This window comes from Tachypleus tridentatus, chromosome 10 (assembly GCF_004210375.1).
Source record: "Tachypleus tridentatus isolate NWPU-2018 chromosome 10, ASM421037v1, whole genome shotgun sequence".
Taxonomy (NCBI): Eukaryota; Metazoa; Arthropoda; class Merostomata; order Xiphosura; family Limulidae; genus Tachypleus; species Tachypleus tridentatus.
In genome coordinates this window covers 52,592,479-52,736,657 of record NC_134834.1, presented here as the reverse complement: position 1 = coordinate 52,736,657, position 144,179 = coordinate 52,592,479, and the positions used below count along the sequence as shown (strand labels likewise).

The following is a 144,179-nucleotide window of genomic DNA, read 5'->3' as shown; positions in this document are numbered from 1 at the left end:
ACGAAATGTCCATAACCGTTTATAGTTCTGGTACTTCCACAGTATACAATATCCTATAAATGGAAAAGAATAAAGAAAAATATGAAAACTGAATAATGCGATAATTCATTTCACTGCTGTATGAATCACTCAAACATAGTTTTCTTTGATTACTTTTTATCGGTTTGTTTCTTTTCGTTTTTGGTTAATGAATTAACTAATCCTCACTATGAAATAACACAGGAATTATATTGAAGATCATCCACTTTTCTCTGTAAGTGTATTGTGTTAGTAATCCACTTAATGAGTTGTTTAGTTATTATTGAATTGTGTTAAACATCTCTTTACCATATGTTAGTAAAATATTTTTCAAGTATAACAAGAAAGTGGATGTGCGGATATGTTATAAACCAAACTAATATAGCTACCTTTACGACAGTCAGTTAAATCAATAAAATATAGTTTAATGTTTACAATTCCCTCCTCTTGAGGGCTTCAGTGGCATAGCGGTTTGCCTGCGGACTTTTACCGCTAGAAACCGGGTTTCGATATCTATGGTTGACAGAGCACAGATAGCCGTTTGTGTAGCTTTGTACTTAATAGCTAACAACTTCTTTCGAGACGAATAACTCTACTCTACACTCGCGTAGTTGAGACGAAGAAGTCAAATATATTTAACTAACTCTAAGTGTAAATAGGGTCTGGCATAGTGTGGTGGTTAGGGCGTTTGATTAGCAATGTACGTGTCATGGACGAATCAACGCCGCCAAATATACTGGTTCTTTCAACTGAGGAGACATTATAATGGAACATTCACTGAGTAGCCCAAAGACTGATGATGTTAATTAGCTTCCTTCCCTCTAGGCTTTCACAGATAAATTAGGGACAGATACATGAAGAGGATACGGGCGCCACCAGATAAATCTGCCCAAGAAAATCGTTGTTGGTTGATGAGTCACCGGCTCTCGATTCAAAAACACTTATTAACAGTTTTTATTCGGTTTTTTGTTTATTCTTATAATTCATTAAAACATTAATTATTACACAAATTACACCAGTATCTGAAAAACATATACAGTGAATGAAGAGCCATACTTTACATTATGTAGCTGATTACTGTCTGTTTGTTTAAACACAAAGCTACAAAGTGGACTATCTGCTCTATATCGAATTCACTGTACGTTTTATAATTCTGATTGTTATGGCTTTAGAAATTTTAGCTTTTCGCTTAAATTTTAAATTACATAAATATTTATAAAATACATGTTGTTACACACGTAAATAATGATTACGTAATAGTTTGATGTTTACAATGTTTAGAAAGTTCGTTCAAAGCTACGCACAGTCCTATCTGTGTGCCCGACATGGCTAGGTGGTTAAGGCACTCGACTCGTATTCGTTGATCGTCGACCCGATAATGGCAAAACTAAATATATTAATTTCGTATTTTTTACTTTATATTTTAGTTTCATTAAAGCTCACTGATCTCAAGAGAAAACTGGAAAATAAAGTTTACTTTTTTTAAGCGCAGAGTTACACAATTGTCTATCTGTACGATATCGACAAAGGGGCATGGCATGGCCAAGCGCGTAAGGCGTGCGACTCGTAATCCGAGGGTCGCGGGTTCGCGCCCGCATCGCGCTAAACATGCTCGCCCTCCCAGTCGTGGGGGTGTATAATGTTACAGTCAATCCCACTATTCGTTGGTAAAAGAGTAGCCCAAGAGTTGGCGGTGGGTGGTGATGACTAGCTGCCTTCCCTCTAGTCTTACACTGCTAAATTAGGGACGGCTAGCACAGATAGCCCTCGAGTAGCTTTGTGCTACATTCCCAAACAAACAAAGTCGACAAAGGTTTAGAAATCAGAATTCTAGCTTTTTAAACCTCAAACGTTCAGCTGAGACAGCTGGGTGCAAAGACACATTGGATTAATTGCTGTGTCCGCCACGGGGAACCGAACTCCGGATTTTTCCGTTGTGAATTTGTAATCTTATTTCTGTTGTTTGTATATTCTCTATATGTTTTTTGTTTGTTTTTCAGAGAGACCTTTGAACTTCTGAATACGTCTATAAGCATGTACGTTTTCCTACTTGTTTTTGGTTCTGTCTTCTTTGTCAAGAGTTCAGGGTATCTATTGTCAAGAAGGGTTATAATGATGTGTTCTTTATTTTGTTAACATTTTCTATGCTTCGAACATTGCTCATTCAGGACATAGGAAATCTATGGTTATTAACTGCAACAACGTTTCTTCTCTGATCACTATAAATTTACTGTATGAGCACATACAGTGTAACTTTTAGTTTAAAGATAGTCCCTAGAGACTAAATGAAAGATTGTTCAATAAATATTAACAATGGAAATAAAAACGCGACTTGCTTCATTTTTATGTCGTTATTACATTGTAGTTTACACTTATTATTTTTATGCCAGTCCTATTCTACTGATTTTAACGCTTTTCTGAGAGTATTACTATGTTACTAAAACAACTAATTTTAACAGTATATTGTTGTTTTGAATTAAGCACAAAGCTACAGAATGGGCTATCGATGCTCTGCCCATCACGTGTATCGAAACCCGAACTTTAGTATTGGAAGTCCGCAGACATACCGCTGAACCACTGGGGGCGTTAAGGGTATCTTAAATACAAGTATTAATATATTTAAATACCTACGTTTTGAACCAATTTTTTCATACTTACGGTAAAAAAATCCAATATTTTATGGGTACCTTTTATGTTAGAAAGTTACTCATAGTGTATTTAGATTTCAGAGATTCACTTTATAGAATTCAGTAGAACATCTGCGCTTACTTTTCATCTATTTTATTAACACGTTAATTTTAGGCTAGCTTCACTGATTTATACTTTATTTCCTTAAAATGATGTCAAGTTCAGTTCCATTTTATATCACAGTTTTCTTGTCTTTACATTTTTACTCAACTGCGGATAAAAAAAAATTAATTTTAAAGCTCCTATCGAAACAACTTTACTTATATTTTCAATTGCAAATAGCACCCCGCTAATAAAGCGGTAAGTCAACGGATTTACAACGCTAAAATCAGGGGTTCGATTCCCCTTGGTGGGCTCAGCAGATAGCCCGATGTGTCTTTGCAATAAGAAAACACACATACACACTCAATTGCAAATAAACATGTTACGCACGAACCATGGCCACAGCTGGGTGACCAACTATCACATGAATAATGTTTTACCCTTAAGCTATCAACTTCTCTCCACCCCTTAATTAGCACCGAAAACCATTTGTGGGCAGGTCGTGCTCAACGTAGCGACCGTGAAACAACTGTTAAAAAGTTGCTTCCCCGTACCTGAAGCCAGTCAACAATTACTAATAGCTCTGTTCCAGAGTTTAATAATATTGTTTGTTGAATGAGAAACATTGGTCGTACACCGTCGTAATGTTACGCATCATGTACGTCTGACAAATTTTGGCAGAGTAAGTGCGATAGAATTTTGTCTCCACCCTAAATAGGACTTGAAAACGTCCATAAGTCATTAACTTATGAAAAGCGAAATACCTTTTATTTTATTTTTACAACTCAAGTGTTTTTGTTTCATTGTAAAACATTACTAAAAGTCCCATAAATCTGGAAGGTATTCGGCCGAATGTTTCCGTTAAAGAACAAAAAGCATTATAATTTTGTTTTTTTATTTCTATATTTTTGCACGTGTTTAGCAGTAATTCGACGTAGTTTGAAGGCCAAGTTTTTGTTTTCTTTTCAAATATAATAAGACAAATATTTAATACCTGTGATATAAATATTTTAAATGCTTAATCTGATGTCAACGAATGTATATATTATTCATATGTTACCAAATTTTAATAAGATTAAAAATACTTGTAACTACAAGAAAATCTAATGTATTTTCGCTGTTTCTGTTTAGTAAATATATATAATGGAAGTCTCTAAACTTTCTTTACTTTTCAGCCATATTACAAAGGTGTTATCAAAATATCAGTTGTCAAATACAACTTACTTAAAGCTTGAATTTCAAATTCATTAGAAAATAAATAATGATGATGACGGATACCTCAAAGTTAATTTTTCAAATTGCCTGTAATATTTATCATTAACCAGAAGAAACGAAGTTTCTACAAAACTATTTACAAGATTCCTAAAATTTTTATAATATGACATTTAAGTATTATTTATATTATTCATAAGTTTCGCTTTCTAATCGCTAGATGGCAGTAGATTATTGTTATTCGTAACAAGTGAGAATTTTTAATGTCAAAAATAAATTATTTACAATTAAGGATCAGATAAAACATAAGGAAATACCTAAAATAAAATACACCGTATTTGAAAGCTAATTTTAAACAAGTAAAAACACGGTGAACACTAAAAATTTGCAAGAATTAAAATCATTACATGTAAAAATTAAAAGAATGGTGCTGTTTGTAGTGGTTTAGGATTAGCACACAATTACTGCAGTAGTAAAAAAGAAGGGACACCAAACTGAATAAAGAAAGACAAGTATTATAAATATAAAACAGTTAGATATATGTATTATAAACCAAAGTGGCATTTAAAGGGGGCTCAGAAAATGGCCCAAAAAGGCACTTTCTGTGTCATACTTCTAGTCAGGATTTTGTATATGATACCACGTGTGATTAACTTTCTCTGTCTTCTACGTCATTTGTTAAATGTTAACCCAGCATAGCCAGGTGGTTAGGGCGCTTTACTCGTAATCCGAGAGTTGTGGGTTCGAATCCCGTCACACCAAACATGCTCGCCCTTTCAGCCGTGGAAGCGTTATAATGTGCCAGTAAATCCCACCATTCGTTGGTAAAAAAGTAGTACAAGAGTTGGTGATGAGTGGTGATGATTAGCTGCCTTCCCTCTAGTCTTACACTACTAAATTAGAGATGGCTAGCACAGATAGCCCTCATGTAACTTTGCGCGAAATTCTAAAAAGAAACAAACCCTCTAGTCTTACGTTGCTAAATTAGGGATGGCTAGCGCAGATAACTCTTGTGTAGCTTTGCGCGAAATTCAAAAAACAAATAAACAAACACTCCTGTGCAAAACGTTTATTATATTTGTCCAATTTCCATAGAAAGTTAAATATAGCCAATAAACTTCAGTTCATTATTACGCCAATTTTATTTATTTATTTATTTTTAACATGAATTTAAGCCAAATAGAATTCATGGATTGGTTGACTTCAAACAATCAAATTGTTATGATAGTTGAGGAATACATCTGCTCAGACGAGTAACCACAAGTACCATTTCTCTTCATTGATAATATACCATTATAAATTAATTATAATTTCCAATTACGATTTCAACTGAAACAATTTTTAAAGTTAACCGTTTCAAGCACAAAGTTTTTTTCAACAGTTTTTCAAAATCCTTAAGAAAAAAAATTAGATGAAAAAATGTTCATACAATATTACAAGACATTTAAAAGCTGTATGATTGTATTTACATACTCTATATGTTCTATTTTTTAATCTCAAACATAATGGATGATTTTTGCTACTGTTGTTTCTCAAGTTTCTAAAATACTGTATTTCCTTAACTTTGCTTTTCTCGTTTAATCTCATTTAACCATCACGGCTTTAACACAATCACTGGTATGGCAATCAAACAATCATCACTACATTTTCTTTAGAAAAACGTTTGACGTAAAAAAACGGAATTTAGGTTTAACTCAAAAAGTAGGTGTTATTTCGTGAACTAAACAAAATAAATAGGCAGTAACTCACATTGCATCATTTTATTTATACAACGCAAAAATGGATTTTCTTTCATCTTAGCTCCTAACTCATTATCTCATATTTTGCTGTGTGTAACGTGGTGATAATTCTTAGGGCAAATAAAAGCTCGTGAAAAAATTCGACAAATGTGTAATACTTTAACAAAAAACATTATTTAATAAATGTAATGTAAGAAGCTGCTTTCATCATTTACGATATACAAATGTGACTTATTCGCAGAAAGGTTTCAAAAGTGGCTTAACGTATTTTCAAAAATACCAAAGGAACATAATACCAACTTGAATATGATGCTACAAATTTTATAAAAGCATTAGTTAGTTGCATCTGAATCCCCCATAACGCATAAGGATCATAACTATGCCCACGGAAACATTGTTATTTAACTTGCAAATATCTGGTTGCTGTTCCTAAAATATTCATGCATTTCTTTGAGTACGTTATAATAAAACTATTTTAAACATGTAAAAGAGCGAGTCATATTACATAGGTAGTACAATGCCAACGAAAACTGGTAATTTTTCGAGATGATGTGAAATTTCATACACACAACTCGTAAAGGTGTATTCAAATAGTGGATTTAGAACTTCCAAGGCAAAATAATGTAGGATAACTTGAGCTGCTATAACTATTAACAAAATGATTTATAACAAGTCGAATTTCAGCCTTAGTAAGCAGATATGGTTTGTTTTAACAGGTGACAAACGAGACCCCTCTTAGGAACAACATACGTGGTTAAGTTGCATTGACACATCGTTAACACTACAGTATTCTATAACACATGCGTTTCGAATTTTTTCGTTCACACATAGTATTGATCTTCGATGTATTTGCACTACGTAGTCAGGTTTCACGAGGTTAACGTTCTGCTTCAAGAACCGGTTTCAGGTAGTTTATGGTCTCTTCTTTACAAATTACTTGACAGTTTCTTTAGTATTTCAATGCACTTGTTCTCGAAAATAAATCAAGCTAATTCTATTAATTTTACCTATTAATTCAATTACTAATATCTAATATTTATAACCAATCAAACTATTCAATTTGTGTTTTATCAACTCCAGATTTGACATCAATCTGTGTAATCGTTTGGAATCAACTTGATTTTTAAATTCAAAGTCATCTTTTACTTCAGTAGTTTCAGAATATGACAGATTTTTATTACCATTTTCAGCTCCCTTTTCTTCTTTGATTTGGAGAATTCATCCAATTTTTAATATTTTGATCCAAGCCAATTTATTTCGTGCCTCGTAAAACATATACTAATAAAGATGACTATTAGTCATACTGTTATCAGCACTGAATTTACATTTATCTGTTTTATTTTTCTCTAACGTGTATCACTAGTTTTCTATACACTGTTGGAACCCCTTAGTTGGTAATCTTCAACGCATAAGTTATAAACGTACTGTTTTTTCTAATATGCTCTCTAATTCGTTAATTTCTAAATGCGTATCTACTTTTCTGATTAATTATGATCCTTTTTCAGTTAATAATACTAGTAACTCAGGAAACGGCACGTTCAATTTCGTAACAGTTTACTTATTTTTATTTCTAAAACTAGAAGGTAAAACTATTTCCTACATATGTGCTAAACAATTCCAAGCTAATCTGAAGTACCCTCTATACCTTAATGTAACTACTTCTCTCTGATAATCAAATTACATTTTGGAAATACTACCGATAACAGTAGTTTACTTTTAATGTCAAATAGTCACGTTTCCGGCGTTTTAGTTTTAAAGATTTTGTTTGTTGTTTTGAATTTCACGCAAAGCTACTCGAGGGCTAGCCATCCCTAATTTAGCAGTTTAAGACTAGAGGGAAGGCAGCTAGTCATCACTACCCATCGCCAACTCTTGGGCTACTCTTTTACCACCGAATAGTGGGACTGACCGCACAATATAACGCCCCCACGGCTGAAAGGGCGAGCATGTTTTGTGCGACCGGGATTCGAACCTGCGATCCTCGGATTACGAGTCGAACGCCTTAACACGCTTGGCCATGCCGGGCGAGTTTCAAAGAAATAAAATGGTTTATGGATACTTTTTTTCTTACATGGCTCACTTGTATTATTTTCGACAGCTACAAATATCACATAGTTACAAGTTGCCATTGGTAACGAATATATTACAGAATTTGAATCACATAATCTAATAGGTCCTTTTGTACATATCAGAATATCTGTTTCTGTTAATTTTTCATATATTTTTGTCGATCATTAAGAACAACTATATATGTTTTTCACTTTCTACAGTTAATACTAGTGAATAAGTTAAGGTTAATGGTAAATATAGTACTCGATATAGTTTTAAAAATATCTGTCAGTTGCCTTTAGAGAGATCTCTATAAACATTCACCGCGTATCTCTTACTTCAATGTTTTCACATCAGTACAAACATATAGATCTAGTTACTGTGTGTAGGGACTAGAAACTATAAGTGTGGAGATAATCGTCTTTCGATTTCGTCTAATAGTCTTTCTAGTTTAGTAGGAGGTACAAAGTAAGAGCAAAACTTTTTTACCTATAACTACATACAAGGCCTGTACTAATTTAGCTGATTCTGTCTTACTGTTTCTCACAGTTAAAGCTAATTGTTGAAGACTGTTTTGAATTCTTGCATTAAAGACCAACATTTCAGCTCCTGCCTAATGAGTTTTAGTTTGTTTTAACCTTCTTTAGTGGTAGTTACTAGTGCTATAGCCACCTTTTCATTTCCTCATCACGGAATTCAATTGTTTGGTTCAAAGAATAACAATATTCACCTGTTCTTTCATTTAATGGATAATTTCCTCAGAAATTGTCTTTGCTGATCAACCCTTTTATTTAAATCTGGTAAACTGCGGTTCGGTCCACGTTTCTGGCGAATAGAAACGGATCTACATAGAAACGTTGTATTTTATACTACAAGTAACATATTTATTTTGGCCCGGCATGGCCAAGTAGGTTAAAGCGTTCGACTCGTAATCAAAGGTTCGCGGGTTCTAATCCCCGTCACAACAAACATGCTCGCCCTTTCAGCCGTGAGGGCGTTTTAATGTGACGGTCAATTCCACTATTCGTTGGTAAAAAGAGTAGCCCAAGAATTGGCGGTGGGTCGTGATGACTAGCCGCCTTCCCTCTAGTCTTACACTGCTAAATTAGGAACGGCTAGCGCAGATAGCTCTCGTGTAGTTTTGCGCGAGATTAAAAAATTAACAAACAATCAGATATCAGGTATTCCTTGATATGTCATATTTTCTGCATTTTCTGGATAAAAAACTAACGCAATTGTCGACGTTAAATGATTTCCTGAATGTTACTAATTATTCTTGTAAACGTATTAACAATTGCACGTACTGCAGAAATAGTAAGTCCTCGACAATTATCTGTTTATCTCTGGACAATATAAAACTACCTTATTCTATCATTACAATATCTACCTTGCATTCCTCAGGAATAGTACTTACTTAGTGCCGTGTAACCATTCTTATGTCAGTACCACAAGGATTCTCGTATATCTATGATATGTCTATTACAAGTGTGCATAACAATACCATGCTGCATTAGTGAACATAAATTATATACAACAGCATATGCATTCTTATTTTATTCATACTAATATATCTTCAAATAATCTATCATATTGTTGAATGCTTCTAATACAATAGCTTTTATTTTATTTGAGTCATTGTTAATTACTTTCACATCACTTTTGAGTGTATGTGTAATGATTCAAGGGTCAAATCTTACTCTTTTGCTATACGTGTAAGTGTTAATTCTGTTTGATCCACTGTTAGGCCTCGTGACCGTATTTTATAACCATGGGTCCGGTGACCCTTGTATTGTTTCTGGTGCACTTGGTACATTTTCTTATGTTGGTATTTCACGTTCATTACTAGAGTCACTATCTTGGTTATCTTCATTGGTTACGACTTCGTCATTTAGCACAACACCTTCTTTTATTATAGAGTCTGGCATGGCCAGGTGGTTAAAGCCCTCGACTCGTAATCTGAGGGTCGCGTGTTCGAATCCCCGTCACACCAAACATGCTTGCTCTTTCAGCCGTGGGGACGTTATAATGTAACGGTCAGTTCCACTATTCGTTGGTAAAAGAGTAACCCAAAAGTTGGCGGTGGGTGGTGATGACTAGCTGCCTTACACTGTTAAATTAGGGACGGCTAGCGCAGATAGCTCTCGTGTAGCTTTGCGCGAGATTAAAAAATTAACAAACAATCTTCTATTATAGATTATTTCATTATGATTTCGTTGTCATCAGGTGTTATTTTAGTTTCACCATGACTTCGTTGTCATCAGGTGTTATTTCAGTTTCACTTGAGAATTCGGTTTCATTTGTTAATCCTTATCTTTATTTCAGTTTCGTCTGGTAATTGCTCATACTGATATGGTTGGAAAGTTCTTACTAGTTTTAATCTATTTACATATACTAGTTCTTTACGTTTGCCATATATTTCTTAAATCTCGAAGTTCACTAGGCTTGTTTGTTTAATTATTCTAAATGGTCATTTCAGTAGTTTTGTCGTATTTACTTTCTTAACCTTAGGTGTGTATAGTATAACTTTGTCACATAATTTTATTTCACTAGTCTGTACTTTCATATTCACCTCATTTTCTCAATGTTCAACAGCTTTAGTCAAATGTTCATTACCCATTTCATATGCTTTGTACATTTCACGTTTGTAGCCTTCATTTATTACATAGATAATTTTTTGGAACCGATATGTCTTGTATAGATAAGCATTACATCTCTACAACGTAGCAGAAAAAAAGGTCTTTCTTGTGTAGAATCATTCTAATCACTTCAGTAAACTAACAGTAACAAAAGAATTTGCTCATACTAGAATTTGTTTTATCTTGCCCACAATACTGAGAGATCACATCTAATAAAGTTCTGTTAAATCTCTTCAGTAAACAGTTAACAGCTAGGTGATAAGTAGTGGTTTCGATTTTCTTTATACTTAATGTATACTTAACAATTGTTTCTGCTATATTGAGCTGGTAAAAAGATTGCTTCCGGAAATATAATTAAGTAGTCAAGAATGACTAGAACGTATTTATTTTCCGCGTAAAATGTAGGCGATAAACTTAATGTATCCATAGCCATTGGCTGAAAGGTGTGGTTAAACTAGAAATCTTTTGTAAACGAGCATTATTTACGTATGGACTAGTTTTTTGCTTTTGACATCCTAAACATGATTTCTAGTAATTTTAGTACATTTTTTTTATATTTACCCAAAAGAAGCATTTACTGATTCTGTTGTAATTTTTCAGAAATGCTAAGTCAGTCACAAATGGAGTATCATGATAAGTTTTCATAATTTTATACTTTAAACTATGAAGTACAACTGTATGTAACGTCTTCTCTGTACGTCTTTTATTGGCTATTTTTTTAAATAACACTTCATTATCTAACATGTATTCTATATCTTCCACCCTATGTAATGCTTATATTCTTATGTTTACTATCTCACTTTTCAATAAGAACATGCTCTAAATATCAAAATATCTTATATCTATCATAAACTTCTGATTTTAATTTTGTAATTTTATTAACTGAATGTTTTTCACTGTCTTCTACGTTTTCAATTTTAATTATTCTTGAGGTATTCACATTCAAATCTTTTATACCTGATCTGTGTGTAACTTCGAAGTCACAGTCTTGCAGTAGCAATGCCCTTCTAGCTAATCTAGATGATGGATCTCAAAGGTGCATGATCTCTGATTACAGTAAATCTACCATACAGATAACATTTGAAGGTTTTAACACCATACACTATTGCTGAGCATTTTTGTTCAGTTATAGAATAATAGAAAAGCCTATTAGAGACAAAACTGGACTTAATAGCAAAACCTATAGCATTAGAACTTAAAAAAATATTTCTCACTAAATTCTTGGTAGCTCAAAATTTATGTCTTTAATAGTGAGTCTTGTAGTTTCTCAAGTACTTCTCACCTCTTATCAGTCCATGAAAATTTTCCATCTTTTTCTTAGTTAATTTAGTTACATATTTTCCTAGACTTGCTAAATGTGTGATAAATGTTCTACGAAATCCTGAGAATGGTATTTACACCTACAGGTTACAACAGGACCTAAATATTCTACTCTTTTCCATAAAAACTGGCATTTATTTTGTTTTAGCTTCAAATTTGCTTTACATAACTTATCAAAGCTATGTTTGAAATTTCTTATAAGTTCTTCAAAACTCGCAGAAAAAGCTATGTTGTCATCCAAGTAACGAAAGCCTTCTGGATCTTTTAAACCAAAATGTGCAAAATCAACTTATCTCTGAAATGTTTAAGGAGTACTATATAAACCAAATGGCTCTGTATTAAAATGGTACGTACCTGGAGACAGTACAAATACAGTTTTACCATTGTCTTTTTCTAATTCTCTACTTGTCAATATCCACTTTGCAAGTTCTTTAATGAAAAGTACTTACTTTTACCTAACCTATCTAGTGGCTCCTGGATATTTGGTAATGGGTATAGTCTTTAATTACTATCTCATTTAACTTTGTAAGAACTGATACAATTGGAAACGCATACAGACTACTAGAATCCTCTATTACACATTGTTCAGGTGTTTTCCGTACGCATTACTTTAGTTTTATCTTGTTCTTCTCTAGCATTCTAAGGGTCTTTGTGCTATAGATTTATTATCACTTGCCACTACATTATGTTTACCCTTATTTATACATCCGTTAGAATTACTTTTGTCTATAAACATATCTTCATATTCGTTAAGCAACCTTATTAACTTCTGTTTATATTTCTCTTTTAAATCTCCTAATATAGATTTCCACTCTATTTTACTGTGTGATGCCTGTTTCTTGTTATCTTCTCTGTTACACTCTTCGAAAGCGTCTATTTTTCTCTACTGCTAGATTTATCTACATGCTTAGGTTGTATTATTTCATAATACTTTATGATTGATAATTTGTTCAACACAATGCCTCTCTCAGGCACTTCACTGACACAAGCAGGTACATAAACTTCTGCTTATTCTATTTCTGCATTTTTTTTTCATTTTGCCTAAAGCCTTCCACTTTAGCTTTAATAATGAAGTGACTCGACTTCTACCAGGCACTTAGGCTACTTTAACTAATGTTACAGGTTCTCTTTCTATCAGGTTCTCCTGTTAAAATGCTCTGTTGCTTACAATAAGTGTAGATTAGTCTGAGAGTTTTGTTTACAATTTATTCTTAACATTTTTAGAATTAGTGTTATTATTATCATTAGTGCTAATGTCTTCACTAGGCTTAGGGGTTTTCTTTAGCTTGATTTCTCTTTAAACTCTTCATATGCTTACTATGGACGTTTGTCGTACATCGTTACTTTTAGGAGTATCAGTGCTTTGGCTAATGTTAACGTTTGACGTCTAAATATTAGTTTTAATCAGTCAGTAGGTATCGGTTGTCGTAACGTTAACAAATAAGTCTTAAAGTATAACTCTTACAAAAAATTAATCTCTCAGGTTCTTTGTGCATCTTACATCTGGTAAGATATATTTCAGTGTCATAATCTTGTAAGAAATCTGTCTCTAAATCTATCTGCTGACAGATGTAGAATTAGGGTCAAAATTATAAATTTCCTATTCACAACTGAACGGTATATTTACTTAGCACTTAAGCAGAGTGTCTTTTTACAGACGCTAATACACTTTTGGATACTTCTTTCCAAGCATTAGTTAATAACGTGGAATTTTTATTTGATAAGTCTGCCCTTAGTAAAGGAGATTAAATGTCAGCTTCCTTCTCCATACTATGTGTAAACAATCATTTGATAATTTGATGGTTTAAACTCCAAAAAAGCTGTGAAACAATACGGAATCTATAGGCTTAAAATGTATGCTAAAATAATGTTGCCTATAGATGTTTCTCCAATATACGTACATATATACTCCTTACATATACACTTACATACATACTTATATACCCCTTATATATATACTTAAATACATACTTATATCCTCCTCACATATATAATTACATACATACTTATATACTCCTTACATGTACACTTACATACATATTCATATACTCCTCACATATACTCCTTACATATATATCTACATACTTACTTATACAGTCATATGAAAAAGTTAAGACACCCTATGAAAGCCTATGTATTTTTGTAATATTTTTGGATATATAGATATTTAATCTCAATTTTCACAATACTAAGAGATTATAGGAATATAACTAAACAATTAAAACTGAAGAAAAGACTTTTCAAGATCTTCTGTAAATGTAATTCTACAAAAATGCATATTCTAACTGAAGAAAAAGTTAGACACCCTTACATTTATTCCCACTTAAAATGGCTCAACTCACACCAGGTGCACATGATTAGAAAATCGTTACTCAGCATTTTGAATGAGGCTTGCCCTATTTAAACCTCAGACATTTAGGTTGGTGTGATCCTGACTGTTGAAGTGAGAGTGAGCACCATGGTGAGAGCGAACGAATTGTCTGACGCCTTCAGAAAGAAACTTGTAGCAGCTTATGAGTCTGGTAAGGGATTTAAAAAAGATCCCAAAAGATTTTGAAATTAGCCATTCCACTGTCCGGAAAATAGTCAACAAGTAGAGGGCTTTCAAAACAACTGTGAACATGCCCAGATCTGGTCATCCAAGCAAGTTCACCCTGAGAGCAGAGCGCAAGATGCTAAAAGCGGTCTCCAAACACCCTAACATGTCATCACGAGACCTACAGCAGGCTCTGGCTACTGTTGATGTGAAAGTGCATGCCTCTACAATCAGAAAGAGACTGCACAGGTTTAACTTGCATGGGAGGTGTGCAAGGAGGAAACCTTTGCTCTCTAAGAGAAACATCAAGGCCAGTTTAAAGTTTGCCAGCGAGAATGTAGACAAAGACCGGGACTTCTGGAATAACGTTCTTTGGACAGATGAGTCCAAAATTGAATTATTTGGACACCAGAACAGAGGACACGTTTGGCGTAAACCAAATACAGCATTCCAGGATAAGAGCCTCATACCAACTGGAAGTGTCATGGTTTGGGGCTGCTTTGCTGCAGCAAGGCCTGGACAGTTCACAATCATAGAATCTACTATGAATTCTACTGTGCATCAGAGGGTGCTTGAGGATCATGTGAGGCCATCTGTACGAAAATTAAAGCTGAAGCAAAACTGGACCCTGCAACACGACAATGACCCAAAACATCCCAGTATATCCATCAAGAACTGGCTGAAAACTAAGAAATGGAAAGTCCTGGAATGGCCGAGTTAAAGCCCAGATCGTAATCCCATTGAGATGCTGTGGGGTGACTTGAAACGGATTGTACATGTAAAAAACCCCTCAAACACCTCACAGCTGAAAGAATTCTGCATTGAGGAGTGGGGCAAACTTTCTTCAGATCGATGTCAGAGACTGGTAGATGGCTACAAGAAGCGTCTCACTGCAGTTATTTCAGCCAAAGGAAGTAATACTAGCTATTAGGGTGTAGGGTGTCCTAACTTTTTCTTCAGTTAGAATATGCATTTTTGTGGAATAACATTTACAGAAGATCTTGAAAAGTCTTTTCTTCAGTTTTAATTGTTTAGCTATGTTTCTATGATCTCTCAGTATTGTTGAAATTTAGATTAAATATCTATATATCCAAAAATGTTACAAAAATACACAGGCTTTTGTAGGGTGTCCTAACTTTTTTACATGACTGTATACTCCTTACATATATACTTACATACATATTTATATACTCCTTATATATATATGTAGTTACATACACACTTATATACTCCTTACATAATGAGCATTTCAGAGAGTATTTTGTTTCTTGTGATTCAGACCAACTGACAGTTTTTGGTGTTGAACAAAACTCATGAACAATGAGTTGTCGAGAATAGTTTCATTTTCACTTACGTTTCATTTAGAATCTGGAATGGATAAATTAGAAGGAATGCAGGAGGAAACATGGCACACTTAACGTGATTTTCATAAATTTAGCCCTACTTATAAGTAATGTATACATTATATAACTAAATTACAAATATGATTCCAAACATAAATGAAACTCAAGGTTAATTTTTCTTATGATATACATTACTTAACATTTCATGATCACTCATAACATATGTTTATCTCTGCTGTTCAGATGTTCTCTAATATAACTTCTTTATAACATTTCTTGACACACCTGTTGTATCTTCATTGTACTGTGCCATAACCTAGAATTAGTCATTCCTCTACTAGCAACACAAAATTATATTTGTCATCTCTTAGAACAAATATTAAATAGTAAAAATAGATGATTCATCAAAACGTAGTTAAATGTAACCAGTTTTAACAGTATAAAAAGTAACAAACCAATCTTGCATGATATAAGAATGATTTTTGATATAATTTTGTACGTTTAACTATATTTACAATTATCCTGGCAAACTCACTCACAGTTAAAATTAAATTATTTTAACTAACAAATGAATTCCACTCTTATGACTAAGAAATAACCAACGATTTGTATTGGCTGAACTTTGAAATAACATGTTTCTCTATATATGTCTGACTAGCTTTAATGTTAAGAAGCAGCTTCAAAAGTATTGAATTTTACCATTCGGATACAGGAGCTACGATACCAGTAAATCTTGTTTGTTATTGATATTTGTAGACAATTATTATGCTCTGTTATTTCTGTTAGACCACTTTATGAATCTGGCAACTTTGTTGACATTAACAAGCTAGTTTTGTGTCATAAGAACAATGTTTCCATCGGTAGATCAACTTCTAAATTACACATCATCTGCAAATCATTTCCCTGTGATATTCTAATATTTAGTTAACATTACCCACACGTTTCTATAAAGAAACATTCAGAAAGCTTGTATATTTTCATAATTTTTTTTTCTCAATCTCTGTACTTATAAAATGGTATTTTTACGGCTATATTATATAGTCTGTTGTAAAATAATGATCATGTACGCGAAACAAAACTAACAGAAAGTTTTCCAGATTACATGGTAGAATAAGTAAGCTGAAACTTCTAGTTTTGTAAATTTCAAGTAAAGTGAGATTAAAAGCAAAACGAAAACAACAAAAAGTCGCAATGGAAAAGCATATGATAGTGCATGTAAAAGTGTATGAGATATAGTCATATGGCTCTTAAAATGTTTTATAGTACTGTAGTCAAAATCATTTCAGAATCTTTTTTTTTAAAACATTTAAAAAAGATCTCCAATTTAAACAAGATTCTAAACTGAAGAGATTTTAAAATACTTACACACTTAGCTTGATTAATTGAATACAATTTATTTTTTATTCTAGTTTCGTTATCAAAGCGCAATAAGCAAAAATACGTTTTAAATATCTCACTTAATATTAAGTGTGTTTATCTTGAAAGTATGTACTGAGAGTTTTAAGTACTCAAAGAGGAATGGATCTAATATCCACAAATTCTAGTTTCAAGGCTCAGCATGGCCAGGTGGATAAGGCACTTGACTCGTAATCCGAGGGTCGCGGGTTCGCGCCCGCATCGCGCTAAACATGCTCGCCCTCCCAGTCGTGGGGGTGTATAATGTTACAGTCAATCCCACTATTCGTTGGTAAAATAGTAGCCCAAGATTTGACGGTGAGTGGTGATGACTAGCTACCTTCCTTCTAGTCTCACACTGCGAAATTAGGGATGGGTAGCGCAGATAGCCCTCGTGTAGGTTTGCGCAAAATTCAAAACAAAATAAACAATTCTAGTCTTTATTTGCATGATGTTAAGTACAACACTGCAAATTATCGAACAGAAATAATTTAAAATTCTTGAAAGAAACTTTAAGACCAAATAAATCTAAGAACATAGTTTTATTTGATCAGTTCCTCAAAGCGTCACTTTACTAACTTTGAAACTGGTATGAACTATGCCATTCGTGGTAATATTTTATTACGTGAAAAAGCAGAGACATTAAAATACTCGAAATACGTTAATTTTTAAAATATATTCACCATGTCGTCCCAGTGTGGTTACTTACTCTCATACTATTTTCAAGTCTGATATTGCTTGGGAAATGGCTGTCGTTCTGGAAAACACGGTGCGAAATCGAGTTTTTTAGGCCTGGAGTTTATCTTTTCTTTCTAAGCTAGCTTATTTCATCAAGACTGTCAGACTAGTTCTCTACTTCTTTATTTCTGCACAAAGATGACTCATTTTAAGTTTTATTTGTTTAAACAAATTTAGCCACATATGTCAACAAATCTATTTTAATATAACATAAATTGTTAATGTGTCGATATGATTAAAGAGAAAGGTTTATGACAAATTTTAGTAATATTTGTTCATTTATTTTATTCTATTTTTGGAAAGATTGGTGTCTGCAAAAGATAATGTATCAGTTTCATCTACGTCATAAGTTTACCCTCACCTTGTTTGTTTGTTTTTTTGTTTTTGAATTTCGCGCAAAGCTACACGAGGGCTATCTGCGCCACCTTTAATGCTCGTGTAGTTAGAAATACAGAGACATCACTATAATGATCTGAACAAGTCAGATTATTTTGATAAAAAACTTCCTACGACCAAACTGAGAGAGCTAGGAAGAACTAAATACAATCTATTATGAATAAAATAATTGTCTTAATTTTCTTTCAAGTTTTGTTGTTTCCAGGGGAATGTTATTAGTGGGGAAGGAATACTATTAAGTCTCTTGGGCAATTGAAATTTTGTATACATTTAATGTTCTTGACTACTTTGTTTTTACTTAAAATATTCAAGACGCCTTTACATATTCACATAAATGTTTACACAATCTTAACCCTAAAATTATTGACACCTAATTCACCGAAGAATTATCACTCAGTTACAGTGAAAAAAATCTGATATGGTGAATTAGGAGCTAATCTGAAAATGCTTTCCGCTAGTACAGCGGTAAGTCTACGGATTTACAACGCTAGAACCAGGGGTTCGATTCCCCTCGGTGGGCTCAGCAGCTAGCTCCATGTGGCTTTGCTATAAGAAAAACACACAAATACACACACACACACTAATCTTAATGTAAATTCAGTTTTAAAGTTTCGAAGCACATGAATAACATAATAGAATGTGGGTGATGGTAAGTTTGATTTATTATTTATTACATATCTCCTACTAACTTTTCTCTTTTCCATTGCAGTATTATTCGATGAATATTTGCATGATATAGCCACGCCATTAAATTAGAATGCCTAGGTTAAAGCAATGATGGATACGACGAGATTAAAGTGAAAATAAATTAAATTGGGGAAAATAAATACACTGTTTGTAACGTATAAATGTAAAATATATATATATATATCTTTTCAGTAAGAGGTAAAGCATAACGTGTAAAACTAATCAATACAATGATTCATAATAGGAATCGCAACCGTTGGATGAAAAGAACATTCAGGCAAAAAGCACGTTAAACATTCTGAGTGCACTTAGATACATTGATAATAAGGTATTTTAATGAAATTTTGAATGTATCTCTTTAAAAAGATAGTGACATGTGCACTTCTACCTCCACTGTACATTTAGCGTAAAATGAAGTGGCTAATTCCAATACGGTATTAATTTTGAATAACACTCATTTCTCATTAGCACGTGCATCCCAGTGGCACAGCGGTATGTCTACAGACCAACACTGCTATAAACAGGGTTTCGATACTCGTATGAGCAGAGCACCGATAGTATATTGTGCAGCTTTGTGTTTAAGTCCAATTAATCAATCATTATCACGTAGTTGTTTCTTTTCCTTCCATGATAATTTGTATAAGATTATAGTAGACCGATATCACATTAGCCTAAATTAAAAGCACACATTGGAAATTGTTTTAAAATCACTGTTTATCTATTAAATCATGAAGGTGCTTCTACAAGTACTAATTTTTATTGCTTAAAAACAGAAAAAAAGATGTGAAAAAAAATGGTACACGATTTCATAAACAAATATTCAAAATGTTTAAAACAAATCAAGATATTAGACTATTAGGCTTCAAATGAATAAATATTATTCAGAATAGAATATTTAGAAATGGGTACAACAATGATAGTTGTGTTTGATTGCCATCAAATTTTCTGAATTTAACTCGTTGGTTATTTTACTTGAAATCGATCTTTATATCGGTTATAGAGATGTATTCAGCCTGAAATTAGACTGAAAGAAGAGGCCAGTAAAAATATAATGGTAACTCTTGGACTGTGCAAATAATCTGGATCGCTGGACTAATGCTAAATGAAATATTCGCAGAATCCACGCCTTCCAATTTCACTTCAGTTTACTACATGCGTATACTATAAACGTAGACCTTATGTATCGAATCTCACATCTACATGTGTGAGGGCGGTCATTTTGACAGACGTTGTAACTACCATGTAACAATGCACAAGTTTTAATCTACTAATTGTATCTTCACAACATATGGCAATTGTTTAGTAACCAAAAAAAACCTGTTATATACAAAAATAAAATAGACTTTTCAATAAAGTATTTCTACTTGTGAATTAGTCTGAACTCACATTTCGGTCTGTGTGAAAGATGATTTTCTTACGAAGTACTTCAAATTTCTTCAACATATCACCCATAATATGTCTGTTTATATAACTTAAACCTAAGGAATAGTTGTTCTCTTCCCACCACGGACATCAAAACGGGAGTTGTAGATTTAATAGTAATTTCAATTATTTATTATAAGATATTCAGATATTTAATCCTTTTTCAAAGGGTTTCACTTAATTTTATTGTCTTATTGCTCTTTTAACTGTGTCTAAATACTAAATGTGTGTAACAAAGCAATAAATCAACCAGCAGGGGCATAATACAAGTTAAGGTTTGGTGTGAATTTCCGCAAAGTTATACGCAGGCTATTTGCGCTAGCCGTCCCTATCTCAGCAGTGTAAGATTAGAGGGAAGGCAGCTAGTCATCACCACCCACCGCCAACTCCTGGGCTACTCTTTTACTAACGGGATTGACCGTCACATTATAACACCCTCATGGCTGAAAGAGCGAGCATATTTGGTGTGGCGGGTATTCGAACCCTCGGCTCTTGGATTACGAGTCGAGTGCCTTAACCACCTGGCCATACCGGGCCGCAAGTTAAGAGAAACTAAGCGTTGAATTACCTTATGCATGAGCTGTCAACAAGCATGAGCTTAATAAATATTTGAATTTAAATTTTCATTACAATAAAAGGTACCTTTTTGTTTTGTTTATTTAAGGTTGTTGTTAGTACCCTACCTCACTTTTATTTCTTCCAGATATTCAATTTAATACACAATAATAACCGGTACCAAGAATACAATGTTCTGTAACTATTATTGTTTTAGTGAATTAACAAACTATAAGTGGTTAAAACCATTTTCGCTTCCTCTTCAAGGTGATCTCGGTGGTAGAAAATTGTGAAACTGATGGAAAATAAATCATAAAACTATTTTAAGAATGAGTTATCCTTTTAAGGGGCCTTAAATTTATATTTTATCTTTTCATTAATTGTAAATAATTTTATATAAAATGTCAGAGAGAAATATTGACATTTTCTGAAAGAAAGGACATGATAGGAGGATATGAAAGCACGTTTTTATTCCTGGTTTATATATCAGTAAAGTAAACAACTTGGAAGCGTTTCATGTTGGTACAGTGGAAGTCTACGCATTTACAACACTAAAATCAGTGGTTCGATTCCGATGGTAAACTCCCAAAATAATCCGATGTGGCTTTGATATACGAAAACAAACAAAAATAGGTTGGAGGCTATGAGTTTAACAATATCTATAATATAAATGTGTAGTTATTTCTACTTCAGAAAATCATAATAGTTGAAATAATATCAAATGGGTAATTGGAAACAAGTAAGTATCCCATAATGCAGTGATATGAAGTTGAATTTCGCGCAAAGCTACACAAAAATGATCCATGGTGGACGTCCCTAATTTGGCATTTTAAGACTAGAGGGAAGGCAACTAGTCATCAGCGCCAACTCTTGGGCTACTTTTTATCAAAAGAATAGTGGGATTTACCACAACGTCAATACGCCCCCACTGCTGAAAGAGCGAGCATGTTTGGTGCAACGGAGACTAGAACCTGCGACCTCACATTACCATTCGAGCGTCTCAACCACTTGAGCATGCTGAGCGTGAAGTAAGGACTAATAATTTGTTTTAAAATTAAGAAATTAAAATTATGTAATGTTAAGATATGAATTGTAAACAACATTTTTTGCTAACATCATTTCATTCCAACCTTGGCCTGACAGATCAGCAAATGATTAAGCTCTCTCTTTACGTATGATGTGAAACTTCAAAACACAATGGTTAAGATAATGGATAAGTAAGTATGCAACTTTTATTTTTAGAGATAAGGATTCCAAAACAGAAACTGAACGCTATAACATGATGCTTGTCAAATGTTCAAAATTTTTTTTGTCGGTTGTATCATGAAATGAGAAGCATGGAAAGGAAAACCATTCCACATTGGATACATGTAGGCAGGTTTTCCATAGGGAAAGCAACATGTCTTGATTAACCTTCTCGAAAAAATACTTCATAAGTGTTGAAAGTATGTTCAGCAAGAGGTCTCATTTTTCGTTGGGGAGGAACCAGAGCTTTTGAGCAGACGACAAGAATAACATTGCGAGTCAGGAAACAGCATGTGATATATTTGATACAATGACGATGAAGAATATATAGAAATATGATAAAAATGTCTGAAAAAGCGAAAACATTTATATGATAATTTTCTGCATATAATAAGAGATTGGTATAAAGTACTTTCCAGCGGCAAATACTTTGTGTAAATTGTGTTATCGTTTGCTATTGAAACGTAGCGCCATCTAGCGGTAAAGTTGAAATTATTATGGAAAATGAAAATATTCAATGTTCAAACTTCAAGGTCATTAAATTTACTGAACATATTGAGTAATACGTTCTCTGTTTTGTTAGTGCTATGGTAAAAGAAAAATAATAACGCAGTTGAACATCAGTGCCTTAACCACCTGGCCATGCCAAAATACGATATATGTGCTCTGATCACCACAAGTATCGAAACTCGGTTTCTAAAAAAAAAAAAACTGATTGTCTTAATCACTTTAACAAGTTTCAAGTTTATGTTTCAAATGATTCAAATAATTAAACAAAATATTGTAGAAGTTATTTAAGCAGCAAATGTTCTATAAATCTGTATGTATATAGGGTGAGTATAAATTTTATATGAAAATATCTAAGTACAGTATTCTGTACTGAAAAATATATTACACCGGTGCTTTTTCTCTTAAGCAAAATTTAAGTAAAAAATATCGTCAGGACGTCCATCTAGTGGTGAAATAATGCGTTTAAGAATTGACAAATTGATTATATTGTTTGTTCTAAAAGAACCCGAAGTCTCAATATCAATTAGCCAACTGTTTGAAGGTAACAGTTAAGAAAGTAAAAACTATACATACGACAGTCAGATAATGTTATCCTTCTTTTGTTTTATTAATTCCTTAATGACCTCATTAGATTCTAATTACATACTCTTCTTTGTGGAAGGTAATAATTAACTCATTTCACTGAGTAAGTACTTATGTCTTTAAATTTAGAGCCAAAAGCCTATAGAAGGTGTAAATGTGCCCTATTTCAGGGTATTTTTTCAATTTTTTTTCTCTCCTCTTATTAGGCAAACATCCTGAAACAAAAGAACTCCTATACACCGTTGGATAGTTTCTCCAGGTACCATAACAAAAATTACGTAAATGAGCCAGTCTATGCTGGGTGATGGATTCTAACACACACATATAATGAATTATCTTTTATAATAGGATTATAAAGAAACCCATTGAGGCTTGTGACACACTTACGCAGAATGCTGTTTACTACATACATTTAAATGATCAAAATAATGTAGGTTAACAATGTTTATTTTTATTTTATGTAATAAGCTTTTTTTTTTTCCAAAAGTAAGCCGATTTTTATTTCGTTGCAAACTCTCTCTTTGTTAACATGAAGATGACTCAAGAAAGTCGAAATGTTGTTCTGTACTTCGTTTTAATTAATAGCTAATACCTATACCAGCAGTCTTGAGAATACATGATTTTGATTTATTACCCTATGATGTTTACATTCGATACAGCAATATCTTTATAAGTTGCTTCTCGATGAATACAAAGTACAACTTATCTGTTATTGTTTTTTAGGATATGCCTCACTTTATTAGAAAGAAGTGGAACTGTGAAAAACAAACCACAATAGAATTCCATATTTATTTCTTTTTTAAATGTAGGTCGAGTACATGACAATAGGACTGATACTGCAACTTCTCTAAGGCATCCTAAACAAACCAGAACACCAGTTACTTTCTTTATTCAATAGTTCATTATTTGATCGCACCATTTAGTTATGTAACAACACAACAACAACAACCACGAAGGATTGCTCGTAAAACGATTAGATTTTTGGATGAAGTATAGGTGGCACTGCACAATCAGAAAGCGAGGTGGAAGCATTGTATCACAGTGGAATGAGCCTGTTTACAGTTGTTATAGGACGTATAGGCAGGCACTTCTAGGTATTCAACCGTCTTGTTCATACAGTTTAATGTACATTTCTAAAGGTAACAGTTTTTTAAGACACGAGCTGTCGTTTTATTTTTATAACTTGAAGAAAAATTGCGGTCGTCAAAAGGTATGAAGACTGATAACCTGAAATAAAAAACAACATTAATAACCTTTCCAATAACTGTGATAAACATCATCCTCTCTAATCCACGTTTAATGAAGTATTCTATTAAGTTCTAAATTAATCAGGATAAAATTATTTTGGCAAAAGTGATTGAAATCCAAAATAGTTTGGTAACATATTACAAAGAGATAAAAACTACTGTTGACTATTTTATGTTTTGCTAAAATGAAAATATGTATTCAGAGACCGTATTTCATTTTTATAGTGATATGTTCAACACTCACGAAAAAGAAAATACACTTGACATGTTTGTTATTGTCTAAGAATGTTTTACGTAAAAGAAGCTTAAACTACCAGTGAATATCGTTTTTTAAACGAGCGTTTTAGTAAACTTAAAAAGAGTTAATACTCTTATTTAATAACACATTAAATGTGTATTTAATTATCCTTCAATGTATAGTATTCTCTTTTAGCTCTTATACCCACACAATTACCCAATTAGCAATAGGATCTTATGGGAACCTCGATGGAATCTCAAACGGATTTTCCTAAAATGTTGATGTGCCAAATTACTATTAGACTAGAAGGCTGTTAGCTACAGAAACCATAACAACAAATGAGTTAAAATATAATAGAAATATTGTCAATACTAGAATTAATCTTATTAATTACTACTGGTGTTTCCTATGAGTAATTTTATTCAATTGTTTTCGCCAGTTCTTTACTCTAAATGTTACAATGGGGGTTACAAAAAGGTACAAAAGACAAAATTACGGGAAAATTATCACAGAAAGTACCACACCAAAGTACAGCCTATGAAAGTACAGAATCAGTTTCTGACCAGTTGTAGTAAGTTGATTAAGTCGTAGTTCTTAGAACTGAAATACAGTATGACAGGCGTATAGAAATACATGTATTTCTCTAATAGTTATATGCAAGCTCCTGAAGAGGATATGTGAAACTGTTAATAATAGAGGTGGCCAAAAGATAAGATTAGAACTCTTGAAGGATGATGTTGATTATCTCAAGGTATGTTATTATCTATCGAGATAGTTAAAGATAGAGTAAACATTTTGCCATCGACCTTCTGGTAGATACGTATAAGTGCCAATGTTATCTCGAGAACAATAAAATACTCTTTTGGACTAAGTAATCTCAGTGAACGTGATGCTGCTCGAAAACAACAGCAGAGGTGAGTTACCCCAAAGGATGAAATTGGATTACTAATAGTAGAAAAAGGCAAAGCTGTAGACGTGTTCTTTTTACGAATTAGTTCACGTTCAACTTATTCAGCAACGATTAATGACGACAGTTTGTTCCAACGTGGAGAGGTTAACAGCATTTTAGACAGTGTATCAAATGAATTATGGTGTAGGATCAGTGCAGGTTCGTGGTGAATTTAAGCTAAAAATCAATAATCCAAATATACAGAACATGTGACAAAATGATTCGTTTTACAATAAAGAAGCTGATAAAACATTTATAATCAAGTTTTGATTCACACAAAACCTTGATTTGAACATTCTTGCAGCTGTATGGTCTCATGTTAAAACTCAAACGATCAAAGGTATGAGTACACAATACGTCTGAATTTTGAAAAGTAATAAAGAAAAATTACATAACTGTACATGAATAAACTGTATTGCAACATGAAAACAAGGTGTAATGGTGGTCAGTATAAGATAAACGGCTTACATACAAAACGGTAATATAATCATTGTAGAACTGATTTACTTTACCTGGTTTTCCACACGATTATGGTTTGTACTACTTAGTTACCATTGTTCTTGTTTGTGGGCATCTGTATAAATGTCACTTGTGTGTTTTCGTGATTACATCTGTTACTGTATTATAATTACAAAACGGAAGCTGTGTCATTTTTGCGTAGAAATAATTTATAATGTGTAAAGAAAGTCCACAAAGTTTGGAACTGCTTACTGAATGTGTTCCTAGAGGAATCTCGTATTCTTTTAGTAGACGAAGGATCTACAAATAAAAAAGAAAATTATCCTTATTAAGGCATATTTTAACAATCTAGGTGCAATACATTTTGACGAAGTAATACAGCTAATATAAACTAACAAACAATATTGGATGATATTTGATTCGGTTAAAAATAATGAATAATTATATTTTTAAATTAAACACTTGACATACTTATTCAGTAATTGTGAAATGAGTGAGAGAAATGTCTTGTAATAGTGACCCTGATTTTTGTGATAAGACTACTAGCTAGCTTTAAGAAAATAATGTTACAGATGGATTAATCAAACGTTTTATCTAATATATGTTACAAAATTTTAAAAATGCAGTGACATAACCCAGAAAATAATCAGTGTAATGAAGAGAAACGTTATTTCAAACACATAATACAGTGTTTAAAATTTTGACATGTATATCTATTAATCTTCCTCTCTTGGGGTTCTACGAATAAGGATTTTTTTAAACTTTAGCTGCATTTTGAAAATCTAGTGTTCTGAAAACTGACAAACATGGCGTTATAATTTCATATCTACTTCCTTTCGCTAATGTAGTTCTTCAGTCTGATATGAGCCTTCTAAGAATCATGTGTTTGACTTATAAGATACTTCTTACTTAGTACTATGTGTTGTTTTGATGTCATAAACGACACCTCTACTCCTGGTCACATCCTTGCGTATATATATATTTACCTCGAGGCTTATTTTGCATTTATAGCTTAAGATATAGACTTACAACTAATCTAGATCTCCTAAGTTTGCTGTATCTTGTTATGTATTATTGGGATTGCGGTCTAAAACCTCGATATTATCGAACATACCAAAATGATGTATTAATGCGTTTTAACCTTTATAAGATTTTACTTAATGACATTGTATACGTCTTAGTTATACAGGTAGATAATAATTAGATGCATTATTTACTGGGTTAATTTTTATTTATAATCTATGGAACTAATTTCTTTTAATTAGAAATTATATTGATAGTGTGAATGTAAAAAAAAAACACAGAACAACAACTATACTTTAAAACGAACAGTGTCACATCGTGGCCAGATTTTATGGCCCTTATCTCACAATCTGAGGGAAGTGAGTTCGAATTCCAATCATACCAAATATACTCCCCCTTTTTACCATTTTGGCGTAATAATGGTCAGTCAATTCCACTACTCGTTGGTAAAAGAGTAGCCCAAGAGTTGGCGGTGGTGATGCCTTCCTTCTAGTCTTACACTGCTAAATTAGTGACGGCTAGCACTAATTAGTGGGATTGACCGTAACATTATAACGCCCCCACGGCTCAAAGGGCGAGCATGTTTAACGCGATGGGGATGCGAACCCGCGACCTTCAGATTACGAGTCACATGCCTTAACACACTTGGCCATGCCGGGCTATAAATTATGTATATACATAATTATTTATGAACATCCAAAATAACTCTTCCGATAGCTAAGCGAAACAAATTAAAGTCTTATAATGCACAAATTTGATCCTATCTTAGTAGAGATAACTCATAATCCAGTTTTACTCATTAAAAAAAGTTCAAAACAATGAAAAATGACTAGTTAACAATTAAGAATATCAAGTGTGAGAAGTTGTGATTTTGATTTCCATCCAAGATATACTACAAATACCAACGATAACAAGATATTATGAAGTTCTTTCCATTAGTAAAGTAACCTGTTAAGGTTGCTATAATTTCTTAGAGACGAACGAGTATAATATCATTATTTTGATCAGGTTTGATGATAAATCTGCTTTTTACGTAAATTCCAATGCTAAATAAAGGTATTCCTACCTTTTAAAATTAGTCATTCCAAAATCAAACATATCACAAATAAATAACTCCTTCGCTGGTATAGCGGTAAATCTACGGATTTACAATGTTAAAATAAGGGGTTCGATTCTCTTTGGTGAACTCAGCAAATAGCCCGATGTGGCTTTGCTGTAAGAAAACCTACACCAAATAAATAAAATAAATCTGGACATCTGAGCAGATTTTATTCATTTTTTTGTTTTCTTTTGAATTTCACGCCAAGAAACACGAGGGCTATCTGCTCTAGCCTTTCCTAATTTAGCACTGAGACTAATGTTGTTGTTTTTTTTAATTTCGCGCAAAGCTATACGAGAGCTATCTGCACTAGCCGTCCGTAATTTAGCGGTGTAAGACTAGAAGGAAGGTCGTTAGTCATCATCACCCACGGCCAGCTCTTGGTCTACTCTTTTACCAACAAATAGTGGGATTGATAGTAACATTATAATGTCATCACGGCTAAAAGGGCGAGCATGTTTGGTGTGACGGGGATTCGAACCCTCAACCCTTAGATTAAAAGACGAATACCCTAATCACCTGAGGAGCTATATTAATTGAATGCATCACAATTCTGAGTAAACAAAGCTAGAACAATGATGAACTTAAATTCCAACCCGCGACCCTCAGTTTGAGAGTCGACCACCCTAACCACCTAGTGATGACGGGCCTAGCGAGCAAGGAACGATATAATTTGTAATTACAGGTCAGTATGAATAAAGTATATTTACTTATAGCAAATAAACCATTATATTTTAATTTTGGCTGGGTCTGGCAGTTAGCGTGCTGAACTTAATATCAGAAGTTTCAAGGGTCGAGTCGAGACATACTGCTAATCACTTTCAGTTGTGGGGACATTATAAAAGTGACAATAATTTCTGCTATCCGATTATGAATAACTGTGTTTAAGACAGGCACTGCTGGCTAGACATCATCTCTATGTGCATGCTCATCAATAATGTGAACCATTAGTGTCGCAGTTATAGCGATTCAACCCATTTATTGCGTAAGGTAACATTCAAGTTGAAATACCATTTACTAACACGTGGTTTTGTTTGTTTTCAATTTCGCGCAAAGCTACACGAGGGCTATCTACGCTAGCCTTCCCCAATTTAGTAGTGTAGGACTAGAGGGAAGGCAGCTAGTCATAACCACCAACCGCCAACTGTTGGGCTACTCTTTTACCAACGAACAGTAGGATTGATCGTAACATTATAACGCCCCCGCGGCTTAAGAGGCGAGCATGCTTGGTGTGACGGGGATTCTACCTGATTAACTATCTGACCATGGCGGCCACTAAAATGTGCATTCTACTTCACGATTCATCGAGAATGACAATTTTTAAACAGGCTGCTCGTTCATTTTATAATTCGTAAACGTCTTGGAGTGTTAGAATAGATAGAATTTCTTGTACACTCTAATAGTTAAGCAGATATAGCTATGATTTACCTTAATTAATAATAATTATAACTATCATGGAACTCTTAAAATGTTTTCAGTTAATATCATATTACGGCTGTTAAAAATATATGGTAATCAGAATAAATATATGGCTTCTATGCTACAATTTAGCGCTGGATAAGTTTAGTTTTCATTTGTTTCAATACAGACGAATAATTTACAAAATTACTATTCTGTTGTATGTGCTGATATTCATTCTAATGAACTGTATTGTTTTTTGGTTTGTTTTTTTTTCGTTTGGTTTCACATGGACGAAAAGGTATATGAAACCAGTTAACTATATTAATGTACTTTGGCTATAAAAGAAAAACAAAACCTAAGAATCTTAAAACATTATTAGAAACCTATGAAATGTGTCTAGTGTCTTGTTAGTAAATAGACAAAAATCTACTTAAGATACGATATTTTTTTTATTTAATACATCAAAAATTCCAAATATTTGTAGCTAATTCATGACCAAAGCAATATTTAGACACAGTCTAATTCTTCGAAGCTTAGTTTTCATTTGGTAAATAATGAAAGTGTGTGTTTTGTTATAGCAAAGCCACATCAGGCTATCTGCTGAGCCCATCGAATGGAATCGAACCCCTGATTTTAGGGTTGTAAATTCCTAGACTTACCGCTGTAATCATTCCTCCAATTTAACAGTTCTGAATAATGCACACTACTCCTTAAAATGTTGTTTTATTATTTTATTTCTTTACACAATGAAAATAACGGAGACGAAATCTCTTAGTAATCTTAATTTGTTTTGATAAAATCTGGTGCACAAATAACGTCCAAAGTCCATCATGTTTGAATTGTACAGATACAAAAGATAGTCGGTAAATTTACTCTGACTTTATCCCAGATATGCTGTAAAATGTACGATATCAACTAATTGTCTTGACATTCCTGCGATACAGTCTGAGAAGGTTACCTTTGTGAATTAATTTATTAAATGACGAATGAATAAAAACACAGTTTTTGCAACAAAATATTCTGATGATTAGAAAATATATTTAATATGTGCATTTTCTTAGCAAGATAATCTTTCATCTATAACTAAGCAGATGATAGCGTACAATGTTGTTAGTTATTCACATGATTTATTGTATGTAATTAACGCCTTCAGGTACTTACAGTCACTAAGATTAATTAGAATGTTCTTCACTAAAAAGACAATACCATTCTTAACCCTATATACCCGTGTGAACAATTAAACTTCTCTAATATTCAATTCGATATAATAAAATATCTGAAATAAGAGGTGAAGTAGATGCAAATAGGATATATGAAGATGATAAAATGTAATTTTTACACTATTATGAGTGACATACACAATAACAAAGGCAAATTAATATTCACAGAGTTTTTTTTCGCTAATTCAGATGTTTATGAAAATTTGTGCATAATTTTCATGCATATCCGAGTTGAATAATCTATCTTTTTAAAATTTTAATCACCTATTAGAGCAAGCAGATATTCAGTTTTGTCCATGATATTAAGAATTACACCCTATGAGATATCTTAGTCATGAGACAAAACTTGAAATTACTAAACATGATATAGAGGTTGATTTGAATATTCAAAATCAACAAGTCATGTGACAACTATAGACAATTTAAAATCTCGGTAAAAAGAAATCTATCAAAATTACACTTCTTCATTGTTTGTTGATGCATAGATAATGTAATATCACTGAAAACTGATTGATTTACGGGAGGGTACGTTAGAGCCCTTTCTGTTGGAAAATATTCAGGCACTCATATTTTAAAGATGTATTTAGATAGAGAATTTATAATTTCAGAGACCAGAATATACCTTGTACTTACCATGGGGCAACAAAGATATATATAAATAGACCTATGACAAGTGATATCACGATTGCAGGACATTAAGCAGTTGAGAATCTAATAGCACAACGGTTGGCGTCAACAGTCCATATTATGTAAATAATAGAGAAGGGTCTCTGTATGAAAATCGACACAGGTCACATGTACACAAGTTGCTTTCCAGGCACGTCCCATCAACCCTGAAGAATGAGCGGGTATTCATTCTATTCCCTATGAGATGATTGGACATTGCGCCTATAGATTTTTATGCGATCAAACTTTAAAAAGGGACACTGAGAAACTGTCGTCTTTGTAATAGATGAAATATGGAAAGCATACAAATTGAAGCGGTGTGTTTTGTGCATCACAGTCTTACGGCAGAGCCTCTTGTAATGTAAATTACGCTGTAAGGCTATTGCCAGAATATACAGTCGCTAGATGGAGAACTGCTGGACGTGGCAATATGCTAAGATTTACAAATCGTTTTTACATGACGATCGTAACCTCTGTACGAGGTATTAAGCAATAAAATAAAATAAGTGAGAAAAATATGAATTGAATATTTTGACGTTTATACAAAATATCAAATAAGTAAAGAAATATGATATATAAAAACACGTTTAATTTTTTTTCTTCTTTTAAGAAATAATAAACTGCTAAGTCTTCTAAAATAAAATGAGATTAAATATTGGTGCCTGCTCAGATGCAACGTGGTTTCTTGGGACTAGGTGTATAAAATTTAATATTTTATTTGCCTTTTTATTACAATATCAGTAAGAGTGTTTACTTACTTGTCTTGTTCACGAATTGATAAAATGCCTCAAAACCCGTCCCGTCAAAACGGCTGTTAGACCTGAAAGTGACTCGGAAAAAATCCCTTTCAGATTCAATGGTTCCAGGTTTCTTCAGGCCACAGTGACGAGGAAGCTTAGTGATTTCGGAGGGCTGATTAAAGAACTCCAGATAATCACTAGCAGTGTCCGCAGTACAGCTGGAATGTGAAACCAATCCAGCAATTCCAGTTAAATTATTGTAATTAATTTACTTAGACATATTATAAAAAAAAAGTTTAAAACGTCTGTTGCTATCTATTTCTCTCTGACTGTTTATTTATATATATATATATGTATAATATTACTATACTGAAGATTCAAATAGAATAAGATCAAAAGGAAGAACTGCATTAAGAACAGCAAATACATCTCTGACCAATGACAATTTGTTATAAAGAAGCCTGAACTAAAAGTCTAGGGTATATTTTATATCCTACATTAAAACCCGTGGCCTGCGGATTCTTTTAATTAGTGCCGCGTTTTAGATTTTATTTTGTTTTTTTTTGTTTAAAACAAATTATATATATATATATATATATTGGCTATTGCAAAAAAACAGAATCAAAATCATGGTTTTTGTTATAAGAAATAGTAAGTATATTCAGCATAAAACCTTTCAAGTTATAGAATAAATATTCAGTTGTAATATATAGAGAGGTTAAGAATTACTATCAGTAAACAATATCTTTTAACATCAATCAAATATTTGATTGTCGAATGCGTCGAATGGAAGCTCAGAAACTTTTGCAAATATCTTTAGATTAAAATACAGTCAACTATACCTGTTTCTTAAATTATAAGATGAATAATACGTCACACAAGTGTTAGAGATTGATGTTATGGTTTATTTTTATTTAATATTTTACGTTATACTATGTTTCATCCTTAATGTCTCACTAATAATTAATTAGTAGGCTGTTAGTTTTATAAAGTAAAAAGCCAAACAACCTAAAGAACGTAGTTTTAAAGAATTCAGTGCTAATAACAAAACCTGATATTATTACATGATGTTCATTTCCTTCCAGAAGAGCGTATAGGTGCGCTAATGTTGTCGTACAAAATTAGTAGGATGTGGTTTTATCTCATGTTTATAGTTTTGATAATACCATATTAAAGACTGAAATTAATCAGCTATATAGTCTTATAATATCATAAGATCTGTGGTCAACATATGTGACTATTTTAATAATTTGTATTTGTATTTTTAACCTGAACGGCATCATACGACGATGTTAAACGATTAAGTCAGAGACCTTCTAGGATTCACGTAGGTAGTGTCTCTAGTTTTGAACAACTGACGAAAAGAAATATTATTCTAATGAATCGTCTGCCACCACAAGACTTTAGTCCGGCTTTAAACTAACTACGTGATTTACTGCAACAAATTTATAACACACGCAGAGCTGAAAATATGTATCGTGTCCACTGACATTTGAGCTGGAACATCGTCCTTCGCAACTCGGAATGTTAACTGTTAGGTAACTTGCACAAATGAGAGAAGTACCCATGAAACACATATAATGACTCGTTACTTAAATAAACTCTAAAAGTTATAATAATCCATCAAGACAGCTGGAATACAGAAATTAGAATGAAAGGTATTTAATACCTACGTTCGTAAATATTAGTTTATATATATATATATATACCCACATTTTCCCATGAAGTGTAAACATAGAATAGACATTTAGATAAAGATTGACGGTTTTCTTGATAGATGTAAGTTTTAGTTAGGAATATGCTTTATAAGATAACACCCGTGTACTTTTAAAGTCATTGTACTATTATCAAAATACATAAATGCGTCAAATATAAAACAAAACTTACGGTGTTACTCCTTCAACATCAAAATCAGTAAAAGTGACCTGAACCTTTTCAGACTTGGTTCCTATAAAGAAGTAGTGACACTCTGTGTTTCGAGGATACAGTCCAGGATGATTTGGTGAATAAAATGTTCCATTGGTTTGCTCGTGGCTGTTGAAGAGGAAGCCACACACTGCAGACCAATCAAGTAACCAGGTTATTTCTCGAATACGTTTATCTATCTGTCTAATCTAATCTAGACACCTTAATATTTTCCAGTTTTTTCACTAGAATACCATCTACAACAGAACATTTTCCATTCCTTTAGATCAGTAACGAAATTAGGAACAAATTGTGCTCAAAAAGCAAAGTCCCAAGGATTTATATTTTTAAACAAAGTTATTTCAGTCACCACCGAAAGAGTAAATAAGGTTAGTCGCATTTTATTAAAAAAACACACTTTCATATACGAATACAGTTCGAGTTCTGTTGCCACAAGTGATGTGTTCAGCAGCTATATACCTGGTTCACTGCAAATTCTATATACCTTTACAGTGCAACACTACAAAAGCTACCTTTACAGTGCAACACTACAAAAGGTAGACTTCTGGTTCGAAGCTTATGTTATAGCCCTTTTCAAAGAAGAAGATTATAAGTTCAGAGACAAGGGAAGTCTTTAATGTTTTTCCAAAAAATTGAGAAAATTGGAAATCAGAGTTTTCAATACAGCAACGGACTCTGAAACTAAATCGTCTCCCAGCATTGCTTTCATCCAATAAGTAAAACTATAGTTACAAAAGAGAGCCTTCCGACTCAAACAAAGCCATCGAGATGAAATTGAATACATCTCATTGGATCGTCAATAATACGATAAAGAGCTTGTAGCTTACAAACACTTACACACCCGAAATTCACAAGTTTTTAGTCCACTTTGAAGTCTTTTATATGCACAATGTGATACAAGAAGGAGCAGTTTTTTCCGACTACACACAGGTGTATTTCTATTCCTTTACTTGTTCACTTAAAACATATTTTACAATCATATGTCAACGCATAGTAAAGAATCTGTTGATAACTCGTCGAGAAGTAGGGTCTAAAATTGAGCTAATCATCTTTTTCATAATACTATTATGATGGAAAATACAATATTAGACAATATTGGATAATCATGGTCGTCACAATGTGTGCAATGAATAGTAGAGAAAATTGTTTCAGGGTAAGTACAGAATGTTGTTTTTGTAAAATATGATTAACCCTCAAGAACAGTTAAAAGTTATAAAGTTCTCCGAGTGTACATATACAATGAACTATATATTTATGAATAAATACAGAGAATAAATAGAACTTTTTTATCATGAAACTAATAATACAATCACAAAAACACATTATAAGAATTTAAGGAAAATTTAAGATGTTTTCTCTGCTGTTTCATTTTCAAAGGATGAGGTAATTGATGCAGTTTGAATATTTAATAAAGCAACGAATGCCAATGATATTATATTATCTGAGTAAATCCAAATTAACTAAAGTAGTTAATATAATCGCAATTTTTCAATAAATTATACACTAAAGTTGCACCTGAAAAAAACGTTTTACTTTGTATCAGTGGTTTGAAAAGGTGAAAATCTTAATCTAGCAATATTTGAACGAGTGATATGCATACCTGGGAAGATGCTTTAATCTGTTAGTAACTAATTTTCGGTGATTGTAGTACTAATTTCTAGTTCATTGGTTTATTTTGTTTGTTTCAGATATTTCACAAAGTTACCTTAATTTTGAACTGAGAAACTAGAAGGCAAATAGTCAGCTGTACCCATCGCTAACTCTCATGCAATTCTGATCGATTAATTAAATTTGACTGTTGCTCATGTAACCTACTCATTATCCTTAATTACAGAGAGAGATTCTGTGTCAAAGGGACGTGAATCGTAAATACTCGGATTCAGAGTAGAGCACGCTAACTACAGCCTTTATTCAGTTAGAAGGATTAAATTAGGTAGTTCTCAGAACAAAGACGTGGTTTTATTGAATATCCTGTTTATTAAAACGAAACATAACTGTATAGTTGTTTGTTTGTTGTTCCAACCAATCCGCAAAAGATAAAGCCTCTTTCTCCCCAAACCCGAAACATTTCATCATGTGAAATAGGTAGGCAAATACAGATTGGGTTAAAGTGCATGAAACACATTTTAATAGGGAAGCAGTTGTCACTAAGAAAAATGTCTTGTGGTTCTGTCTAGAATTAGTTCTTTAGTTTCAAAGACTCGACTTTTTATTTTATCGAATCAATCATATATATTTGTATTTCTTCAGCATCAGTAGCACATATATAAATATAAACTTAACATTTTACCTACGGGTTTACATTTAGAGAATATGAAAATAATTGTAGTACATTAATTAATAAATATTGGAGAATAAATTCATCTCTAAGAAACTCATGTTCGCACTTAATTTGGGTTCTAGCAAAGCTGAAAACTGGAGTGATATCGTGAGAGCACTAAAAAAATTTCCTTCTAAATTAAAAATGAAAAACGTTGAAGATTTATTTTGAAGTTTACGTGTTAAAAGTTTCTACAAAATTAGAACATAAACACAATGAGGCGATTCTGCCTTTAAAAGAGTAGTTCATATTCCATAAAATCAGCTATCATCTTAATAGGATGAAAAAACATATTTAGCAATAAAGTATATAAAACTTGCTATGTTTAGAATTACTTTGGTTCTAAAGAATGCTCAATTTCTACATGTTTATCTTATTTAAACTGACAGCTAAATGTTTAGCATCTGATAATAAATTTATATCCTCCTATGCTGAAGATACTTGTTTGCTAATGGATTAAATAAGTTACTTTTTTCCCATACTTACAAAGTATTTTAAATAATGGTTAAGTATGAAAAATATATCAAAAACATTCTTTTTAAGGAGATTGAGAGAGCTCTAGGTTTTGATCCATGATACGTTAAAATGATCCATAACGTACACGTTCATAACAAATTGAAATATACTTGTCAAAATAAGCCAGTCTAAATTATTATTATTCACTGGTGACTTACTAGCGATGTAAAACTAGTGAAACTAGAATTATCCATACTTACAATGAACAACAACTTTGTGAAACTTCCCATCCTTAATATTTCATATATGATAGTAAACGCTTACTTGTATAAATAACAGCAACTAGTGAAGCATCCATACGTTGCCTTAATGATGTCCTTGAGTACACAAGTATGAAAATAACTATTTTTATTGACACGGTCTAAACGCTTATTTGCTACAAAAAGTGTATAATAACCCTAGACTTTGCAACAGTACTTTACGTGTAGAAAATTTTCAGTGTTAAATCTCATTCCAATTATTATGATATAATTATGTAAAGCATTTTAAATTAGTGAGTTGACGTGAAAAGCTCTTACCTAATTGCTGATCTTGAGTTCCCACATTGATTCCGAAATCTGACAAAAAATTTATAATTATTCACTGAATATTATGAAATATTCAATTAAATATTTAAATTTCTTAAGAAATTATTTTGTAACAGTTATACAAAACTTATAAAAAGCAGAGCGATAATTATAAAGTAACTCTTGCTTTGATAGAATTTGGGTTATTCTAATTACTGTGAAAATACTGCTTTATAGAACAAGATCAGTCAGTATGACTGGAGTAAATGAAACAAACTACGTTACAGTTGGAGTATTTATTACCAAGCCACGAAACTATATATCAATTAAGTATATTTTGATATTTTAATCATTAGAGTTTCATGTACGTTATATCATTAATTATTGATAATTTACTTATTTGGCCAGTGATAACATCTTTTAACACATATATTATATACCATCTAATTCACATATTCGATCATTACCGTTGTAACATAACACACATTGCATTAGGTTCATGCCTGTTTCTATTAAACCACAGGTGGATGAAGAATTACAGGAACTCATGATTCTTTGGCTCGTTTCATTACATATTTCTAAAGATTTTTCTTATTAAATGAAGCTGGGCTTCTGAAACTCTACCTAATTAGTTCTGTCATTATCTGCGGCGTGATACAAATGATAGTTATTTTATTTGAGATGAGTGACACATCCGAAGAAGTGTTTTCGTTAGTTTCGCTGCTTTATGGCAGTGCTCTGTAATGTCTATTCAATGAACAGTGGCTGAATGAAAATGAAAGAAGAAAGTATTCTGTAACATCACTACAGGTTTCAACATGACGGTCCATCGGAGGGCTAGTGTAAGTTTACGGTAAAATCCGTGGTTCAATTTTTCTTTGGGGTCACAGTGGGGGTACTTATTTTGTAACTTTGGCTAAAACAAAAACATTTAACATACCATGGTTTGGTAAATAACAAGATAATTGTTGATAACGGTCTAAAATGAAAAACAACAACAAGTATTCCACTAAGTTGTTGCCTGAGTTTCGGTCAATATTATCTTATGGTCTTGTAGAATGATACTGTATGTCTCAGTAATGTGTTGTTGCTCTAATTGCTAATTTAAAGATGCATTCTTGCAGAGCGATAATGTACGTCTCAGCAATGTTTTGGTGCTCTAATTGCCAATTTAAACTTGCAGTCTTGCAGAGCGATAATGTACGTCTCAGCAATGTTTTGGTGCTTTAATTCATAATTTAAACATGAAGCTTTGCAGAATGGTACTGTATATCTCAACAATGTATTGGTGCTTTATTTGCTATTTTAAATATAAAATACAACACATTTTATTGGCTTCTATAAGCTTGTGTAGTCATCTTGGCTTTGAAATAAAATGTTTATGCGTTTGTGGAAGATCGTTTCTTATTTTATTGATCTGAATAACAAGAGTAAAGTTTGAAAACTATTTATTTTTATAATCAGAATTTTATGCCTGTTTCAAGACTTGCAGATGTTACTCACAATAATTGTATCTTTAGTACCTACGAAGATTGTACACTTTAATACCTTAGTGGCCTTTTTGAAATTACTTTCCATTATATTTTTTTAATAAATGCGTTACATCTAGTAAAACAGAGTCGCATTATAATTCGCTGTATTTTTCTGCAATTCCACAGCTTTGAAATATATCGATATTATATTGTCGATATGTAAAACGTCTGAGTGTTATATGTGTAACAGCGTTAGGCTGGTCGTATAATAAAGCTTATCAAGAGAATTATAAAGCCTTAGAGCATAATAAAAAATCATAATGAACAATCTCAAGCTTTTTCTAAAATAACAATATTTGGATTTTTCTGTTCCTAATAGAGACCGATAAAATCGATTTCCACAAGCATAACTGGATTAAGGCTGTAAATTGATGCCTGTAATCAGGCCCATTACTAAAGATTTGAAGATTTCGACGTAAGACGAAAATATGGAGTCTTTTAATAACTGCCTGGTTATAACAATTTCTTGTGTATTTTGTTATACATATATAAATCAAATAGAGTCAAGCCGTAAACTTGAAGCAAAACCATAAATTAAAATCAAAATTATATGTTTTCGAAATAATTTTTTCCAATGTATAAGGGATCTTCACAAAACATGTCATGTTTGTTTGCACGTTACTTAAGTCGTAAAGAATTTACAATGGATAACATTTGGAGAAAATGAAATGGAGAAAACCTAGAGACGTTTTGTCTAGTGTCTTTTTATACTGGAGATCATAGTGGAATCGCTCCAGTTTCATGGTTTTCTCTATAATCTTCTAGTTTGAACTGAAGAACTGCTCCTTTTAATTGTTTTATATACATCTGTTCAATGTCTTGAAACTATCAGACTCTCAGGGCAATAAGTGACTACTCGTTCTTTCTAACAAGAAATAATAATAATAAAGCTTAAGGAGTAAAAGTTTTTGTTGTTCCAGAAGAATTATAGGGATGGAAACCCGAATTGAAAGTTAATTAGATAACTAAATAATCCAGTTTAATAAAAGTGTCCAAGTTTCTACTAAATATATATATACATATTATGTTGTAGGTATTTCATAGCTTTGGTTCCTAAACTACTTTCACATCTAATTCATTTCATATATTAAACTACATGGTTAAATGTAACATGCAACTTTTTGGACTTCCATAACACTATTTTCTCACATTTGTTTGTTTGTTGTTAAGCATAATTTTATGTAATATTTGCACGCCATGTATATTAAAATCCCATTTTTAGAGTTGTAAGCAGTCATGCTTAACGCTGAGCCACCGAGGAGCAATTCTTAAGAGTTTACTCGTTAGAGTCAGAGAGATGATAAATTTCAGATGAGAATGTAAAAGCTACATTTGTGGAACATTATAGCTGTGTTTATGAAAATAAAGAAATAAATAAAATAATTTCAACATCAAATTATTGCGCAAAAATCAGATTACTTTAGCTCTTTGCCGTTACAAATTATTACCTATTTTTACTATTTTTAAATCATGATTTTATGTTACATGTTTTTTTTATGGACCATTTTGTCATATCAGCTAAATAAATGAAACATAAAATAATTCTCCATAATTACATTTTTATGATAACAAATATTTTTAAATTGAAGAGATTTCGGTGAAATAGCAGATTATTTTACAAATGGATATAAATGTGTTATTTTTCTTTGCTGTTAGTATTCACGATTCTAACAACATCACAGCTTCAAATAAAAAAATGTATACTCGTTTCAACTAAAATTTAAATCGTAATAGATAGAAGTGTAATATACGTAATTAGATTTTATTATATTTTCTACATAAGCAATGGCATGAATAATAAGATAAGTGAAACATATTTCAAAATATTTCATTCTTTTTACTACGAGAATAATATTAGTAAAATTAGGTAAAAACTCGTTACTTTAACCTAGAGACTATCTCTTCTAGGTAAGTAATGTTATTAAACCTATAGACTTACTCTTCTAGGTAAGTAATGTTATTAAACCTATAGACTTACTCTTCTAAGTAAGTAATGTTATTAAACCTATAGAATATCTCTTCTAAGTAAGTAATGTTATTGAACCTATAGACTATCTCTTCTAAGTAATGTTATTAAATGTGAGATACAGGAAAAACCTATTATAACATAACTAAACATCTTTTTTCCAAGAGGATCGCTTCACGAAAACGGCAATGCTAATGTAATGAATAGTCTAATATAAATTTCCTACAAAAATAATATTACAGCGTATCGTATCTAAGTAAGTGAATTAATTACAGCGTTGAACTTCGACAAACAGAGAAAGAAAGATTAATGGAGAAAACCCTTAAAAATCCACTTCACATAATGGTGTTTATCTTACGACACTATAGATAATATATAAAAAAACTAAAGTTCATTATTTATATAGTTTGTTTAACATAATAGCCATATCTTTTAAGTATAATAAATTAAAGTTACTTTTAAGAATACATTTTCATAGATTGCAAACAGTTTGTACCATAACCCTAAATTATTTATTTACTTCTCCCAGTAAAATTGTTTTAATGTTTATCTGTTTTTCTTGGCTGCAGTATTCTGTATTTTGTTGTTATTTAACTCTTCTGTTTATCATTTCAATTATATTATTTTAAAAAACAGTAAAAAATATTTCTAGCATTATTTAGTTCAAATAATCTTTGTTTTTTACGATCAAAGCTACACATTTGGCTATCTGTGCTCTCTCCATTGCAATATATCAAACAGTAGATTTTAGTGTGTAATAAATGTCCATACATTTATGTGTATTAAATATCTACTCAACGGTAGATATTTATTTTGAAAAGAAAAAAAGAAACGAATATTGCGCAAATAAGAATAAAGACTTGTAAACATTCAGTATTTTATTTTTTAAAGAAAAGTCTTTAGTCAGGAGACGTTTTAAGAAACACAAAAAACTTACTAACAATGAACAAAAACCAGCATCATGTATGTTGGAAACCTCTCACTATCAAATATCTTCTCCCACTCTGCAATATTTCTTTTTTTACCGAGTATGAGGACGTTTCTAAAAGCAGTGTTCTTATCATATATTTTGTTTATGTTAGTTGAGACATGATATATATATATGTGATGATAAGATTCAACAAAATTCTGTGATTTACTAGTGTGATCCCCACAATGTACAACTACCACTTTTCTAGAATTGGCGAGTAATGCATGACCGCAGAAATATAAAAGAGCTTTTTTTTTCTTTTCTCAGCCTAGGAAGGGAAGAAATATATATAATTATATCCTTCTGAGTATGCGTGTTTCTACACATATGTAAGGTATAGAATTTATAACCTTTGACATCAGGCTGGATTTGATGTGATTATATGGCAGTGTTACACGAAGTACATTATTTTTAATGTTATGAACAAAGTACCCCAAAAGGAACTAATATCATAATATAGGATCAACGTCTGAGCTGCAAGGCTTCAAATGAAAGAGCGAAACTTAAAGGATTTTATTGTTGTGTATTTCATTAGCTAACTTGTAAGTACCTAGATTTTGTGAATGGTCCGTTTTGGTGCTGTGTGGAAGCATTTAACAAAAATATTTAGTGATTTCACAAATAGACTAACATTTTTCATTTACTATGATATCTCGAGATATAGCAAACACTTGAACATTTAATAAGGTCAATTGCACTTTAAAAGAACGATATCCTCGATATGTGTTGTCTTTCGAATTACTTCCTTCATCAACAATCGCGCTCAGCCTAACAGCCATTAAGGTCGAATATTGCAGTTTCCGTTATAATAGAAAAGTCCATGGAGGACGACAAGGTCAATCTTACATTACAAATCTAAATTGCTCCTATAAAATACACTTTACACTCTGTATTATACACTGATATTGCTTTTTTCCTATTTATGCACATTGAATGTTTATTTTTAACTGGATCATTTCCTTATTTTTACCTAACTTTTAATATTACGTGAATTTATTATTTTATCTTGCTTCACAATTACCCTAAATAATTTATATTAGTTACTTTACAATTACATCCAAGAAATAATTGCAAAACAAAACAAAAATGTACTACAATGACGTATGAATATTTTTTTTATTTTATGTGAGAACGTTTTAGATTTTTATTTCAATAATATATTCAGGCAGACAATAAAAATATATATGAAGCAGAAAGTAGATATTTCTTTCGTATGGAGTTTAAAATTTCAGCTACATAGAACTTTTTATAGTTATTTTTATAAGTGATAAAACTGGCCCTTAGTGACAAACTGTATGTGCATCGACTTAACAATATTGAAACAGCAACTATAAACCCTGGCTTTCAAATAAGTTAAATATTTTCTGTAAAAAAATAGTCTATTACTTAAATGTGAGATTATAATTTAAATATTTATAATTTTTACTTGAGCATTTTGAAACGGATGTAATTGTTGCGAATGTTTTAATTTTTCTAACTTAATATTTTACCTACCGTTAACGAATTTATAAAGAGCTTGAAATCCTCTAGTAGTAGGTAAAGTGTTATTAGAACGAAATTCAATGGTCATCGTAGGTCCATTGGACATGAGCTGGGGCGGAAGAGCTTTCCCACAGAAACTTCTAATTTTTTCTTTTTTGCCATTAATCTTGATAAAAATTTCAATCACATCGGTTCCTTCGCAGCTGCAAAGGAATTTCAATATACATCAAACGTAATTTAATACAGCAGTTTATTTAATTTCTTAATACGTTTGTTTTAAAATTTATTTTTAATAATATTTATGAAATCTAAAACTTCACCACCAGGAGTTCTATTGCTACGGGTCTGTTTATTGGTTAACATAAAACAACATTGTTTTCTGTTAAAATTAACATACTCCCATAAGATCTAAATAAAATATATCCTTAAATATTGTTCTAATATTTATTGGTTTGTTATTTTTACGCCTTATTTGATGTTGATTATTTACCTTCTGTTTGAGTTAAGTGTCAAAGAAAGTCAATGTAGATTCTTTGAGGACGAAATTATTGAAATGTTAAATGTGTTTAAGAATTATTTTATTTCAAAACTTATTTGATAGTCTCATAGAATATAATTGTACTGATAGATATAAAATCCTTTTTCAGTATTCCTTGTGTATGAGTGTATTTTATTTTTGGTATGTACATGCGAAACGTTCGACATAAAAATTGTGGATTTTGATTTCAAAATATACATGGTTTACATCTTAGTATCAGATGCTTGTAGGTTTAACCAAAGATATATTTTTCGTTTGCCATTCGTGTTAACATTGATTGTTCTCATACAAACATGATTTCCACTAAGAGTATTTACATTTAATTAAAGCCGAAGCTTCAAGGATGTTTTAATTGTCAAATCAATACATGCAAGTTATATGTTGTAGCATGAGCTCGTTTATTTAAACTAATAATGGAAATCACTGTTACCATAGTAAATGTAGAATCGAATGGTGTGGAAGAAACATTACATTTATATCACAGTACTCTGTGGTGTACTTATGTTACTCCTGATATATAAAAAAATAAAGTGTAACACAACAGCACCTTACTTTCTATATTCGATGGTTTAGTATGTCCGGAAGATCGCGCAAAGCTGCACGAGGGCAATATGCACTAACAATCCCTAATTTAGATGTGACAGGTAAGAGAGAAGGAAACTAGTCAACATCACCTACCGCCAACTTTTAAACTACTCTTTTACCAACGAATAGTAGAATTTACCGTAACATTATAACTCCCTTATGGTTGAAAGGGTGAGTATGTTTGGTGGAACGGAAATTTGGACCCACAACTCGTAGAGTGCAAGTCGAGGACCTCTAGCCACCTGGTTATTCCATGCCGTCTTATATTAGATTATTTCTTAACAACTGATTACCTACGTAAAAAAAAAAACAAAATATAAAATAGACTATAAAACTATGACGTGCGAAATGGCAAAATTTATTCTATGTATTTGCAATGAGAAAGATAAATCGCATAATACGTTCAGTTTCTCTTAGCAAGCGTTATGTGTATAACAAATAAATAGAACATGAAGGACAATCATGAGTGTACAGTCTTAGATTGTATTGCCCGCGTCTATAAACTGCCATTAATCGTCTTTAACCAGTAGTAAAGGTTCGGCATGGCCAGGTGGTTAAGGCGCTCGACTCGTAATCTGAGGATCGCGGGTTCGAATCCCCATCATACCAAACATGCTCGCTCTTTCAGCCGTAGGGGCGGATAAGTGATGGTCATTATTTATTGGTAAATGAGCAGCCCAAGAGTTGGCTGTGGGTGGTGATGACTAGCAGCTTTCTCTCTAGTCTTACACTGCTAAATTAGAGACGGTTAGCGCAGATAGCCCTCGTGTAGTTTTGTGCGAAATTAAAAAACAAAAATCAAACCAGCAGTAGTAACGTAGTCGCTTATAATGAAACATAAAATCAAGAAAATAGCTCAATAAAAATCAAAACTGTTTGCTAAACATACAGAACTCTTGGGTGATAACTATAACTGTTCTTCTCCAGTTATATTGTAGTAGTCACTTTTATAAACATTATTGTGAAACATAATATATTTAACTCAATATATAGTAGTATTAAAGGATTTTTTTTCCCAAAATTCAATAACGTATTACACAAACTTCATTATTAAAAGGTATGGTGAAAAAATAGGTATATATACATATATATTAGTGAAAATAATTACATTTAATGAAGCTAAATATTAAAATCACAAGGAAGGACTGCGTTAAAAACAACAAATCCAAACCTATAACTAATTATTTAATTTGTTATTTTGTTTAATTTGTTTTTGAATTAAAATAACAAACTACACACACACTCACACACACATATATATACACATATATATATACTGGTGAAATTATTGCTACTTACTCTCTATTGACATTACTGTGTAGAGACTGAAGGAGATCAAAGTCCGTGAAAATTACTTGGATTCTCTCTCGCCCTCTGCCGGTAAAATGGTAAATACAATGGACATCTGAGGGATAAGGGTCCGGATAATTAGGGCTTGTGAAAGTCCCATTTTTCTCCAAAGAACTAGATATCCACATATCACAGTGTACACCTGTAAAAACTGATAGCTCAGATAAGGAACATTTACATTGAACAAATAGATGTTATATGATAGGAATTCATGAACTAGATATTAATAGCATCTATGTCCATAAGTAAATGTTTTCAAAGAAATAAGTAGAAATCAAACAGGTATGAAACTTGAAACAAATTTACTTGTGATAATATTGTATAATTAGCTAACGATTTTAATGATTGCTAGGAGAAGATGAAATCAGTTTATAATTGTTTTTCCAAATACTTTAATAATATATTTATATATAATGTCTATTACCTTTTATATATGTTATAAAACTATTTCTCAGCGAACGTAGAAGCGATATATGTATGCAACTATATGTCAACATATATTTTAGAGGTCTCTGTATTTCTCTTTCTTTATACCGTATCCAAACAGGACTTGGTGACCACAGTTTTCTACATATTTTTTATGTATTATATCCAAACAGGACATTGGTGACAAAGTTTTTTCACAGATATCTTTATGTGCAATATCCAAACAGGACATCTGTGACCGTGGTCTTCCACAACTCTCTTTAAGTACCATATCCAAACAGAACATTGGTGACCATGGACATTCACAGATATCTTCTTGATGAGGTACAAAGAACTTCATTGTCGATACATTCATCCATTTAGATAGACTATTAACATTTGTCAGTCATAAATTTCCACGGTCTCTTCTTTCATCAATCTTTCTAGTTACGATCAGACTTTCAATTCTTTCTTTCTTCATAACCTATCTCATTAATTCCAACTGTCTCTTTCAACCTCCTCTGGACAAAATATCTTTATTTAAAGTATGACTTGACCAACATATTTTCAAGATGTGTTTTAACAACCACAACTCAATTTCTTCAATTCTCTTTTCTATACATGTCCAACATTCTGATGCATAGTTAAGAATTGGTATAACATAACAATCCAAAACTTTTAACTTCATCCCCTTAGAAAGTTTAATACTTGCTAGTACCGTTTTCATTTTGCTATCTCTATTCTCAGTTTAATTTCGTAATCACATTTATAATCTGATGTTGTCCAGCTTCCTGGGTAATTACATTTATTGACCTGTCTTATCTTTTCCTTATTTTTTTGATGTCCCCGAGGATTTACAACACTAAAATCAGGGGTTCAATTCCCCTCGGTGGACTCAAGAGATAGTTCAATGTGGCTTTGCTATAAGAAAATACACGTCTGTTTGATAACGCATACAAGAGCGATATTCTCTGTAATTTCCATACATTATGTTTTCCTACAGTTAATAGTTAAACCCTTGTTTTTTGTCTATACTCAAAGGGTTACCTCTGCGAAAGCCCAACACAGCACATCACTCAGTCAACACCATTCCAACTGTCAAGCATAGGGGTGGCAGCATCATGTTATGAGGATGCTTCTCATAATCAGGGCCTGGGAAGGTTGTCAGGACTGAGGAGAAAATGGATGGTAAAAAATATAGGCGAGATCTAGAAGAAAATCTGGTTCAATCAACTGAAATTCATAATTGGGTCGAAAATTCAGATTTTAGCAGAACAATGGCCCAAAGAACAAAACCATAGCTACACTCAAGTGCTTTCAAAAGAAAAAAGTAACTGTTCTGGAGTGACCCAGTCAAAATCCTGACTTGAATCCAATGGCAAATTTATGGTGAGATCAGAAAATTACATTTCATCAACAGTTCCTAACGGATTTGTCAGAACTGGAGCAATTTTTGCTGAGAAGAATGGGCAAACATATTATAATTCCATTGTGCACAATTAGTAGGGATCTATCCAAAAAGGCTCACAGCAGTAACTGTACTTCCACCAAGTACTGACTTAGTTGGTTGAATACTTATGCAATCATCAAGTTTCAAACTATATGTTTTATTTGCAGGTTTTGCTGATATTCAACTTCCTTCACACAACAATATTAAGATTGACCAATAGTTTCGAAAGAAAACAAGTTTATTAAAAGCTGTTTACATTACTTTTATTTCATCTAAATATTACATTATTGGTAGGGGGAATATTTTTTGAAGGCACTGTAACTGATTTTTAAACAGAGACACATCAATAACATACCAATAACATTGTGTAGAATATAATAAATGATGCAATTTTAAGCTGTAACAGTTAATAGACACACAAAAACTATAAACATTTTGGTACATACAAGGAGTGATATAACAGATTTTGTTAAAAATATTTGATATTGGCATAATAAAACATGATTATTACGTATTATAATTTAACTTATATAAAGCGTGGAACACGGCTCACCAGGTCGACCGAATAGTTTTTATTACCTGTTTATTAACATTAAGAAAATTGAAGAAACGAATCACATAACTATATTTATTGCTAGCTTTATCCATATAAAAAGACAGAAAACACTTCATTAGATTGATCCAAATGATAACATGCAATTTTAATTTTGTTACTTTAGACTAAACGAAAAAAAAACGTGAAACGCACATATCATTACATCGATTTAAACAAATACATTTAATGCTAGTTCATACGTTACTCTCACTACATAAATAAATATAAGACAGTTCCTTAGGTCGATCAAAATACGTTTACTACTATCTGTATATTAGCGTAAATTCATTATAAATAACGAAACAAACACTAAATTGAACAAAGTTATGATATAGTGAAAAATTCTCTGAATGAACCATAAGTAGTTTTATTTTACTTTGTCATGTTAAGCGTGTACTCTATCGAATGTGATTAAGGGACATCTTAGAGAATAATGTGGCGATACAGCTTTATTTGTCAATAACAAAAAATACAACAACAGGAAAACGTTTTCACGCGGTGTGTCTTATATATGCGTTATGTGATAACGATTTTGAAACACTCTATGCTTAAAATTTCCATACAATTAAGATTGTTTGACTACAATGTAGAATGATATTATTATTACAAATATCCCCAAAATAATACAATGAAGGACATAGTTGATCTTGAATCAGAGACAACGAGCATTAAACAGTGTACCAGATGGAAAATCAATGTTTAAGTGATGCATCTCAAACATCCTGAAAAACTAAGAAAATAAAAATACAGTTAAGAAACAAATACAGTTTCAGGCTAATGTATTTGTTTTTTAGAGCTACTTGTACTTGATAAAGAAACATTTTATCCAACTTTGCCCCACTTTTGCTTTGTACTAATAAAGGGTTTGTTTGTTTGATTTTGATTTTCGCGTGAAGTTACACGAGGGTTCCCTGATCTAGCGGTCTTTAATTTAGCAGTAAAAGACTAGAGGGAAGGCAGCTAGTAATCACCACCCCTAGCCTACTGTGGACTATTCTTTTACCAACGAACAGTAGAACTGTCCGTGACTTATAACGTCTCAGGAGCTGAAAAGGTAAGTATGTTTAGTATGACGAGGATCCGAACTCAAACCCTCATATTACGAGTCGAGCACCTTAACCAACTGTTCATGCCGGGCTCCTTTTAAAAATAAAAATAGTAATAGGAGATGTAGTCTCTAATGCATTTTTCTTTTCCTTTTCTGCATGGATTCTCGGCTTTTTTTATATTCAAGACCCATTAGCAAACACCGATGGCCAGTCGCGAGTAAGTAAACAGTTTTTGTTATAAAAAAGATCTAACTAGCTAAATGAGTAAGTAAATCATTAACATATTGCATAAATTATTACGAGTTTTTAAGGAATGTTCACACATTCGGATGACCCAGTTTTGGGCCAAGACTCATGAGTTTAGAAATCTTGCTGTAGCATAGCCTTCAGATATTATCACTCATACAGAGTTTCCTGTAACATAGCCTTTCAAAAGGCATCAATAATTATGTTTCCCTACACGAAACTTTTATATAAAATCGCATCACTGTTAACTAAACTTCTGTCAGTCTCATAGTGTTACTAATGAATAGAATTAACGTGAAACACTGATGTGGTATTGGATCTATAAGAAGAAAACTTTCTGTGTATGTTTAAAGAAACAAATATTGAATATTAATATCATGGAATCTTACAGTGGCATTAGACAAAATGAGATTAGGTATAATAAATATTAAACAGTTACTTATGTTGAATAGTTCTTAATTTTAAATTTTTTAACAAGATCATTGTTTAATATTTTCAACATTGGAATTAGATTAATGTCAACATTTTGGTTTTGGTTTTCTTGTGCTACGATTTCTATGGAATTAAAGTCTGCAAATGTAATGACAACTGAGTGAAAAAAGTGTGAAAAATCACATTTTACTCAATATCTGTAAAGACATTTTAACGATTTTGTAGTATTAATAACCCTACTTTAGCTTAGCTTAAAGCTCAGCAGTTTGTTTGTCATAAAGGAATTATTAATGTGAATTTCTATTATATTTGAGAAAAAAAAAAAGAAATAGACAAGATATTTCGAATATTGCTCAAAAATCTTCTCTCCAGAAATTATTGTATGTTCCCTGATTTTATATATATATATACATATATGTGTGTGTACTTTGTTGTTGACTAATAAATGAATATAATGTATGTGTGTGAGAATATATATTTATTAGTTCCTTAGGCAGGGATAATCACATAATTTCAGAATTCAGATTTCATGTGAGAGGACAGCATATAAAAGGTCTACTCAAAAGGAGAAATTTGAGATTTTTTTATATGTATAATAAAATCTATTGGGTCTTATTTATACATAAAAAGAAGGACAGAACTCAGATTTCATGTAAGAGAACAATATATATAAGGTCTAATCGAGTGGAAAGGTTTGAGATCCTTTTTTATATATAATAAAACCCATTGGATTTTATTTATACGTAAAGAGAAGGGCGGGTTTAAAGCTCCACTATAAAAATTACCTTAGAAATAAACTTCTGCACATTGTTATTGATTTCTTTACTGAATGTTAGTTGCTAATCTTGAAAAAACTCAATGGTTTGGCGGTTTCATGTATATATCCATTGTTACAATAACGCTGACTGTTGAAAATACCTCGCTGTTTGCATTTTACGCATTAACCATGATATTTGAATCACCCATCGAGTAACATATTTGGTAAGTAAACAGGGAGAATAATAGTTTTTATATATAAAACGTAAAAAAATACCTATAATATAATTGGTTTTCTTGGAATATTTTAAGTTAGCTTGGACCACGACTTTATTCCATTTAAGTCTCAGATTACGCTACAAAAATATTTGTCATAAAATGCTAATAGCGTTTTTCCATAGTTGCTAAAATTATATGTCATTATTAAATTGGCTTATGCGTATGCTGTCTTAAAAACTTACCTTCTAATGTATATCGTAAAGACTTTATACTTATTTATCTATTAGAAACTTTAAGTAGAATTGTTTTTCCCATATTTTTAAGAAGATAAAACGTATATGGTTTCACATTTTATGGTCATCTTATCAATAAAATGACAAAGATAAGCTAAGACAGTCGCATATTATAAATTATGTGCATTCAGAATGAAAACAAAACAGAATTATTTTGTCAACTTACGTGACTCTCCAGAGATTGGTAACGTTAGTCCATTGTTCTGTGGTTCTGTGAAAAATAAAAGGATTTCCTATTTGAATATTTCCACACATATTTATGATTCTAACTTATTATTTTATGAAATACTCTTTTCTGTTCTTTCACATTACAGTGTTTTTATTGGTGGGTTATTCTTGCAGTTAGCTTCCCAATAAATCAATAAACAAACAGAAAAATCGAAAACAAAGAAAAGTTTAACCTGTTCAGTGCTGTAGACGAAATAACTCGTCCAAGCCGATCGGTAACACAGTTCCACGGACGAGTTAATTCGTTGTAAATAATACCTAATTTCAACGCTAGATGTCAGCACTATACATGCATTTGACCTACTTACAAATTTTTTAACTTTCGATCCAAAATGGCGTCACAAAATGAAGAAGCATTAGAGTTGTATTGTAGCAGCTGAAATACTTGGAGGATAGGAGTATTATAAGTTAATTATTTCTGTCTTTTTACCTTCGTGTTCCCTTTTTATTTTCCTTGGTGAGTGTTTTACTGAAACTATTCAGTTGAAAAAAAAATTAAAGAGAATAATCAGAGGGCGAAGGTAGTTATAAAGAACTAAATAGTTGATAAAATTCTTTTGACATAACCACTATATTTAGAGAGTTGTTTTATGTTAATATCTCGTCGTTAAATCGTTTCTAAGTAATCGATAAGCATTTAGAACTTATTATACTTGAATGACAGTTTCCAAGTTAGTCAAATTTCTAAAATTAATAGTGCTATTAACGTGACTTACGACTCAATCTAAAGATGACTCTAAAACAGACAAAGAAAACGTATTTATTTTTGTAATGTGACTGAATAAAAACATTAAAATAGTTGCTAACACTTTCGTGTTACTACATAACAAAAGGAGATATTGAGATAACGAAAGTACATTTACGTAATAGGATTTAGTGTTGAAAAGTGTAGAATGTGTTAATGTGTTAACATCACTGTGCTGTAAAATTGTTATTAGAATCCCACATTTTAAAACAAATTTAGTATGCATATTCTCAGAGAACAGCTATTGAAATAACTTTATTTTTTGAATATGGCTATCTTGTAATTCTGGTACTTGTAAGGTTCAAAGCATATAGAATGATACAAGGGTAACTACACCAAGCTAAACCATAATTACACTTTCTAAAGAAGAAGATTCATAAATGATATCTTCTACATGTATATATTATTTTACTGAGGCGGAATAAGTGAACCCGATGAACTCATTGTATACTTTTTGTATCGTAATAAAGAGCCAGCGATGTTTTTTATCGATACATGTTTTAGTAGAATTACTTGTATAAGATGATCTATTTAAAATAAACTGTCAGAAACGAGAAAGCTAGCGAAAGAGATACATCTTGTGGGTTTCAGTTTCGTTCTATTTTCTTGATTAGCGAGAATGATAAAAGCTTCATATATAAGAAACACTCGTTTTGGAAGTCAACACGAAAGCCCAGAGATTCCTATGTGAAAAAAGGGGAATAGGTTCATATAACTTTTAGTTTCTTTGAACACGATAAAGATTTCGTCTATGATGATTCAGTTGATGAGCGAGTGAAGCCAGATTAGGAATAATATAATGAAAAAGAGGTTAAAAAAGTTTGAGATCTTGTTTTTACCTGTTGATGGGATATTTGATTCTAAATTAAAGTTTTCTTCGTAAAATTGAAAAACAGCTTTAAATCCTTGGCCAGAAAATTGTGTCTGGCTTTTAAACTCGACATACAGATCTGGACCAGTGGAGACAAATTCCACATAATTTTGATGGTTGCAGAGTTCTCCAATCACAGGGCTCCGGGCATCCTTCCCGTCGTGAACGCTGATTTTGTCTGCGCTGCCTAGGCAACTGAAAAATAATATAAAAATTAAACATATATTTTTTTTTTAAAGGATCCGTCTAAGTAAACGTGTTTAACTACAGTCTAATGAAAATAGTAAACTGTGAGAACTGAGCTACGACATCTACTCTGTGCAGGAGTTCTCTATGGGATTCACCAACTGTAACAATATACTATCGTGGGTTGAAGAATACTAAAAATTCGGAAATATACACAGAGTTTATCCTTTAGATTAGCTGCGGGGTATTGCAATCTACAATTACGTCTCGCTAAGGAAATATCAATTTTGTTGAAAACTGGACTAGTTTACTTACATTATAATTATTGATTATTAGTATTGTTTGTTTGTTTTGTTTTTTTTGGAATTTCGCACAAAGCTACTCGAGGGCTATCTGTGCTAGCCGTCCCTAATTTAGCAGTGTAAGACTAGAGGGAAGGCAGCTAGTCATCACCACCCACCGCCAACTCTTGGGCTACTCTTTTACCAACGAATAGTGGGATTGACCGTGACATTATACACCCCCACGGCTGGGAGGGCAAGCATGTTTAGCGCGACGCGGGCGCGAACCCGCGACCCTCGGATTACGAGTCGCACGCCTTACGCGCTAGGCCATGCCGGGCCGTGATTATTAGTAACATTTCTTTAAAAAACACACACACATATATAAAAATACTGAAGAAGTGTTCAAAATGAGTTGTTGTAGTGTTATCGAAAAAACGTTTTTTCTCAAACACTTGCTTTCGCCAAGTGCTGATAATGGAATTTCTCTAAAGAAATTCAGTAGGCTTTTAAGTTTGTTGAAAGTCTCTTCAGAACATTTTGTGAATGTTCATTCTTTCATATGGTTTATTTTTTATTTTTCTTCGTACTACAATATATTTTTTTATATTTACCGTTTATTTATCCTTGTTATTCGCGAATTTGGGATATGTTTTACCTCCTCGAATGTGTTTGTAGTGCGAAAGTAAGAACTAACAGTAGATTTTATGTTTTATGCCAAGCATCCTTAGCGTCTTTTAACTCCTGTACTAAATGCCTCTACTACGTTTATCTCAGTTTTTAACGTTATCATATCTTCGTGAAACAAAGGAGTAATTATGCAAATTGATACAATTCTTTCGGTTTTGTCGTTGTTGTTGTTTTAGTTCGAGTGTATAAACTCACTTAGCTTCTCTAAGAATGAAACCTACTTTCGTTTCGATAAGTGTGGCTGTGAACAAAAATAAGGCTTCTGTCTCCTTCCTGTCTCAAATTTTTTTCAAAGCATCATTCGCCAGAATGCAACCCTAAGGAAGAGTACTTTTTTTTTAGGGAATAGATCCTTCACTAAGTGAGTTGCTACTCAGTTCCTAGGACAAATTTAACAGGAAAAGTAATAAAAGCTCATTCACGGAAAAGTTCTTTTTTATTTCTGGCTAAACAAAACTATCGTCTTTAATTTTAAAACAATAGATGAAAGAATGGTGAAAAGAAAAATTTAACTGAAACTACTTTAATATGTACGAGGGACGGAAAGAAAACATAACTGAATTTATGAGACTGTAAGGTCTCCATAAAAGCTGGACCCAAATCAATTCAAGCATAACAACTGAACTGAAACTCTTTTTGGCCTGTTTGTATGTACAAGTTTAATATATATACATATATGTACTTATATCTGCTGGCTATATCGATGTAGGACATTGTGAGCTAGAGTATTTATATATTACTCCACTAACTTATTCTTATGCCATTCTTACTTGTTTTTCTTTTCTTTATTGTTTTTTTCCTTAAGGTTGGAGATTTAAAGGAGGTTATGACTGATGGACTAGGTGTCCCCGTCGCAAAGTCGAAATAACTTCCAAAACCCAAAACACATCTCATATCCCACTTTATTGTCTCTGTCCTGGTAACCTTTTTAATTTATGTAACGTTTATGTTATAGTTTTTGTGGTTTTTAAGTCTTGTTTTCATAACTAAAATATTGATATGGATACATATATATATATAAGTTGTTAGTAAAACGCTGGGTTTTGCAACGTGATATCACTCAAAAAAATACGATGCTAATATTTTTGGACAGAATTAATTTCTCCATTAACTGTTCAGACGATTTTTATTAACTCGTAATCCCACCTTTTCTGTTTGAGGTTTTTAAAGTGATGAGCGTTAATAGTACTGCGCAGTCAAAACATCAGATCCACGTTACATAGCGCGGTGGAGAGTATTTCCAGCCAAATGAGGCATTTTAGTGTTTAAAGATATTTCGAAACAATATGAAAATGTAAAATTTTCTCAACTTGTTTTATAATATAAACATTATTTTAGGTAAATACACCTAAATATAAACAAAACACAATCTCCTACATCATTTTGTTTGTTTCCGGTCATTTCCTTAAGGTTTGGCACAATATATAAGCAGAGAATTCCCTGTCACTTCGCTTCAGTTTATTTAAATAACAGCCACGAATACTTACTTACCTTAAGTCCTCTCGCTGAAGACGAACATTTTCAAAGTTCACAGTAACTCTTTCATTGTACTTTCCCATAAAGTGATAAGCACACTTTACATTCCTAGGATAGGTACTGGGATAAAGTGGTGAGAAGAAATAACCTTTGCTACGTGAATTGTTACCTCTAAAGAACTGATAGTCACAACTGGTTCCATGAAGGGGGTCGCCATCAGTGAGATATATACCTTGTGAGTGTAGATAATTACTTAAATTAAACTACAAGAAACATATTTAAAAATTAGAATTAGATCATCATTTCTGAAAGAGTATGCCGGTTAAAACTATTAATTTTTTTTTTTTTTAAGTACAATCAGGTAAAGTTATGATTTTATTTAAAACAGTTAGATAAGTGATACATAATATGACATAATACGATTATTTGGTTATTACAGTTTAATAAAAACAAACATGTTTTGAGTTCAGTCAAGTAAGATGACAATTGTATTGAGTATAACAACATAATGTTTTTTTCGTTTAGCGCACATAGATGAGGTAAATATTTTATCAGATGCAACAAGATAAAATGGTTAATTTGTGCAGTCAAATACCCTAAATATTGTACTGCGTAAAGCAATATATAATAATCCCATTACTGAATCAAATCAGTGGATATGATTATTTTCTTGAATATTTTGCTGCGCAAATTCAAATATATTAAAAGTTAATTATAACATCTCTGTCTTATCAACCAATGCACACATTTTTCTAATTATTTTTATAATTTGTAATTGTAATTCAGGAAATAAACAACCAGATCCACATAATTCTCCAGTTAAAATTTGGTATTTTTCGTCGCTAGTGATAATGTTAATTTTTTTTTTCATTTTTAACAAATACACTTGTTGTAATTATTTGTGTCATATTAAACGAAATATTTAAAAAAGAAAACACTTTTGAAATTTTTTAGTTTACAAGACATTTTAATTTCGAGAAAACTTTATTTATTTGTTTGTTTGATTGAGTTAAGCGCAAAGCTACACAATGGGCTATTTGAGCTCTGCCAACTATGGGTATCGAAGCCCGGTTTCTAACATTGTAAGTTCGTACTAGGCGGCTTCAAAGAAGCATAGAAAAATCAGATATTTGCCGCCAGAACAATAATTTGGTACACGTCTGAGTAATACGATCAGTAGCATGTGGTTTCTACTTCAGGTAAGTCGTAAGATTAAAGTTTGTTTGTTTTCTTGAATTTCACGCAAAGCTACACGAGAGCTATCTGCGCTTGCTGTACCTAATTTGGCAGTGTAAGACTAGAGGGAAATCAGCTAGTTATCACCACCCACCGCCGACTCTTTGGCTGCTCTTTTTACCAACGAATAGTGGGATTGACCGTCACATTATAACACCCCACGGCTGAAAGGGCAAGTATGTTTGGTGCGACGGGGATTCGAACCAGTGATCCTCAGATTACGAGTCGAACGCCTCAACCTACCTGACCATACCGGGCTCGAAACTGAAGGGATAAAAATATAAGCCGTTTAAATCTTACGGGCTCGGCATGGCTAGGTGGGTTAAGGTGTTCGACTCGTAATCTGAGGGTCGCGGGTTGGAATCCCTATCACACCAAATATGCTCGCCCTTTCAGCCGTGGTGGTGTTATATATACTGACGGTCAATCCCACCATTCGTTGATAAAAAAGTAGCCCAAGAGTTGGCAGTGGGCGGTGATGACTAGCTGCCTTCCCTCTAGTCTTCCATTGCTAAATTAGGGACGACCAGCGCAGATAACCCTCGAGTAGCTTTAAGCAAAATTCGAAAAATAAACAAACAAACCCTTCAATTTGAAAACCTTGCCTATTTTACCCTGATGCTAGAAATACAGTATTCTAGGACCAAAGCGACTACGGCCAATGTGAAGGCGATACTACTTGTAGCTATATAGTATTGTGTATGCGTATATAAATTTTTGCTCTATATTATTTAAATCTGAAAAAAGAAGAAAGAAACCAACCACTTCTATTCAGTTGTTAAAACTATGGATAAGTAGATAATTCGAAACAGTTGTAAGACTATAATAAACAAACTGCAATAGTAAGATCAAGTTAAGACATGTTTCTACCTTCTATCTCATTCAAATTCTATTTATACACTTATTATATAGATGTGAGTGCCCCACAGAACCCACAAAATGGAGATAACTGATTATCAATGCACATTGTATTTGTTCTTATACGTTTTCATAGTTCTTCACTACTCAGCAATCTTGTATTACACGTATTTGTTATTATACGTTTTTATATTTATTCTTCACTAATCAAATATCCTATATGTCACATATTTGTTCTTACATGTTTTGATAACTAGTATTCCCTACTCAGATATCCTGTATTACAGCGAACGTAAGAACAAACTATGAATGCAAAAACATTCTAAGTGTGAAGTACGAGTGTTATTGCCAATGACTTACTTCTGTTAAGAAAACGGTAGGTTCCTCTGAACCCAGTGTTATTCTCTTGTCTCCAGTCTGTGTGGAACTCAAGAATAAGAGCTTGACCGGAGGAGTAGTGTCTCTGGTCAATGTCCGCTATCTTTCCACACAGTATTGAGTTTTCTTGGGTTTTGTGATTCACGGCCGCCTCCTCTAAGTGAAGAAATAATCTCACGTAATCTCCCAGATGGCATCTGGAATGAGCCCAGTGCGATTCATTAGTAGTCTCTGAAAATCATTGGATCATGAGAAAAAATCCACAATTTTGTTTTCTAAGTTACATTTTACTGTTGTAATCATACAGAACATTTTGAATAACTAAAAAATATTTACTACTGAGTTCAGACGTAGAGCTTTCGCTATGGACATGTAAAAATAAATAATACATGAAGTTATTTACAAGCCAATTCTAACGGTTTTTATTTTACCTAATGTGATACCTGAAAGGGATTATGATTAAATTATGTTAACGAATTTTGTTATTTGTTGTTTCAGTCATTAGCGTTATAAACTAAAGCCCCCTGATTATAAAAGTGACTTTCATTTTACTTTAGTAACTACAAAGTTAGTGCTTAAAAAAGAAAACATTAAAATATTAAAGAGATTCAAGATGTAGGTTTGGGAGTAAATGAAAAGAATCAACTGGATTGAACAACGGATAAGAAATGGGATATGCTCGAACCTTGATGGATAAACTAAGAAAAGGAGTTATGAATGAGATGCACTGTTCCGTTAGCGGAAATTTGATAAGAAATACCTAAAAGGTTTGATTTGAATATCGCGCAAAGTTACACGAGGGCTATCTGCGGTAGTCGTCCCTAATTTAGCAGTGAAAGACTAGAGGGAAGGCAGCTAGTCATCACCGCCCACTGCCAACTCTTTTACCAACAAATAGTGGGATTAACCGGTACTTATAACGCCCCCAAGGCTGAAAGTGTTAACATGTTTGATGTCACGGAAATATGATCCTGTGACCCTCACATTGCGAGTTGAGTCCTCCTAACCAGCTGGCCAGGCTGGGCCATTTTTATGAGGATTCATCTAAAGGTAGGAAGTGAAAGCACTACTAATCGATATAAAAGATAGAGTATTTTATGTGAAGGTAAGTAAGACAGTGAAAAATGTGGATAATTGTAGGAGAAGCCACTGATTCAGAAAACTGCCCTGAGTCAGATAACTCAATAATTTATTACACAAATCGGTTAATGAGTTTCTCTATCGATCCATCCATCTATCTATTTTAACCCATTTATTATATCGAAGATATTTAGAAATAATAGGTAATAGATTTTTGGGATAGTTAATAATAAATTATTACGCAGAGGGTTTACGAACAAGTACTAGTCTTAAAAGAAACAGAATTACAAATAGTAACTTGGAAAATTTATGATGTGTACTTCCACCACAGGCTTAGTCGCGTCATTGGCATCTTGTACAACCTTTGTTCTTTTGCTTCATTTTCCTATATTATGTGTAAGTTGCGCATATCCTTCTCGATCCATAACAAGAGCATTTTTCTTATTATTTAACTCACTTATGTGCAGTTGAAAAATGAAACATTTCAAATTATAGTTGTTACGGTTTAGAAAGAAGCCATTTTACCCAATCTCTGGAGACAATTTTATCCAACCTTATAGATAAAAAAGATCCCGACTATCAGAATCTCAATATCTAAAAAAATACCTATATCTGATATTGTTTTAACTTGATAAAAAAACACTCAAAGTTAAGATGGCCGTTTAAACATCCGTCCTCTACAAAACATTTGTGACCTAATTCTTCACCTACCACCCTGCAAGCTTATGGTTAAACATGTGTTTGTGAAACTAAATGAATGGTTTTCATCACCCCATACAATTTTCAACCAACCATCGAGATTCCATAGCTTATTCACTTTACAACAAAAAACGTTCCAAGCACACTTCTTATTTATTATAAGATTTTTTCCATAGTATCTACACTAATCTTGGAAAACCAGGTGATTAAGGTAATCGATCCGTAACCTGAGAATCGCGGCTTCGGATCCTAGTCACACCAAACATGATTGTCCTTTCATTCTTGGGGGCGTTATAATGTGACAGTCGATCCCACTATTCGTTGGTAAAAGAGTAGCCCATGAATCTCCGGTAGGTGGTAATGACTAGTTGTCTTCTCTCTAGTCTTACACTGCTAAATTAGGGACGGCTAGCGCAGATAGCCCTTGCGTAGCTTTGCACGAAATTCAAAAACAAACAAAACAAACAGTAACCATACCAATTAAAAATTTAGCTCCACTGACCCGAAAGATGGAATTCATTGCGTAACTGGATTCAGTAAAGCCACTGTGAATTTATTTAAATATTATTTCTAGAATTATTTTTCACAAATCTGACAAGTATGTTTGTCTCACTTATATATATATTACATTTACCTAAGTTGAAGGTGTTGCTAGAATTTAAGCAATAACATGACCAATATTAATGAATAATTACATGTAGAGTAGGTTGTACAAACAATCAATTACTTTACGTATATATATGCCATTTTCAGAAGTCTGTAATTCTTTGTCTTTTAATTTTGCGTTTTTCATAATATTCTTGTATGTTACATACGTTTAAATATTATTGACTTATTTATCTGTTGTGCTTCTGTATTCTTAATCATCAAGTTCCCACAGAAAACTGATTTCTATTTATCCATCTTATTTTTTAATTATTTAATTGTTCCCAATAAGCTAACAATTAAATAAATGGAATGAATCAATCAAAATTCCACCATTGTTATAAAAAAGAACTCAGCTAACCATATTTACATTTTTTTCCAATATCGCACCTCAAATTATTTGATATAATAGAATTATCAAATGTAATCTTCTACTTGTTAAATTTTAGTAGCAACGTACACGTGATTATTTCAAGAATGACGTGTATTCAAGTATTGTATAAATCTTAGCGTTTTTCTATATTGTACAAAGACGTTGAAAGGTGAAACAAGAAGTGAAATAATTATATTAGGCGTCTTACTTCTGTTGTTAGAGGCAAATTTATAAAACTTTATATTGCACTGGGTGACACAATAGAGTCTCAAGAGATTCCTCTGCCATAATTAATCAATATTAATTTCTATTTGTGTTTAGTTCTTCTTTCAACCAGCCGATAAAGCAAAAGCATTCATAGCGATTAAGAAAGGGGAAAACTATGAACCACTCAAGATGTCTAGATTTAACAATAGTAAAAAAAATGAGTTCTAAAATAAATATTTACAATGTTATTATGATCTCTTTTCATTAACAGTAAATGGAATAATTTATTTTGCATTAAATATCATGTGAGTGGATGGGTGAAAAGATTTTACACCAGATATAGTCTATTAAATATGGAACGAATTTATTTGAAATTATGCAAGCAGGCCATAAAACATTTTTTACTGAAAATATCATATAACTAGAAGGTTAAACACATTTTATTTAATACATTATATATTCTCTTAAAATAGCTAAATCCATCTTATTTCCGATTTCATCCTTTTAGTACTTTGGGAAATCATTTTACACAAAATATCAAATCAACAAAACACATAATAACCACAGATGATGTAAAGTCATTGTGCAATATAATGTATACGCACTAGATTTCGGCATAGTTTGTCAGTAAGTAGGTGGTGTTATGCTACTAAGATATGAAGGCTTTGAGGAAGAATATTTAACAACGGATTCTGACGCTCGTACATTCAGAGCAGAATCATATGTTTACATATGGAATTTAGAATTTGAAGATGGCAATATCCTTTGCACTTAATAGCATTGTAAAAACACTGTGGTAAACAAAGTGTGGCGCTTTATTCTAGATAAGAATCCATAAAGATCAGTTAGAAGCTGCTCACATGCCAGTACGAAAATTAATTAAAAAGGATATCTATCAGAAAAAATCAAACAAGTCACGTGCACATGTCCATTAAACCATTGCATACCTTAAACAGATGGAGAAATAAACTGATATAATTTCAATTCTATAAGAAACATAGCAGTCACGTCGCTACATGCACCATCTATGGATTTCTGTATACCAACTGTTGGAACAGGTACTGGGACAGTCGTTCTTGTACTCTAGGTTGCTTCTGGAAATCAGCAGAAGGAGGGGTGTGCTTTGGACATAACTGTCTTACGATAGAAGTTTTTCCAATAGAATTGCAGGGTTATTGACAAAATATACGGTCGCCAGGTAGATTATAATTACATGTGGCAAGATGAAACTACAATATCGTTTTAATGCACAGGGTGTGCAAAATGTCTGAGTATATCTCTACATCATATAATGATAGTGTACAGGAAAGAAAGAATTTATAGCATATTAATATAGTTGCGCATATTTTATTGGCACACACTAATAAACAGTTCTTTTAATAATCCAAAATATCTCTCTGTTGGCTTTCATTTTCATGTATGATGTGTTATCCTTCATAACATATTGGAGATGACCTCAAGCGAACGTAAGACCCTATGATATGCGATAATCACTGTGAAGTTTTATATATGTATTTCAGGTTATTTTGTTTTAGAATGTTAATAAGTTATAGACAGCAGACTGTGCCGTAAAAGTAACATATCAAGTTTACTGATTTTTGTAGTTTACAACTGTTTTACGATGGGTAGCTTGGGGTAAACCAGTTCACCCTCGATGACCTTTCTTACCCCCACACTAATGATGAATATTTCTGCTATATGTTTCTAACACAATCTTCGTCACTGACCAACACTGACACCCAGGTTCTTTTCGCCATCCTCCTACATAATGCGCACCTTTCGCATAGCGCACCGCCTTTTCGATCCATGTAGTAAGCATTTAAATGATTAACTGAGTGATTACAATGCAGTTGCAAGGTGTAACATTTATTTCAAATTACAGTTGTTGTGTGTTAGATGGGAGTCATCTTGTCCCATCTCGGTGGGATGTCCAATCTTAAAATTAAAATGGCTCCAATTACAAAAAACATATTTAAATATCATAAAAAAGCCCAGATGCAGTCATTGTTTAAACTAGAAGTGACATTTAGAATAAAATAGAGTATATTCAAAAATATTTTGATTATTCATTACTTTTTCTTTAATTAGTAAAATTTGCGTTCAAATCAAAGTTAGAGTAGCTGTCTTAACCTACCTTCTCTAATCAGTTTTTGTGTACTTTTTTTCTACTAACAGACGGAAGAATGAATTTTACAACAGCTGACATTCTAGTAATAAGGAATACTTTGCATCAGTTAGCTTTCTGGTAGACGGAGTAAAGTTTTTACATTACTTTAACATGCTAGTAAACAGGACGGTGCATCTTACAGTAGCTATCATTCGAGTGATTAGGGAACACATTTGATATCAGATGACATGTTACAATACGTGAAAATTACCAGTTATTATAGTTATGAATAGGAACTCACTTTGTACTAAATATATATTTTTAAAGAAACTTTTATTTTATTACTTACTCTAAACTGGATTTCTGGACATCAAACTCGTCAAAGGTTACCTCCACGATCTCGCCTTCTTCAGCTTGAAATGTGTAGAGAACGCAGTTGATATTGTCTTCGTAAGGAACGGGCCAATTGGGTGATGTAAATACGCCATAGTCTTTCCCAAATGTACTGTCATAGACAATACAATGACAGCCTACAAATAAGAAATTAAGTTTAACCAAACTTTATGATCTATTAATTTGTTAAAGTGAGTGAACAAACTAATTTGGATTTAGCTTAATCTCATTTCTACAAAGATTTTTTGTTCTTCTTGAAAGGAAAATATCAAGCAATAAATGATGAGAGTTGAATACCATTATAAACGTTTGTAATACATTTAATTTCGTGTTTAGTCTACATGGAAAATAAAACTTATAAGTTCTACACCTGATACAGCTAACTGTTACCATTAATTAACATAGAAGTTTTGCTGAAGTTTTCGATATAAAACATGAAGCTTCCAATGAGATGTCCATTCAGCATATTCATCGTGCCTATTAATTCTGTATTCATCTACCTACAATTATATTGTACATTTTCATAGAGTTATAGGTAACCAAGGGCCATAATTCAGAAATCGCTCGTACGAAGTTTTCAATTAAGAAATGTAAATATATTCCATAAGGGACTAATCACTGCTCGATTATAAGTATTTTGATTAGTATGGATCTTGGTACTCCTATTCGTGGTAAACTTGTTTAATAAAACAAATGATATATATAAGTTAGAACAGAACCCAAAAAAGTATTTTCTTTCCTTGAAGAAAAATGTATCCTACTGATGTTTTACTTCGATTTTTTTCTTAAATATTAAGCACGTATGTTAAAACTTTAAGTAAGTTCTATTACTTTACGTGCCTTTATATTCACATCTCTGTATTTTTAGAATAGCATTAGCTATATCACAAGATCACTTATTAAATGCCTAAATAAATGGAATATATTGTTTAATAAAAAATAAATATATTTATTTGTTAAATCGTATACGACTTATTAATCTTTCAATATCGCTATATAATATTAATCTCATATCAAAGATGACTATACAATGGCAAGACATGATTTCTACCAGCCTTCCGAATTATGGTTACTTTTAATTTATAAATATTTCATTCTTTCATAAATCTATGCTTCTGGAAAATAGTCCGTTAGAATCTTTTCAAAGAAAATCACTCTTAAGTAATTGTATAGAAAGTTTTTCGTAATTTTTGACTGATTCTTTAAGCCAAAGTCATTAATCAAAAATATTTTTTAATGGGAAAGCAACTAAATGGTACTTTCCGGATTACGTAACACTTCAAACAAACTGACGTTGAAATATTATATAACGTGTTTTATTATTTTAGGATAGGAATTAATATTATAATCTTTATTCAGTGTGTTTACGCAACTATCAAAAGCATGTATTTTTAATTTGACAAATTGAAATGGAACTAATAACTTATTATAGTTATTTCATATATTTTCTAACTTTAAATTTATATTGATTTGTGTATGTTTATGTTAACGCTGTGTCCTGTGGTGTTTATGGATTGACGCCAACAGGCATAAACCGAATTATGTTTTATTACATTTTTCCAACAGCTAAAAATCGAGTAGGCGATTTCGAGATACTACGTTTTTTCGATTATCGATTGGATAATGTAAAATTTTGTTACGAATAATCCGCGAATTTAGGTTCCAGACTTATTAGCAATAAATTATATGTATGAGTGTGAAAACAATTCTCCATGAATTTGAAGTCAGGTTTTGGTGATGAAAGCAGTTACAAATGTGACTGTTCGGTATTAAAAAGATTAAAAAAGGACCAATACAGGATGACCTTTTACAATTAGGTAAAACTCACATCACATTATAAAAACAAGAAAAGGGAATATTATATAAGGCTAGTAGAGCTAATCACTTCTCAGATAAGTTTCTTATTTTTCTTTCAACTATTTTAACTTTCCTAATTTCTGTGAAGAATAAGTAAGTGTAGATTTATTCACAGCTTTAATTGGAAAATATCTTATTAGTGTGAACTATTCTCTAAAGAAATTATTATTCTTTGTAATTACTAATACTACGTAAAGGAACGTAAGACAAGTCCTTTTCTCTACGTAAAGGAACGTAAGACAAGTCCTTTTCTCTTGTGTCCTGTTTGTGTTTCTTCTTTATGAGCTGTCACAGCATGTCGTTCAAATTTGTTTTCGACAACTCCTGGCTTCAAGATACAGTAAAGATATAACGATGGTGTTTTATATTTTATATTATGCGTATTAGTGAGCACACTAAAAGAAAGATGGAGCTTCAACTGAAATTTCTTAATCAATTCACCATTAGCGACAGGCTTAGTTATCTCTCTCATTTGTTTTTCCTGTCTGTTCGACGTCTTTTCTATGTAGCGTTTTGCATAAAGTTTATCAAATACATTATCAATAAAGCATAGAAGCTTTTGTTTTAAATGTGTTTTTAAATAACAATTTGTCAAAGTAAAAATAATGATACACAGCACACATATATTTATATACATATAATAATGATATATTATAGAATTATCTATGATAACTCTGTTAGACGCAATTTTCTTGACCAATCAATTCATCTTTACGTAAAATTTATAAAATACCATCAACCACGTGCAACGTGCGGAAATTTTAAAGGCATACATATTTTTATACAATTTATGAAAGTTGAAGTAATTTAAATTGTCAACAATTTCTTAAGTTATTTTACATATATCAAAGTTAAGTTTGTCAAGGGATAAAATAACAATGAAACTTTCTAACGTCCATTCACAGTCAAAATATTAAGGATATTGATCCTGCTTAACACTCATATTTTCTGAGAAAAGTTTCTGATATCAATCCAAATTAAATGATAGTTTTCTAGCATTCATAAAGAAAATGAATTAACACTTTCTATTTTTGCTATTTTTTTCAGTTCAAGTAAGCTTATTTAAAATTAAAATATTATCTCCTCAGTGTTTACAAAGGTGATAAAGCAAGAAACTCTATTTGATAATTTAAGTTTTCTTTTCCTGCCTATTTGTAATGATCAAAGAAAAGATTCACCATTACTTTAATACAAGCAAAATGTGTTTCATGTCAGTAGCCTCGCAAGTAACTTCACGTGCAATCCAAGTTATTCAAGTTGAAAACTGCTTGGAAAGTAAAATAAGTGATGCAGAAAAAACAGTTCTGTAAACCGTTTTTCGGAGACCAAGTAAACATTAGGTGTTGGTTCATCAAAAAGTGGAGAAAGACAACACTGGATCTTAGGAAAATAGTGTTTATTCAGGCTGTGGGTCTCTGGAGGTTTGAGAGCGTTACAACAGCACGAGACTCTTATAAAGGTTCGGTGGTTTTGTAATTCCTCACCCTAATTTCACTTCAATAAGACAGTAAAGCTTAAGAGCTTGGACTCCAAACATGAGAATTAATAGGAAAACTGAAAGCAAAGATAATAAAGAAGACTACAGAGCGTCATGTAACATTGCGTGTGTTCAATATAGAGAGCTTCCAGTAACTCTCTATCATTGATTTCTTTTAGTACCTATAGAAAACTGTAAAGATGTATATCATTCCTGGAAAACTCCCACATGGAAGCTTTGAAACGTATTGTGTTTACTTTGCAACATATAATATTATAATTATTCCACTTCTTTTATAATAAACTAAAATAATAAGTCACTTTCTCAAAATGTTCATGTATCGTGAAACGGATTACAACTCTTCTTTAAAGTAGGTCATAGTTTTACCAAGTTTTAAATAACTAAACAAATAAGCTAAATTATTGCTTAAACATACTATATACTACACCGAAACTTAAATGGACCTCATCAGTATAAGAAAAAGTGCAGTTGTATATACGACAAGAACCAACACAAATATACAGTTTTATTAATTAGCTCGTGGTACAACTTTTGTGAATTGCGCCCCCCGCTAGTACAGCGGTATGTCTTCGGATTTACAACGCAAAATCAGGGGTTCGATTCCCCTCGGTAGGCTCAGCAGATAGCCCGATGTGGCTTTGCTATAAAAATACACATACACACACATTTGTGAACAATAAATTACAGTAAATTTTAAAAACCAATTCGCCAGCCGCCAGGGTACTCCATCCTCGAGCCAAGGTATGGCTCACTTCACTTTCGTTGCTTTCGTCCAGTTCTCCCGTCCTTCCTCTCACTCACAAATACACAACTCCATTTTTTCGAAATGTTAAAAATAAAGTAAAAATTCCACGGATATTTTAAAACATTTCTCACGAAAGGAGACGAAGAGGAACTACAAAGTTTCTGAACACCCCAGTTGGAGAGAGAACTCTTCTGATTTCTCTCTCTCTAAACTGAACCCCTGCCAGGTTAGTTTAGTTTAGTTTAGTCATTTGTGAATTGCATAACTAGAAACGTTACGTTTATACTGAAAGGACCATCATTAAGATGATGGTAAAATAGAAACAAAATACTCAAAAAAGAGAGATCGGCGTGTGTTTTAACTATAGTTACGATAGCAAATATTTGGCTTCAAATTTTTTGTCACTTTTATTTATACAAAACATTGAATTTTCATATCATCGGAAATAATTGGGTTATTGCAATAAAATATTTCTTTTATTTATCGAAACCTAATCCAGTGTTTGAATATATTTCTTATCAGAATGTCCCTTGATGATAAAGAACAATCCCAGGTTACCGTGTTTGAAGTATATACAACAAAGTTTTTCTCAGTTTTAGAATGCTTTTTAGTTTGAAAGTGTATACTGTTTGTGTTAACTTAGTAAGTAAGAGTGCCCGATTCTGACAGAATAGTTTCAAGCCGTGAGGAATAATTTTATAGTTGTTCTTTTGAGGTATAATAATATCTTAGGATAATGTATCCTTTTACAATTATTGCTCTTTTCCAGATAATCTATGTAAATTCTGGAAGAGTGTGCGCGATTATTTTTTCTTTAATGTTTTCAGCATTTTTGACACGAAATAAAAATGTATATTATCAGTTTACAGACTTTCTGATGACTTGAATTTCTAATAAATAAATTAGCTGTAAGCCAAATTATATTAACTAAGAATATAACTATTCTGCACTTCCTGACATAACTTTTTTAATTAAGCTATTAGTTGCAATTATGGATGAAGTGATACATACAGATGCGAAGAAGAAAACTGGTTTACAAATTGCTATCATGTTATGAAAAGTATCTTGCTGTTTTAATTAAGTAATTAAAGCGGCTTGGCTTAAAACTTGAAAGTAGAAAAATATTAACAAAATCACTCTGGAAGCTTTAAGGAAAAAACACTGGTACATTTAAATTTGCAGTTAATGAGTGGATATCCGACCCCGGCATGGCCAGGTGGTTAGGGCGTTCGGCTCATAATATGAGAGTCGCGGGTTCGAATCCCTGTCACACCAAACATGCTCGCCTTTTCAGCTGTGGAGCGCTATAATGTGACGGTCAATCCAACTATTTCTTGGTAAAAGAGTAGCCTAAGAGTTGGCAGTGGGTGGTGATGACTAACTGCCTTCTCTCTAGCCTTACACTGCTAAATTAGGGATGGCTAGCGCAGATAGTCCTCGTGAAGCTTTGCACGAATTTCAAAACCAAAGAAACAAGTGGAGATATAAAACCTTTCTCTCTTTCGTATATTGTACATTTACTGGGAGAAATAGATACTCGCAAAAGTTAACTAATTGCTAGCATATAGGGCTTTAATTCTCAGAATCTTAATTCAATTGACGAAGTAAAACTGAGTAAGGTGCAATGTTTCTTAATCTACAACTGTGTTCTCTACAATAGCATTTCAGACATGTTTTAAGGAAAGTATAAAATATTAAATGAATGCGCAGATACAAGAATAACATGATATGCTTGCACAGGAACAACAATAGAACAGGCTCTATGGGTACATTAGCTACTTTTATTAGAATCAAATATCTACCACGTTTCGAATTATACTAAAAATTGTTTACTTGCTTATTTGATCTAGAATTTCGCACAAAGCTACGCAGTAGTCTATTAGACCAGAAGGAAGGATGTTAAAAAAAGCACCTCTCGCCCACTCTTTTCTATTCGGATTTGACACAACCACGAGTCCAAAGTAAAAGAAAGTTTTTTTTACGGTAATGAGTCGTCAGGCACAAATCCTCGGATTCACACATCAAGCACGCTAACCAACTGGACACGCCCGGTATTAAACTTTAACTACATTCTTAGACCTGTTACTCCACAGAGAGAAAAAGATTAAACCACCTAAAATCACCACATTTCCGAGTTAACAAATTTTAATATTCAGTGCAAGCACAAACATTGTGCACATTGTTAAAACACCAATGTGTTTTCCGCAAAGATGAAAATGGCGGTTATATTCTAAGGCTTTAGAAAAGAAGAGTAGTTTATAATTACAATAACGAATTAAGAATCTCCAGATCTGCCAGTGTTAATACTGTGAAGGAAATAACAGATTTATTTAAAAGTTCCTTTTTACTTTATCTCTTAATTACATGAGTCCAATCAAGTGACTATATCAATAATTAATTTTCGTATTTTGTTATAATATTTGTATTTATTTTCTCTTGTGTTAATGAAAACCTTTAAATAAAATATTTTACTTTTTTATTGTAAAAATCAATTTCGCTCTATGTTACTCTCACTTAAAATCAGCTTATTAGCTACTGATTTAACCTGTTAACTTCATATAGTTCTTGCTAAATTTTGTCAGTGTTGTTAAAATGACAGCCTACTGGTTACATTTTTATAGTAGCTATAAAAGTAGCAATCTCAAAATCCTGAACTTTACTACATTGTGTCACTGTTGAAAAATATATATTTACGCTTTTGTATAAAAGGTATAGTTTCACATTATTTTGTTCCATACAGTTTTGCTGGAGTGATTTTGATTGTTTCTTTATTATGGGTTATCTGTGGTTTGTTCACCACGGGTATCGAAACCCATTTTCTATTAGTGAACCTTCGTAGATGTGCCGCTGTGCCACTGGGAGCTGCTGAAGTGATTGTGTATTTAGGGGACCGTACTTCTATAATGAAAAAATCTGTATTTTTACATAATTATCTTGTCAGGGATAAACAGTATTGAATAATCGCCTATACGCCTTTGACGTAATATAGTTAATCATGAAACATAATCATATATATTATGCTATAGGACATAAAATATTCAATTAATGATTTGTCGTCTTAATCACTTGGCTAGTTTATAAAGGCGTTTTATGCACCAAAATATCATAAGCCAAAAAATTGTTTAACAAAATAGTTTGTGATAACTTTATAACATACCTTACTGAGTGCCTGTTTTAAACATTCCTGCTAGTTTATAATACGTATTGTTTGAAGAAAAAAAAAACACCTTCTGGAGCAAGAAATACGTGCGAGGCGTTATCTAGAAACTGATCATTCAATCGTAAATACGCCGTTAGCTAATTTTTCTTTTTTATTGTTTCCAGAAAGAAATAAAAAAAACAACTCAATTGCATTATTTTTTATCTCCAGAAGTAGTGACAAAAGAAATCAAAACTGAAGCATCTTTGACCGCATTCTTTCGTTCATGTTTGACGACATGTATTTCATAAACTAACTAGCTATTTTTGCCACAATGTATCTCGAGGCACTAAAAAGTATGTCTCTGATTTTTTGTTAAAAGTACTTAACCAAAACCTATTTGTGTGATAATGAAATAGCGTACGGTAAAGGTTTATTTTTATTGGGTTAATAGTTTATGAAATTTTCACGTATATATTTTTGGGGTTTATTCTGCCACTCGTTAGAAAAAAAAACAATATTAATATAACACAGTGTCTCAAGCTTTGGACGCGTAAAAGAAGCAGAACTTCACATTGTTTTTTTATTAAATCACTAAATATAAACACTCAAAGATTGTATTCTAAAAGCTATAAGTTTATTTCATGGGCAACTTTTAATATAACAGCAGAGAGAAATCCAATGATTCATTAAAAACTAATTACTTTTGTAGTTAAAACATTTGAAAGTGAAGTTTAAATTGATTTAATGTCAATTTTGGAACAAATAAGAAACAGCCGCAAGTGATAAGTGGCATTTCAATTTCCAATGTTTTATGTACCGTTCCTCCAATAACCACACACACTTATAAACAACCAAATTGTACAGCTAATGATATTCATAAATTTGTTGTCCTTTGCGACTTTTTATTTTTATATTCTCAAAATTCCATAGAACGTGACGCAAATAATCGAATAACTTCCTGCTTTGATTTAATATTTTGTTTGATTAATCAACTTTAATCTTTTTTCAACAAAAAGTGATTCTAAATGTTAAAATTCGAGCTCTCGCAATCCCACATAAAGTACGCATTGACTCGAAACTCTTTTTGATTTTGAAATTTCAAGACACATTAAATTATTAGCTTGTAAGTTGAAGCCTTCTTCAAACTGTGAAATGTAGGTATTCATACTCTAACAAACAGAAGTAAGAAGTGATTTGTACCAATGCAGTGTTTGTATGAAAATTGTTAATTCCGAAAAAAAGTCACATGAAATAAGTTTTATAATTTTGATTAACATGAAATAAATTTTAATTGATCAAAATTAGAAGAAACTTTCCAATTTTGAACTGAAGGGAGAACGTAATAAACAACCCTCTGGTGGCTTAGCTGTAAATAAGAAGGTTTATAATGCTAAAAGCCGGGTTTAGATAACTCCATTAGGCAAACCACAGCTTGTTTAGCTTTGCACTCAACAACAAACGTAGTGTTTCCACAACTCGAATGCAAATATATTAAGAAATAACAATCAATTGAATACTCCTTTTGTTTATCACCAAGAAATAAGTGTATCGAATCTTTGTGGTTCCAGGAAACTGATATTATGTTTAAGGTTTTTAACTGTTAAGCACTGTGTTAGAGCTGCTTTCTGTGCTATATTAACAATAATACTTTCAATGGTATTTTTTACAATAAGTTGTATAATTTATGGTTGGTTTAAACCAAACTTACGGGTGGATATATTCTTGAAACAAGTAGTAAACTGAAGTAAAAAGTACATGAAGTTTTTCTTATGCTTCGTTCTGTGTTTGGAAGAAAAGTATATTTATAAATACTTTACGTTTTGGAGTATTCTAAATTTGGGCTCTAAGAAAGCTTTCTAGAAATAACATTGTAAATAGAAAATTCTGCTGAATTGGAACTTTTTAGTTGAATCTTCCTGAATGTTCTGTTCTTAAGTCTTTATTAATTAGAAAAATATAAACGGTTCTTTATGGACGGAAACACAATTAATGTCTGAGTGTTTGTCATAGTTGTCACTGACTATACAAAATACTTTAAATTTACCTTTCGGACAATTCAACATACAAACAAGAAAAGTAAGACTTCCTAAATTGGCATCTACTCAGACAAAATCTTGTTAACAAAACTTTGTTACAAACTGAAACCACGATACAATTGTTTGAATGAATATTGAAATATAAAAATATATCTTAAGTCGCGGTTTGGTATCACAATGATATCAAATTTTCATAAATATATGTTTTCCTCTTAATCTAGAGCTTGTGTTAAAGGTTTACGAGCCTACGTTTTTTTACCTACAATGTGTGAAAAAATAAATATAACCGCAAAATCATAAGAGGTAGTTGGAAATACTGTTCTGGGTTCGAAACGTGTTCGAAAAAAGCGTTAATCTTAAGTTGGACAAGATTTGTAAAAAAAACTTAAAATTCAATTAGTAAATGTATAACAATGAAATATATGAGCAATTCAACTATTTACAACTAAATAATTTGTTATAGCAATATAAAATTGTGCGCAACTTACCAGCATTAACAGCTTTGACAGTCATGAACAAGGAAAACTGAAGGCACATGAGAAGAGTTGATGCTGCCATCTGGTAGTAAAATGAAAAATATTAACTAATTTAAAAAATGTATTATAATATTTTATCATTGTACTTTACTGTACTTACTATTTGTTATTACACAGCATGTATATATATATTCATATTTATAACATTTTGAAAACAATTGCTTCTTTTGAATTATACTCACTAGTGATATAACGGACTTTTATCCTAAATATTTTGTTTGTTTTTTTTAATTTTCGCGCATAGGTACACAAGGGCTATCTGCTCTAGCCGTCCTATAATTCAGCAGTGTAAGTGCAGAGGGAAGGCAGCTAGCCATCACCACCCACTGCCATCTCTAGGGCAACTCTCTTTCCAACGAATAGTGGGATTTCTCGCACCTTGTAACACCTCCACGGTTGAAAGGGCTAGCATGTTTGGTGTGAAGGGGATTCGAATTTCGGATTACGAGTCGAATGAAATGGTTTCGTAACGCCTTATTGCTCAATAAAGGAGAAGAATCCATTTGTAGGCTTAATTTCAGATGGCTAGGTACTTCAAATTCAAACTACTTTTATGCAAGTATCTGTTTCTTCTAGCAAATCTATAAGAGTCCATAGGTCTTGAAATACACATAGGTTGGTGAAAATGAAGATTTCTGATAAAACCTATTGCTGGAGTAAAATATTTTTCTTTATATATATTTGTTCATAATATTTATACTCTATATTTTGTATTTTATCTTAACTTTCTTTAACATTTAACCATTCTTGCCCTCTGTATTTACTGCCTTTTCACAATGGTATCGTCATAATTAGGTAGAAGAAATATTATTACCATCTCAACTTTTATTAAAGTATAACATTGCTATATATATATAAGGAACCATAGAAATATACATATCCAGTAGTCACGATTTTAACGTTAACAGTGAGGGATTGTTACCTTACACAAAATAACTCTGGAAACAAATATACTGTAGCAACATCATGTCAATATCTTTTAATACTCAGTGTCTTTTTTTTTTTTTCTTCTGTTTCACTTCATGCAAAAAGTTGGATAAGAAAGTTGAAATTCTTGAAGCATTTTTTATTTTTCGTTATTGTTTCTAGTAGTTTTAATTTCACTCTAAGACTCTCTCCTACATCATAAAAGCCCAGTAGCTACATAAGAACAGAAAAAAAAAAAAATAGTTTATTATTTGTTTTCGAGAGCAAAGTACACTACTCATATTAAATAAAACAAAGTATAAATATATATATGTGTGTGTTGTTCTTGTTTCAGCGCAAAGGTATATATAGAAAATCTGTAGATTTGTAGGATAAATGCTACTAATATAATTACTTCTCTCTGGATTATTTAGACTAACAAAACTGTAAATATATCTGAATGTAATGAAAATAATTCTGGATGAAAAGAACTAAGCGAAGGACACATGACGCAACACTAACAACATTTGTGGCAATAATGAAGAAAACTATTGAACTATTAAAATATATAGAGCAACATACATGAATACCACAATAATAATTTTGGTTAGGCTTAGCATAGTAATACCTTATCAACGAAGCAATTATGTCCAAACATCATATTGGTAGTCGGAATGCTAACTTCAAGAACAACTATGTTGTCTCACTCATTGCAGTCTTCTATTATATTATTTATTTCTCTTTAATATTGTTCTACTTTATGTTTTTACGAGCAACCACCTTCGGACATCTGGCTGCAGAAAGTGAAATGTGGTAAAAACGTGGGACGTTGTAGGCTAGAACACCACATCTATTCCATTTTTTTCTTAAGCATGTGAAGCCGGCGAAGTTGAGATTAAACTGGATAGACGAATATTAGCAATGCAATTTGGATCCTACATCCGCTAGTACCATAAACAAACCAGAGCACAGAACATAATGACCCACCTTATGAATTATGACCCAGTATTGGATGTTTTTATTGCGGTTGCAATTTATTACTATTATTTTCACGATAAAAAAAGAAACTACATTTTATTATATTTCATCCAAGGTTTGGATATGCTGCGTATATTTTACGCTATCCTTCCTTTTGATATATTCTCTATTTTTTTTAACCTTCTTATATGCCATCTACAATTCTAGATCTATACAGCCATCAGTATTAAACTTCCAATTAAAGAAATACACGTATATAGATCTACCTGAACTAAAAATTAACTTGGTAATTAATGGAGGTAATTTCACAGGTGAAAAATTGAAGCTCAGTCACATTAGATGGTAACTGTGAGTTTGTTAAAGAAAAATGTAAAAATAATACGTGTTGGTGAGAACAATAAGTTATAAAATTGTGGTAAAACATAAATTGAAATAATATATACGTCTTACAACGTTTTAATCAAATGCTGTTTTGTTAGATAGTTGCATTACCCCTAAAAGACACAACTTTCGGACAGTGCAGCAGCCTCACGAAAAAAGAAGGTATTTTTCCAAACGTCATAATAAGCAACATCATGGAGAGCACACCAGAACTGAGCAACTCTCCACATATTCGTTTCTGCTTCATCTTAAAGTTACGTATTAATTATTTTAGAGTCACTTTACACAACGTGTTTTTTGTTTTTTGTTTCTATTTGTCTTGATATATTGGCCACATAGCAGAATGCGTCTGGAGAATGCTTGCAGCTTCTTGATGCCATCTCTGATAAAATCAGATTAATCTATGGATTCACTTGGGGAGCTAGAACTAAACTGAAGTGGTGAGTGGTGAGCCCCTGTATATATATATTACTATGGAAAGTTCTACAAAATTCTAAGAGGTTCTTGAAAAGTCTCGTAAGTTCTACAACATTTTATAAAATTCTTGGAAATTGTCTATCAGTTACTCAGCACTGAATCTACCTGGAATGTTCTGAAAAATGGGTAACTTTGAAAATTTCATTACCTAGGTCACAAAAGCAAAGTTTGAAGAAAAAATAGGTCTTTTCCACTTACTTTAGACATAAGCGATTGGGAAATAACAGTTTCTGACCAGGAACAAGAAAAAGTAAAAAAATTGTTACGTAGCGTAATTATAAGCTAGATCTTTATCATTAATATTCATAAAATGATTTTAATCATGGTTTTAATTAATAAAGAATTGATTAAATACGTTAAATATATGTGAAATAAATAAATAAAGGAAAATTTGGGGTAAAAGTATCTGCAGTTAACTTACGTTTATAGTAATAGTGAAAGAAGTGTGAACTATTTATCATGAAACATCAAATAAATATAACTGGTTCTTTTCAATAAAAACACTCAATTGCTTACTACGACTAACGTAAAACAAAATACATTAAATATTTCAGTTACGTAAACATATCTTTTCTATCTCGTTCGGGTAACTAACTTATAAGAACTAAATGTTTCAATATAAACAAGACAAGTAAAAATTATTCAATATAATTATAGAAATGTAACTCAACATTCAGTTTAAACAATGATCTTGTAGCTTGAGTCTCTTTCTTTATCCAACTATAAAGAACCATCAATAGTAAGGTTGATTCAGTAACTGGTGAATATGTGTAGGGAAGTGTAGGATCATGTTTCGTATACATTTTCAGTTAGACATTAACGATACAATTTAGTTTTTGTTTCCTTTCATGTACAAAAGAAGTTTAACGTTTTACAAACACAGACGGAATAACATACATTTGATACGCGTAAGCGAAAAAACGTGCATAGTGAGACTACATAAAGTGAAAGATAATAATATTATGTTCGTAAAGGCACTTATGCTGCAAAGACAGTAACTAAAGCTTATTTTTTAATACGAAATACAGCATGGAAAAATACATTATAACCTACACGAGGATGAGATATTCTTTTGTAAAGCTTAGCAATTTTAGTGCCAGCACAAAATAACAGACTTCTAAAGTTCTGAGAATAGTCTTGTTGAAGCCGTATCTACTTAGGGGCGAAGTATACCCAGAGAAACACTATAACGATTAGTTGTTTAAACCATATATAGATTTTACAATAGAATGAAACAACATGACTCATATCTTAATGTAAAGTGTTTCAGGGGTAATCAAAAAGTTGTTTTCAAAGAATTAATTAGAATTAAAGAATTTGTAACAGTCTAAACGAAATATAATACTGAATGAGATTCGAATTCACTACCACTGGACAAAACGATGGAATCATCTGTTAATGAACCTTCACAAACAAATAGCACAACACCAATGATGACTTGAAATTAATGAAAATATTATGGTTCAGAAAATGACAGTATTTACCAGTTTGTCGTTTAAAGTTTCTTCTAACTATCGAAGAAAAGACTGTTGTGGAAAATCTGCATCAAAGCATGACTTGAAGGACTGGTTCATAGATGTTCGATAACCTTTAGATCTGGTAACTGAGATTAAGTTGATAGTCTCTTTGTTGTGAACCAGTAATTAATAGTTTTAGTAGTTAATGAAAATGAAATGTTCATAATAAAGTGAATCTGGTCTAAGATAAGAGTTGAATAATGGTTTTATATAATGTCACTTATTGGAGAGATTAAAGAAACTAAACTACTCTAACAAAGTCCATACTCCATACAATTAGATAATTTCTACAACGTTTAACTGGTAGCACAAGATGTTCAAGTTTCATTTAGTTTCACCACGCATGGATACGTCTATTGAACTAAAAGCGTAAAAAATATCATTCATGTGTTCAAATAACATTTCTTATTGATATTCAGTGTAATGTTTATATTTTCACACCATTTTACTCGAACTTTTACATTCTGTTGATGTTAGTGGACGTTTCTGAATGACACACCTGTCATAGTAACCCATTTTGTACATTTTCCTTCGAGTTGTTCTGACAGAGATTGGTTGTTTTAGGATGACGTTCTAGGCACGCTTCTATTGTTTTCGTCTCACTATTTGTATTAATGCTTGTTTGTCACGATCTGTCAATTTAGTTTTTCGATTACTATTACGCTTTTCTGTGTTTTTTAATATATATTTCTACATCACTTTCAATACTCGGGATATATCCATTATTTAAAATTTTTGTCACTCATAACCCAATAAGACGTTCACATACAATCATGCTTCTTTCAAAAACTGGTATATCACTTTAGATTGACAGTTTTATAATAATATTTTTGTGAAGAAGCAATAATATACTAACCATATGCAGAAAAAAAGTTGAATTTAGTGTACGATTTAATTACTATGTGACTATATATTTCCCTCTAAGAGACACAAAACTGGAAGTTAGATAGATGAGAGTTTCGTTGATTTTATTCAATACCTGTACCTTCTTGTTCATTGAACATATGAACTGTAATTCTAAACAGTTATAGTTACAATGCCACAAGAGAAAATCTTCAATTCCACCAGTTATTAAAAATACAAAGATTTATCTTAAGTTTGTTTGAATTTCGTGCCAAGGTTCACGAGGACTATATGCGCTAGCCATCCTTAAGTTAGCAGTAAAAGACTAGAAAGGAGGCAGTTAGTCATTACAACCCAGTGCCAACTCTTGAATTACTTTTTTAACCAACGAATAGTGGGATTGTCTGTAATATCATAACGCCCCTTGACTGAAAGGACGAGCATGCTTGATGGAATTTCCATTCGATCCCGCGACCCTCAGATTGCAGGTCTGACACCCTGAACATGGCGGACCATTTATCTTAAAACTGGACACCGAGAGTATATCTGAAATTATATTATTTTGAAGTCAAGTATCCGTTTAAACAACGAGTAAAAGCATTTAGTTGAAGATATGGTGAAGCACTGTATCAAAATAAACGCTCCCCCAGCGGCATAGCGTTATGCCTGCAGACTTAAAATGCTATAAACCAGGTTTTGATGTGTAGAATTGTGCCTAATCACAAACCATCATAATAAATTGTGGATATTTTATTTTTAAAATATTAACATTATTTTGCAATGGCATTGATAAAGATAAGTTCTAACATTATCTAACACATTCAGTAGATCTTAAAATGTGAAGACATTTTCACAGTCTACTTTACTTCAGTATGAACAGCAGTCACATTACAGACCAAATTATTTGATTACCGTCGTTGTGAGAGGATAGAGAACGAACGACAGAGAAGTATTGCTGATTGTTATTCCAAATTCACGAGGAGTACTTTCACGAAATGTTATACACTATTAGTCAAAATTGCAGGTCTTTTGTACATGGTGCAGCATGGCCAGGTGGAAAAGGCACTCGACTCGTTATCTGAGAGTCACGGGTCACACCAAACACGCTAGCTCTTTCAGCCGTGGGGTCATTATAATTTGACTGTCAATCCCACTGTTAGTTGGTAAAAGAATAGCCCAAGATTTGGCGGTGAGTGGTGATGACTATCTGCCTTCCGTTTAGTCTTACACTGCTAAGTTAGGGACGGCTAGCATCTGTCAGATAGTCCTCGTGTAGCTTTGCGCGAAATTCATACCAAACCAAACTTTTGTACATAAAATATAAGATACATTTCTGAAGTTCCTGTATAGAAGATACATATGTGAAATGTAAATTCCATGGTTTTTCTCGGAGTGTAAGGTGATATTCAAGTAAAATATGAACACTTTTGTTTATTTTAAAGTTTGCTAGTTGCATTTGTACAACTTCCTAAATGTATATCTACAGTATTTCTGTACATTGCATCCGGTATTTTTCTCTACTTTAGCACTATGTGTTACAAGATCAGCGAGGCAGGATAACATAAAAAGTCGATATATCCGCCGTCAAATGCATAATAGCATGTTGAAGGCACTTTTTGCAAGGTCGGAGCATGCACACGTATTATAATTTATCTCAAACAAGTCTCCGATTTATTATGTTACCTACACTAGGTATTAAGATATCAAATAACTGGAAAGTTGAATTTGAATTCGAAAGTTAATCGAATGTCAATATGTATTAAATTAATGGTATTTGCTAACCAGATTGATAAAAAAATATTTCTTAACACAAATATATTTTAATATACAAACAACAATACAACTTATAATAGCGATTATTACAAATAATGATTTATACACACGAGTTTTACAAACTTGCAAAAAATACCGAATTTTATGTTTAGCCTGTAACTGAATATTTTATCGACAGTTCACAATAAGCAAGTTAATTCTGTGTTGATATGGGTACACTTCACTTAACGGGGAACTAGTTAACTCTTCGCTGATCAAGCGAGAATTTTTCGCAGCTGAAGTTATATAATAACTTCGTTGAAATACTGACGTCTGAAGTTAATTCGCTAAAGTTCAACAGCTTATAATGTTCGAAATAACAAACATTCCTGGTCAAATATTCTTATTTTCCCAGGTAATAAGCATTTATCACAATTATAGCTTTTGAGTTACATAGTATACTAACTATAGCAGACGAACAATACTGTTGCCTCTCCACGTGTTGAAATTTATAAACTTTAAGGCGAGGCTCTAAAAATGTTCATTTGGCAACAATATTTTACTCACACACATAATACATTGTTGATTCTTACACTTTAGAATTTTCTACAACTTTCGCAATACACATTTAACAATAAAGGTACATACATTTCTAAATATATGTTAAACTATAGCAAACACCAATATTAAAATAAATATATATTAGTAAATCCATCACAGACTGAATATCTTATTTTCAGTATTTGTTTTCTTTCAAAAGTGTTAAATTAATAATACAATGCCATTAATAGGGAGAAATATTACAGGTCAAATGTATTTATCATATTGCTTACCTACAATTAACCTGCATCGTAACATTTGCTGGTAGGCAGTTATCGATGACTGTTGACTTTTTTTAACAAGACATTTATGTTTACAGAGCTGTTACTGCCGTTATTCCCCGTTAGATATTGTACAAAAATACTTTAAGAAAGAGCTTTTCATTGACTTATTTAAAGAATAAAGAGAAATATCACAATTGTAAGGAGAGGATGCTCACTCTATGATTCAATGAAGTACGACCACTAAGAGGTATTATTTATAATTTATTATATATACAAAGTTATTTATAATGAAAATAGGGTGTATTGTAGTTAAAGATCATTTAGGTTAAACCGTAGCAAATAGGTGATATGTTTTACCTGAACGATACCATATAATATACAAGATAAACAGCTAGTTTAGATTTAGGCGTAGCTGGCTCTTAGTTACAACGACTGATTAGAAGCAATATTCATCATTGTTTTTCAGACCTAATTAGTTTTATTCTTTCATAACTTGAGCGCCCCTCCATGACACAGCGGTGTGTCTGCGGATTCACACCGCTAAAATCGGGTTTCGATACCCGTGGCGAATTGAATGCGGATAGCCTATTGTGTAACGTTATGTTTAATTCCAAACAAACTTTAAACTAGAAATTAAATTTCATTACCATTCACAAGTTATATTAATTTAAAGTCCGTGATGTGATGAACAAGCTAGAAGTATATATATATATATAGTAGGAACAATTGATATTGGTATTAAAAACATGTACCCCGCTGAGACATCGGGAAGTCTAAAAATTTACAACGCTAAAATCAGGAGCTCAATCCCCCTCAGTGGATAGAACAGATAGCCAGATGTGGCTTTGGTATAAGAAAAACACATGCATTAATAACTCAAAATAAGTAACAAAGGTTTGACCTCCTTAGATCAATATTAGTATAGTAAGATAAAAGATCAAACATTGTTACTTGTGTTTTAAAATAAAAGTTATTTTAATACCCATATCAGTCGCCTATTCTATATGAACAAGAGTATTAAAAATTATGAGTTTTGTTTGTTTGATTGAAGTTAAACACAAAGCTACACAATGAGCTATCTGGCTTCTGTCAACTATGGGTATCGAAACCCGGTTTATAGATTTGCAAGTTCGTACTAGGCGGCCTCGAAAAAGCACAAAAAGTTTCAGATATTTCCCAAAACAATAACTAATTTGGTACAGGTCTGAGTAAGACGATCAGTAACATGTGGTTTCTACTTTAGACAAGGGCCCGGCATGGCCAGGAGGGTTAAGGCGTTCGACTCGTTATCCGAGGGACGCGGGTTCGAATCCCCGTCGAACCAAACATACTCACTGTTTTAGCCGTGGGGCGTTATAATGTTTCGGTCAATCCCTCTATTCGTTGGTGAAAGAGTAGCCCAGAGTTGTCGGTGGGTAATGATGACTAGCTACCTTCCCTCTGGTCTTACACTGCAAAATTAGGGACGACTAGCGCAAATAGCGCTCGTGTAGTTTTGCGCGAAATGAAAAAACAAAGAAAGAAAACATCAGACAAGTCGTAAGATTGCACCGGCTTATAGTTGTATCCCTTCAATTTCGAGCCCGGCATTGCCAAGTGGTCAGGGCATTCAACTCATAATCTGAGGATCGCGGGTTTGAATCCCAGTCACACCAAACATGCTTTCCCCTTTCAGCCTTAGGGGTGTTATAATCTAACGGTCAATCCCACTATCCTTTAGTAAAAGAGTAGTCTAAGAGTTTCCGGTGGTAGTGATAATTAACTGTTTTCCCTCTTGGCTTACACTGCTAAATTAGGGACGGCTAGTGCAGATAACCCTCATGTAGTTTTGCATGAAATAAAAAAAAATCATTTAAGTTTTAATATTTTTTATTTGTTTACTCCTATGTTATACCGATATATAATATATATTTAACCTGTAAAACGTGTTTATCCATCGATATATAGCTCCATTGTTTCAGTTTAATTGGATTGAAAAGGTGTTTATATATATATGATACGTTTAACATTGAAATTATACTTGTATATATACACTTAATAGATATGTATATACATGAATTTGTATTGAAATAACAAAACCGTATATCTACAGACTGGTCAAGTAAGATATAGAAATCATGTAGCGACAAACGTGATTAGGTAGGTAAGTAGTGACAAAGTAGTTGCTAGTTTATAAATTTTTGAATTATGAAACCGAAAACCTCAGCGACCTTTTGAGCATATTATTGGCATATATGTCGTAAAGTTTTACATATAATTCTTTGTTTTTAACTTCAAACAAATATATTATGCCATCACATCATTATAAGATAGTTGATTGTGGATTTGAAAGACTAAGTATAGCAAAATGAAATAACTATTAACTTTGAAAACGGTAAATGCGTATAACTTCGAACAGAAACAAGACATTCTAGCTTGAAAGAACCCGTCGCACTATCTGATATACCGCAGTTTCTAAGGAGAGTTAAGTAACATATAAGGCTTGTACTCAAAGTATATGGTAGAAACTACACCTGCCTATGTGTTCGATTTTTTTCTTTTTGATGTTCTGTCGAATTTGATATAAAGTAACTTTCGATTTTTCAAAGAAAGTACTAAAAACTAGTATGGATTCTGACAATTTGTCAGAAAAATTGAGCAGGCAGAAGAGCTTATAAAGAATTGTGTCAAATTCGTCAATAATTGTGTTTTAACCATTAAATCGGGACTGAAACAAACTAATTATTGAAATATCTCATTCCTTAGCAAATGTTTAGAGTGAAAATAAGCATAAGAAAATTTAATTTATAAACTTATAATTTGAGTAGAAGATAGAAATTAAAGTTGGTAGATTAAGCGCCACTTCAAGAGACATTCTCGAATTTTCAGCTGCAGAGGGCGAAATTCAGTTGAAATGTCGAGAAAGTCTATAGTGATTTTTTATCTAAATCTAGCTTTTAATCATCAGAAATTAGAATACTTTTTCCCGTATAATCAGTATGTATTATTATTTTTTAGTCCGAGCTCATAAATTATTTACTTCTGATAAATTATGATAAATATATGACCACTATCCATGCGCTTTCATGAAATTACATATTTTAATATCCAATTATAAACAACCATGTGTCATATTATATCATCCCTCAGTCGCACAGTGATACGTTTGCGAACTTACAATGCTTAAAACTGAGTTTCGATACCTGTGGTGGGCAGAGCACAAAGAGCCCATTGTGTACCTTTGTGTTTAACTTCAAACAAACAAATTATATCATCACTATAAGATAGTTGGTTGTAAATTTCGCATTAAATACTTCGTAAGATATTCATTTTTATTCATATCAGTTAGGTAGATCAATCTTATAGTAACTGACTGGGTAATGTTTTCGCTCATGTCGATCAGTAACTTGGGAGAAATTCACGATAAGTGTTTGATAAGGGTTTTCACTTGTTTTTGGATAAACAATGTACACTTAATAACTTACTTATTTTCAAAATTGTGATAACAATAATAAGCCAAATAAGAGCTGTCCAACAACAACAAAAAAGAAACTCGGGTCTAACAAGTTCGAAGCTAAGTTCACGCCTAGATACAAAATAACAAGTTTATAAAAATGAACCATGTTCGACATTTTATCAAAACAAATGTACAGTAATCACATATATATATAATACGACGTTTTTAATAGATCTGTTTCTATAGGACAAACCTCGTCAGTGTTTAGAGAAATACATTATTTTACAATAAAATTTTATTTCAACACTGAATTATTTGCTTTTAGTTGGTATTACAGCCGAAAACAACGATAATAATAAAGTAATTCAACGGATAAATCAGTGACTTCTAATCACTATACGTTCTCGTTTATGTGTTTGCATAATTCCTGTGAGACCGGTAAATTAAAGTAGCTAGTTTATTTAAAGGGTCAGTTGTTTTCTTTTATCTACGGGGTTAACTTGCTCTAATTAAATGTTGATAATTTAATGAATTTTTATAAGTCGGGAGCATGTTTCGCGATAGCTAGTTATATCTCTTACTCTTGTGAAATATTTTAATTTTTTCGTTACCTCACATCTCTATTTCCATTCTTAAATCATCACGATTAAACAAAATGTAGAGACAAACTAAGCTACAGCGAGAAAATAATACTCAGTTAGCAATGCAAATGGGGATTCAGAGTACTCTATAAATATAAACAAAATTATAATTAAATATCTTTATTTAGTCACTTTTGTAGACTGAAACACGAAGAGCTACATTTACACATAATTCTGTTTACTTATCATTGCAAGCTTGCATTCACAAAACTATAAACACATAAAGACGCAGTTAAATTATCCCATTCATTTATCTTTGCAGTTTGAAACTCTGAGAACAATAAACAAACAAACAAAACACATTTGTATTTCTTTCTTTTTTGTTTTTATTGTAGAATCAATTCTAAAGAAATGTAAACGATAAAGTATTATTTACACTTTTGTATTCTGTTGTCACTGTAAACTGAAATCAGTAAAACTATAAAAACAATATTTACGCCTTTATTTCGTTTCCACTTCAATTCACATCGGAAAATTCGTAAACGCACAAAAATACACATGCTCTCATATCTCTGTTTGGTTTTCATTGTAAACTTTAATTTCTATATAAGATTTCTGATGAGTCGTCAAGGATTATATTAAAAACTTACAAACCAACTGATTTGAAATCAAATAAGAGAGTATATATGTTCATATTTGTTCATTGTTGAAAACAAAACTCGACATTTTGGTTCAAGTAAGAAGTAAGACACTAGATGATTGAAGAGTCTTTGAAGAAGAAAGTTTAGAAAACAGAATTAGTTTGGCATAATATTATTAAGTTGTGCCTTAAGCGTACTTCTTTTGTTGAAGGAAGACATTGAAGCATTATAATCCATTTGTCAGGACTGGATTTTAACATGTTAAAACAAATACTGCCGAAAAGTGACGAGTTAGAGAAATGTTGTTCAAAAATATAAATGTATGTCTTTGAATACTCTATATATATAATCGTAGGCAGTGCACAAGTTATGTAAATATATGTCATACAGATTTTAAGGCAGTGTATGAGTTATGTAGATATCTATTTTAGTAATGTATATGGTTCTGATGCGTCTATTTTGCATTATAGCAACTTGTATATAATATCGTTTGTGTATGGTTTTTGGTATATAGTATTTGATTTGTTCATTTATTATTTTGACATTTTGACATAATACTTTCAGTAGTATATAACGAATCGTCTTTAGTGTCTGACAATCTGATTTATCACCAATAGCAGTATATGATATGTTGTGTCACTTTTGTAGTGAATTATGTCAGTGTTTTCGAATACCGCAAATCAAATAAACACAACATAACCATAAAAAACACCCAAATGCTAAATAAGAAACAAACGTAAACAAACGCAAAATTAAAGAAGCCTTACTTATACAACAACTCAAGCCCAAAATAAACCAATACAAAGGAACACCTTTATACCTATATTAATAAATATATTCAAACATCTAAGTATGCCCTCTACATTTCTACACTTAGTTACACAACCCCCTTCAAACATGTGGTCAGCTATCGGTCAGTTACCTTTTTTTTCTTTGTGAAATTGACGATGACCGAAAAAGGTCGAAACGTTGTTTGCTCCTTTATATAGAATTTTCTCAATTCATACCAGCCGTTTTAACATATATATGTTAATGTATTTCTTTTAGTAGAGTATAAACTGTTGATGTTTATATCAATTAGAGTACAATGTTGTATTGTGATATTTACTGATATATTGATTTCATTATCTTGTTGTTTTGAATTAAGCACAAAGCTCCACAATGAGCTATCTGTGCTCTGCCTACCACGGGTATCGAAACCCGGTTTTTAGCATTGTAAGTCCGCAGACATACCGCTGAGCCACTGGGGGGCATTTCATTATGTATAGCTTGCTATTATGTAACTTTCTCTATCAACACTGTATGATTTTATTTCATAATTTCTAGGTTACCAAATGTATACGATACAATTTACAAAAACCTTGCAAGTGGGTGAAATGCGCAGTGTTTTCCTATAGAAACAGACTTGTTGGTGCTGTATTACATTTGCAATATTCTGTATTAAATTATATTTGTGACTGTTATAGAGATTCAAGTGTACTTGTTCCTAACAAAATATATTAAAGAAACGAGTCGAAACATTAACATATTTGTAAAGACAATAAATATATGAGATATTTTATTTCAGTAAATAAATTATTCGCACTCTGGTTGGAAAATGTTTCCAAACTTGATTAAATAACGTTAATATTTGATGAACGAAAATAATTTGTCTTTGAGAGGTTCTATTAAAAAGCTCCTGCGATGAAATAAATTCGATTACAATTCCTATATTTTGTTAGGAATGGTTAGATATTACGGGAGTCTCATGCACAGATAAGACGATACGTTTCTTTGAACCAGCAGAGAAATCTCAAGATGAGTCAGAAATAAGTAGACGGATATAAAACGCTCAAATCCTGGGTTCGGTTTCGATTGTGTAACTTTACATTAAATAAAAAAGTACCTTAAAAGAGAAAAATAATATTATATAAAATAATTCCTTTCGTCAATTTAAACATTTAAATAAACAAGTACCTTAAAAGATAAAAAAAATTATATAAAGTAACTCCTTTCGTCAACTTTAAACATTATCTTATTAAAAACAAAACACAAAGTCACAAGGAGAGGAAAAAGATATACTGTTTGGAATAGAATTATTCCTTCTTTTATTCAAAATAACCTAGAAGGTTAAAGGAAAAGAAAAAATATTACAGATTGAAATATAATTATTTGCAACTATATAGGAAATAATCGAGGAAATTTAAATATAATTATCGTATTGTATTACCAATAATCCAAAAGCAGCGCGATGGTAGAGAAATTCCATTTATTTGAATATAATGAAGTCTAATATGTAACACACATAACTAAAAAAACCACACTGCATTGAATAAAATTCGGTGAGGATATAATGCACATTTATTGTACTACTAATAATCCAAAATGGCTGAAAGAGACAAAATAATAATTCTTATTTTTAATAAAATTAATTGTATAACAATAGAAATATCTTAGTAAATTACGAGGAGGAGAAAATAGTTATGATTGTTTTAAACATAACTGTTACGTATTTTCTTATAAAGGTCCAGGTAGCTGTAGGCGTGTATTTCATGATCGAATGTTATTATTATTATCTATACTGTATTACAATTAAGTCAAGAAGCTGAGAAAAGAATAAAAACTTAGTACTTGCTTTGAATATAATTATTTAATATTTTTATAAAAATAGAACAAGAAATTACGAAAAACAGAATAGCGATTCCTTTAATGTAACTACTGTCTATTTTCTTGTAAATATCCAAGAAACTACGTAAAGGGGAGGAAACTGATTCTTGGTTTGAATGTCATTAGTTTTAGAAAGAACTAAGGGTCGGAAGAATAATGGAACTTTATTAGCTTGTGTTGTTTTATAAACAAGTGAGGAAACTACTAGACGAAAAGAAGAATCGTGCTTATTTTAATGTCATTATTTTTTATATGTTTCAAATAAACCAACTACAGTAAGTTACAAGATGAATGAAACCAGTTATGAATGTACATATCTGTAAAATACAGATAAACCTCGGCATTAGAGACAGAGAAAAAGAATAAGTAATACATGTTTTGAATATATGTTCGTAGTATGTCTGCGAACTTATAACGTTAGAATCCAAGTTTCGATATCCGTCGCTGGCAGAGCACAGAAAGCCAATTGTTTTGTTTTGTGCTTAACTACAAAGAAATAATATATAAGTATTTTCTGTTTTATTAGAACTAACCCAGGAAGATAAAGAGAGCGAATGCCAGTTACTGTTTTGTATACACTTTTCGTCTCTTGTGTTATATATAATCCATTAAACACCTTGTTTATAAAATAACACTTGTTGTTTATAATATGATTATTCTCTATCTTATTATATATAACATAACTAGCTACAAAGAGAACAGTCGAATGGTGTTTGTTACTATAAAAATAACTCGGTATGCTTTGGGGGGGCGTGGGGGCGTTATAATGTGACGGTCAATCCCATTATTCGTTGATAAAAGAGTAGCCTAAGAGTTGGTGGTGGGTGGTGATGACTAGCTGCCTTCCCTCTCGTCTTACACTGCTACTCTTTTACCAACGAATAGTGGGATTGACCGTGACTTTATAGCGCCCCCACGGCTAAAAGGGGCGAGCATGTTTGGTGCGACTGGGATTCGAACTCGCGACCCTCAGATTACAAGTCGAACGCCTTAACCCACCTGGCCATGCCGGGCCGTTGTTAATTAACATAGAACGTAACATAATGAATCCGAGATCAATTATAATACAAAACAACCTTAGTTACATAACCGTATTTGCTTTAGCACTTTGTTTTTAGAAGTATCAAATATACAAAGCAAGAATAATTAAAATAATAATTAAAACTCGTAAAATGAAACATCAATATACACGAATGTTTTTATCAAACGACAAATCTAGAAGAACGCCAAAATTTAGCTTTATCTTATTGGGCGAGTGAGATATAAGGAAATGTATTGGTGTTTACCTTAATGTTAATGGTCGTTCATTAAAGAATATTCTCATCAGTCATATTCCCCACCCAGTTTTAATAAGATAACTCTTAGACTTTCAGTAATTATCAGTGAAAACTCCCTTACACTAAAGGAACGTTTCCTCGCTTCATTTGCAACTTAAAAGAAACACAAAAGTCCTGTTGAAGAAACAGGAAAGTTTAAGATTTCGAGTCTGTCACTTAAAGTGTTAAGTTAATTTCTTTAATCTTTGTGATGCTGTAAAAATATACAAAGAAACTGTGCAAGTAGGAAGTTGTTTTATTTCAAAAAATCTATTTCAACAGCAAATAGATTAAAAACTAAACAGGATGATAAAAAATTACAAAGCTATTAAAATAATTACCCGAGAGAAAAATACAAAACAAGACGGCTAGCCATTGTACGTATGAAAAATGTCAATGATGAAATTAAACACGAGACAATGAAGCTGAAACTAAATGTCTTTCTGGTATAAAATTGAACACGAGACAACAAAGCTGAAACTAAAGGTCTTTCTGGTATAAAATTAAACACGAGACAACGAAGCTGAAACTAAAGGTCTTTCTGGTATAAAATTGAACACGAGACAACAAAGCTGAAACTAAAGGTCTTTCTGGTATAAAATTAACAAAAATCAATTAGTATGGAAATGCCTTCTCCATTAAGATTGAAAACGTTCTATAGTTATTTAAGTAACTTATTAATTCTGAATAACAGCACGTAATTAGTATGTTATAGTTTTCATAAACAGATACAATATGCAGACAACAGGGATCACTTGAACAACAGGTTGTATAAACGTTTGTTATTATTCTGAATTTTCGCGCAACATTACTCGAAGGTTATTTGCGTTAGCCTTTCCTAATTTTGAAGAGATAAACTATAGAGAAATCAACTAGTTGACATTAATCCCACCAACGCTTAAGGGGTCACTGAAATTAAAATTATTTAGAAATAAACAGTTGTCTAAGTTACCTTAAAGATGGCTATGCAGTCTTAAAATAAATCAGACGTATTACATATTTTTACTTTTTTTTGCAAAAAACTAGTGTGTAGAACCTTAAAAAAATGCAACTGATTTGCATTTTAACAATTTTTTTGTATAATTAACTGTAATTATTAACTCATAAACATAGAATCAACTATGGTTCTTAGCGAGCAATCTTGTTACCAACTAATATTATTTATAAATCATTTTGTAATCAAGCATCATTAACATATTATTTTTCAACAATCATCATTTATTATATTGTCATGCGATTATATGTGTATGTTAATATATCATCGTTTCCACCAATACAGATATTAAGGTGTTATCATACTATTACCACGCTATGCTGTAATTAGTTGTCTTTATCAATACTTAGTTATTCCTTATAGTCACATAGGTTCGCTACTTATGAGCCTTACAGGTAACTGTTCTTCAGTATGGGATAATTACTAATAAGAATATTGACAAGTAATTATTTCTTACTGTCTTCAATGCTCAATACAAAGAATACTGACAAGTAATTACTCTTTACAGTTTTGAATAATCGCTGCCCCAAAAACTGACAGGTAATATTTCGGGCGAAGAACAGCTGTGTTACAGTAGTTTGGCTTCTTGTAAAATGTAAAACTCTTTTGGAAATGAATGACTACATGTTGGCAAAACTATTGTGATCGCAGAATGTAAAAGATAAAGAAAAAATATTTTTTTAAAGAGTTTGTTTTGAATTTCGCCCAAAGCTATACAAGGGCTACCTACGCTAGCCGTCCATAATTCAGCAGCATAAGACTTGTGGAAAGGCAGCTAGTCATCACCACTTATCTTCAACTCTTGGGCAACTCTTTTACCAATGTCAATGGGATTGACCGTAACATTATAACGCTCTCACGGGTGAGAGAGAGATCATGTTAGTGTGACGGTGATTCGATTCCGTGATCCTCAGATTGCGAGTCAACCGCCCTAACCATCAGGCCATGCTGGGCTTTTTTTAAGGAGTAAAGCCTCATAATGTTTTCAATAAAACATACATTTCGTAATCTTGGAGTACACAATGTTTAAAGTTAAAAATATAAGTTGTACATGTTTCAACAGTTTTATTTATAATCCACACTTTATGAATAAATATTAACAGCCTAAGCTAATATAATTGTCTGATTTATTCTTCATTTAAACATTAGTCTCCAACGTAAACTATAAAAGCTATTTCCAAAGTCGGTTTTGAAATAAAATGTAATGTGCTTTGTTTCCATGCTTTATTTCTGCATCTATGCTAACGTATTTATTCAAATAATAAAGGGCAGTTTGAGTATGTAAATATACTCTTCAAATAAAGAAACGCAAAAGGCAAAATATGAGACAAATTGTCAACAAGTTTATTCCGGGTAGTTCTATATGACATGTGTGAAACTTTGCACATTCACTGCTGAACATCCAAAGTCTGCAAAGGCGAGGTCCACGCTCACTAGGTGAAGTTTAACCTCATTCAACGTCAATAACGAGTATGCCCCCCGTGAGCATCAATAACTGCTTGGCATCTCCTGCCCATTGAAGCGATGAGATGACGAATCATATCCTGTGGAATGGCTGTCCACTCAGCCTGCAAAGCTGCTGCAAACTGAAGTAGAGTCTGCGGTTGAGGTTGTCGCCGTCGCAGACGTCGGTCCAACTCGTCCCAGAGATGTTCGATGGGGTTAAAATCTGGTGATCTGGAGGGCCAGGGAAGAACGTTGATGTTGTGATGTCTCAAGAACACAGTAATGAGTCGGGCTGTGTGAAAACGGGCGTTGTCATGTTGAAAAACGTCGTTGACGTTCACCATGATGGATTGCACATGGGGCCTAAGAATCTCGTCGACGTATCGTTGAGCCGTAAGATTCCCTCGAATGTGTACACAGTTTGCTGCAAAACGTTCACCTCGGCGAAGTACACCTGCCTAGGAAGCATAAAACGTGATACATCACTGGAACAAAACATGCCTCCATCGTCGATGAGGCCATATCCGATGTGCCCGAGTCCACTGCAGCCTTGCTTGACGATGTTGCTGGGTGAGGATGACGCCTCTGACTGGACATCGAGGTCGGATTCCTGCATCTCGTAGACGGTTGCGTACGGTCTGATCGGAAATCCTACGCAGCCCTGGTATGGTTGAGGCAATAGACGTCGCAGTGGTGGTCCTATCCCGAAGGTGACGTAACCGAATGTTGCGATCTTGTGCGGGCGTGGTCACACGAGGTCTGCCAGATCGTGGACGGTCACGAGTTGATCCACGTTGTTGGTGACGATTCCATAGCCTTGTTATGGTGCTTGGGTGGACATTCATAGCTCTGGCAACATCTGATCGAGATTCGCCTGCTTCCAAGAGACCAATGGCGTTGTTACGTTGTGCTTCAGTCAGTCTTGGCGTAGCTGTATTGCGTGTCGGTAGCTTAACACTGGGCTATGGAAACCGAGAACTCGTCACTTTTATAGGGATTTTGCACATGTTGCACTTGCAGAATATGCAGATCTCTCAAACAAATTTATTGGACACGCATGCGTTTTGGCGAAAAATCCGATGTTTTCCTCCGTTTTCAAAGTGCACAACTTTTATTGTCATTTTGGTCTGACAATCAGTGCCTTAACACGTGTAGCATCACATACTCTGAGCTTGTAACGTTATTACATATATTTCTCTTTAAACTAATAAAAATATCCCTTTTGCGTTTCTTGTTTTGAAGAGTATGTATGGTGCATTTATTTAATTTGTTACTTCTCAGATTCTTGTCTGATATTTTATGGTGCATTTATTTAATTTGTTACTTCTCAGATTCTTGTCTGATATTTTTGGGGCGAACCTGTGTTTGTTTTTGAAACGTAACACCTGTAAAATGGTTACAAAGAATGTAGTTGACTAATAAGCAGTAGTTTTAATAATATGGCATGTTGTTTAATTAGGGTTTTTTTGTTATGTGTATTAGCAGAATGATAATTTAGACATTCCAACTATTAATATTAACTTGAAACCATTTTAATTAATTCTACTCTTGAATCAGGTCAATTTCTTTGTAGAAATCTGTATTAATACGTGAAGCAGAAATTATCAGATATGAACTGAGGGTGCACTCTTTTGTAAATAAAAACGTCTTTACATATTTTCTACGAAACGCCGGTTAGGACTCCTGTTTATTTCAAAATGTATTCACAATGTGACACTGTAAACGACACGTATAAAGAAATAATTATAAGTTTGACATTTCACTGTATATAATACTGTTATGTATGAACTTTTCCAATCAAGACAATGTGTGTACAATAAACCTATAAGGCCTTATTGCTCATTTTTAATATCATCTGATATTAAGCTTGCATTTTATAAACTTGTGATTTTAATAACTAAACCTTTGCTTTTTTCCAAATTGATCTCTAATATATTTTTATCAGATTGATTCCTGACTTTTCCACTAAATTTGCTAAACCCATTTGAATAAGATATATATAGTAGCAATTAAAATATTTTTTAAAACGTTTAACCTTAGGTTTATCTTTTTCCTGGGGCTTTAATTCTATGGTTTGTGAAAATTATCACATTAAATTGAACATTTATTTCAGTACATCATGAACATCAATATAAGTTGCTAAACAGTGCAAGCTTTTACTATAGTGGTGACACTTTCTTCAATAACAAATGTTGTCCTTTCTTTAAGGGATTAATTATAGAAAGATGAATGATCTCCTGAGGAAACATAACTATATATAAATATATAACTCGAAAATTCTAAAATATATATTGGAATATTTTCCATTAACTGTACATAATGAAGACCCTTGTGTGATAGCTTAGAATGTACAACTGCAATTATTACTTTAGAAACTTAACTTAAAACTGTTGAGGATAATTTTTAGTCAGGTGATAAAAGGTTTAAAAAAAATAAGCGCTATGTAGTTAAAAATCCAATAATACTTTCTCATTGTTTATGATTCATTTATTAAACTTAGAGGTAAACATTTTTTTTCCAAAATGTATTTTTATGCATTTTGCAAAGAAAAGGTAAAAGAATCATAAGTTCGTACCAAAGCGCTTGAACTGTATAGTGAGTTAATATTCATTTTGGTTACTAATTATTCTAAGATTCATTATTAATCATTATTTTTACACTAAATAAAATGTAATGTGTTAAATTAGCAGCCAAACTGAATGTAAAATGGCGTAATATGAGTAATGTCAAGTTGTTTCCTGTTTTTACAGAATATCACCTACGGTTTCAGTGGATTTATTTTTCTCTTAAGCGTTTTTGGGTGGATTACACTACGTTTTATTTTGTTGGAAAAACTCAAGACACTTGCACTATAATCACTACTGTGTAAAACTACCGGAATAAAAAGAAAAAACTGATGCATGGAAGTAATATGCTAATATCAAGTAAAGTATGTGAGATTGGAAAATGTGTTACCTTTAAAACCCTCGTTCTGAACTGATATGCGAAATAAATTATGAAAACGATAGTAACTAGAAGAGGAATTGTATATTTTGATTAATTCATTTTTTATCGTTCACTGTTGAGAGTATATGCTTCCGAGAATAAATATTTATGTGAGAGTAGCGAAGTGGGTTAACGCCTCAGCTAAAATGACGTAGATTGAATTGGTTGCTTCATGACGCTAGCGTTATTATGATTAGTGTGCATGTAATAAAATTTGCAAAAAATAAACTGAGAATTCGTAACTGTGTTCCCAATCTGTTCGATGGTAATTGTACGGTGTAAAAAAGCTAACATCAAATTCGATTCCCCGTGGTGAACATACTCAGTTAGCGTATTAGATAGTTTTGCTCTAAAAAAAAAGCAACAAACAAGCCGTTGGCAGTGGTTGCTAGGTGCTCGCGTTTCAAACGCTCGTTCCAGTCTTTGCTACTGCTCTTGACTACTTATTACGTTTTGGAGTTCTTTTTCTTTAGGTAAATAATGATGGTATAAGTGTTATTTTGAAAACGAATTTAAATTAATTTTTTAAATTTTTTTACAGTCAAGTTTTACAAACGTATGCAATCGGAACAATCTTCTTCACCTTCATATCTAAGATAAAAAGAATATTTGTATCCATTTTTTTTATTGCGGTACACTAAAAATAGTAAACTTTACGTGACTTTAGATTTAGAAGCAGACAATGCTGGTGAACGAAATTTTGCAGATCTGTTCTCGAAGTACATAATGTTCAGGACAAAGTGAAATATTTGCAGGTTTGGAGAAGATTGAAAAAATCATCTTTTGTACATAATGAGCAAACTATCAAAAATATGTAATATTTTTTTCGGTTTTCTTCCTTTTTTACTTTAGTAAGAAAACTATAAATGTTTATCATCAGGAAGGAAAATATTGATTCATTACTTTAGAGTTGTAAAAATGTTCTTCTCAACAAATAGTATAAGTCTTTCATCACGCACGAGTAAAACCCATTCATTCACGTTCAGGTAATAGTCAATCATTCACGCATTTACAGGCACGTAACTATTGGAATGAAACAGAGACGTCGGTGATGCAGAATCGTAAGCTATAATAACTTTATTTGTAAAAGAACAGATTATATCATTTTAGGAATGATTGTCATCTATAGAATTAGCTTAGTCTTGAAAAAATGAATTAATAATTAATAACTTTGAGTTTTTGTTTTGTTAATCTAAAATTTTTTCTATACAATCTTTTTTTCAGATAATTATGGATTATCCATAATATTTTTAAGTTATCTTATAGTTCTAATTTAGGTAGGTAGTTTGCTTTGTTCGAAACTACTTAGACACAAAAGGTAACTTAGTGGTTCAGTACTTTAATATGCTGCAGACCCTTCATTAATAAATATCTGTCAATTATCTGTCGGAGTCATCTAGAGCCAAGAGAGAAGTTAGCGATTCAATATGTTAACATGCTTTAAACGTTCTCAAGTAGGTATCGGTTAAATGTGGTGATGTTTTTGTCAGAATCACCAAGTTCCAAGAGTAATGACATAGGTTGATACATTTTATAAAATCTTAACACGCCTCTGTAGAACAATAATATAAACACAATACATTTTTTTACCATTTGAGTTAAGAAAACTGTAGTTAACTCATTAATATATGGTATTACCGCTGAATCTGACTTTACGTATACGTAACATTTCCGTGATAGTCCATAACATTTCTCTAAAGTTCAATCCATAAAATTTTCAACGAGATCCGGGAAGTAGTGACGATTTGACTAATTTACATACACAATATACTTGGTATCATCTTCTAGTCTGATGGACTAGGATAAACTGGAGCTGATGATGAGCTAACGACCACCGAAGGTTTACATCAGTTTCTTTTTAGTGTACCTGTGATTTCTAGAACTGAAAGTGGTTTACCGCAGGTTGTTCACGTTTTTATATAATCTTGGGAAAAAACTTAAAACGTTAATACATCAAACTCATGTGAAGGTTTATTTAGATTCAGTGTAGAATTAAATAGATTAATGCTAGATACAAAATCCTTTCCAAATGGCATGATACAGTGTGCAGTATACTTGTTGTAACAAGTACAATTTTACATATTACCATAAAAAGAGAGTTATATAATATCAAAGTACCTTAGAACTCAAGTAAACTGTTTTTAAGGCTACTATTTGCTGTTGAAATTTGAGCTTAGACCAGAGCTATGTTGGGAAAGCTAAACTTCTAATGTTTCTTAGGGTAGTTGTATAGAACTCCAAGTTCCTATGAGTCTGTTGCAATACTGAAAATGTGAATATAGCGAATAACTCTGGTTGTTTATTCATAAAAAAATATATTATTGTTTCTTGAAATTTAAAGCTGAAGTAGATTAACCAGCTAAAAATGTGAAAAACTATAAATTGGTAAATAGACAGATAGATAGGTAACTGGTTGTATGTATAGCTATATTTTATGTTAAGAAAGAAAATTTGGTATAAAATTTAACGTATACCAAATCAAGCATACGATAAAATAATTAAATCTAATTACTTTTCTATTAACTAAAATTTTGTTTTCTCTAGAAACATTTATCACCATTATTTTTCAGGCAATTTGTGAATAAACCAAAGTGCAATAAATATTACGAACCATTTGATAAACGAAATTTATTAAAGTTTTCCATTTACATAAGTAGTTCGACATTTTCTCTCCCAAACACCGTACACCCCATCGTGTGAAAAAGTAATGCTGTCAAGGAACCACTGAGTAGATCAATCAGTGCATAACATTAAGGAACTGACAGATTCACTGATCTAACGTACCCCTAGTTGGATAACAGGGTGGATATCTAGTCCAAACAACTTAAATTCGTTACCAATCTCATTAGAAATAACACGGTTTTATTGTTCATTCAAATGGACACTGTATGTCTCTGTCTGACAAAAATATTCACTAGCATTGGTTTAGACTAATAAAAGAGGCTGTGAGCTATTACTGATAAAAATGACGTTATAATACTCATTTTCAATTACCACATTTATTGTCATGAAGACAAAATTATCTCAACCTTATCTTCATTGCATTTTTCATCATTATTATAATCCTATTTCCTCGTACACCACAGCAATCGCTTGCCTCAATCCAGTCCATAGTATATCATTCGTATCTTAAGTACTTGGTAAATATTACAATATTTTAGTGTCAGTACTTCATTTTACCTTTATTTTAACTTTCTTCAGATATATACATGTTACTTTTTAATATTTATTTCTTGGTAAATCGCACCGTTTTTATCATAGCTCTGTGGAACATTTATCCGTTTTTATCAACGCTATGTCGAATGTTTTTCCCTTTTATCATAGCTTTAGTGAACATTTTAGTCTTTATCCTACACCTCATTCCGTGGTCTTATTTTAATTAATATACATGTTTTTTTTTCTGTTTTTATCCTTGGTAGATTGCACAGGGCCTAATTTTTTATTTATTTTCATAAAATTGTGTACCTTTTTAAAGATGACTTTATGGCAAGTTGCACCATTTTTTTCCTATTTAATCTCTGGTTTACGTTATCAACCTTATCGCTTAATTCTGTGATGATACTGAGATTTTTGCTCAGCTTCTTGAAACACAACATGACATCTCATCTTTGTTCTATAGTGTAAAGTTCAACTTTTTAAGTTGATTATGTCTACTGCTATTTAATCTTGATTAAATCACTTTATCCTCTTATGATCCTTTTGCCTTAATTTCATGTTAAATTCTGACATTTTTTATTTGTGTCTCTAAATCTGTATTTTGCACGATATTTTATCTTAACGATGTGAAATCATAACACAGTTGCTCCCAAGGTGGAATTTCGTGTTGGTCGAATTGTATTTTTTTTGTACCAAATAATAATTTCTGGTTAGATTCAGGGTTATTAGGTATAACTGTGTTATTTGTTAATTTAAAAATTGATTTGACATAGGACTTTATAAAAGCCTATTTTCTTGCAGGATCATGTCACTCACATCATTTTTGTGTATATTATTTTTGTAATAAATAACTCAGTTGAGAAATAAAAACAAAACATTATTTTTGACAAAGATTTACAGTTCAAACATTTGTTTTGTAATACATGTATATATATATAATAGCTTTTGTATTGTTTGTTTTGTTTTTGAATTTCGCGCAAAGCTACTCGAAGGCTATCTGCGCTAGCCGTCCCTAATTTAGCAGTGTAAGACTGGAGAGAAGGCAGCTGGTCATCACCACCCACCACCAACTCTTGGGCTACTATTTTACCAACGAATAATGGGATTGACCGTCACATTATAACGCCCCCACGGCTGAAAGGGCGAGCATGTTTAGTGCAACCAGAATTCGAACCTGCGACCCTCGGATTATGAGTCACACGCCTTAACCCACCTGGCCATGCTGGGCCCTTTTGTATTGTGATATAACACTTGTGTATAAAAGTAAGTGTTTTTCTGCCTAAACATTATTTTAAAATTATAACAGAAGCTAAGCCTTATGAACCTTACCCCAATAGCCCCTTACACATTTAAAGTACTATGAATCACATTTGCGTGACATGGATTTAACAACATATTGTGCGTTAAATGAGTGACGCAGTATATTACCTTAAAACCATTTCACTCATGTACGAGCAACGCGGAAGCGAAAGTGTTACATTATATTCTACAAATATTTCTAATGAAGAAGCTGTCTTTGCGTTTAACGTGGTTTGCATAGAAATATTAATCGCCATTACTGTCTACTGAATCTAATGCTCTAAAGTTACCATCCTAATGTGAAATATATGTATCATATTTAAAATGTGTTAATCTATTACCATTTAACACAAAAGTACAGGTACGGACAGAATATTCTTGAGTTTTTCTATAATCTCAAAAGATGACCATTAAATAGAGATAGTTCTTTCAACGTCGGTCAACGACTCTAGTTTTCCATTCTTTTCGCTCTACGTGTACTTCTTAGTTATATCTAGCTTTCTACAGAAAAAAGATCAAGTTTAACAATTTCATTTTCATGATGTGAGGTTCGGATAAAATTACGGCGCCGTTTTTCATCCGATTCAGTTTCTCAGTTCTTCAGGCCATATCTCAGTGAAAGTCCAACCATATCCACTTTGTCTCCAGGGTTTGTGAATACCGATGCTTCTGTAGAATTTCACCCCAATGGTGCAGATAAATCTGTCAAAAGTTTCTTTATAAGGTCGGTATAGTATAATAGCACATGTGTAAAAGGAACATACATTTTCATTAGTGATGGTTTTGTTGGTTGAAGAAAAATGAAAGTCAACATTCTTAGGAGTAAATAAGTGTAATATAGGCACTGATAAAACACTTGGAAACTTTAGTATGAATTCTAGACACATTCACAGACTTATCTAAGTATTAAACATGTGTTTAATTACAAGAATGCACCTTAATATCGTCAACTTTAATGAACGAATATGTGGTTTCCAATTAATATTACATTTGAAGAATGCCATGCACTAACAGTAGAAATAGGTGTTTCACTGTATATCTGTCTTTAAACAACAAAAGTTAAACAGTTCGGATTTCATTTAAACGTCGTAAAAAGTAATTTTCTTTCTCTCCTACGTAAAAGTAGAAAAAAAGTAACTTAGCCTCTTCCAAAACAAGAAGAACAAAGGGTAAATAAACTGTAGATGTTATTGTAGAAGACCAAAGGCTGCTAACCCACTAGTAATGCAGTTCCTCGTATTGTTGACTATACTTAATATTGGTCCCATCACTTTGCAATGTTTTATAGATTCTTTTGAAACAGAGACCTTAACTTCTAATCAGTGCAGTGCCGTTCCTAAATCATCGACTTGACTTTTTTTACGTATCCGTGACAGGGATAAAGAGGGAAGTGATCCGGTAAGAGGTGATCTGTATGATGAAAGTGAGAGGAACGTTATCTTTATAGCCTATCCTTATCCTCACTCTTAGTTCTAATATAATGAACACGAGCAAACAGGGGTTAATCTCTAATCCTCACTTTTCTTGGTTCAAGGATGGCTTGTTCTTATAAGATAAGTAATATTTTTTTCCGTAACAGAAACCTTTACTTCCTTCCATCTGTTCTAGACATCAAAATGACAGATCAATTTTTTTCTTTCTTTTGAGGGAATGGTTGCACGATGATAAAGTGTAGAGCCTCTCTAGCTCCGTCACGTCTATAAAAGCCTGATATTTGTCCTGGACAGCGGCTAAACTCTGCTATAAACACTGCTACAGATAAACTGGGAAGAGGAAAAAAAAGACTAAATTGTTCAGCATTTATATTCTTACGAACATGTTTTCCATTGTGTTGCCAAGTCGAGAAAAATGTTATCTCATTTTCTTCTCAAACGGTTAGCTTATTCTATGGAAAGAAATGCGTTATGACAATCAAATCTTTCAAATTTATAACTAATGTTTTCTAAATCTGTATAAAACAACACTTTATGGTTTTGTTGGTTTATAAGTACTTTCTCTGAGTGATTTTTTTTAACTTTCGTTTTAGTTGCCAAATAATGTACATGTATCTATAAAATAATACATTGTTCTGACTAAGAATTCTATTCAGTTTTGGGAATATTGGAAGTTTTAATACTAGAACATATACATTGACTCTGACGACTTTTATCAAACTAAGTCTGAAATTAAAGCAAAGCAAAAACGACTGATAGCCATTGTAAAAACGTATGTGTCATTTTGGTCTGGTTTAGATCATCAGAATTATAGATTGTATAGTCTATTGTTAGTTTTTTTTTTCAAAAAATCAATATATACTGAGGAAGAACGCCCTCCATAATTTTTTTATAAGATATATAACTTCTCAATGCTGCAGCGTAAAGTATAGTTCAAGGAACTTTCAGCATCAAATAATTACTAATGTTACAGGAAATAAACCACACGGGTCTTTATGTTTTTATAAAAATATGCCTTTTCAAACCCATTAGCTGTAGGAATCACACTAGACTTTCAGCATTAAAGGCTTTATAACAAGTATATGAAAGGCAGAAAAATTAAATATTTTTTTGTATTCTGCAAAAAATGTAATATAAGAGTATTATACTAAAGTATTACAGGGATATAGAGCAATTGGTTTGAGGCTTGGTTTTGCTGTAGGCATACTTTATAAAACTCTAGGCTGGTCGAGTTTCATTTGAGCTTGTAGTTGCCCTGAATTATAAAAAAATGATATTTGTATGAATAAGTTAATTAACTAACAGTGTATCCACTAGCCAATAAGAGAAAACTCCGAAACATTGCATATATATTTAAATATACATGTACAAAAGTGTTGATTTTAAACAGTTTTCAAACTAGTGAATCTATTTTTCCTCTGTCTTTTGAAAATCTTTTATTAAAAAGTCTCATGACATTAATTATCCAATGAGTAGTTACTTATACACAATATATACACATACATGTATATTTTACTCCAATGAATTTCTTCTCATGCCATACGAGAACCAATAGGATAATTTAATCTATCTTCAAAAGAAAATCTAATTTTTCTCGGCCTGGATGTATAGATAGTTAGTGCGCTTGATTCACAAGTTGAAGGTCGCAATCACCGTCCATTAAACATGTTCGCCCCTCTCAGTTGTGAGAACGTTATTATGTTAATCCCACTTTTCGTTGGTAGCCCAAGAGTTGGCAGTGTGTAGTGACGACTAGGCACCTTCTCTTTCATTGTTAAATTAAGAACGACTATCGCAAATAACCTTTATGCAGCGTTACACGTAACTTAAAACAACACTTATTTTATTTCTAATAAGTATACAAACCTTACAAGTATATTCTGTGATTTTGTTACTGTATCTATATCTATATTTTGCAACATTACATGAAATAAAACTTTGAAATATTCTTCAGAAATACATGTAGGCATATAGAATTTAAGCAACTGTCAAAGTCTTCGGAGAAAAAATGTACACTGTGTTCAGTTAGTAAAGGATGTAATTCAGTTTTATAATACCATGTTGTATCGATAAATAAAACAAACTGTTGAACTCCTGAGATATTAAAGTAAGTTTACGTATTTCGTTTAGTTGAGTTATAAGTTTCCCATACAGAATTTTTTGCGTAACGCGTCAAAATAGTCATGGCTATTTGCGCATAGTCACACTTAATTTTAAGTTTAATGACTAGAGGGATAGCAACTAGTGAAAAGTTACTAACGTCTGACCTCATGATAGGACTTGACTCTCACTCTTATAACGCACTCACAGCTACACAAAGCGAAGTGCGTGTTTTACAACAAAAGGAACGCAAGCTACGAATTCACGCTTTGCTCCTGTAACATCCATAATATCCGATAAGTTTAAATATTTAAATTAGTAAGAGAGCTAATCACAATGAATATACAAATGAATTTACGAATTACTTATTTCATACAACTTTATAAGTATAATCCTTCCTATTTGGATTTTTAATAATCTAGGGTCACAGATATGAAACTTTATTTTGACAGATAAAAAATAGATTTATTTTCCAAACTATGGTTGTTTGCTTTAACCTTTCTTGATACATTTATATGAAAATATTAAGCATCAGTTAATGTGACACACATACTCATAAAGAATCATTACCTAAAATCGAAAACCAACTAACTAATTAATAACTGTTGTTTCAGTGGAACTTAAGGTAGAGTCTGTTTGTGAAATTTAATGGATTGCAAGTGCGTGTTAAATGAAAAGAGGACATTTTTATTTCTGCGATGAGCGTTAAAAAAAGCATTAGTATAAGAGCAGAAACATGTTCCTTCTTTTCATTCAACAGGTAGTTGGAGACCACAAAAGTCATAAAACAAATAATAGTTGATTTTATCAAGTTATAGTAGAATTTTCTGTACAAAGCTTACAATTATTACGGTTCTTTGTTTTAAACGAAACATTTGCTTTAAATTAAATTATTGCATTTTTAATGAAAAACTCACGATTATTACAGAAGCCCGGCATGGCCAGGTGGGTTAAGGCGTTCGACTCGTAATCTGGGGGTGGCGGGTTCGAATCCCGTTCGCACCAAACATGCTCGCCATGGGGACGTTATAATATTACGGTCAATCCCACTATTTGTTAGTAAAAGAGTAGTTAAAGAGTTGGTGGTGGGTGGTAATGACTACCTGCCTTCCCTCTAGTCTTTCACTGCTCTGTTAGTGACAGCTAGCACAGAAATCCCTCGTGTAGCTTTACGCGAAATTAAAAAACAAACAAACAAAACGGTTATTACAGTGTAGATGAGGATTATTAGGCATAAAAATTACAGATCAAAATACAAATCCAGCTTCAGTATGCTTGAGAAGACTGGCTGTATCAAGCCTAGTGGTTAGCACACTGAACTCAGTAGCTGTGTATGTGTCATAAAAGCAGTGGTCAAATCCCATTGTTCCATTGGAGTAGCTTATGAGTTGGCGTGAGTGATGCTGACTTAGGTGTTCCTTTTCTAGACAATCAGTCCACAATCACGGTCTTCTAGTGTAATCATTGTGTAGCTTTGTATAAGTATAGGAATCAATCAACGAACTAGGAATGGCTATATAAGCTACAAGATAAATAAGTAAATAATGGAGGCCTTAAAAGCCTAAAATATAAAAGTGATGCCTGTATTGATAAAGAGATTCCAGATAAAACATCCACCACTATGCTTGACTGATGTAAAACGTACAATATTTCGATTGGATAAACATCAGATGGATAAGTTCCTGAGGATAATGCCTGTGTTCACGAGCAGCCTAGCGAAAGAGTAAACTCTTGATCACATGACATTTAGTGGATTAAAAACAGATACTCCTCCTGGCATAGACCGAAATCAATACTTTTATGCGATAAAGACGAATTGTATTGTATTATCATAAATAACTCTACTGCTTAGTGTGAAGAGTTTTACTCTGTTATTTTGGCAAAAGCCCGAATTATTAACACCTGTGTGTATGTGTTCCGTCATTATAAATACAAATATTTGGATTGATATCGCAATAAGTCATTACTGACAACAAATGCAGACACCTTCAGAAACATTTTTAAGAATACTGACAGATCGACATGTAATGGTAAATCTGAACGTTTGAGACACAGCAAGCTTCAACTGTCGGAAACTGGTTTGTGAGAATAACTGAGAACGACCCGTAAATATTCTTTAAGATGCTGCACGGTTGACGTAAAGGAAAAGAAAATATTCGTGTACAATGTTAAAAGGCTGTCAAACACGTAACACTAAAAGCTAGAATAAACTGTAATACAAGTGGACCTTTAGTTGGAAATATTTGTATAGCTTTGGAAAACTATGCTAATGAACTTGTTCCAATACACTGAACAATAACCCATCCATAATATTAAGTACAATATTTATTCAATGTTCTAGGTTCTATATATAAAGCATACAGTTCTCGTGCAAAATATTTTAAATAGAATTAATAAAACAAAACATCAACGATTTTTACTTGAACAGTAATTTATCTGCAGAGTTTAAAAATATAAGTTAAACACTTTAAAAACTCTACATATTTCAGTAGAAATAATTCCATCATCTTTAGGAGAATAAACTACGTAGTACACATAAAGTTACTTATAAATCTAATAATGTAAGTGTATACATGTATTACGTTATTTGAGGTAAGGTAGCCAGTACGCTAAATATATTATAAATTAAAACAAAATAGATAGAGATATAAAACACATTTCTTTGTAATAGAAGACATATCCAATATCATGACCAACTAAGAACAGTAGCTTTGGTTATACGTCAGTGCTTATCAGTCTAAGCAGGTCGATAACAGGAAATTCATACCAGGGAGGAGCTTTATATGTCTTAGGCTAGATAGACAACTTGCTTTAAAAGTGTTCAAACTTGTAAATACTTCTTTACTTTGTTATAGTTTCATGTTTTTGATGTTATTCACAATGTTAATACTACCTGTTAAGATAAAGAACCTTAACCGCTACTTTACTATGTATATTGTACATGATTTTATAGACGTTTACTCCAATGGATGACTTTTGTTCAGATATTTATTTTTCAACTTAAAAAAAAAAAAGTTATTATGACTTGGATAATATATTATACATGTAATAACTAACTGACTGGTTTTATTATTCTGTTTGTGTTGATTAAACATATAAGTGAAAAACAAAACAAACTTAAACAGCTATAGAGCTTTCTCACAACCACACTAGTTTTACTAAAATAAAATGGATAAATGAATCATAGGCTATTTAAATAAGTTTTTCACAAATCATTTGTTTTGACTCAGCACTCCCATCCACTGTGATCCTGGTATGACCTGGAAATTAGAGGACTTTACGCACGATCTCTATTTGTTGGTTAAAGAGTAGCTCAAAAGTTTGGGTTGGGTGTTGACTAAATACATTCCTTTTAATTTATCATTTGGAACAGCTAGCACAGGTAGCCCTCGTGTAGCTTTGGGCGAAATTCAAAAGAAACCAAAACAAATTTTATCCACTGAAGGTGTTTAAAACACAACTCAGACATTTAAGCCAAAATTCGAATAACTCTGAAACATCTTTTTGACCTATTCCTGATGTCTAGACTTCATAAAGCATATTTCTGGAAGAAGTTTATAAGTTTTATTCAAGAAGGATTGATTTATGTTATTTTACTACTAAAGTCGTTAAATGCATGTTTGATATTATAGTTGAAATTAGATGCCAATAAATTTTTGATTTCGATAATTGTATATCTGTAGCTGTGACAATAAATTGTGAGTGTCTAGATGAAATCAGTCATCTTTTCCTACTCAGTATCCGACTGAAATAACCTTTATTTTCCGGTTCATTTTCCTTATTTAGTCTTCACGTGTTTGCTTATATGAAAACGTAAAATGAGAAATTTAACTTCATATATTATATTGAGTTTTGTTTCTAGAATTTCGAACCTGGAATTCCAAACTGCTCAAGTTTAGAAATTGTTAATAAACAAAACTCAAAGTTATAGTGATAAGTTACTCTTAGAAAATTCTTCGTGTTAGTTTAAACAAAAAAGGTAACTCCGGAAACATCATACACAATGTTCATCGATGCTTGTTTCTCACGTTCACTATACCAGTTCATAATCAGAGAGGTCATGCCAACAAACACTGACCAATCATACGGTGGTCGGCTGTCTCGCAGGAGGTAGAAGATAGTTTATTTACTGGCATTACCTGTGATCTTCTGGCTGTTTAATATCCAAGTAGATTTTTGAAAAGATCAATTGAAGCTAGAGTATTGTTAGAAGTTTAAATGAAGTGATACAGACAAAGGAAGCAACGATCTTACACTTGGCTTTAGCTGAAAACTATATACGAGATTTAATATCAATTAAACGTATTAAATTCATACCTAAAAGAAAACTTGAATGAATTATGTTAATTTCTATGTTTCAGGTCGGTGTCTATTTTTGCTATTTTCATGGATATAGGTCACTCTCAGAAATGCTTTATTATAGCGTGAAACTCTGTTGTTGGTGGTAATCTTCATGTCTATGAATTATTCAATCAATATCAAATGTCCACTTGTAAGAAAAAGTATAAACGTCTAAGCACTAATGAACATGAATGTATTATTAAGCACAGCTAACCACAGAATGCTGTAAACAAATATCCATAAGAATAGATTATCCTCTACTAAGCAATAGCGTATAAATAAGTTTGTAATGTTAGCTATTACGTACTTTACAGCCTTCATAGTGTCTAAACCATTTACAATGTGACAGTATGTCACTGTGTTCGTTGGTAAAGAGTAGCCTAAGGATTAATGGTGTATGTTATAGACTAGATGCCTTCTACCTACTATATCTCTTCAGATTTATGAATTTCAAATAGCCCTTGAGTAGCTTTGTACGAAATTCAACATAAATAATTATAATGTAATGTTTGAAGAATAGTAACTGCGCATTGTATCAAGATAAGACTATATACTTGAATACGTTAATGTCTAAGCCCTAGTAATTAAATTTACTCTGAAATAAAGACTTTTTTTTCATTAGTTCCCTGCAGTTAACCGTGATTAGCTCAAGACGTTAACAGTATTACTACTTTCGGAACCTAACAGTTCGTTGTCCCCTGGATTGTAGAAGCAACCTTTCTCTTGAAAAGACGAAATGATGTTTGTTTGTTTTTTAAATTTCTTTGCAAAGCTTCACGAGAGCTATCTGCGCTAGCCGTCCTTAATTTAGCAGTGTAAAACAAGAGAGAAGGCAACTAGAGATCACCATTCACCGCCAGCTCTTGGTTTACGCTTTTACCAACGAATAGTGGAATTGATCGTCACTTTATAACACTCCCACGGCTGAAAGGACGAACATGTTTGGTGTGACGGGGATTCCAACCAGCGACCCTCGATTACGAGTCGAGTGCCTTAACCACCTTGCCATGTAGGGCCACGAAATTATGAGCAATAAACTTAGCTTACCATAGAAAATTAAGTCAGCATTCTTACTGAAACTTTGCTTTATAGACAGAAAATTTATCGAACTTTAACTTTATAATTCAATTTTCAATACTTTCATAGCCATAAAAGTCATTGAATTTTAAGTCTATAAGGAAACAAAAGCAGTTTGTATTATATAGAACAACGTCATGACGGGTATTTAATGTTGTGATTTTATTCATGTTTACTTTCATAAGCATAAACATTATCGAACTTTAAACTGATATTCGAGCAGAAATATTTAAAAGCACAAAAAGCAGCCTAAAAAAGATGAATAATTATTCTAGCTTCGACATAAATGTATTTATAAAGATTTTCATTTTCTAATAAAATAATAATTTATCACAATCAAAAACTTATCCGATGATTCCAAAAAACATACTTTTCATTTTTGCCTATTGCTGTCACATTATCGTTTAAAATATTAGAATATTCTTAAAATAGAAAACGAGAACACTGTTATAGGTATTAAGTATTAATTATCGGTACACTTACTTTTTGGTCTGGTAAACCCAAAGTTTAAGTTGGTGGTAAAATAAAATATATTTTGCCTATAAACTAGAATTCAACAGTAACAATAGAACAAACAAATAACAACCATGATGAAAAGGAAAATAGTTTTATTGTTCTCCTTGTTTCACATCACATAACTAGGAGCTTCTTTCCAGTCTGCTGCAAATACAACTGATAGTCACAAAATATATTCTCTTAGTGTATGTGTGTGATGGAGAAAACCTGGAGTTGTTTACTCTGTAAGTTTTGAGATAGAACGAAAGAATCGTGTGTTTACAAACTGTTGTATTTAAATTATTATATTAATACCATACACAGTGACAACGTCATTAATACCGTATACAGTAACAACATCATTAATACTATATACGGTGTTAATACCATTAAGCTATTAACGTTGTTTAACACATCCACAGTTAGTAATTAGGAAAAACACAAACGTAATTACATGAAGCATTTATTAGACGTTTCGGAATCTACAGAATTCCATCTTCAGTTGGCTAGAGGTATAAAAATACTTAATGTTAATTACACCAGAAATGTAATATAACCTGTAATAAACAGTTTAAATACGAAAACGAAGAACAGAACAAAATAAATAGTGTGTGTAGCGCATACGATATTAGCGACATTAAAATAGATTTACATCAAGTGAGGAATTTGTATTATTTAGAGAAAGAAGAAGAGATTTTATATATAGCATCTCTTTTTATTAAAAGATCTGTTTCATGCTTAGTTGTTCGAAGGATGTTTAAAAGTCCGACAGAGCAATCGGATATCCTCGTAGATAGTGCAGTTTGGACGGTTTGTAACTCTTCTTCCAGGTTTTATTAATATACTTATATCTTCAAATGTTTTTACTTTAAGGTGTCATTTAGGTTCACCAATATAAGAGGCCTTACAGTTTCCGCTCGTGTATGAATAGACGAGGAGTGAATTATGGGCAACCTTTTTAGGAGATAAAATTTTAAGTCTGAAGTTAGGTTTCAAAATATCTTTAAGACCAGCTTAAGAAGAGTGTTAACTATGCCTGCCATGAACTAGTGGTTTAGTTTGATTTCTTTTGAATTTCGTGCAAAGCTACACGAGGGCTATCTGCGCTAGCCGTTCCTAATTTAGCAATGTAACACTAGAGGGAGGGCAGCTAGTCATCACCACTCATCGCCAACTCTTGGGCTACTCTTTTACTAACGAATAGTGGGATTGACCGTCACATTATAACGCCCCCACGGCTGAAAGGACGAACATGTTTGATGTAACAGGGATTCGAACACGCATCCCTCAGATTACGAGTCGAGTACTTTAACCACCTGTCTATGCTGGGCCTGAACTAGTGGTTAAGGTACTCGACTCGGAAATTGCGGATCAAGGGTTTGAATCCATTCATTGAATATAAGCACATTATCGTTGGGGTGTTATAATATTTTAAAGCAAATCATACTCTTCGAAGGAAGGATGTTGCTTTTGTTGTTTTGAATTAAGCACAAAGCTACACAATGGGCTATCTGTGCTCTGCCCACCACGGGTATCGAAACGCGGTTTTTAGCGTTGTAAGTCCGCAGACATACCGCTGAGCCACTGGAGGGCCGTGGGAAGGAATAGTTCAAGAGTTGACGATGTGTGGTGTTGATTAGCTGCTTTCACTCCAGTTCATCTCTTTAGAATTGGGAACGACTAAGGCAAACATTCTCTTGAGTAACTTTCCATGAGATTCGACAAACAAATTATCCTCCATATTAATTCAATTACTGACTAGGAGATAAGAGGACATAATTAATTTTGGTTCAGACTGTAACATGTTATAATATAATATTGGCACGTGACATTTGTACTTTTCATAGCGAAGTAGATTTGATGCTCATTCATATCTGTTACATGTAAAAGGCTAAATGACGTCAGTACTAAATACGTTCTGCTTTATTGCAATTCTCATCTTCGAAGAAAGTTATTTATTATACGTAAATCGTATATATAACTTACATGAATTATAAGAATATATTTAAAATCATGTCCTGTTTAGTAATTCAGTTTCAAAATACTGATAAAATAATGTTACTGGGATCGGAGTATTTGACCTTCGATTATACTGCCGCTAAAATTAGCCTGTTGTTGGTTATATATGGCGTAACTTCATTCTGTTTCTTATAACTGTATCGTTTAATTTTTTTGGAAATTTTGTAGTAATGATCTATGATTTATCTTCTAAAAGTTCTATGATTCGGTTTAATGTAGTGTTTGTAGTGCTCCTCAAAGGACCGTGATATGTAGCTTATTTTTGCAACAGATCTGAAATGAGTTTATACTTAGACGAAATTTATTTAGTCGATTATAAATGTTTAAATAAACAAAACGCTGCATATTAGATTATACAGTTACATTTCATACTTTGAAGATTAACACCTAACCTGCAGTTAAATTATTTTAAAAAATACACTTTAATTTGGTTACAAAGGGTAAATTAAAATAAAAGCTTGTTAACTTTGTTGGTTAAGAGGATTTTACACAAGTAGTAGTTGTTGTTTTTCTAGATTCAACTAAATAAACCGTTTCATATTTGACAGATTTACCTATCATCTGTTATCTCTAAGCTGTCTTTCTCTAGCATGATATCTTCAAATAGAAAAAACAAAAACAACAGTAACGTTTATATCTAATACAATTACACGTTTTTCTACACAGTGTGCCTAAAGTAATTTACCAAGTAAACACGCTGGATAACTGACGTTGGTTAGTTCTGACTCTTAGAAAATCAATGTAGGTGCGTCCAGTTACGTCTGACCTTTCAAGTCGAATAACGCCTTTAAATAATTAGCAAACTTAATTTAAAGCCCCATGTTTTTTTCTTAAATAAAAGATATTCATATTTAACACTAGTGTAAGCATACAGAGTTCCAAATAAACACAATCATGAAAAGTGGTTAATAAAAGATACATATATTTAATATTAATGTAAATATAGAGTTTCAGATAAATATACCATAAGGAAAAGTGGTAGACAACACTAACGGACGAATACTTTGGATAAACCACTTCCTTCAAATTCAGCGGAAAATTGCATCTGTTTTTACTTTCACAAAGTAATTATTTCAAATGTTAACCTGGGTTACAATATAAGATTATGATACACAACAGAAAAATAAAAATATATAGTAAAGAAACTAGAATAAACAACGCGTAAGTTTTAACCCTGGAAATAAAACTAAAACAAAAGAGAGACGTCAACCTCTTTCTCACCAGTTATTGAAAAAGAGAACATCAATAAATCTTTCTGGCCGTAATGTACTTTTAAGAGCACTGAGAGATTAAACACTAGCGGTATTGATGCCTGTCTTTTAAACCTTTCAGTGCAGCGATATGTGAAACAGTGTTTTAACACATGTTGAAAATACAATAAACATTATTCAGAATGATAAATATTGCTTAGTATTTGACATATTTATGTATGTATTATTATACAGAATTAGTTCTTATGTTTGAAATTGTACCTTATTAGTTTTTCACAAGCGATTTTATATACGTATTTGTCTTCCTTACACTGTACAACTAATAGGTTGTACAATATCATATAACATAGTATGATATTTAAAGGCTCGAATGCTCTGTATATTTTAATAAAGTGAAACGTAATATTCTTTCTTAATATTGAGAACAGTTTATAAATAATTTGTAACTAGTAAATCAGATTTTTTACTTGTATGAGCCAAATCTTTTTTTCAGAAATATAATCAGTGTTATGTACGTATATTTCACTATTTTATCGGAGCATGTCCTAGTGCTATAAATACATCAGTTGATATTACTTAATTGCAACAAAGAAACCCCGTTTATTCTTTGTGTTCTTTGTATATTTATGAGGCTACTTTTGGAGGTAAAAAGACGTAATACAATTATTATAAACATTTTAAAAACTTCAGGAAATGCACATAAACCTAAACTGAGAAAAAAAAGATCTCAATTCACATATGTTGTGAAATTACTGACTTTCTATTTATGTTAAAAATTATTTTCATAACACAAAATAAAGAGTTGGGCCAATCCTTACTGTAGAATGATTATCACACTGAATACTTGTAAATTCATACCATTTAATTACTTGTTTCTTCAAACAGACAAAAACTGCTTGGTGCAAAAATTAATAAAAAAATTCTTCTTCTAACCTCCGTCTTGGTTTCGCTAATTTGTAGCTTCCTTATTTATCATGTTATTTTGATTGCTGAACACTGCCGAGAACTGTCTCTTTTGTTCCTTGAGGTTCTTTATAATTTATCTTTCGTGTTTCATTTCCACTGTAGGAGATATTGAGTTGCACTTTTTGAAGTAAAATTAAATGTAATTCAATTAAGGTAAAAACTCCTTTTCCCAAACCACCAACAATGAAATTAAATATTTCTCATAAAAAGTCCTGAGCAGTTAGAGAAAAAAACAACAAGAAACAGAAAAGAGAAAAGGATTTTGCAACAAAAAAACGAGCTGCATTTAGAGTGAAATTCTCAAATGACTACCCTTTCTTCAGCTAAACACCGTCTCATCACACATTCTTCAGTCATGACAAAGAAGTATGATTTAATTTGACTATCCTTCGCTGATTGCTTCTCCAAAGGTTCAATCTAATCCAATATTTCTTTTGAACGAAATACAAGTTGAGTCCTTGTAATCGATTTGGTTTTTAAGAGTTGAACTTTTACTTCGGTAAGAAAAGAAACAGCAAACGAAAAAATGCACTATATACATACAATCATTTACAACATAGGCAAGCACAGAGGAGAGTAGAATTACTTGCGTATTCCATATCTTTTGTTTGATTCAGAGGTTGTTTCATATCTTATTTGTTTTTTATATGTGACTTATACTTTCACGCTCAAAATCGTATTGTCATTTGTTTAACATTTTTTTTTGTTTTGTTATTTATAAAACACCACAGCTAAGACATTTCGGACTGGATAACAGGGTATATCTCGAATATAATAGTTTTAGTTTAAGAATGCAACAAAAACGCAGATGGCTCAACTATGATACCTTTTCAGTTGAAGAACTACAGTGAAAACGTTCCGGATTTGAACACAGGAGATATTTCAAGTATGATATATCTCAAGTAAAGACTGTAACAAAATAACTCTGTTTCTATTTTCGAAGTTAGTGTATTTTCATTTTTATTTCATATTATTATAAGTTATTTAAAATAAGCTTTCATTTGACTTTCGCTCTATTATGTATGTCTGAACAAGTGAAACTAGATTCTGTTTTTATTATTCATTCTAGACAGCAGTGCAGTTAACAAATATACACATAGAAATACATCACAGATATTAAAACATAGAAAAATTGAGTTCAAAGTATCAACTTCAGCACTTGCACGTTTAACATTACTTATGGTATTCTGAGAAAGACCACGATTTAGTTGTGTCAAATTTGAACTATAAATTTTCTGAGCCAAAGGAAATTAAAATAATCGATTATGAAAATAACGTTATTGTTTTCCTTGTAACCTATAATTCCTTATTGTTGTTTTGACTTCATGTAAAAGAACAGCTGAGTAAAAATATTATAAAACATTAACATATATCGAGTGCTTTAAAAATTACAATAAAAAGAATCCTAGTTAATAATCCAAACTAGAATACATTCTACACTTTCTAAAAGAAAACAACGTAATGAATATACCGCAGGTACTTAGTCTGTTACGAAAATATTATAAAACGGAATGTGTACCCATATAATCATTTAAAAATGTATAGTTTTCATATTTCAGTTTCATCTGCACAAACAACATTTCAGTAGTAAAACCTACAGAAATTAATTTTTAGATAATGTATTGGGACTATTGAACATTTTATTTTTAATCAAACGTAACTATAAGTTACCTCCATTTGTACCTCAGTGTCTCACCGTTAAGTCTGAAGAGTTATGGCACTAAAAACCAGGATTCGATACCCATGGTGGACTGAACACAGATAAATTTGTATATAACTCTCTGTTTAACTACAAACAAAAGAAAGTCATGCACTTTCATTTAAAGTTACTTAGCATTAGACTAAACGTGACTGATGAAGAGAGAATAACATTTAACACGTAAATGATCGTAAAACAAGAAAAACTATTTCAAGGGGTAAATCTTAGCTGCACAATTTTATACCGGTTTAATCAGCAGTGAAGTCCTAAATGGAGACAAATGGGTCTTTATGGTAAGTCATTAGTCCATTGTCTTCTGAGTTTTCTTTTGTTGAATACATTTAGTTTCAATAGAATTAAATTCAAATACATCTAACTTTTTTTAATCATACATTAATGGTGTTTAGTTGATTTTTCATCAACTACTAAGAGTTTTCGTTTTATTTTTTAAATATTGGTTTCTGAAGTTTCAAAACTCATGTTATGTTTAATAATGAAGAAATAAGTCGTTCATCAAAATAGTTATGTTAACTTACTTAAATACATTATATATTTTTCTTAATCGTTTGTACAACTGTTCCTTTATTTCGTACTGTGAGAGGCCTGGCATGGCTAGGTGAGTTAAGGCTTGCGATTCGTTATCTGAGGGTTGCGGGTTCGAATCCCCTTGGCACCAAACATGCTCGCCTTTTCAGCCGTGGGGACGTTATAATGTGACGGTCAATCCCACTATTCGTTGGTAAAAGAGTAGCCCAAGAGTTGGCGGTGGGTGGTGATGACTAGCTGCCTTCCCTCCAGTCTTACGCTGCTAAGTTAGGAACGACTAGCGCAGATAGCCCTCGAGTAGCTTTGGGCGAATTTCAACAACAAAACCTACTGTGAGACCTCCTTTTTCCTTTTATCCTAATATACCTAAAGTTTCATTAATTTACCCTGAAAAAGTCGCAAAGTCGAAACATTGGTTGAAATGATATATATATTTCGTGTATAAAGGTCGTTTATTCTAAACTTTTTCTCACAAAATGTGTAAATTTCTCCAGTATGCACTAGGAATTTTGAAAGACAACAAAAATATTCATTAATATGTTTGACAGTTTATATTTTCATCCACGAATTTATTTACTTTTTTATATTTAGATGTCTATATATGTATACAGTTCACCTTTTATGTCATCCTTTAAGTCTGTGTAACTTTGTTTATTTTTTACTTAATTTATTCGTATATAATTTTCATCACCTCTTTTGATACCCCTCGGTGGACTCAGCAGATAGCCCCATGTGGTTTTGCTATAAGAAAACCATACACACACACACACACACACACACACACACACACACACACATCACCTTAATCTGTTCCCTCTCTCTTTCTTTCTTTGATTTTGCACACATTTTAGATCATATTTACTCAGTTTATTTCGTCTTTTCTAATTATATGTACTTCTCTCACTCTATCCTATGATTTATTTATGTACATAAAGTAATCTTGTAAGCGCTTCTGCGGTTTACGTGAAGTTATAAGACGTCAACTCACTGTATCTGTTCTCTATAGTTCAACTAAACAAGCCCGAAGCTGAGATCTGTATAGCTTGCTGTAACGCTCTATTATTTCGGCCAGAGCACGCTACCTGTATCAGTCAGAACTAAAACTTAACTTAATAAATAATGTAGCTAATTTAATATAACGGTCCACCTAGAATCATACAAAGCCGTACGTCAGAAACTCAGATGCGTACCCCCATTCTTATCGACATTGTATGGATTTCTTAAGATGACTATGGAGTGTTTTAGTAATTCCGAAATGCCTTATTTTAGTTGATTTCTAATTACCTTATGCAGAAGCCGTTGATTTGATATAATAAAAGTTAAATGAGGTTTGGTTTGAGGCGAAAAAAACTGATACAAACAAACTATGTTTAAGTTTAATATTCACCATATTAAAAGATTTTAGCTATCTTTACTTCTAGTAATTTTTTTCTTAATACTCAACTCTTTAGCTGGTGTTATTTTGCATAATAGCTTCAGTAAATGCGCTAAATGTTGACTTTTTTACTGTCAAACTAGCAGCTAGAAATTTTTCAGTAATGCTATTTTTCATAAAACGAACAAAATATTTTCAAACTTATCCAAATAAGAACGTAGTTAAAGACAAAGCTTGCACATGACTCAGAATAGATAATGTTTGCTTGTGAACATTCTCAGCTGTTGACGATATAACCTTCTAGCGGAAGAACTGAAACTAAAACGAGACCAGTAAGCAAATGTAATTTTAACAGCGTGGATTTAGGTTTTGATCATTTCTAAACACGAATAAAACTCTGTTAATCATAGATACAGAGCATAATTTGAAAATTAATGGGAATGCGTATAAAGATCAAGATATGTAAACCGTAAACATAAAGCAATAGAGATATCACATCGTTACATTTAGACCATCAATCACAAGATGAAGGTTCGAGGATGATGTTTTATATTACTAGTTTTGATGTACTGATGGAGTGCTTCATTTATTAGTTCTTTCATGACTTGAACTTTTATTATAGACATCTTATATTCTATGATGCTATCCATATAAATAGCTGAGAACCTAGAGAGTTGTAATATTAACGTTGGGAGAAAAATGTTTACTAATCATCCCTAGTGATCTGTTTGTAATACTCTTTGTTAATTACTTATTCATTTTAGTTGTATTCTGATTCATTAAGAGCAACTGTCATTCTGTAGATTATAGTTTCCTTATTAGTTTAAGCACTCACATACTGTGTTAATGTTTATTCGTATGTGTTTAATGTGTGAAGCTCGTAAGAATGGATTAAATGTGATACATGTTCCATACCTAATGATGTGTAGCCATGCTTTCACACATACTTATCTTATTAATAACACTTTATCATTTTAATATTTTGGTTTTTATTGTAGTAACTGATATCTGGCTTTTATGCACAACGATGGTGTGTATACTTTTAAAATAGAGTTAATGGTAACAATAAGATGTTGGGAAAACCTATTATTTCATATCATTTACTTAAATATAATCCAAATTCATACTTTCGAACATTCTAATCTTTCAAATACACTACTTGTTTACAGCAAGAACAAGCTTTAAAGCCTATATATATATAAATTGGATACCTTATATTAAAACGATACTAGTCTCACCACATTGTTACAGTTCATGTCGTTACGATAGTCACACTATCTGACGTGCACCTTGACAATAGTTTTTCAATATATGATTTCATTGCGAAAGTCACAGCCATAAGGTTGTTTTATTCAAAGCACGCTATTCCTACGTCCGTGCATTCTGTAATATACCTAGTGTTTGAAGACGGCGGTTTTCCATTGGCAATATAAACAGTCTGATCTAACAAAAATCCATAGACACTGTGTTTGATGACTTAAAAATCATGTATTCGTATACAATATCATGAATAGCTGCTTGAAATGTACGTCGATTGAACGAGATATGTCATGTAAGCAGCTTGTGTAAACATCACGTATGATACTTTTCCAGACGGAGAATATGTTACCTACCGTTACCTACTTTTGCCACTAATCTTTATGTATCAATTTATCATTTTTAGTTACCATAGTTGTTATACGGTTTGTTGTATGTCTTATTCTGGATGGTCCTAATGTTTTAAACTAATACATATATCTTTTTTCAGTGTCATTAAGTCAAAGAATATTCCTGAGTTGAAAATTCTAATCCCCAATCTGAACAAATTATTATGATCTTAGTGTATTAATATTTTGTATTGGAAATATCTGTAACATAACTCACCTAAAATATGTAAAGCTTCGGAGACATCACACTACCTAGTTCTTTTATATACACCTCGACTTTATATCGACTGTGGTTAACATAAGATTTGCATTTTCAAAACTGTTTAAGTACAACGAATGCAATCTTCTGTGAATCTACTTTAAATTCATAGAAACTTTTTTATTAGAATACGTTCTTTTATATGACTTAACCGCATTTTTCAGCATTAAAAAAACGAAATACATTATTGTTATATTTTTTAATACTTACATTCTTTCGTTTTTACGAAAATGGGTTATCTGTTAATATGCTCATCGTGAGTATCGAAACCAGATTTCTAAAGCTGAGCCATTAGTATAAGGAGATGAGTCTTTTTCAATACATAGAAACTTTTGCATTTGATTCGAAAAAAAACAAAACATTTATGGAATATCATATTTTTCATAACATCAATTTATAAAAAAATTAGATGTAATTATGTAGTGCCATTCACAGAAAGAAAAAACTCTATTCAAATCTTCCGTGAAGTAATGTCTTAGATAATTTTTTTAAATTATAGAACAAAGTTCTCTACATTGATCCTAAAATCGTATTTAATCATATGTTTTCATTAGTGTTTTAGACTATTAAAAGGCACAGTTTACCAATTTTCAAGTTTTTATGGGTGCCATTTTCTATTGAATAAATGATTATATCATTTTGATAGTTTCAAAGTGGCATTAATAAAACTATTGATTAACAGAGATATTAATTGTTATTTAGTCCATTAGGTATAGGTAGAAATCAAATAGAATAGAATACTCCATTTCTCGCAAATATGTTTTGCTAACGAGATATCTTGTGATTGCAAACATTTTACTGACTGATTGAAGAACATTTCTCAATAGTGGTGTTATCAAAGTGCTACTAACATTGTGAGTGACCGGTCGGGCTGAAAGTGCTAGAGAAAAAACATCACAATTTCTTTATTGAGGGCACATTTAAGTTCTAGAATACTAAAACTTGGATTAACCACCAATAGTCTTTGTTTGTTTTTGAATTTCGCACAAAGCTACTCGAGGGCTATCTGTGCTAGCCGTCCCTAATTTAGCAGTGTAAGACTAGAGGGAAGGCAGCTGGTCATCACCACCCACCGCCAACTCTTGGGCTACTCTTTTACCAACGAATAGTGGGATTGACCGTAACATTATAACGCCCCCACGGCTGAATGGGCGAGCATGTTTAGCGCGACGGGGATGCGAACCCGTGACCCTCAGATTACAAGTCGCACGCCTTAACACGCTTGGCCATGCCGCGCCCACCAATAGTCAACAAATATAATTTTTCTATGTTTTTTTTAGTTTTCTCTTCCTAGCTATTTGCGAAACCCGTCATTTCCTGAAAAATCTAAAACTTCATTTCCTGTATCAACCAATACAAAAATAATCTGGTTTCAAACATTGCTCTTTTTTCACTGATTAGTTTTAAATCAACCATTCGTTCCATCAGAATGGTGCACAAAAGTTTCATTGGACATAAGTTGACTCTTTCCAAAATAATTATAAGTTGTAAAAACGACATCATATAACATACTTTATCTAAAAAATCAATAATAAGTCTCTTTTGATATAGGAATCCTAAATTATAAAGCCATTTTACTATGTCTTTATATAACATTTGTATACCCAAAATTCGACGTTTAACTAAGTTCAACCTTTATTTAAATAGTTGTATAGCGTTTATTCACAAAATGTGTTGCATAGTCTTAAATAATTGGGCTGATTTCTTAAGATGTTTGTTATGGAGTTTTCAGGGTGTAAATTTGTTGTTTTTGTTTTACCTAAAAGGAATGCCACATTGGACTATCAGCTATATCTACTGGGGGTGGATCGAACCCTCGATTTAATATTATAATCTCGTAGAATTAGCGCTATCTTACCGGGAGATCAAGACAAAAACCTAATGCTCTTTGAAAGCGTTACTTTTGATAAATTTTGAAATTGAAGACAGCTAACGCTTCCCATCTGGAATAAATTATATCATCGCAATAAATTTCAACATTATTATACTTTTTTAAGCTTCTTGACATTAACACAATTAAAGCAATTGATACAAGAGTTTCTACGTTCAAACTTTGAAAAACAATGGAAGTTGAAGACAATGATTTTCTTAAAAGTTTGACATAACTACGACTGAAGGACGAAGTTAACTGTTAGTACATATTATTGTGAAGAACGAAGTTAACTGTCAGTAAATATCATTGTGAAGAACGAAGTTAACTGTTAGTACATATTATTGTGAAGAACGAAGTTAACTGTCAGTACATATTATTGTGAAGAACGAAGTTAACTGTTAGTACATATTATTGTGAAGAACGAAGTTGACTGTTATTACATATTATTGTGAAGAACGAAGTTGACTGTTATTACATATTATTGTGAAGAACGAAGTTGACTGTTATTACATATTATTGTGAAGAACAAAGTTGACTGTTATTACATATTATTGTGAAGAACGAAGTTGACTGTTATTACATATTATTGTGAAGAACGAAGTTGACTGTTAGTACATATTATTGTGAAGAACGAAGTTGACTGTCAGTACATATTATTGTAAAGAACAAAGTTGACTGTTAGTACATATTATTTACGTAAATCTGTTAAATTAAGTACGATGTTTCATCCATGTTTTTCAGGTTTGAAAAAATAAAAAATAGACACGTATATCGATAGTTTGATACTTAGAGCTATAGCTAGAAACTAATGGGACCAAATAAATAATTACTGGCTCCAATAAATTGTTAGATAAGTGAACTTTTGTGCATAAAAACATAAGATAGCATTTGTGAAAACTCAGTCATTGTATACTAAGTGATAAATTATCGTAACAAAACTGTGTTTAACTTTGTAATAAACATACTAGCTGTAATGGCTCAGCGGTATGTCTGCAGAATTACAACGTTAGAAACCGGGTTTCGATACTGTGGTGGGCAGAGCACATATAGCCCGTTGTGTAGCTTTGTGCTTAATTCAAAACAACAACAACTACCTGTTGCATAATTTGATTTTAGATTTGACCTCCTGAATGTTTTGTCCTTTACCCTTTATTTATTTTCATTTCAGTAAATAGCTTTCCAAATACAAAATAATTCATTTAACCACAGCAGGATGTATGCTTCTCATTGTTTCTTTATAGCTTTTCGAAACTTTTATCTCGAGATATTAACATTGTAATTATTTAGCACTTAATTATCAGAAAGGTATAATTAAATCATTGTCGAATCCCAACCTCTTAAAATAAAAGAGCTGAATGTTAATTCAAAGAGACGATCAAATTACATTTATTAAATACTATTAATAATAAGTAATCTATAAGTGTTATTGCATTGTAATTTCTCACTGATAGTATTTTTGTATTGCCAAATTATGGAACTTTTCACAAATATAAAAATAAACAATCATAATCGCCCCCACGATTGTCTTTTCCTTTATGCATATCTGGAAAATCATTTGAACAAATTAATTTATTAAAACAAAAAGATGATTACCTTTTTTTAAGAGGTAAGTTTTGTTAATATATTAATATTTTACACGAAAACCTTTTTAAATTACAATCATTATTGTTTTTCAGGCAAAAATGCACTTGTTTACTTTAATATTTTAAATTACAGATAATCTTTGTAGTGATAGTCTCAAACAGTCATCTAATTTTGTAACCCAAAATACCAAACTTTACATAAATTTGACTTCATTTGTTTTGCATAAAAAACAATATTACAAAAATTATTGTTGTTGATAGCCACACAATGGGCTATCTGTACTCTATCCATCACAGGTATCGAAACCCGGTTTTTAGCTTTATAAGTCCGCAGATATATCTCTGAGTTACTGAAGGGTATATTGCAAACAAAACAAGAAATATGGTTATCACTACATAAGGAATTCCATAGTTTCTAACTTTTATCATATCCTGATTTGTACCCCGCTGATACAGCGGTAAGTCTGTGGAATTAAAACGCAACAATCAGACGTTTGATTATCTTCGGTGGACTCAGAAGATAGCCCAATGTGGGTTTGCTATAAGAAAACACACACACAAATCCGGATTTACTTTTGTAATAACATAATGTTAAAAACATAAATACGATTTCGTTTTTGAATAAATCAGTTCAAATAAGAGTTTATTTGTTTTCGAATTTTGCACAAAGCTACTCGAGGGATATCTGTGTTAGCCGTCCCTAATTTAGCAGTGTAAGACTAGAGGGAAGGCAGCTAGCCATCACCACCCACCGCCAACTCTTGGGCTACTCTTTTACCAACGAATAGTGGAATTGACCGTACATTATGACCCTACCACGGTTGAAAGGGCGAGCATGTTTGGCGCGATGAGGGGTCGCACGCCTTAACACGCTTGGCCATGCCGGGCCTCTAATAAAGGAAAGTAATAAACTTTATATAATAATTACTACATTTAAGCGATATTATTTTATATTAATAATTGCTCTCACACGGCGATAATCATTTATTATAAATTTTCATATTTAATATATTCATTACTTAAATAACTATATTAACGGTAGTTTTCCGTTTTTATATAATAGGAAGGAGAGAAAAAAATAAATTAGGTAAATATATAAAATATGATGTATTATCGTGAGGAAACTTTAAATCATGAAACGATTTAAATATTAATATATCTGTATGCGTAAGATTAGCATAAGTATTATGTAAATTACAATGAAGTTTCACAGAAAAGATTGAAAGTCTTTTTCTTGTTTTGTAGTTAAGAAATCATCTTATTATTTTAGTTGCGATACGAAAGTCAAACTTTATATTTTTCGAAATGCTTTGTCCCTTCAGCATAAGAAACAGTATTCTCTTGTTGCGTGTTTAAATCGCTTGTAATTGCTAATTTTAAGAGACAAACTTACACGTTTCAGATATTATTGAGAGATAATGAAGAGTACTAAACGAGTTTTAAATTTAAATTTCAAGCTATATATGTTTCAACAATCTAACTAACCTTAATATTTCAAGTTATACATGTTTAAACAATCTAACTAAAGTTAATATTTCAAGTTATATATGTTTCAACAACGTAACTAAACTCAATATTTCAAGTTATATATCATTCAACAACATAACTAAAGTTAATATTTCATGTCAGTTGTTTCAGAATAATCATCTTATATTCTTAAATACAAAACTATAATTTTCGAAACAACTTCACGAAAAACACTCGTCTTCTGTTATAATAATGTCACCTTTAGCTATCTGCTATATTCACCGAGGAAAATCGCACTCCAGATTTTAGCTCTATGTCTGTAAACGTACCACTGTTCCACCTACACATCTGAGCATAAAATTGTAATTTTTCAAAGTAACCTTATTAACAAAATGAGTGTTTCGTTATCAATGTGAAACTGTGAATCTTTTATGTTATACCAATCAAACTCATTACTTTGAACCACAATTAGTGGTTACTGTAAATGAACGAAGAGAGATAAAAAGGTATAATTTTGAAAAACAAAAAGTAAAATAAGTTATTTAAACATGATGTACTTAACTAGTTCATATTCGTGTGTTATTTGTAGAATAAAACTATCTGTTCACTAACTTTTATTTGTATGAATAGTTTATCTGTATTTCAGAACACTGAATACTTTGTTTAGTGACGTCTTGTCAAGTTTCACGTTCAACCTGAAACTTATATAACAATACATTTGTCAAGTATCTTTTCAAAAAAGAAATATTCATCATTGGCAATAAATTTAACAGTATCACTAAACATTTTCAGTCATTTTTCTTACATTTCTGTATTAAGCGTCATTGTTTTTAAAGTCTGTTTGTTTGTTTTTGAATTTTGCGCAAAGCTCCACGAGAGCAATTTGCGGTGGTCGTCCCTAATTTAGTTGTGTAAGATTAGAGGGAAGGCAGCTAGTCATCACCAACAATCACCAACTCTTGGGCTACTCTTTTGCCAATGAATAGTGGGATTGCCCACCACTTTATAGAGCCCCCACGGCTGAAAGGACGAGCATGTTTGGCGCGACGGGGATCCGAGCCCGCGACCCTTAAATTACGAGTCGAACACCTTAACACACCTAGCCATGCCGGGCGTTTTAGAGTCAGGTTAAGTCTGTGATAAAAATTCTTAAATAAAGTGTATACATACTTAAAATGCTTCAACGACTTCATTGGTTACATTTTTAAGTCTTTCATCAATTCAACATTTTAATAACCTATGTATCCAAAAATCAATATCAGACATAACTGATTATAAGCACTATAAAAAGTATATTAACCCAGATTTTTCTAACGTAATAGCGTGTTCAAGAATATAATGCAGAAATAAAAAAAGGAATACATGGAGAAACAGATTTTCCGTAGTCTTGATTTTTATCTATGAAAATTACTTTTATTAGGGAGTTGTCGTCCATTTAGAATATTGAAGACAATATCACGACTTAGCGGTAGCAGAAGCTGATGATATTGTAAAGTTACAACAAAGCGTATTTTCGGATGGTATACATCTCAAAAGACCAATTCCATTCATCACACCAGCTGTCATTTCAGGAGCCGCACTGGTGGGAGATTCAAGAGGCGCTCAAGCTGCGTCTTCAAGAAGGTTATATGACCAAAGTTTCATATAATCTTCCATTCTGCTACTGAGTGATGTTTACATCGTTCCTTTTTTTGTTACTGAGCTCAAGTAGAAAAATCAGCTCTGATCAAACTATATAATATCTCTTACTTTAAAACCTCCTCTCACTGAGAATTTTCTAAGTTCTGAGTAATAAGAATAAACTCTGATGTCTTCATGAATTGTTTTGTAAAAAGATTCCATTTAATTTATATGACGTAGCTCGTCAACTGACCCGGCATGGCCAAGTGGTAAGCGCACTTGAATGGTAATCGGAGGGTCGGAGGTTCGAATCTCCATCACACTAAACATGCTCACCCTTTTACCCATGGGGCGTTATAATGTGACGTTCAATCCCACTATTCGTTGGTAAAAGGATAGCCTAAGAGTTGGCGATGGGGTGGTGATGAATAGCTGCCTTCCCTCTAGTCTTATACTGCTAAATTAGGGACGGCTAGTGGAGATAGCGCTCGTGTAGCTTTGCGCGAAATTCAAAAACAGACCAACAAAAAGGCTCATCAACTACTTAAATGACGTATTCGTAACAGATGTATATACATGTATGTATATAAAAAATAAGAAATTAATATGTGTACGTACAATGTATTCTTAATAAAATTGATTTTAGATTACTCTTCTATCCTTTCATCATCCATATGCAAATGTAGATTTAAGAATTGTATTACTATCAGATAAGTCATTTAGATTTACTTCAAATTCCTTGAAATTATATGACAAGAAAAAAAATTGATTACTCTAATAAACTCGCGATCCTCAGTTATTTCGTAAAGTGTCCACTTCCCGTGTTTATGTAATATTTTTCAGAATTACATCAGTTATTATGATCTTAATCTACGATTATCAACTTCTTGATTACCGTGTTCTTTCATTATTCCAGTTCAACATTTTGTTTGTAATTGTTTATCAAGTCTTACTGTAATGTTTACATCCAGCGATTCAAAAATAGTCTGAACCGAAAATCCATATTATACTGTTTGGAAAAAAACAGCAGATTAAATCCTTATTTAAGAGTTTTGCTAAAAACAATAAAAGTATAAATGGAAAAATACTGCTTTCTGAGTTCACCTTAATGATAAGATTGTAGAACAAAAGTTAGTATTTTGAAAATTATATTTTATGTTATGTTGTTTCATCATATTTCACGATAAAAACATTACTAAACAATAACATGTAAAAACATCTTGTTATGACAACTTGTTTATCCTTATTAAGTGTATAAAATATATTTCTGTAAAAAAACAATATTTCGCAAACGGATAGTATAACAATCTTGAATAGATTATTACTTATAACAGTATATTTATTGTCATATTTAATTTAAAAGAGTAATTAAATCTACATAGAAATAAATGTATAAAATTAAATGCATAATTCATTTACAGATCTGCTATTTTCCTTCAGGGCACCTAACATAAGTAAGCAACAGCACAGTTATTTACATATATTCCTGTTTTAGAAAGCTCTTTCTGGTGGTTTTTTTTTTTCCAAAAACCCTTAAACACTGATTTCTGTCGTTTTATTATTGTTAACATAAGAGGTCACGTCCGGAAACCCGTAAATAATTTTACAGTCACCTGTAAAAACAAAAATACTAATTGAACGGGTCTCACGAAATTGAAAGATAATATTTTGAAACGTATATGATGCTTTACCTGACAATACTTCACACAGACAACTTGATACTAGTTTAATGTATTTTTATATCAAAACACACACAACATTCTATTGTACCTCTTTCATAATGTAAGAAGAAATGATCGTGGTAAATTTTCCAGTAAAAAGAGGCTCGGCATGGCCAGGTGTGTTAAAGTGTTCGACTTGTAATCTGAGGGTCGCGGGTTCGAATCCCCGTCGCGAGCATGTTTGGTGCTCACATTACAACGCTCCCGTCAATCCTACTATTCGTTGGTAAAAGAGTAGCCCAAGAGTTGGCAGTGGGTGGTGGTGACTAGCTGCCTTCCCTCTGGTCTTACACTGTTAAATTAGGAACGGCTAGCGCACATAGCCCTCGTGTAGCTTTGCGCAAAATTCAAACCAAAACAAATCAAACCCAATAAAAAAAAAAAAAACAAAAGCACGAACGACTAGAAACAATGCAAAAAAGTGAATGAAGGAGAAATGAACAACACGAAATAGTGTAAAAAGTTTTAACAGAAACTGTATAAAGAAACTTAAAACAAATATCAAAGAAAAACTTAAAAACAGAAACGAATACCAAAGAACAGCATAAAAAAGTAAACAGAAGCGAATAAAAAACAGTACAAAAATTTGAAACTGATATCAAGAAATAATACAAAAGCTTAATATGTGTTTTTCTTACACCAAACCCCACGTCAGGCTATCTGGCCAATTCACCAGTAGGAATCGAACTCTAATTTTAGGGTTGTAAATTCTTAGACTTATCGCTGTGCTAGCGAGAAACCCTAATACCTCCTTTCAAGAAATAATACTAAAAGGTGTAATGAATACCAAACAAAAAACACGGTAAAAACTTGAAGCGAATATCAAAAATACACCTGAAGATCTGAAACGAATATAAATAAACATTGTAAACATAAACAGAAACGAAAGAAAAAAATGAAAATACATTCGTTAAGGTGTGTCCATCAGCATTGTTAAAAACACATGTTCATTTATCAGTTATAGTATTCTCGAAGCATCGATATTTTTATTTTCTGTCTCTCGTCTCTGAATTTTTATTATTCCTCCTTACTCAAAATCAAAACTCTAAAAAGTATAATTAGTAAAAACAGTTGAGCCACAAAAATTAGTAAATAGCACGAAATTGATAATAAATGTTGTGTTTTTAATTCTTCAAGTGAAAAACAATGAATATAATTAAAGATTATCATTTCTACTCCGTTTGTTTTCACATTCTCGAACATTTACAGATTCGGTACAGCGCTTTTTCTTTTTAAAGTGAATCTTTATCCTTTTATCGCTAATGCTTTTGTATGCTTTTCCACTATGATTAGTTGTTATTTTTTTTCATATAACTCTGTGATCTCATTTACACTATTGTGAAATCATATGTTTTTTTTTAATTTTATGAGAGGAGATGAAATTATGTTTTGGTAAAACTTAAAATTAATTCTAAATTATCGGTGATTTACAATACATAATGCCAATTTTACTACCTTACAAATGAAATATATTTTTGATCTTAAAAAAAAACATCTCTTACGCATTGTGAAATTGTATTTCTTTTACAATTACGGTTGTGTTCATCGATAATTTGTTATTTCCTTTTGTTGTTCAGCTTATCTATAATTTTTTGTTGCATTAAAATGGTAAATCACGTTGTATATAATCATTTATATTTTAAGTAAATATACATATGTATGAATGATAAATCTGTTAATAGCTTACCTGGCAGTGACGTACAGGTATTATTAATCTCGGAATTGTATGCAAATGTGTGATTTCATGAGGTTGTAATCTCGTGACCTATTACGTTTTTCTTTCTGGATTCTTTTTCTGATACTATTATTATTGATTTAGTAAAATTTATATTTGTTTGTGTGAAGTTTTACCCAGATGTTTATTCGTTGACTGTGTTATTTCAAATTGTTGTTATTGTTGAACCATGACTGTAGTTACTTATTAATACCAGACCTTTGCAACATACATTCATATATATATATATATATAAACTAATTTGGGGTCAAATGTCAGGGTTTTAGAGTGTATATCACCCGTGAAATCTCTTTCTTTGTAGAGAATCTGCTTCATTAACAAAAATATACAATTGCACCATGATAAAATTTATCTATTTACCGCTTATCAGCAATGTGCAGTTTAGCGTCGATAGAAAATGACGTATGTTGTACCTCAAGTGTGCCAGTAACTTGCTACTCACTATCGATAGATTTTTATTTAATTTTGCCAGCGATGTGTCTTTCAGTGTTAGTGAAAAATGTTGTGTGTTGTACTTCAAGTGTTCCAGTGTCGATAGAAAATGATATTTATTGTACTTGGATTACTCATGTCTATTCCACAGAGACCACCTATCGCAACCAAAATTTAGGTTGAAGACTACAAATGCTTATAAAAACCAAACTTCAAGGAAATTTTCTAGTTTCTCCCTATAATACGGCCCGGCGTCGCCAGGTGGGTTAAGGCGTTCAACTCGTAATCTGAGGGCTAGGAGTTCGAATCCCCGTCACATCAAACATGCTCGCCCTTTCAGCCGTGGGGGCGTTGTAAAGTGACGGTCAACCCCACTATTCGTTGGTAAAAGAGTAGCCCAAGAGTTGGCGGTGGGTGGTGATGACTAGCTGCCTTCTCTCTAGTCTTACACTGCTAAATTAGGGACAGCAAGAGCAGATAGCCCTTGTGTAGCTTCGCGCGAAATTCAAAACAATGAACCAAACCCTATAATATGTCCTAATTTTCAAAATAAAATTATTTATATTTCTTTAGTTATTTTAAGAAAGTTATAAAGTTAAGTATTTAAAAAAAAACTTTATAATAATTTATTGTGAAGTTGTGTCAGCACAGTCTTATAACATAACTGTATATATATATAGTTCAGTATCTGTGTATGTATGTGTATATGTCACTAGCTGCTCCTAAGCCTGGTGGTACGAAACAAATTATTTCGGTCCCGATGTTAGCTTGAAGGTAAATTTTTTAACCTACCCCTTGTAGAACCAGGAGATTTCCCGAAAATCTCTTATCCTAAACTGCTGAATACACCAGCTTCTAAGTGATTCCAAACGAAATGTCTTGACCCAGAGGTTTGCACAAACGTAAAACTTTACATCCAAACCTCTTGAGAAACCAGGATATTTCGCAAAAACACTTTTACGGAGATTTCTCAACAGCGGATCCCAAATATGGCATTCATTTTACATGAGGACAAGTAAATAACTAGTTCCATTAATTATCTTCTTAACTTAGTTTGAGAAATTAAGTTTGTAATGGCGACACAGACTATTAAATTGAAAAAGTAAAAAAGAAACAGCAGTTTGAGCATTAAATTTTCATTATAATGATCCTCTAAATGTGGCCGAAGGGTTCGACAATATAAAAATAAACTCATTGCTTTGCTAATATATACCCAGACACAATACCTACACGAAAAGACAAATACATTATTAAAAATAACTATAAAACCAGACAATTCAAAATAAATATCATTTTAATCTATACCAAAGAGTTTAATGTTAATAAAATACATGTATAGTGAAATCTTCAGTGTCGATATACAAAATATATGGGGGCGTGGCATTATAATGTGACGTTCAATCCCACTATTTGTTGTTAAAAGAGTGTCCCAAGAGTTGTAGGTGGTTAGTGATGACTAATTGCTTCTTCTCTAATATTTCACGGCTAAACTAGGGATGGCTATCGCAAATAGCTTTTGTGTACTTTTGAGAGAAATTTAAAAAACAAACGTCTTTTTTTCACGAACCCAACATTTCAACATAGCTAATAAAGATTAAATACAATTAGTTTAATGATAATTTTGTCAATATTAAATTTATAGTTTTAAGGTAAAGATATACGATGAGCCATCCGTATTCCTTTCACAGTAAGGAATCGAACTTAGGAGTTTAGCATTACAAGTCCGTAAACTTATTGCTGACCCACCGTTGAACTGTTAATATGGCACTAGTCTTTAATTTGTATATGTGTGAATTTGAAAGTATATTTTTGAAACGCTTCTGTTTTCAGGTTTTAAAAAAGCAACGATTGTGTAAAACAAAAACTATGTCAAGTGTATAACTAAAACGCGTTTTAAAAGCTTCATATACCACACACACGACTGAAATTTTAAAAGAAGACATAGAGCGCTTCAAAGCCACTCGAACTTACAAGAGTTTTACGTAGCATCTAAGTTATCGCATTTCATACGTCCGTGTAGTACTTCACCTTTTTATTTTACTTTGGATAAGAATAATCTCTCTAACGCATAATACATTTTCATCTCTTGAGACAAATAACGCAAAACTTTTAACTCAAATTTGTAACGAAGTGGGTTTTCGATTAACGTGTTAGAAAAAGAAACACGTTTTTGTTTATTGTGAAAAGTTTTGCGCGTATAACACGTTAGGAAAATTTTGCTCTTTCCTTGAACATATCTAACAATGTTAGAGTACAATTACGTCTTTTTTTTTTGTCTAGAACGTTTCAAATATATGAAGAAAGTGAAGAAATTTAATACTAAGGTAAAATTACTCTTGTTAAGTAGTTGAAATATAACAATTCACCAAAAGGTATTTGTCAATTTTTTAAAGCAAGCCCCAGTTACAGAGATGGGTCATGTTGCATTCCAAGCAATGGAATATATATCGTCAGATTTGATAATAAAACAAATCGTTATTTCATCAATTCCGTTAAACAAAGGATATATAGAACTAGGCCATTTATATTCCAAATACTTCGATAGATATAACTAGGATTAACGTCAAATAAAGTCACTATATCACGAACTCTGATAGACAAAGCTTATTTAGAAATAAGTCATGTCACATTCACAGCAAAACAAGTCGTTATATCTTTAAACCTGTTGAGCATAAGGGTAAACAGGAACTATCTAATTTTGTTTATTTATTTTAACACGATTTCAAAGAACAAATCATTGGTTATTTTAAAAATCTTTAAAGGAAAAAATGAATTAAAGGACCTTATTTTGTAAAGCAATGAGGAAGCTAGTATCAGAAAGGCATGGATTCTTCTTATTTTTCATATTATATTTCTAAACACTGCTATCAGTTGCTGGTTTCAAATAGACTGAATAAAATATGTTTACAAAACTGCGCAGTGACTTTTCGGACACCCTGTACTTGTCGGATATCAGTATACCTGAATATCACAAATATATCGACTATATAATGTAAAGAAAAACATTGTAAAAGAGCATATTATTCAAGCATGAAATAGTGTAAAATAAACAGAGTAATCTAATAATAATATAGATGACTTACTCTTAGACTAATAAATAGAGATTAAGTACCCTTAAGTGGCAAATATTTAACATTCAATAAACTATTTAGTGCTGAGTGTTATAATATGAACGACATAATGTACCATATTAACAATATAAACCGAGGTGCATAAACATACTTGTTTAGGGTGGCACATTATGTTGATACAATAGTAAAATAGCAAACAACGATTTACAAGCATCATGAAAGTCATTTTACCTAGAGAACATATACATGTTTACACGGAACATTGGGTTCTCATCTATAAAAAATATTTGTTTTCGGTTCTCTCCGTGAAATAATTTTTATTGTTATTAAATATCACCTTTTGCTAATTTACTAACAAGCTTCTTCTATATAGATTTATTATTAATTTCATCTTAACAAATAAATAACATATTATTAGGGAAATATAATAACTGCCAAAAATAAATAGCTATTCTTATTAGTGAATGCAGCTATTCTCAAATATAAATAGTTATTACTACACGAATGTAGTTAGTAATAAAAACATAGTTACTATCAAGGAAAAATAATTACTTACAATACAGTTATTTAGAGCATCGTGATATCTATTATCAGCTGAATTTAGTAAGTAACAAAATACGTATTTAGAATAGCGTAAATATAGCAACTGCCAAGCAAAGACAGTTATTATCATGTTAAAGAAGTTATTGACAAGCAAGTATACTTACTGTTCTGTGAAGTAGCTGTCGACAAACAAAGACAGTTCTTATCTGGTAAATGTAGTTATTGACAGACAGAGATTGTTGTTCTAAAGAGAACGAATTTATTGACAATAAAGTGAGTAACGACTTGCGAATGTTGATACTGCCAGAAACAAACATATATTAACTTATTTTAAATACAGTCTCTTTTTTAGTTTATTTGTTTGTTTGTTTTGAATTTCGCACAAAGCTACTCAAGGGTTATCTGAGCTAGCCGTCCCTAATTTAGCAGTGTAAGACTAGAGGGAAGGCAGCTAGTCATCATCACCCACCACCAACTCTTGGGCTACTCTTTTACCAACAAATAGTAGGATTGACCGTCACATTATAACATCCTTAAGGCTGAAAGGTCGAGCATATTTGGTGTGACGGGGATTCGAACTCTCAACCCTCAGATTACGAGTCGAGTGCCTTAACCGCCTGGCCATGCCGGGCCTTTAAAGTTTATAAGCAACATATTAACATAACTCATTGGATTTGTCAGTAAACGGTAAATAAAAATGTTAAAAAATAAGAAAAGAAAATTAAAATAGTTATTTTTATAACGTCCATTCAAGAAAATTACCAAATGTAAACATATAATTATATATATATATATATACCCTGCTGGCCAAAATCTTAAGGCCAATGAACATAAAGAAAAAATATGCATTTTGCATTGTTAGACTCAACAACTTATTTGAGTAGAGCTTCGAAAGATGAAAATAAGAAAAGGGAAAATAAAAATAAAAACTTTTTTAGCATCTAACAGGGAAAATGTGAACATTATTATATTAGTCTAAATATTAGCTGGTCACATGTTTAAGACCATACTGAAACGAAGAGTTAATCAGTAAACACGTAACGAAATTTAGTCATTTGTGTTCAAGCAGTAGAGTTGTCAACATCTCTCATTGACATCTCCTGACATGGCAAAGGCTAAAAAGCTGACAGAGTTTGAACGTGGCAGAATTGTCGAGCTGCAAAAGCAAGATCTCTCTCAACGTGCCATCGCTGATGAAATTGGGCGAAGTAAAACTGCTGTTACAAATTTCTTAAAAGAGAATTCCAAGTGGTCCATCCAAGAAAATTTCGCCGGCATTGAGCAGGAGAATTAGCCAGGTTGTCCGGCAAGACACCAGCCGATCGTCGAACCAGATTAAGGCCCTTACGGACGCAGAATGCAGCTCAAGAACAATAAGACAGCAACTACGAAAGAAAGGCTACAAAAACCGTAAACGTTTTTAAAGGCTACGCCTGCTTCCACACCATGAAACAGCTCGGTTAAACTTTGCTGAGAAGCACCAAACATGAGACGTAGGAAAGTGGACGAAGGTTTTGTTCTCTGATGAGAAAAGATTTAACCTGGATGGTCCAGATGGCTTCCAACGTTACTAGCACTATAAGGATATCCCATCTGAGACATTTCCTACACGACACAATGTAGGAGGTTCTATCGTGATCTGGGGTGCTTTCTCCTTTCATGGAACAATGGAGCTTCAGGTTAAACAGGGGCGTAAAACAGCAGCTGGCTACATCGGCATGTTAGAGACAGCATCCTTATTGACTGAAGGCTCTCGCTTGTATGGAAATGACTGGATCTTTCAGCAGGACAACGCTGCAATCCACAATGCCCACAGGACAAAGGACGTTTTCATGGCGAATAATGTGATTCTTTTGGACCATCCAGCGTGTTTGCCTGAACTGAACCCCATTGAAAGTGTTTGGGAGTGGATGGCAAGGGAAGTCTATAGAAATGGACGTCAATTCCAAACAGTGCATGATCTTCGTGAAGCCATCTTCACCACTTGAAATAACATTCCAGCCAGTCTTCTGTAAACGCTTATATCGACCATGCCAAAGCGAATGTTTGCAGCTATTCGCAGTGACGACCGTGCAACTGAGACCTCTTGTTGGGCATTTCCTACCCTGTTTAGGACTTATTTTTGGTATGGTCTTAAACTTTTGACCAGCTAGTATTTAGGCTAATTTCATAGTGTTCACATTTTCCCTATTAAATTCTAAAAACGTTTTTTTTTTTTTCCCTTTTCTTATTTTCATCTTTGGAATCTCCACTAAAATAAATGGTTGAGTATAGCAACGTAAAATGCATGCTCTTTCTATATGTTCATTGGCCTTAAGATTTTGACCAGAAGTGTATGTCATTTCTTGGCAGGATAATGGGATTTGATCATTATATAACGCGCCATCACTTTCGAAGTGCGAAACGCATTTAATGACCAAGGGACGCTAGCCAAAATCATTGAATTCACAGTCCTGCAGGTACACTACTAAAACACGTTCAGTCCTAACGAGTTTTATAAGTGAGTAGTTAATCCACACTGAATTTTTCTACAGTTGAAGTAAAATTTGAATGTTAATTAAACCGTAATCATTCATTAAATTAACTTGTCAGTAATCACGTGTTTGGGAAACACAGCTTTTATGTGTGAACATTACAGGGCTTTACTTTGTATACAGATGAAATCTGTAACAATCGTATTGTGAGTTATCCTTTTTAATTTACTTTCAGGGTGAGTTGAATACATTGTAAAAATACCGTATAATATATATTAACATAGTGTGTGTGTGTTTTCTTACAGCAAAGCCATATCGAGCTACATGTTGAGTCCACCGAGGGGAATCAAACCCCTGATTTCAGCGCTGTAAGTCCATGGAACTACCGCTGTACTAGTGGGGGACATTAATATAGTAAAAACTGTTTTAAAATGATATAATTTCGAACAAAATATCTCGTTTCTTATTAACATTGGATTCGTTGGCCAGAATTTGTTCTCCTCGTATGTTTCTCAGAACAAAGCCACATTGGGCTATCTGCTGTGGTTTTAGCGGAGAATCGAACTTCGGATTTCGGTACAATAAATTCGTAAACTTACAACTGTTACACCGGGTGACTGTTGGGTAGAGACATGTACAAACAGATAGATACCATTATATATAAATTGTACAAACAGATAGATAACATTATATATAAATTATAATAAAATTGAATAATTAAATTCCAATGATATTTTTAGCGCAAAAGGAAAAAAATAATTATCTGTACTCTGTCCTTCGCGGGATATCGAACTCCGGATTTCAGTATTGTAATATCAGTAAATTTACCGTTTATCAACTGAGAGATTTTTATGGGCTAAAACTTAGAAAATAAAGAATTTTTATAAAGTATAGAATTTCGTTTTAATAATAAACAATTTAATATTGAAACAGAAATATTTTAGTAATCCAGTTTGTAAGCAAAGTTGATTTTACATTCATTCTTAATATATGATTTATGGAGAGAAAAAAAAACAACATTTCCTCTTACCTGGGCAAGCTTTAAACACATGAAAGCAGTCGTGCACTATTTCAGTTTTTTTTACTAGCGGCTACATCTGCAAAAAAACCAGCTCACTGACGAACTGTTGCTTCTGATTATGAAGATGATTCATATTTTCCACTAACAAGATCTGTGAATTAATGTGTCTTTGTTCAAGAAAGTATGTCTTTCTCTACACTCTTGTGTAGACAAAAGATGGGAATTATTCACAGTTTGAGAGTATTTTCTGTTAAATTTGTTAAACGATGAATTATATAGTAGTATATTTTATTAGTTTACAAAAGTATTTACTTTATAGCTAAGCTTAAAGCCCTCAGACTACTGCAGTATAAGTTTACATGAACTAAGTACCGATATAATTTGCTAAATAATCGAACGTAAGTTTCGCAGAGAAATATGTTATAAGCGAACAAACCCGGCTGTAGGCATACTTCGACTGATCTTTCTACAACCGCGCTTACGGTATGTATATAAACGCGACAAACGCGTTAAACGTGGTGGTCTCTTGAGAAGTGCTCGTCTCTGTCGATAAAGTGCGATCACAAAGCCAAGAGATGGCGCTCGTGAAAGTCTGATTATTGAAGCGGGATAGCACGCCAAACTGGCACAAATGAATAGTGACGACCAACAGCTAATTGTGGCTTAGTTCTAAAAGTCAAGCACGTGGATGAAATGACAGCCAGTTATAGAAAAACTACAAAATGAACTAAAAATATTAGTACATTATGAGCAGATAGAATTATAATAGCAAAAGACAAAAAAAACCGTCTCAACTTACATCAGAATATTACAAACTGACGTTTTCCATTTAAATTAATAGTAAATATATTTTGAATAACAACTTATTATATCTAAAGCTGTTTGCGTCAGATTCACTGCTATGAAACCTTTAGTGAAGTTCGATATGGTTGCGGAAAATAGAACGTATAAGTCTACGCTTCAATACGTACCTTCATATTAATCAAATCGGCCGAGTACGTTATTGTGATCAATCAGTCCATGCCTTGAGCAGACTTCGATCAATTCGACTGAGATTACATATGAACAGGTTGTGGTATATAATAAAATAGAATTTTTGTTTGCTTGTTTCTTGATATTCGCACGAAGTTACTGTGGGGCTATCTCCAGTTACTGTTTACAATTCTGAATTTTTTATTTATTTGTTTGCTCGTTATTTTGTGGGAGGCCTGGCATGGCCTATCGCGTTAAGGCGTGCGCTTCGTAATCTGAGGGTCGCGGGTTCGCGCCCGAGTCGTGCCAAACATGCTCGCCCTCCCAGCCGTGGGGGGCGTTATAATGTGACGGTCAATCCCACTATTCGTTGGTAAAAGAGTAGCCCAAGAGTTGGCGGTGGGTGGTGATGACTAGCTGCCTTCCCTCTAGTCTTACACTGCTAAATTAGGGACGGCTAGCACAGATAGCCCTCGAGTAGCTTTGTGCAAAATTCCAAAAAACAACAAAACAACAATATTTTGTGGGCTACAGAGTGAGCTATCCGTCCTCTGCGCATCACGGGTACTGAAACCCAATTTTTAGCGTTATATACCTAATACTTACAGCTGAGCTAGTGGAGGTGGGATACAGATAAAACAGCTAACTATTAGACTATTCTTATTAGACCAAAGAAAAGGATTTTAATGTCACTTTTGTATCACACCAACAACACTAAAGTAATGAGAACTGATTTTATTTTTAGTTGCAACGATAAACCTGCTGATCCATCGCCCGGTAAGCTAACACAAGAAGACAGATCTTTGTAACTGTTTTTGTTTGTTGTTGTTGTTGTTTAGTACAATCCTACACAATGGGCTATCTGTACTGAGCACACTGCGGGAATCGACACCTGACTTTTGATTTTTTAGTCTTCAGACGTTTGTACCAGTAAAACACAAGGTTCAAATATTACACTGATGTATACACATATCTTCGTTATGAAAATATTTTTATTAAGCTAGAACATTCTAGAAAGAATTGTATTACATTATTAAAAACAAAGCAGATTGCAACCTCTATAGCCCCCCGCTAGTATAGCGGTATGTCTCCGGATTTACAACGCTAAAATCAGGGGTTCGATTCCCCTCGGTGGGCTGAGCAGATAGCCCGATGTGGTTTTGTTATAAGAAAAACGAAACGCAACCTCTATCAAACGATTTTTGAAGGTGACGCTGATATCTGACATCTGTTTAGATGTAGAAACATTATAGATATATAAGTAAAGGAAAAGAAATGCTCAGAACTGGATGGATTTAACAAAAAATCAGTAATTTATTATTTTTAATAATAGCTTCAGTCACTTTAAATGGGCTCTACATGGCCAGGTAGTGAGGGCGTTCTACTCATCTGAGGGTTGCGGGTTCAAATACCCGTCACACAAACATGCTCCCCCTTTCAGCTGTGGGGGCGTTATAAAGTGATGGCCAATACCACTATTCCTTGGTAAAAGTGTCCAAGAGTTAGCGGTGAGTGGTGATGACTAGTTACCTTCACCCTAGTCTCACACTATAAAATTAGGGACGGCTAGCGCAGATAGCCCTCGTGTAGCTTTGCCCGAAGTTCAGAATAAACCAGATGTAGACAAATGTTAGCTACTTTATTTATGTTTATTATATTTGTAACCTTTCCAGAATTCTGAGCTATCACCAAATTAATATCGTTGATACGCTTGCGTAATTGTTACATGTAACTCACTTTCAACACAGAGAAAAAAAAAATAGTAAGAGATGATTTTACATAAACTACTAGAAAAGAAATTACCATACTGACTTTTCTTCTCATACAGGACAGTGTGTGTGGCTTACTACTTAGCGCACCAGACAGTGACCCTGATGTCTAAAGTTCGTGTCTCATTGTTTCAGAATGTAATCCGTACTTTGGAGTCGTGGGTGTATTATAAGAATGACGGTCAAACCGAACTATACAGTTAAAATAGCTCAAGATTGGAAGCAAGTTCTGTTAACAAGCTATTTTCCCTCTAGTCTACCACTTCCAAATTAGGGTCATCTTGCACAGATTGCCTATGTGTACTTTCGCGCGAATATTCAAAATAAACAAAAACCTAACTCTTCATAAGTGAGAGGAACCAAAGAAACATTTTATTATTGGCAAGTTCTGTATATAAATACAAATAGCCCAACTAAAATACCTCCCCCCCCCTCACACTCATGAAGAAGAATTATCTGTATCGATTGTTCTCTACATCAATATAATAGACACCTAAGTGACTTGTCCTACACGTAAACAAAAACATAAAGTTTTTCTACACCAAGCATTCTCAAACTGACAGTTGCAGAAAAGCGCCAGGAGGCCATAGAAAATCCAACAATTACATAAGATTATTAAACTTATTGGACAGTGGGACTCAGTCAGGGTGCGAAATGTTCTGTGGAACTTTGCGCTGAAATAGTTTGTTAACCTCTGTTCTACATGTCATATAACGAACATTCTCCCTCACATGAACTAAAATTATCTATCTTTATTATTCTCTACATTAATGTAGGTAAACTAAGTGACTCGCCCTTCACTTGAACAGAAAGCGCCAACTGGTTTGTCCCTTATATATTCTTTCTGGAATGTTTCCATCCGGACAGAAACTACCACCTAGTTTGACCTCTATATAAATAAAAGTATTATAAGTAGAATTTTAATCTCACGGACAGAAACTACCATCTAGTTTGAACTCTATATTAATCCAAGTATTTGAACTAGAATGTTTCTTTTACATGGACAGAAACTACCACCTGGTTTGACATCTATATCAATAGAAGTATTATAAGTAGAATGTTCTTCTCACGGGTAGAAACTACTGCTTGGTTTGACATCTATATTAATATAATAATAATAAATAGAATACTCTCCACATGGACGAAAATTACCATCTGGTTTTACATTTGTACGGATATAAGTATTCTGACTGGAATGTTTTCGAAACTGAAAGAAACTACCATGTGGTATGTCCTCTGTATGAATACAATTATCTTCATGTTTTTTTCATTGTAAAAATTACTAAGCCAGTGTAATCTTGCGCATTATTTTAGTTTACTATTTTCAAAAATCTATACATACACTAGGAAACGTTTCTTGACTATATATATATATATATATATATTTTTTTACATTTTAAAAAGCTATCATACATTAGCTACGTAAATAGAGTTTCCTTGTAACACATATTTTACTTCCAAAAATCGATCATATCCTAGTTTCCAAAGTGGCCACCAACTACGAAAATACAGTTTGATTTGTTACAATTGAGTAACATTTAATAATTAAATTATAATTTAATAGGATTTGCTTTGGTAATACTTATACAATTTCAGTTAGTGAGGATCTTAATTGAACATGAATATTTTACAAGTTAGTTACGAAATTTTCTAAATTCCAAAATCTTTTTTCCAATAAATCTTTCTCCATGTAAAACTTCTATTGGATATTTTTACATTTGAAATCGTTCAAATAAAGAATAAACCCAAAATTTAGCATTATTGGCTTAACAACAAATTGAATATGGATAAAAGAGTAGCTAGTCACAAATGATTAATCGGTTATGAACAATAAATAACGTTATCGATAATCTTTGAATATTGCTTAATGCTTTCTAATTATTTGACAATAATAAATGAAGAAAACTCAGTTTCATTTACAGAAATCACAATTCCAGACATAACACAAGATGTATCCATTATCTACTGGTTTTGTCTTCAGCTTATTAATCTATAATGTGGCAACCTTTACGTCTTTTATCATGATTAGTCACTATTTATTTTACGAATACAATAGGTTTTGGAAAACTTCTGAACTTTTATGAAACGATCTTCTCCAACTAAAGTTCAGGAGACGAAGCTTATATGATTAAATTGTAAAACAAATTATGTTTAAAAGAATTTAACAATCGAATGTTCTTCAGTTGTAAGCAAACAGACACGACATTTTTAAACGCTGGAAACCCTTTAAAACCATATATGGCTAAAATAATTAAAAAGAAGAGATAGATACAAATAGATAAAAATATGGCGTCATTTGAAGATACACTTACACTTCTTAATATGACTTAAAATGTAAAAGATAAATGTCATATCGTCCAACTAACACATGAGGCAAAAGTATGTGAGCTAATGTTATTTTTAAAGTTTATGGGTATGAATTACCTAATTCACTTTTCCTTTACAATTTTAAAATAGTTTAAAGCTTTTCTTAAATTTAACACTCCTACGAAAAGATGTTTCTAGTCCTGATTTCTCCAAGCCCGTTCCCCTGGCTGTGGTTTCGCTAGATAGTAGATAGGGACAGTGGGAATCTCGTTAATCCATTCATTAATGGATTTAAATGGCAATTTCATTTAAATACAAAATTATTAGCCTAATATTAATAACCTTTCAAGTTGCTCTGGGACCTATTAGGCCCCACTTTTCGTAGGAATGTTAAATGAAGCAAAGGAAATTGTCTTCTATACTAACTGAATACTGATGTAGATCGTTTTGGGGGAAACGTCACAAATAACTGGTTTGATAATCTATCTAATCAGCTAAGTTTCCGCGTGAATAAAAGTGTATTTACGAATTCGTAAGTTTCACAGCCAGATGTTAGATATAGATTGACACAGTTACCTAACTGGATTTTCATCCTCCCTAACTTATGTTATCTTAGTTACTTTTCAACAATAAGAGTGAAGGATAGTGACGGCTCTTTTCTTATTTAACTGATGTTTCTTCTGTATGAATACAAGTTATTATTTCGTTTGCCCTCTGCTAATATAAGATAAATTAGAAGAACATTACTTAGTTCACTTTTTCTCTTCTTGATTACAAATTGTCTTCTTAGAAGTTTCAACTGCAGGAATACATGACCAAACTTATCCTCTACTTGATTATTAACTTGGAGATGCAGCTACAAGAACTCATATGACCTGATTTGTTCTCTGCTTGATTACAGACTGTCTCTTTAGAGTTTCAGTTACAAAAAAAGCATGTTATCTGGCTTATCTTCTACTTAATAACGAACTATCTCCTCCTGAATTCAACTACAGCGACATACATTACCTGATTTACCCTCTACTTAATTATTAACTGTGTCAGGTGCATAATAATTATGATAAATTAAATAATAGTAAAAAACCAAACACAAACTATAAGAAGATTTGTAAGTAAATAAACCCGTTTATTTTAATGTTATTATTTATAAGAATTAAATTCAAAATCTAAACATTTTGTTACAATATTAGAGAACATAATAAAACCATCTATAAAATATGTAACAATAACAAGATGAGAGAAACTAATGCCACGCATAACAAATAGTGTATTAACACTATTGAAAATAGAAATGAAATATACAGAAAAATAAAATACCATTTTATTATGAATTAGCGAATTAGAAATTGTAGAAATTATCTAAGTACTTTTATAAAGAAAAATAACAAATTACCATAGGTAAACAATACTTGACAATAAAACAATATTAAAAAATACACTTAATAATTTTATTATGGAGCATATATAATGATACAAGCACAATATTCAGCATAAATTGAAAGTATTTTAGTATATTACAGAAATATTAAGTTCAACGAACATTTCCAATTATACATAATTTGGTTTGATGTGTTTTTATAAATAAGACCAAATATCATTAGTAAACAAATTATTGCAATTGGTTGAATATAGATATATTAAATGAAATATAATATATCATGATGAAATGTTATGTTATTGTAAATTCAATATATCTCACACAAATATTACACCAACATCAATATACAGTTATAAATTATCTAAAGATGAAAAAGCTGTTGGAAAAAATAAGATTACAGCTGAAATTTTAAACCATAATATTATATTAATATATTAACACTCCTAATAACATACATAGTTAATATATCAACGGAAAAAATATTTCTCCCAAACATTTTAAAACGTACTGTAATCGTACCAAAACCTAAAGGAAGTAAAGCCAATGATCACGCAATTACAAATCAATAGCTTTACCAACTGTCATATCGTACATCAAAAATGTTTGAAAAAGTTCTGAAGATCTATCAGACGTATGAGTTCAATAAATATTGTCTCAATTCGAGTACAGGAAAAATATATTAGTACAAAGGGCTCACTAAATAAGGGAAAAAATGATTAAATAATTAAATAATGATACTATTATTAGTGACTATAATTCAATATATGTTCTTTTGTAGAAACGTCAAAAGCTTTTGATGAAGTTTCATAACAACGTGTATTTATAAACAACGAAACCAGAATAAAAGTATCGTAAATTGGTTATTCTATATCTGTGTGAAATAGAAGCAAGAACTTTTTTTAGTATCAAGTAACTAACTCTACATGTTAAAAATACAGATAATAATTCTTGGTTCAAGCCAGAAAGAACACTTTAAACAACAACTGGCTAGCACCAAGTAAATGCTTTTACTTGTCCAGTGCTAGTCAGTCTTGTTTGGCTTGAGTCAAAGTAGTTCACAATCATCTGTTTCTTTTAACAGTTTTTTTTTAAAGCAGTTGTACACGTCATGTTTTTAACCATATTTTATTTAACATGCTCATAAAAAAAGGCAATGCTGTTTGGCAACGCGTTAAAAGTATAATTTGAATGCTAATCAGTATGTGAATACATATAAGCAAACCGATAGCCTATGATTTCCTTCTTTAAGTGTTGCATAAACATGCTTTATGGTAGAACGATCTTGAAACGTGCTTGGAAAATAACTTGAT

The 144,179-nt window shown here is 32.2% G+C and overlaps 1 protein-coding gene across 1 annotated transcript; it reads right to left on the bottom strand.

Annotated features, from left to right (window-relative positions):
• Positions 1-23,883: 23,883 nt before the first annotated feature.
• Positions 23,884-136,976, bottom strand: LOC143229282 (suppressor of lurcher protein 1-like). The gene is made up of 14 exons (XM_076461406.1): positions 136,453-136,976; positions 73,511-73,580; positions 63,701-63,881; positions 58,223-58,437; positions 55,784-56,000; positions 53,104-53,330; positions 51,458-51,502; positions 45,796-45,988; positions 43,386-43,576; positions 37,436-37,474; positions 34,043-34,211; positions 32,174-32,373; positions 26,259-26,306; positions 23,884-24,340 (listed from the first exon to the last, which is right to left on the bottom strand). Exons 1-14 carry the CDS (start codon positions 136,471-136,473, stop codon positions 24,264-24,266), a joined length of 1,893 nt encoding a protein of 630 aa, XP_076317521.1. The 5' UTR covers positions 136,474-136,976; the 3' UTR covers positions 23,884-24,263.
• Between the last annotated feature and the right edge of the window lie 7,203 nt (positions 136,977-144,179).

Bases quoted from the DNA above. Each gene is read 5' to 3' on its own strand.
- LOC143229282 (XM_076461406.1), bottom strand. From the start codon at position 136,473: ATGTGTTTAAAGCTTGCCCAG. The intron at 63,882-73,510 runs GTAAGTTGCGCA...TCTTATTTGTAG, and splicing joins TGTCAAAGCTGTTAATGCTG to GCTGTCATTGTATTGTCTAT. The intron at 53,331-55,783 runs GTAAGTAAGTAT...ATTATTTTTCAG, and splicing joins CTTCAGCGAGAGGACTTAAG to TTGCCTAGGCAGCGCAGACA.